Genomic DNA, 142,956 nt, shown 5'->3' on the forward strand with positions numbered 1-142,956 from the left:
AAAACAGGAGAATTCTTATCTGGTTAAAAATCAACAAAGAGGCTATCTTAACAGATCAAAACATCTTCCTCTGTGCGTCATACATTTCCCCCTCAGTCACCTTACTTCAATGAAGAGAGTTTCTCCATTTTGGAGGGGGAGACTAGTCACTTTCAGGCCCAAGGCAACGTACTGGTCTGTGGAGACCTGAATGCTAGAACAGCAGAAGAACAAGACACTATTAACAGTCATGGGGACAAACACCTACCAGGAAGCAACAACCTTTCCCTCCCCACATACAGACAGGAAGCAACAACCTTTCCCTACCCACAGACCCCCCAGAAACAACTATGACAAAGTGAAAAACAAAAACGGAGTACAGCCCCTGAAGCTCTGTCGAACACTGGGTCTGTACATAGTCAATGGTAGGCTGAGAGGGGACTCTTGGTAGGTACACCTACAGCTCATCCCTTGGCAGCAGCACTGTAGACTACTTCCTCACCGACCTAAACCCAGAGTCTCTCAGAGCCTTCACAGTCAGCCCACTAACACCTCTCTCAGACCAACCCAGAGTCTCTCAGAGCCTTCACAGTCAGCCCACTCTCTCAGCACCTCTCTCAGACCTTCACAGTCAGCCCAGACCAACCCAGAGTCTCTCAGAGCCTTCACAGTCAGCCCACTAACACCTCTCTCAGACCAACCCAGTCTCTCAGAGCCTTCAGTCAGGCCACTAACACCTCTCTCAGACCAACCCAGTCTCTCAGAGCCTTCACAGTCAGCCCACTAACACCTCTCTCGGACCACAGTAAAATCACAGTGTATCTGAGAAGAGCGGAACCCAACCATGAAGCAATAAATGACATGATACTAAACAGGCCTATATATGAAGTGCAAACAGTACAGACATCTACCAAAAAGCAATTATTAGCCAAAAAATAAAATCTCTCCTGGACAATCTTTTAGCCTTAACATTCTCCTACAGCAATGAAGGTGTAAATTTGGCTGTTTGGAACATAAACTTTAGATTTGACAAATTAGCCTCCTTGGCTAATCTAAAGAAACATAAGAGCAAACCAGAAATAACAGATTATGAAAATTGGTTGATAATGATTGGAGAAATCTCAGAAAGTTATTTTTTTTAAACACAGAACCAGACAACAAAAATGTTTGCCGTCAATATGGGGAAACAGTGAAGCAATACAAACACACCCTACGAACAAAAAAGGAACAGCACATTAGAAATCAGCTGGATGGAATTGAGGAATCCATAGAATCAAACCACTTGTGGGAGAATTTGAATAAATTAAACAAACCTCATCATGAGGAATTGCCAAAATGGGGATATGTGGCCAGAACAAAAATATATACAAGAAAAATTACAAATCCTCGAATCAGCAGTCAGACTATCAGAATCCTGTGGATACCCCAATGACAGAAGACATTTTTGGGAAAAACGATGCACTCTCCAACCCAAAAGGCCTGTGGAGCTGACGGTAATTTAAATGAAATGATCAAATAATACAGACCACAAATTCAAATTGCTATACTCATTATTTGGGTCAAATTTGTCTCCATTTTTATAGATTGGTGTGATCTTGGCTTCAAATATCAGGGAAAATACCTATAGTGAGTTAACAGCAACTTGGGGAAAACTTTCTGCAGTATCATAAATAGCAGAATTTCGTAAAATTGTACAACAGACCACATTTACACCCTCCACACTAATAGACAAACAAGTAAACCTAAACAAAGGCTAAATGTACTTGTTTTGTAGACTTCAAGAAAGCATTTGATTCAGTTTGGCAGGAAGGTCTTTTTTTATAAACTAATAGAAAGTGGTATTGGAGGGAAAACATGATGTTATTAAATAAATTTACACTAAAAACAAATGTGCGGTTAAAATTGGCAATAAGAAAACAGACTTCTTATCTCGGACGTGGAGTGAAACAGGGCTGCCCAATAAGTCCAACATTATTTAACATCTACATTAATGAATTGGCAAAAACATTAGAAGAATCGGCAGCACCTGGTCTCAACCTCTACAACACTGAAATCAAGTGTCTACTGTACGCAGATGACCTGGTGCTACTGTCTCCCACTAAGGAGGGTCTGCTATACGCAGATGACCTGGTGCTACTGTCTCCCACTAAGGAGGGTCTGCTGTACGCAGATGACCTGGTGCTACTGTCTCCCACTAAGGAGGGTCTGCTGTACGCAGATGACCTGGTGCTACTGTCTCCCACTAAGGAGGGTCTGCTGTACGCAGATGACCTGGTGCTACTGTCTTCCACTAAGGAGGGTCTGCTATACGCAGATGACCTGGTGCTACTGTATCCCACTAAGGAGGGTCTGCTATACGCAGATTACCTGGTGCTACTGTCTCCCACTAAGGAGGGTCTGCTGTACACAGATGACCTGGTGCTACTGTCTCCCACTAAGGAGGGTCTGCTGTAGACAGATGACCTGGTGCTACTGTCTCCCACTAAGGTCTGCTGTACTGACCTGGTGCTCTGTCTCCCCACTAAGGAGGGTATGCTGTAGACAGATGACCTGGTGCTGCTGTCTCCCACTAAGGAGGGTCTGCTGTAGACAGATGACCTGGTGCTGCTGTCTCCCACTAAAGGAGGGTTGCTGTAGACAGATGACCTGGATCATCCTGTCTCCCACTAAGGTTCTGTCAGATGACCTGGGCTCTGACCAGCAGCATCTAACCACAGGTTCTGTCAGACCTGGGCTCTGACCGTTAACCACAGGTTCTGTCAGACCTGGGCTCTGACCGTTCATCTAAAAAATAACTAATATAATGATATTCCAAAAAAGTTCTGGAAATAAGGATGACAAATATAAATCAAATTTGGACACACTTCTATTAGAACACACCAAAAACTACACGTATCTAGAACTAAATATCAGCAACACAGGTAGCTTTCACATGGCTGTGAATGAGCTGAGAGACAAAGCAAGAAGAGCATCCTATGCCATTGAAAGAAACATTAAAATCGAAATTCCAATTAGAATCTGGCTCAAAATGTTCCAATCAGTTATAGAACCAATTGCTCTATATGGCAGTGAAGTATTGGGTCTGCTGTCTAATAATGAATTTACTAAACGGGACAAACATCCAATCGAAATACTGCATGCAGAGTTTTGCAAGACTGTATTGCAAGTGCAAAGAAAACCTCCAAATAACACATGTAGAGCAGAATTGGGAAAAAAAAAAACTCCTTGCTCAAATAGATAAAGAGCCATCAAATTTTACAACTATTCCATCACACAGCTCTACAATGTCAAGAGATGAAAAAAGAGAAGAGTCCCCTCAGCCAGCTGGTTCTGAGGCTCAGTTCACTAACCCAAACCAACCCCATAGAGCCTCAGGACAGCACTCAGAAAATCTGGCCCAACCAAATCATCACAAAGCAAAAAGAAAAATCTATAACCTATTGGAAAGACACCACAAAAAAATCTAAGTGAACTTCAATGCTATTTGGCTCTAAACAGACAGTATATGGTGGCAGACTATCTGACCACTATGACTGATAGAAAACTGAGGAAAACATTGACTAGGTACAGACTCAGTGAGCACAGTCTGGCTATAGAGACCGGTCGTCACAGGCCAACCTGGCTGCCCAGAGAGGACATGCTGTGCTCACTCTGCTCCAGGGGAGAGGTAGAGACAGAGCTGCATTTTCTATTACACTGTTACAAATACTCAGACCTATGAGAATTATTCTTTCCCAAAATTAGCATTCAGTACAAAGAATTTGAAACTGTAAAAGATGAAGAAAAAATCTAATATTTATTGGGTGAAAAGCCAAAATGTGCAGTTTTGGCAGCCAAATATGTGTCCTCCTGCCACAACCTAATATAATAATAATAATATAATAATAATAATATATATAATAATAATAATAATATATATAATATACACAAGTACACAACCTGAGGGACAGCCAGTGAAAAGTGCAATGTAATGTCAATAATATTTCCCATTTAGTTTTGTTTTGGTTTTCATACCATGTCATGTGGCTTCTCAGTCATGTTGAGACTGATCTACTACCAGGTCATGTGGCTTCTCAGTCATGTTGAGACTGATCTACTACCAGGTCATGTGTCTTCTCAGTCATGTTGAGACTGATCTACTACCAGGTCATGTGTCTTCTCAGTCATGTTGAGACTGATCTACTACCAGGTCATGTGTCTTCTCAGTCATGTTGAGACTGATCTACTACCAGGTCATGTGTCTTCTCAGTCATGTTGAGACTGGTCTACTACCAGGTCATCATGTGGACTGATCTACAGTCATGTTGATGTTCTTCTCAGTCATGTTGACACTGGTCTACTACCAGGTCATGTGTCTTCTCAGTCATGTTGACACTGGTCTACTACCAGGTCATGTGGCTTCTCAGTCATGTTGAGACTGATCTACTACCAGGTCATGTGTCTTCTCAGTCATGTTGAGACTGGTCTACTACCAGGTCATGTGGCTTCTCAGTCATGTTGAGACTGATCTACTACCAGGTCATGTGTCTTCTCAGTCATGTTGACACTGGTCTACTACCAGGTCATGTGTCTTCTCAGTCATGTTGACACTGGTCTACTACCAGGTCATGTGGCTTCTCAGTCATGTTGAGACTGATCTACTACCAGGTCATGTGTCTTCTCAGTCATGTTGAGACTGATCTACTACCAGGTCATGTGTCTTCTCAGTCATGTTGAGACTGATCTACTACCAGGTCATGTGTCTTCTCAGTCATGTTGACACTGGTCTACTACCAGGTCATGTGTCTTCTCAGTCATGTTGACACTGGTCTACTACCAGGTCATGTGTCTTCTCAGTCATGTTGAGACTGATCTACTACCAGGTCATGTGTCTTCTCAGTCATGTTGAGACTGATCTACTACCAGGTCATGTGTCTTCTCAGTCATGTTGACACTGATCTACTACCATTGCTTTTATGTATTGTTATTCTCATTAATATTGTTGTTGTAGTTGCTGTTAATGGTAATCCCATTTCCACTACTACTACTATTATTGCTGTTGGTCCCACAATTTTTGCTATATGTATACTTTGACAATGTAAGTCATTAATCTTGCAAAGTCAATAAAGTCTATTGAATTGAATAGAGAGAAGTGAGAGACAACCAGTAAAGATAGTAAGGTACAAAGTAATTTATTTATTTCTAGATCCCTTTGTCTCCCATTGACATAGAGGTTAATAAATAAGATATTAATAGATTGTGGTCTTCAATCATTAAAACCCCACTAGAGAGAATATCTGGACGAGTGTAGTCATATTTGTCCTGTTCCTCATAATCAGCCATTTTATATGGATGGTTTAATATGAGATTATCAGACCTGGGTTCACATACTATTTAGGCTATTTCAATTACTTTCAAAGACATTTGGAAGTAAGTATTTATTTTTTATTTGGAAAAACAAGTAGTTGAATATTAGAATATTTGGAAATACACTTGGAAAGTATTTCAAAATATTCAAATAGACCGTCTCAAATATACTCCCATGCATCTATCTATCCCAGGTATTTGAAAATAGTATTTTGAAAAAAAGTTGATTCACCACATTTGAAAATACTCAAATATACAGAAAAGTAGTATTTAAATAACAAATACTCAAATAAACATGTATTTGAAACCAGGTCTGGATTTCATACAGTAGGCCTACACACAGCAAACCAGAGCTATTTCCCTGGCATAGAGAACCAGAACTGATATGAGGGGTGGTGCATTGCACACACAACATCCAATTTGTAAGTCGCTCTGGATAAGAGCGTCTGCTAAATGACTTAAATGTAAATGTAAATGTAACCATACCAACCAATACCTGCTTTGGAAAAGTTGGGTGTATGTTTGGTGGGGACACATTGACATAGGAAACAAAGTGAACATACAGTGCCTTGCGAAAGTATTCGGCCCCCTTGAACTTTGCAACCTTTTGCCACATTTCAGGCTTCAAACATAAAGATATAAAACTGTATTTTTTTGTGAAGAATCAACAACAAGTGGGACACAATCATGAAGTGGAACGACATTTATTAGATATTTCAAACTTTTTGAACAAATCAAAAACTGAAAAATTAGGCGTGCAAAATTATTCAGCCCCCTTAAGTTAATACTTTTTAGCGCCACCTTTTGCTGCGATTACAGCTCTAACACCTGGATATGTTTATTTTTGAACCATTCCATTGTAAATTTTGCTTTATGTTTTGGATCATTGTCTTGTTGGAAGACAAATCTCCGTCCCAGTCTCAGGTCTTTTGCAGACTCCATCAGGTTTTCTTCCAGAATGGTCCTGTATTTGGCTCCATCCATCTTCCCATCAATTTTAACCATCTTCCCTGTCCCTGCTGAAGAAAAGCAGGCCCAAACCATGATGCTGCCACCACCATGTTTGACAGTGGGGATGGTGTGTTCAGGGTGATGAGCTGTGTTGCTTTTACGCCAAACATAATGTTTTGCGTTGTTGCCAAAAAGTTCAATTTTGGTTTCATCTGACCAGAGCACCTTCTTCCACATGTTTGGTGTGTCTCCCAGGTGGCTTGTGGCAAACTTTAAACAACACTTTTTTATGGATATCTTTAAGAAATGGCTTTCTTCTTGCCACTCTTCCATAAAGGCCAGATTTGTGCAATATACAACTGATTGTTGTCCTATGGACAGAGTCTCCCACCTCAGCTGTAGATCTCTGCAGTTCATCCAGAGTGATCATGGGCCTCTTGGCTGCATCTCTGATCAGTCTTCTCCTTGTATGGGCTGAAAGTTTAGAGGGACGGCCAGGTCTTGGTAGATTTGCAGTGGTCTGATACTCCTTCCATTTCAATATTATCGCTTGAACAGTGCTCCTTGGGATGTTTAAAGCTTGGGAAATCTTTTTGTATCCAAATCCGGCTTTAAACTTCTTCACAACAGTATCTCGGACCTGCCTCGTGTGTTCCTTGTTCTTCATGATGCTCTCTGCGCTTTTAACAGACCTCTGAGACTATCACAGTGCAGGTGCATTTATACGGAGACTTGATTACACACAGGTGGATTGTATTTATCATCATTAGTCATTTAGGTCAACATTGGATCATTCAGAGATCCTCACTGAACTTCTGGAGAGAGTTTGCTGCACTGAAAGTAAAGGGGCTGAATAATTTTGCACGCCCAATTTTTCAGTTTTTGATTTGTTAAAAAAGTTTGAAATATCCAATAAATGTCGTTCCACTTCATGATTGTGTCCCACTTGTTGTTGATTCTTCACAAAAAAATACAGTTTTATATCTTTATGTTTGAAGCCTGAAATGTGGCAAAAGGTCGCAAAGTTCAAGGGGGCCGAATACTTTTGCAAGGCACTGTATCTATCTAAACAACATTCTCTTCATATCGGACCACCTGTATTATCGGTTTACTTATTTTGATCGTGGCTTTTCCTCGAGGCGTTAAATGTGTCTGTATCACAAGACTGTTAGAAACACTACATAATTGTAATTTGCACACAGAGAATTCCTTCAGCCTTTTCCTCCTGGTCGTCAGCTGAGTACAAGCACATGTCTAGGAACTGTGACAACAATATGGTAATACACAGCTGCTGATATTATGCAGGCCTATTCATTATTTTGGTGTTCATCTCATTGGACACAGTGGGGATTATATGCTTACAGCTGGCCCCAAGATAACATTAACCGCTAGCATCCACACCAACCAGATATAATTTTATATCAGTGCTGTACACAGGTTTCAACGTTCACACTTCAGAGATCATAAATGTCCTGAATTCTTCCAGCTTTAAGAAGAAAATACAACTATACAAATGTTTACAATGTGACCAGTAAGAAAACCACTAGGTTCATTATTCTAAAAAGATAAAACATGTTTCTCCAGATGATGTAACACAGCAAAGGTCGAAGGTGACAACAGTCGAGTTCTGAAGGGAAATTGAGTCTTGAAGGTCCTCATGTCTGCAAGATGACTACATGGTCCTTTGAGAATTGACAGTGGTGAAAGTTGTTCCCCTTTCCTTGTCCTCTGTTGTCCCTCACTCCCAGAGAGAGGGAGAGAGTGACGATCTATTTGTCTAGCAGCAGGCTCGCCCTTAGTTTGTCCGGAGTTGATAATCTGCCAAGAAGTGAAGACGTAACAGCAATACATTAACACTCTTCTAGCCATCATCACATTACCCCTGTACTGTGGTGTCACATTAACATAAAAATTAGCATTGGGGCTCTGGGTGACTGAGATACACATTAGGGTCAGGGTAGTAGTTATTATGGCCCTACAATAACTACTTACAACTCCCTTATCAATAAGTCAACACTGCTCTCTCTCTCTCTCTCTATTTCTCTACCTCTTTCTCTTCTGTTCACTCTCTCGTTCTCTCCCTCCATCCCCCTCTCACCCTACCTCTGCTGATCACAATGAAAAGGTGATAGCCACCTTGGAGAGCAGTGTCACAGAGAACCTAATGGAAGTAAGGCATCATTCAAATCCCTCTTGCCCCAGCTTCAGGAGAGAGGTAATATCTGGGTTCACTGCCGAGCCGAATGGTGTGTGTGTCTCACCTCCACTCTGTGTTATATAGCGTACCCATGGTAAGGCCTCATAGCCACTTTTCTCAATGATCTTCAGATAGCGTACCTGAGGAGGAGCAAAGAACAGTTTCAGCACATACACACACCAGGGACAACGTTATGGGCAGGCCTTAGGGGCCCTGGCCCGCCCTACCGTACCGCCTTGCCTGTCCAAATAAAATATTGATCATTTATTTGAACGAGACCCACACCAACAGAAAGTTCTCTCTCTGAATTTTTCTTTAGTTAATTTAATCTGATCATAAGGTTCCATGACTTTGTCCACACAGGGCATCTGGACACACAAAATACATTTAGATGATTTTCATTACATTTTGGGTGTTTTATTTAACTTTTGTACACTTGTGGTGTTCCCGGTCAAAAAGTGAACGGTCATTAGAAATTAATTGGTGAGACTACAATTAGTGAATAAAATTTACTTCAGGCACATGCCCATTCATCAGATGGACACACTTCCTCTCCCAGACCCCCACATGCATGTGTGTTTGAGCACACACACACACACACATCCCTTCTTGGCTTCCATGGCAACCCCCACAGGAACCTTTCCCCAATAGAATATTTAGACCACGGGAACCACACCTGTTGGCATTCTCACAAACAATCGCAACATTGTTTCAATAATATATAGAACTTTTCTTGCAGCTCTGGTATATAAAGCTTTTTTGAGGCCTTGCTCACCATTCATTCTGTGGCAGCAGAATCTTTTACTCAAAAACGAGTTGTATGAGCTCAGGTCAATGAGGCCTGCAGGCCATAAATAGCAAATAGAAGTTCACAACTTGTAATGTTCACAAGATCTTAAGTTGATAAAAAGATTGAACACAACATTATTGATAATATATGTATTATTATGGATTTATAATCATCTATAATGGGGCAGTCATTTTGGACCGGGAACACAGAATTAATTAACATGAAACGAACACAACAGGAGGGTTAAAGCATCCGAGAGAGCGAAACAGCGCCCCTCTGTCTCAGTATGTGTAGACCATGTATCTGATTCTGTGTGGACCAAAAGAGTAAGGCATGTCAGACACATTTATTTAGATTTATTTTTATTTATTTATTTAACCAGCTAGGCTAGTTGAGATCAAATTCTCATTTACATCTACGACCTCGCCAAGATAAAGCAAAGCGGCACAAACAACAACACAGAGTTACACATGGAATAAATAATAATAAACAAACACAGTCAATAACACAGTAGGGGGACAAAACATGGTCTAAACATAATGAGAGGGGGAAACCATGTGTTTGATGCATTTGATATTCCAGCCATTACCACGAGCCCGTTCTCCCTAATTAAGGTGCCAACCAACCTCCTGTGATGCAGACCTAAGCTTTTAGGACAAAGACTCCCATTGTTAGGGTGGAGACATCAGCATCTCTTCAATATGTACAGATGTCAGGTTTCAGCCTCTTGTGAATTGGAAAGGAAAGTTGGGTGGGTGCATAGTGCCCTGTTAGGATGCTGGATCGTCCTATAAAGTAAATTGATGTTTCGCCAAAATTATAGATTTACTCCTGTAAATAAAAGCATCCAAAATACTTCACCGGGGAGCATGACTTAGTCACAGAGGGTCATTAGCTTATTTTAGAAAAATAGCTGTGGATCGTTTTAAAATCACCAGTGTGTTTGGGAAGCCCCAATATGGGTAGTGAACGTAACAATAGATTGAGCTGATTGAGTTGCGGCTGTCAGTGAAAAGGGTCTAAAATATATATGTGAAAATAATGTGTCTTGAGTATAATAAAAAATGTTGCATCAATTGGTGCAGCGGTCAAAGGCACTGCATCTCAGTGCTAGAGGCGTCACTACAGACCCTGGTTAGATTCCAGGCTGATTCCAGGCAGTGCACAATTTGCCCAGCGTCATCCGGGTTAGGCCTTCATTGTAAATAAGAATGTGTTCTTAACTGACGTGCCTAGTTAAATTAAGGTTAAATAAAACAAATGTAAAAGAAGTGGATGGGTGTGAGGCAAAGATATGGAGCTTCTCTCTCCATAATACATGCATATGTAGGAAAATGCACATTTGGCAATGTTGATTTTCTGATTGTCTTAAGTGACAATACACCACTAACAAGCTGAGTTTCAAAGTGATTTTTTCTTTGCCTCAGTCAACGAAGTGAGTTGTATTTTTTACATCCATTGCAATGATAGTTCCACAGTATTTGAAAAATCTTTCCAACACCGATAATTGCCAAGACTCGGTGTGAAAGAACAAATTATCATGATCTGATGATGCCATATATCCAGTCGAAATTTAATAAAAATAAAAACAACAGCTGTCTGTCCCGAGCTCACTGGGGCAGGAAACACTGAGGACCTGGAATTGGCTAGTTGATACAATGTTGCAAGTTACCGGACCCAGTGATAATTTGATAACATGTTTCTTCAGTTCACTAGCAATAGCTCAAGTCGAGACAGATAGAAAGGGAGGTAGAGATCAACGTGATTGAAAATTCAGGTTCTTTCATCAGGATATTTTCTACTGTTTTTATTTGTCAGCTTTAGGCCTATGCATTTTACTAAGTTGCCGATGGACGTTAAAGGGCTACTGCTGCATTTGCCAATAAGCTATCTCTGAGTTCTATGCTTTCATTTCTTTATCCACCAATTGATCACAGTATATTAAATGTGCCCATATGGCAGAGGCTAGTGCTCTCGCCATAGTTGAATTTGAAATCATTTTACTTCAGATTTTTATGAATTACCACGTGAGTATGATATTAAGAAACAAAAACTTTATTATTGAAATGAAACTGTTCCACGAAAATGTGCATATATAAAAATAATCATAACTGGCACCCATAAAAATGTTAGGATAAATTGTAAGCTTCCCCAAACTTTAAACTCACAAGCTGCCTATTGCATTTGCTATTACACCCCTTGAGAAAATTGTGAAATGCAAGTGCGCACACACAGGGGTTCCTGTGAAAAAAACATGCCTGTCTATGGAAATCAAAGGCCCGTCCAAATGATTCGTTCTGGGGCACGCTCTGACACACGCACATGTGAGTCAGCTCCTTCCAGCCTGTATGCACTATGATGGAACTCATACTGGCTCTACAAGGCTCCACTGATAAACATAGATTTAAGGGATCTGTTAGCTTACCTGGATACCAGATACAGTGAAATAGGGGATCTCAAAGTTGACAGTGATGGGCCTTCTCCCCTCCAACTCAGTACTCTCCACACTAGGCAGACCAAAGTGAGCCCTCATCATGTACTCTTTCCCCCCCTGTTCAAACATAGAAACACACAGGTATGAGGTTTATTGGAAAACTGGAGCATTTCTCTTCGTTAAAACTTCTTAGGGCTGCGATCCCGTTAACGGGATGATATGACAACAGCCAGAGAAAGTGCAGGGCGCCAAATTCCTCAAACATACATGTATCTTATACTGTTTTAAAGGTAATCTTGTTGATAATCCCACCACAGTGTCCAATTTCAAATAGGCTTTACAGCGAAAGCACCACAAACGATTATGTTAGGTCACCACCAAGCCACAGAAAAAAACAGCAATTTTTCCAGCCAAAGAGAGGAGTCACAAAAAGCACAAATAGAGATCAAATGAATCATTAACCTTTGATGATCTTCATCAGATGACACTCATAGGACTTCATGTTACACAATACATGTATGTTTTGTTTGATAAAGTTCATATTTATATAAAAAAATCTTAGTTTACATTGGCGCGTTACTTTCACTAGTTCCAAAAACATCCAGTGATTTTGCATAGCCACATCAAATCAACAGAAATACTCATCATCAAGTTATACACATGGAATTATAGATATACCTCTCCTTAATGCAACCGCTGTGTCAGATTTCAAAAAAACTTTACGGAAAAAGCAAACCATGCAATAATCTGAGATGGTGCTCAGAAAATAAATACAATTTTCCGCCATGTTGGAGTCAACAGAAACCAGAAATCACATGATAAATATTCCCTTACCTTTGATGATCTTCATCAGAATGCACTCCCGGGAATCCTAGTTTAACAATAAATGCTTGATTTGTTCGATAATGTCCATTATTTATGTCCAAGTAGCTACTTTTGTTAGGGTGTTAGGTACACATATCCAAACGCTCGTGCAGGTCCAGCATAACGTCGGGCAAAAAGTTATATTACAGGTCGAAGAAACATTTCAAACTAATTCTAGAATCAATCTTTAGGGTGTTATCATAAATCTTCAATAAAGTTCCAACAGGAGAATTCCTTTGTGTCTAGAAAAGCCATGGAACGCAGGTCGATATCATGCGAAATGCACGTGACCAGGAGATGGCTCTCTGCCAGTAAACCGACTCAGCTCTTATTCAGCCCCACAACACAATAGAAGCCTCATTCAAGTTTCTAAAGACGGTTGACATCTAGTGGAAGCCCTAGGAAGTGCAACTTCAGCCATATCCCACTGTGAATTCAATTGGGCCTGGGTTGAAAATCAACCAGCCTCAGATTTCTCACTTCCTGTTTGGATTTCTTCTCAGGTTTTTGCCTGCCATACGAGTTCTGTTATATTCACAGACATCATTCAAACAGTTTTAGAAACTTCAGAGTGTTTTCTATCCAATACTACTAATAATATGCATATATTAGCAACTGGGACTGAGGAGCAGGCCGTTTACTCTGGGCACCTCTGGGCACCTTTCATCCAAGCTACTCAATACTGCCTCTGCAGCCATAAGAAGTTAAGATTCTTTGTTATGTTGTGATCTACACTACATGACCAAAAGTATGTGGACACCTGCTCATCTAACACCTCATTCCGAAATCATGGGCATTAATATGGAGTTGGTCCCTCACTTTCCTGCTATAACAGCCTCCACTCTTCTGGGAAGGCTTTCCACTAGATGTTGGAACATTGCTGCGGGGACTTGTTTCCATTCAGCCACAAGAGCATTAGTGAGGTCAGGCAATTAGGCCTGGCTCGCAGTCGGCGTTCCAATTCATCCCAAAGGTATTTGATGGGGTTGAGGTCAGGGCTCTGTGCAGGCCAGTCAAGTTCTTCCACACCGATCTCAACAAAATATTTCTGTATGGACCTCGCTTTGTGCATGGGGGCATTGTCATGCTGAAACAGGAACGGGCCTTCTCCAAACTGTTGCCACAAAGTTGGAAGCACAGAATCGTGTAGAATGTTACTGTATGCTGTAGCGTTAAGATTTCCCTTCACTAAGGGGCCTAGCCCGAACCATGATAAACAACCCAGACCATTATTCTTCCTCCACCAAACATTACAGTTGGCACTATGCATTCAGCCAGGTATTGTCCTCCTGGCATCCGCCAAACCCAGATTCGACTGTCAGACTGCCAGATGAGGAAGCGTGAATCAACAATCCAGAAAACGCATTTCCACTACTCCAGAGTCCAATGGCGGCGAGCTTTGCACCACTCCAGCCGACGCATGGTGATCTTAGGTTTGTGTGCGGCTGCTCGGCCATGGAAACCCATTACATGAAGCTCCCGACGAACAGTTCTTGTGCTGACGTTACTTCCAGTGGCAGTTTGGAACTCGGTAGCGAGTGTTGCTTCAGCACTCAGCGGTCCCGTTCTGTGAGCTTGTGAGGCCTACCACTTCGCGTCTGAGCTGTTGTGGCTCCTAGACATTTCCACTTCACAATAACAGCACAGCTCTAGCAGGGCAGAAATTTGACCAACTGACTTGTTGGAAGGTTTCATCCTATGACTGTGCCACATTGAAAGTCACTGAGCTCTTCAGTAAGGCCATTCTACTGCCAAATGTTTGTCTGTGGAAATTGCATGACTGTGTGTTCGATTTGATACACCTGTTAGCAACAAGTGTGTCTGAAGTAGCTGAGTCCACTAATTTGAAGGAGTGTCCACCTACTTTGTATATATAGTGTACTTTATAGCACTGTAAACCAAACAAATGGCCTGTTGAAGCCAAACCCCTCCCTACCTGATCTTATCACAATGAAGCTAGCTAGGCCATGCAGTCATATTAAAACACTCCTCACGTCTGTACTGGTGCAGGATACATCAACAGTGCACAGGACTTCCTTGTTAGGTAAACAACTACAAGAGGACCTGGATGGTCGGTACAAATCACATTATTGTGGAAGCACCTCCTCTAAGAGTATGAATTAGGCTGTTTGAGAAGGTTTGAATCCCAAGCAACCTGCCAACACATAGTTTGAAGTACAATACCAACATAACTACTGTACTAGGTCAAAGCTGTGTGCTGGAAAACCTTGGTAGAGCATGGGTGGAATAGTCATTGTGGTGCTCATGTGAATTTCCTTTCTTTTTCAGCTTCAGACCAATGCTTACTTCTCACTTAAAACATTTTTTTTTGTTTTTAATAAACACAGTCTCCTGCGACACACCACCAATACCACCTCCACACACAGTTATTTGTTTAAACTGTCCATGCGGCTTGTTTCTCAGAGGCAGGAAGGATGTGGGTTTACAGCAGCAGAGAGAGTTGACAGAGTCATGCTGAATGTAATAGTTAGGCCATGAGGTTGAGTAAAGTATCCTTGTCAGTCTTTATCAATGTGAAGTGTTTCCTCTAGCTGTTATCAGACATAACTTGTCTAACCTCCCCGTGATTCTTCTGGTGGCTGTGGAAAAACATGTTATTAGAAAATGTGCTGCTTCCTGTGAGAATACTGTAGCCTTCAGAATCTGTTAATGGATAAGACCGCATGTTTACCATTTAGTTACTATTTAGCCAATAACAGAGAAGGCTGGTGTGAGGAGCTATAGGAGGAAGACGGGCTCATTGTAATGCCTGGAATGGAATCAATGGAACGGCATATAGAAACCGCTTTTGACTCCGTTCCATTCACTCCATTCCAGCCATTCAAATGAGCCTGTCCTCCAATAGCTCCTCCCACCAGCTGTCCCTGGTCAATAATTACCCATAGTATGGTTTTGAAGAGTACAACTGTGTGAGGGTGGATTGAACAAAGTAGTATCTTAAACACATGGCTACTGTTACAATAATATAGCAGATGCATACATTCTATGTATGGGTGGTCCCAGCAGGAATTGAACCCACAACCCTTTGTATTTCAAGCACCATGCTCCACCGACTAAGCCACACAGGACCTATGCTATGTTAATATTACCATACTGTAGCAGATGACCCACGAACAGAACATTGACTGCCATCTACAATATGTTATTATTATACTGAACAAAAATATAAAAACGCAACATGCAGCAATTGATTTTGACTGAGTTACAGTTCATATGAGGAAATCAGTTAATTGAAATATATTCATTAGAGCATAATATATGGATTTCACATGACTGGGAATACAGATATGCATCGGTTGGACACAGATACCTTTAAAAAAAAAATGGGCCTCACAATGGGCCTCAGAAGTTGGTGGCAGCTTATGGTAGAGAAATTAACATTAAATTATCTGGCAACAGCTCTGGTGGACATTCCTGCAGTCACCATGCAAATTGCACGCTCCCTCACAACTTGAGACGTCTATGTCATTGTGTTGTGTGACAAAACTGCACATTTTAGAGTTTTATTTTTATTGTCCCCAGCACAAGGTGCACCTCTGTAATGATCATGCTGTTTAATCAGCTTCTTGATATACCACAAATGTCAGGTGGATGTATTATCTTGGCAAAGGAGAAATTCTCACTAACAGGGATGTAAACAAATTTGTGCACAAAATATGAGAGAAATTAGCTTTTTGTGGGAATGACACATTTCTGGGATGTTTTATTTCAGCTCATGAAACCAACACTTTACATTTTTGTTCAGTGTAGTAATGTTCAGTTCATCTCAGTGACGTTAGCTACTTACAGGGAAGGACTTGATGTTCCACTGCACCTCGCTTTTCTCGGGAAGATACTTGCAGCTGCCTGTGCTCGTCTTGAATTTGGGCGAGTCTGCATCGCTGGGCACAGGTACCATGATGGCCACATTGTTGGCAGTGGAGCGACTCTTAAACTGACTCCTGGCCTGTAGGGTGGAGGTGAAAGTTCAAACGGTCACAGGGTTACCAGCAGAGACGTGCAATGCTAGTGATGGAAAGAAAGGATACAGTCATCAAGAAGAAACACAGAGGTTATTGTATGAAGACTTCCTTGCTTAATGATTAACTCATAGCATCTAAAGTTAAAGGTTGAGGAAACAGTCCCAACCCAAACATTGTCCCACATTGCAGCCAGGGTTCATAGGAAAGCCAATGTTGGAGCCATGCTAAAACACAGCGGATGATGGTGGACATCCTTTACCTTAACCTTGATCTCCACTCGGCTGTGGGAGAACTTCTCAATCACACTCTCAATCCATATCAGAGGCTTCACCTGGCAGACAGAGGAGAGGAGAGGAGAGGAGAGAAGGTTAACATGGAGCAAAGGAGATGTGTGTGTGTGTGTGTGTGTGTGTTCTGCTGACCGTGGTGTTGAGGCGGTAGGACATGAGTTCGGACTCTCCGTCGGGGGGGATGAAGGAGATGGTGCGGTCATTCTCGAAACGGGACAGACGGACACATTGATGGAACTTGACATCCTCCAGCTCTACCGTCTTACTTTTCTCTCCTGACAGGACAGGTAAGGGGGAGGGGTTATTGTACAGCTATGTCCTAATACACAGCGCCTGACAGGACAGGTAAGGGAGAGGGGTTATTGTACAGCTATGTCCTAATACACAGCGCCTGACAGGACAGGTAAGGGAGAGGGGTTATTGTACGGCTATGTCCTAATACACAGCGCCTGACAGGACAGGTAAGGGAGAGGGGTTATTGTACAGCTATGTCCTAATACACAGCGCCTGACAGGACAGGTAAGGGAGAGGGGTTATTGTACAGCTATGTCCTAATACACAGCGCCTGACAGGACAGGTAAGGGAGAGGGGTTATTGTACAGCTATGTCCTAATACACAGCGCCTGACAGGACAGGTAAGGGAGAGGGGTTATTGTACAGCTATGTCCTAATACACAGCGCCTGACAGGACAGGTAAGGGGGAGGGGTTATTGTACAGCTATGTCCTAATACACAGCGCCTGACAGGACAGGTAAGGGGGAGGGGTTATTGTACAGCTATGTCCTAATACACAGCGCCTGACAGGACAGGTAAGGGAGAGGGGTTATTGTACAGCTATGTCCTAATACACAGCGCCTGACAGGACAGGTAAGGGAGAGGGGTTATTGTACAGCTATGTCCTAATACACAGCGCCTGACAGGACAGGTAAGGGGAGGGGTTATTGTACAGCTATGTCCTAATACACAGCGCCTGACAGGACAGGTAAGGGAGAGGGGTTATTGTACAGCTATGTCCTAATACACAGCGCCTGACAGGACAGGTAAGGGAGAGGGGTTATTGTACAGCTATGTCCTAATACACAGCGCCTGACAGGACAGGTAAGGGGAGGGGTTATTGTACAGCTATGTCCTAATACACAGCGCCTGACAGGACAGGTAAGGGGGAGGGGTTATTGTACAGCTATGTCCTAATACACAGCGCCTGACAGGACAGGTAAGGGGGAGGGGTTATTGTACAGCTATGTCCTAATACACAGCGCCTGACAGGACAGGTAAGGGAGAGGGGTTATTGTACAGCTATGTCCTAATACACAGCGCCTGACAGGACAGGTAAGGGAGAGGGGTTATTGTACAGCTATGTCCTAATACACACGCGCCTGACAGGTGCACATTGGATCAGTGCGAAATATCCATAGGAGTCCATAGAAGTTTTCCAGTCTCAGTTCAAATACTGTACAGTCTTATATGCCTCAGATACTAAATAAAAAGTATCCTGTAGGTTCCATTGTCATCCTTCCTGATCAGAAAACACACCACGGGTTCTTCTTCGTAGGTACTTTATAAAGAGTTCAATCAATCATAGCTGTTGTAAGAGAAAGTTTTGGAAGAACATCCACTTCAGGAGTGGGTTAGAAAACAATGACCAGGCAATGTGGCTGTGTACTGTGGTGAGCAAGCCTAATGTTCCCGTTGCTTTCCTGAACACATAGAAAAAGGCCCAGCAGAGCTGCTGTTAAAAGTTCTTAATGACTCTGGGCCCCACATGAACCCAGGTAGAATGAACCCTGTCCACACCAAGGTGACTGAGTTTGACCGCGTGTGTGTGTGTGTGTGTGTGTGTGTGTGTGTGTGTGTGTGTGTGTGTGTGTGTGTGTGTGTGTGCGTGCGTGCGTGCGTGCATGTGCGTCCGTGCGTATGTGTGTGTGACATTTCAATGTAAAGCCCCATCCTCCAGGGAGAGCTAGCGTCTAGTCTTTGATCATGACATCCCAATAGGTTAGCCCTTTTTGAAGCGCTACTCTCCCCAATATACTGTAAGTATGGTCCCCCTAGTAGCATCATTACTGAGAGATTGTGGAACGGTCAAAAAGGAGGCACAGTCATGTTCAGGCTCTAAGGGGGTGGAGGGAGAGAGAGATGCCAGACGTAGAAGGGTTTAGGTTATCACACTGTCCCCTGTGGTTCACTATCTCCCTAACAAGGCAACAGAACAGTCATGTGTCCATATCACAGAAATGAATCCCGTGTTTTATTTCTTTTTCACAATTTGATCTGTTTCAGCTCTCATATCTCTCAAAGCCTACTTCAAAACTCTCCCTGTAAGCTCATGTGATTTTCTTTCCTGTATGTATCATTAGCATGATTTCCCTATACCCAGATTTGACAGCCCTGACTCTCCAACAGTATCTTCTTCATGTGGAGTGACATTAACATACATTGACCAGAAGAGGGTGCTGTTTCACCCACACAAGGCTGTTTACAATGTAGCAAGCAAGGACAGACATTAATAAAGATGACTTCGTAATCAAAACACACCTTTATGGTTCAAAATTACTTGTCCCAAATTCAGGATTTTAGTAGGATCCCTCAAGGGCATACATACATATGCATGTTATGCAAAAACAAAGTGCAATATACATTTTGGGAGAATAATCAATGTCACTTCTTTCTCTGATTATGGGAAAGAGAAAGGGGGATACTTAGTCAGTTGTCCAACTGAATGTATTCAACTGAAATGTGTCTTCTGCATTAACCCAAACCCTGTGGATCAGAGATGTGCAGGGGGGCTTAAAACACACCTATGATGCCTGGGGAACAGTGGGTTAACTGCCTTCCTCAGGGGGAGAATGACAGATGTTTTACCTTGTCAGCTCGAGGATTCAATCCAGCAACCTTCGGGTTACTGGCCCAACATAAGCTACCTGCTGCAATTTGATACGTTTTTCTTTATTTAACTAGGCAAGTCAGTTAAGAACAAATTATTATTTTCAATGACGGCCTAGGAAGAGTGGGTTAACTGCCTTGTCCAGAGGCAGAATGACAGATTTTTACCTTGTCAGCTCGGGGATTCGATCTTGCAACTTTCCAACGCTGTAACCACTACGCTACCTGGCGCCCCAATAGGGAGAGTGCAGAAGCCCATTTTGCATTCTCTTGTTTATCTATCCATTATTTGTAGGAGTACTTTTCTTTTTCTATTCCAGACATGCCACTTCACTTCCAGGCCGTAGGCTGCATGTGAGGAGCCGTCCATCTTTCATCTGCCGACAGCAGCAGTAGCCTGGGGGAGGGATTAGCACCGGGGCTAGACCAGGGAAGAGTCATCCACCAGACGCCCCACAACCAGGGCACATTCATCTCCAGAGATGAAGAGTCCAATTATTTTGGTTGGGGATCTTGTCCCGGCTATGATTGTCCTTACCTTTTGGTGTGTGTCTGTGTACTTGTGAGTCAGTCTGTGTGTATACTGTGTACAGCATAGCCACGGAAAGATATTGAGTTGGGTGTATAAAAATCCCTTTATAATAACGTATTCTATTATCGTATTTTCCTAGTTAAGAAGAAGCATTTTTAGGAGGGTCTGGAAAATATGGTAGTTTATAAACGCATTTCATGTCATTCTGGGATTCTATGGTTCTAAAATGAATTTAGTTTTAAGATGCTTTTGATAAACCGGGCCTTGGTCTTGACCTGGCTCAGGGCCAATAAAAATAAGGGAAACAATATAACAATATTATAGGCTACAGTAAGCTACTGAATCAACTGTCCAGTGACACAGACTCACCCAATGATGAAGATAGCATGAATGTGCATAACCTAGGCTTCTCACCGTACCGGTGATGGTCTCAAGAGAGGCCAGAGCTACTTTGAAAAACAGTGCTGTTCGTCTGAGTTGAGAAGAAAAAGAACAGGTAGCTTCTACTGACAAACTAATCTTCTCTTTTCAGCAGTAGCCATTCGCTTTCTAAACATACTTCCTGCAATTGTATTTAGACATTTGTGAAAGTCCTTTAACTATTCGCTGACGGAGTAGAGAAATAGAATGCATGAAGTGCCCATTCAAGTTAGAACTGACAGACATTTTGAGCATACCCATGAGTTTACCAGTCAAATTACCAGAGTGAGCCTCCTTAAGGGCGCTGTACTGCAGCGCCAGCTGTGCCGTAACTGGCCGCGACCGGGAGGTCCGTAGGGCAACGCACAATTGGCCTAGCGTCGTCCAGGTTAGGGAGGGTTTGGCCGGTAGGGATATCCTTGTCTCATCGCGCACCAGCGACTCCTGTGGCGGGCCGGGTGCAGTGCACGCTAACCAAGGTTGCCAGGTGCACGGTGTTTCCTCCGACACATTGGTGCGGTTGGCTTCCGTGTTGGATGCGCACTGTGTTAAGAAGCAGTGCAGCTTGGTTGGGTTGTGTATCGGAGGACGCATGACTTTCAACCTTTGTCTCTCCCGAGCCCGAACGGGAGTTGTAGCGATGAGACAAGATAGTAGCTACTAACAATTGGATACCACGAAATTGGGGAGAAAAGGGTGGTAAAATTAAATAAATAAATAAAAATGACCAGAGTGAGATTCCAAAACCCTTCCAAGCTAGCACATTTGGTTCCTTGGAAGTGAGAATGTACATTTTTGGTTTCCCATTGGTTCTGGGAATAAAGCCATACGTTTTCTGTAAATTAAAACTGAACTTTTTTTTAAACGTTGAATAGAAGTGAAAATGTAGCCTGTTTTGGGAATGTACATTTTTAGGTTGCAGGGAGGTTCTGAGAAAACAATTCTATGGTGCCCTTAAAATGTTCCTTGGTGGTTTTATTAACGTCCCAAGAACAAAAATGCTAGGTTATTTGAAGGTAATTAAATAACATTCTGAGTATGTTTCAATGAGACTTTTGATAACACTGCTAGCTTAGTTTAACGTTGTTTAACTCCAAGCACAGTTAGGACACATTAATTATGCAAATACATCTCTTTTTTTATCTTCTGCTCTCTATACATGGAATTAGTCCACTGTGCCACTAGCATGGAGCTAGCCTGCCATGTTTTCTGAACTCATTACATAGCTGTTCATTTTTGTCTATTCAAAACAGACCCCATTTCAAAGGAAACAAGCACTCATTAAGGTCAGGTGTGGCCAACACACCTGAACACACGTAACAAGATTGAGGATAGAGAGAGTTTTGTTGATGCTGAGAACGAAATGGACTGTAATATGTTTTTAAATAGCATTCTTAGAACGTTCTTTGAATTTGACTAACGTTTTCTTAATGTTCTGAGAACACGACTTTAAATTGAATCGTGAAGAAACCGGGCAGAAAATGTTATGCTGAAATACTGAAATTCCAACAGAAGAACGTTGTTTCTTAACGTTCTCTGAACAATTTGAGAACATTACTTTAAAACAAACCATGACGAAACCTGTAGGAAACATTATGTGAAGGTTGTATGCAAAATAACCATTGGACAACCACGCTCTCACCAAGCTGTAAGAAACAGAACGTTTTCAGAACGTTATTTGCTAGCTGGATTCCATGGATTCTATTTCTATGGCCAAAATGCAACAAACTGTTTATTTGGAATCAGACTCAATCATGGACACTCTTACTGACAGTTGTGGCTGCTTTGTGTGATGTATTGTTGTCTCTACCTTCTTGCCCTTTGTGCTGTTGACTGTGCCAATAATGTTTGTGCCATGTTTTGTGCTGCTACCATGCTGTGTTGCTACCATGTTGTTGTTATGTTGTGTTGCTACCATACTGTGTTGTCATGTGTTGCTGCCTTGTTATGTTGTTGTCTTATGTCTCTCTTTATGTAGTGTTGTGTTGTCTATCTTGTTGTGATGTGTGTTTTGTCCTATATTTATATTGTATTTATTTACATGTTTAATCCCAGGCCCCGTCCCCGCAGGAGGCCTTTTGTCTTTTGGTAACTGACTTGCCTAGTTAAATAAATGTTAAATAAAATACAAAATAAATAAACATTTGGTTCATGTGCTGCCCAGATTCAGTCAGTGTTCAGACAGGAGTAATTATTCAATTTTGGAAACATTATTTAAATGTATTGTGGGGGGGCACCTCAGCACCTCAGCACCCCTACTTCCCACGGCTATGGTGTATAGACATTATACTGTAGGTGTTTATACTCACGTCCTGTGATTTCAAAGAGCACTTTGTCGTTGAGGCCCAGTCTGAGTTCAGGCATCCCAGATAGGACCACCTTGAGCTTGATGCTGCCCACAATCTCACTACGCAGGACACTGCCGGTAGCACTCACCTACAGGGAGGGTTACAGACAGCAAAAAATATTAATCACAAAATCTGATTTTGACAAGGAGGAACCAAGGATGGCAGGTTTATATGAGGTTAAGGAAGGTGTTTGAGACTGAACATGATAAAGTGGCTTGTCACAAAAAGGGAGCTCAGAGATCTAGCTGTCCAGTTTAATGATAATGTGGCAATAGAGGCCCATCAGACCTGCTCTTCCTTACAATCAGTTATCAGCCATGTCTCTGTCTGTGACCCCTGGGATACATCAGGGGCTCAGGGGGCTGGTTACGTGCCAAACCAAAAGGTTGTGGCCACATGGGTGTCCCGGTGTAACAACGTTAGCACAAAAAATGGAGGATTGTTGTAAGACAGGAAATTGGAAATCATTTCCTCACATTTTCGATTCAAGGAAGTGGAGAAACGGTGTCTGGAAGAACCTTCTCATACAGCTTACTGTAAACCTGACCTTGTTTCTTTGCCTGTCCATTCGAAATAATGATCACTCTAAATATATATCCAACTCTTAGAAATCAAATTTGAACAAAAATTTATTTATCCTGAGTACGCAGACCCACTGCGGCCCCTCATGATGAGATACGTTTCTTTGTGGCCACCACCTCCAAAGTTTCCTATCATTGGTGTCCAGTAAACGGTGTGTACAGTAAAGTGTATGACTATGTACTCTTTACCTGGGAATGTTTACCTTTACTCAAACAATTTCCTGGTTTAGGTTAAAGGCCCAATGCAGCCATTTTGATCTAAATATAATTTCTGGGTAACAATTAAGTACCTTACTGGGATTGTTTTAATTTAAAATGGTCAAAACGAGGGAAAAAAAGTGCTTCTTAACAAAGAGCAATTTCTCAAGCAACATTTTATGCTAGGGCTGTCTGCGAGTGGTGTGAGTGGGGAGGGGGGAAGCGCAACAGGTGGCCTTGCGTTAGAGCATTGGGGCAGTAACCAAAAGGTTGCTGATTCAAATACCCGAGTCCGACAAGGTGAATAACCTGTTGATGTGCCCTTGAGCAAGGCACTTAATCCTAATTTGCTCCAGGGGTGCCGTACTATGGCTGACCCTCAAAAACAACACATTTCAATTCACCTATCAGGTGTACGTGACAATAATATATTTTTAAACTCTAAACTAGCTGTTATTGGCAGAGAGTTTTGGAACTATTTGTTAATAGTCTATTTACTAATTTACCGCCTGGTGATGTCACCAGGCAGGCCAAAGCTTCATCCCTCCAAAACAGGCTGAAAATTAAGGCGGTCTTTTCAAAGAGCTCTTCCACTAAAGGGCATTCTCATCATTTTCATTCCAACCTCATAGTGTGGAAATATACACTACCTTTCAAAAGTTTGGGGTCACTTAGAAATGTCCTTGTTTTTAAAAGAAGGACTTGTGAGGCATCTGTTTCTCAAACTAGACACTCTAATGTACTTGTCCTCTTGCTCAGTTGTGCACCGGGGCCTCCCACTCCGCTTTCTATTCTGGTTAGAGCCAGTTTGCGCTGTTCTGTGAAGGGAGTAGTACAGAGCATTGTACGAGATCTTCAGTTTCTTGCCAATTTCTCACATGGAATAGCTTTCATTTCTCAGAACAAGAATAGACTGACGAGTTTCAGAAGAAAGTTATTTGTTTCTGGCCATTTTGAGCCTGTAATCGAACCCACAAATGCTGATGCTCCAGATACTCATCTAGTCTAAAAAAGGCCAGTTTTATTGCTTCTTTAATACAGGACAACAGTTTTGAGCTGTGCTAACATAATTGCAAAAGGGTTTTCTAATGATCAATTAGACTTAAAATGATAAACTTGGATTAGCTAACACAACGTGCCATTGGAACACAGGAGTGATGGTTGCTGATAATGGGCCCTGTACACCTATGTAGATATTCCATAAAATAAATCTGCCGTTTACAGCTGCAATAGTCATCTACAACATTAAATGTCTACACTGTATTTCTGATTAATTCAATGTTATTTTAATGGACAAAAAAAAAAAGTGCTTTTCTTTCAAAAACAAGGACATTTCTAAGTGACCCCAAACTTTTGAACGGTAGTGTATATAAAACACAGGTAATTCTAGTTTTTGACTGCACTGGGCCTTTAATCTATTGTCTGTTCGTCTTACCCTACACACAAATCAGTTACGCCACACAAAGCCAGACCAGCTGTTTTATAATCATACTACTGTCCCAACTAGTCACTGTCACCCGTCATCAGCAGGTTATTACTGAGTACAAGCCATATACAGTATAGTGTACAGTCTGTACTCTATACAGATACATCACACATTCAGAGGGTTAAAAGATGTGTGGAAACTTATGGCTTGGCTAGTGTTCTTTAATAATTATTGTTTACTAGAGGTGTCCCCTGTTTTTCTATTGAGCAGTTTCTTACTTTAGAGTTGCCATGACTTTATCTTCACAGTCAACAGGTAGAATAGTAACCAAACGAGATCCCATTAAAGAGGCTTCTCACCAGTAGGTTGACGGACTCGATGACGTCCATGAACACCTCGTTCTTCCTGTACTTGATGCCCTCCGACCTCCAGGACACAGCGTTGGTGACGGTGGCGGGGGGGCGAGGGGCGCCCACATCCAGTTTGTGACCATGTTGGGTGATGTACCTGCAGAGAGGGGACAGGAGAGGAGAGAGGAGAGGAGAGAGGAGAGGAGAGAGGGGAGAGGAGAGAGGGGACAGGAGAGAGGGGGAGAGGAGAGAGGGGAGAGGAGAGGAGAGGAGATAGGAGAGAGGGGAGAGAAGAGGAGAGAGGGGGAGAGGAAAGGAGAGGAGGGAGGGGGACAGAAGAGAGGGGGAGAGGAGAGAGGAGAGAGGAGAGAGGGGACAGAAGAGAGGGGGAGAGGAGAGAGAACAGATACCATGTAGGCCTGTTCAGAGGGGGACAAATACAGGCATCGCTACCTCACTTTCCACTGAGGTGCAAGAACAGAGGAGCAAGCACAAGATGAAAAGAAACTCTTGGAAGGACAGTGGAAGTTATTTTATGAAGATATTTGTTTTCTAGGTGATTTCATACCTTGTATTTATTCATTATTGATGAAAGAGCTTATGATACCCCTGAATAGAAAGTTACTTTTAATAAACCTCTTGACTGGAGTAGATAGATTATTGAAAGGATTTGTCTTGGGTTGTGAGCTCGGTAACCATGGTTGTAATTGGAACAAGGGGGTTTACATTGTAATTGTAACGAAAAGACTCAGACTGACAGGCCTTGCACCCATAGCTCCGCGAGAGTGGTTACATGTCACTAGCCCGATCCCATTGTGCCTTTAAACACAGCAGACCTTGTATGACTATCGTCTCCTACTGGCTGTACTGTCAGTAACGTATGCTGCAGTGCTGAGTTGTACAACAGGCAGAGATATACTGTTCTGAGAAAGGCTTGTTGTCCTCCAGGGAGGACTGGGTGTCTGAAGGGATGATGTGATGAGATGGGGTGTGGGTAGGAGGGAGATGATGTACCTCCAGTATGCAAACGTTACCATCTGTGGGACACCTGCCTTCGCCTCTCTTTATATCTCACTGACAAACAACCAGGTGACAGACAGCAACACCATCTACTTCCTCAAATACACACACACACACACACACACACACACACACACACACACACACACACACACACACACACACACACACACACACACACACACACACACACACACCTGTAATCCCCCCTGATAGATCTCTTCTGCCTGCATCTCTCCAAGCTCCCCCTGAGGTAATGAGACAGATTGATCCATTCTCCATCATGGAACCTTCTGATGCTTGCCGAATTTCTCTCCTCCACTAAACCTTCTCTGGGCTCGTCTGAGAAACCCCCTCTCCTCCACTAAACCTTCTCTGGGCTCGTCTGAGAAACCCCCTCTCCTCCACTAAACCTTCTCTGGGCTCGTCTGAGAAACCCCCTCTCCTCCACTAAACCTTCTCTGGGCTCATCTGAGAAACCCCCTCTCCTCCACTATAAACCTTCTCTGGGCTCGTCTGAGAAACCCCCTCTCCTCCACTAAACCTTCTCTGGGCTCATCTGAGAAACCCCCTCTCCTCCACTAAACCTTCTCTGGGCTCCTCTGAGAAACCCCCTCTCCTCCACTAAACCTTCTCTGGGCTCGTCTGAGAAACCCCCTCTCCTCCACTAAACCTTCTCTGGGCTCGTCTGAGAAACCCCCTCTCCTCCACTAAACCTTCTCTGGGCTCATCTGAGAAACCCCCTCTCCTCCACTAAACCTTCTCTGGGCTCGTCTGAGAAACCCCTCTCCTCCACTAAACCTTCTCTGGGCTCGTCTGAGAAACCCCTCTCCTCCACTAAACCTTCTCTGGGCTCGTCTGAGAAACCCCCTCTCCTCCACTAAACCTTCTCTGGGCTCATCTGAGAAACCCCCTCTCCTCCACTAAACCTTCTCTGGGCTCGTCTGAGAAAGCCCCTCTCCTCCACTAAACCTTCTCTGGGCTCGTCTGAGAAAACCCCTCTCCTCCACTAAACCTTCTCTGGGCTCATCTGAGAAACCCCTCTCCTCCACTAAACCTTCTCTGGGCTCATCTGAGAAACCCCTCTCCTCCACTAAACCTTCTCTGGGCTCGTCTGAGAAACCCCTCTCCTCCACTAAACCTTCTCTGGGCTCGTCTGAGAAACCCCCTCTCCTCCACTAAACCTTCTCTGGGCTCGTCTGAGAAAACCCCTCTCCTCCACTAAACCTTCTCTGGGCTCGTCTGAGAAAACCCCTCTCCTCCACTAAACCTTCTCTGGGCTCATCTGAGAAACCCCCTCTCCTCCACTAAACCTTCTCTGGGCTCGTCTGAGAAACCCCCTCTCCTCCACTAAACCTTCTCTGGGCTCGTCTGAGAAACCCCCTCTCCTCCACTAAACCTTCTCTGGGCTCGTCTGAGAAACCCCCTCTCCTCCACTAAACCTTCTCTGGGCTCGTCTGAGAAACCCCCTCCTCCACTAAACCTTCTCTGGGCTCGTCTGAGAAACCCCCTCTCCTCCACTAAACCTTCTCTGGGCTCGTCTGAGAAACCCCCTCTCCTCCACTAAACCTTCTCTGGGCTCGTCTGAGAAACCCCCTCTCCTCCACTAAACCTTCTGGGCTCGTCTGAGAAACCCCCTCTCCTCCACTAAACCTTCTCTGGGCTCGTCTGAGAAACCCCCTCTCCTCCACTAAACCTTCTCTGGGCTCGTCTGAGAAACCCCCCCTCCTCCACTAAACCTTCTCTGGGCTCGTCTGAGAAACACTGTCCTCTACTAAACCTTCCCCGGGCTCGTCTGAGAAACCCCCTATCACTCAGATTAGAAGACACTAGCATGGCTCAAAATGTGTGTCTGCACCAAGAAATTACAAAACACTGGTTTGATTTCACCACTGCACTGTGTTTTACGATAACCCACCTCAAGCAGGCAGATCATTTCATCTCAACACCTCATCACGACTCACAGAGAGTGGAAAGAGATGAAAGACAAGCGGGCTTGTTTGGTTTGGTCCTGATTCTTCTCAGAAATGCTAATGAGTCTATCCGAGAGCAGAGTTGGCGGTAAATCGACAGATTAGCATAAGAATGTCATGTCAGTCATACTACGAAACAACACACATAAACACACTCATTTTCTCACATACACACACAGGGGAAGACAGGGGAATGGTTGGCAGTTCAGGTGGGTAGTGTTTTAAGGGGGGGGTGTGTGGAAGAGCCTAATTGGGGGAGAAGAGGGCGAGGATGGAAGTATGCCGGGATGAGGTGGGGTGGGGTGTCTCCTTGGCAAAACGATGATCGGAACAGAGCTCGTCTGTCTGGAGTGTCGAGTGCAGCAAGCTGACGGCCGTATTGTGTGTGTGTGTGTGTGTGTGTGTGTGTGTGTGTGTGTGTGTGTGTGTGTGTGTGTGTGTGTGTGTGTGTGTGTGTGTGTGTGTGTGTGTGTGTGTGTGTGTGTGTGTGTCTCAATGGAAGACAGTCTAGCGATGATCAGCCCTATTCAGGCCCATGGACACAGACAACATAGACATCACACTGATAAAGGCCTCATCAAACCTCAGGGCAAAATCTTCACATGTCTACACCAGACAGTCACCATATTATCACAGTAAACAGTCTGCTTGAGCAATTATAAAATACTAAAGTATAGTATGATGTTACAAGCAGGCTTTCAATTGTAAGTGTAAGAAGATGTAATTAAGGAGACATATTTAGCCCGTTGCCGTGGTAGCCTGGCCCTAATTAAGTGAATGCTGAACCTTCTGTCAGAACATGGCACCTTTCCCAGGAGCAAAACAGGAAAACAAATTTGTGTTAAAGAGCTAAACCCTCTGAATCCTGTAGGCTATTGTATACTGTCACTAGCCTGGATGCAAGTATGCTGGCAAGCCATCGAGTTGAAAGGTGTGCAGACAGAGGGGTGGACTAACTGACTCCACTCACTCTTTAGCAGAGAAGAAAACCCAAAAATAAAGTATTTTTAACAAGCTAAAGCAGGTGGACCCTAAATACTGTAGTTTACATAGCACTGTGGTAGTCTGTTGGATATCAGTCTGTTGCATATCATTCTGTTGGATATCATTCTGTTGGATATCAGTCTGTTGCATATCAGTCTGTTGCATATCAGTCTGTTGCATATCAGTCTGTTGCATATCAGTCTGTTGCATATCAGTCTGTTGCATATCAGTCTGTTGGATATCAGTCTGTTGGATATCATTCTGTTGGATATCAGTCTGTTGGATATCAGTCTGTTGCATATCAGTCTGTTGCATATCAGTCTGTTGCATATCATTCTGTTGGATATCAGTCTGTTGCATATCATTCTGTTGGATATCAGTCTGTTGGATATCAGTCTGTTGGATATCAGTCTGTTGCATATCATTCTGTTGGATATCATCAGTCTGTTGGATATCATCAGTCTGTTGCATATCATTCTGTTGGATATCAGTCTGTTGGATATCAGTCTGTTGGATATCAGTCTGTTGCATATCATTCTGTTGCATATCATTATGTTGGATATCAGTCTGTTGGATATCAGTCTGTTGCATATCATTCTGTTGGATATCAGTCTGTTGCATATCATTCTGTTGGATATCATTATGTTGCATATCAGTCTGTTGCATATCATTCTGTTGGATATCAGTAAGTTTGGTACTATGTTGGATATCAGTATGTTGGATATCAGTCAGCTGGATATCAGTATGTTGGATATCAGTCTGTTAGGTACTATGTTGGATATCAGTCAGCTGGATATCAGTCTGTTAGGTAGTATGTTGGATATCAGTCAGCTGGATATCAGTCTGTTAGGTACTATGTTGGATATCAGTATGTTGGATATCAGTCAGCTGGATATCAGTCTGTTAGGTACTATGTTGGATATCAGTCAGCTGGACATCAGTCTGTTTGGTACTATGTTGGATATCAGTCAGCTGGATATCAGTATGTTGGATATCAGTCAGCTGGACATCAGTCTGTTTGGTACTATGTTGGATATCAGTCTGTTGGATATCAGTAAGTTTGGTACTATGTTGGATATCAGTCTGTTGGACATCATTCTGTTGGATATCAGTAAGTTTGGTACTATGTTGGATATCAGTCTGTTGGATATCATTCTGTTGGACATCAGTCTGTTTGGTACTATGTTGGATATCAGTCTGTTGGATATCAGTCTGTTGGACATCAGTCTGTTGGACATCAGTCTGTTGGATATCAGTCAGCTGGACATCAATCAGTTTGGTACTATGTTGGATATCAGTCTGTTGGATATCAGTCTGTTGGACATCAGTCTGTTGGATATCAGTCTGTTGGACATCAGTCTGTTGGACATCAGTCTGTTTGGTACTATGTTGATATCAGTCTGTTGGATATCAGTCTGTTGGATATCAGTCTGTTTGGTACTATGTTGGATATCAGTCTGTTGGACATCAGTCTGTTTGGTACTATGTTGGATATCAGTCTGTTGGATATCAGTCTGTTGGATATCAGTCTGTTTGGTACTATGTTGGATATCAGTCTGTTGGACATCAGTCTGTTTGGTACTGTGTTGGATATCAGTCTGTTGGATATCAGTCAGCTGGATATCAGTCAGTTTGGTACTATGTTGGATATCAGTCAGCTGGATATCAGTCTGTTTGGTACTATGTTGGATATCAGTCAGCTGGATATCAGTCAGTTTGGTACTATGTTGGATATCAGTCAGCTGGATATCAGTCAGTTTGGTACTATGTTGGATATCAGTCAGCTGGATATCAGTCAGTTTGGTACTATGTTGGATATCAGTCAGCTGGATATCAGTCTGTTTGGTACTATGTTGGATATCAGTCAGCTGGATATCAGTCAGTTTGGTACTATGTTGGATATCAGTCAGCTGGACATCAGTCTGTTTGGTACTATGTTGGATATCAGTAAGTTTGGTACTATGTTGGATATCAGTCAGTAGGATATCAGTCTGTTTGGTACTATGTTGGATATCTGTCTGTTGGATATCAGTCAGCTGGACATCAGTCAGTTTGGTACTATGTTGGATATCAGTCTGTTCGACATCAGTCTGTTTGGTACTATGTTGGATATCTGTCTGTTGGATATCAGTCAGCTGGACATCAGTCAGTTTGGTACTATGTTGGATATCAGTCTGTTGGACATCAGTCTGTTTGGTACTATGTTGGATATCAGTCTGTTGGACATCAGTCTGTTAGATATCAGTCTGTTTGGTACTATGTTGGATATCAGTCTGTTGGATATCAGTCTGTTAGATATCAGTCTGTTTGGTACTATGTTGGATATCAGTCTGTTGGATATCAGTCAGCTGGACATCAGTCAGTTTGGTACTATGTTGGATATCAGTCTGTTGGACATCAGTCAGTTTGGTACTATGTTGGATATCAGTCTGTTGGATATCAGTCTGCTGGACATCAGTCAGCTGGACATCAGTCAGTTTGGTACTATGTTGGATATCAGTCTGTTGGACATCAGTCAGTTTGGTACTATGTTGGATATCAGTCTGTTTGGTACTATGTTGGATATCAGTCTGTTTGGTACTATGTTGGATATCAGTCTGTTTGGTACTATGTTGGATATCAGTCTGTTTGGTACTCATGTTGGATATCAGTCTGTTTGGTACTATGTTGGATATCAGTCTGTTTGGTACTATGTTGGATATCAGTCTGTTTGGTACTATGTTGGACATCAGTCTGTTTGGTACTATGTTGGACATCAGTCTGTTTGGTACTATGTTGGACATCAGTCTGTTTGGTACTATGTTGGACATCAGTCTGTTGGATATCAGTCTGTTGGATATCAGTCAGCTGGACATCAGTCAGTTTGGTACTATGTTGGATATCAGTATGTTGGATATCAGTCTGTTGGACATCAGTCAGTTTGGTACTATGTTGGATATCAGTCTGTTGGACATCAGTCTGTTTGGTACTATGTTGGATATCAGTCTGTTGGACATCAGTCTGTTTGGTACTATGTTGGATATCAGTCTGTTGGACATCAGTCTGTTTGGTACTATGTTGGATATCAGTCAGCTGGATATCAGTCTGTTTGGTACTATGTTGGATATCAGTAAGTTTGGTACTATGTTGGATATCAGTCAGTTGGATATCAGTCTGTTTGGTACTATGTTGGATATCTGTCTGTTGGATATCAGTCAGCTGGACATCAGTCAGTTTGGTACTATGTTGGATATCAGTCTGTTGGACATCAGTCTGTTTGGTACTATGTTGGATATCAGTCTGTTGGACATCAGTCTGTTAGATATCAGTCTGTTTGGTACTATGTTGGATATCAGTCTGTTGGATATCAGTCTGTTAGATATCAGTCTGTTTGGTACTATGTTGGATATCAGTCTGTTGGATATCAGTCTGTTAGATATCAGTCTGTTTGGTACTATGTTGGATATCAGTCTGTTTGGTACTATGTTGGACATCAGTCTGTTGGATATCAGTCTGTTGGATATCAGTCAGCTGGACATCAGTCAGTTTGGTACTATGTTGGATATCAGTCTGTTGGATATCAGTCTGTTGGATATCAGTCTGTTGGACATCAGTCTGTTTGGTACTATGTTGGATATCAGTCTGTTGGATATCAGTCTGTTGGATATCAGTCTGTTTGGTACTGTGTTGGATATCAGTCTGTTGGACATCAGTCTGTTTGGTACTGTGTTGGATATCAGTCTGTTGGATATCAGTCAGCTGGACATCAGTCAGTTTGGTACTATGTTGGATATCAGTCAGCTGGATATCAATCTGTTTGGTACTATGTTGGATATCAGTCAGCTGGATATCAGTCTGTTTGGTACTATGTTGGATATCAGTCAGCTGGATATCAGTCAGTTTGGTACTATGTTGGATATCAGTCAGCTGGATATCAGTCAGTTTGGTACTATGTTGGATATCAGTCAGCTGGATATCAGTCTGTTAGGTAGTATGTTGGATATCAGTCAGCTGGATATCAGTCTGTTTGGTACTATGTTGGATATCAGTCAGCTGGATATCAGTCTGTTAGGTAGTATGTTGGATATCAGTCAGCTGGATATCAGTCTGTTTGGTAGTATGTTGGATATCAGTCAGCTGGATATCAGTCTGTTAGGTAGTATGTTGGATATCAGTCAGCTGGATATCAGTCTGTTAGGTACTATGTTGGATATCAGTCAGCTGGATATCAGTCTGTTTGGTAGTATGTTGGATATCAGTCAGCTGGATATCAGTCTGTTAGGTAGTATGTTGGATATCAGTCAGCTGGATATCAGTCTGTTTGGTACTATGTTGGATATCAGTCAGCTGGATATCAGTCTGTTAGGTAGTATGTTGGATATCAGTCAGCTGGACATCAGTCTGTTAGGTACTATGTTGGATATCAGTCAGCTGGACATCAGTCTGTTTGGTACTATGTTGGATATCAGTCAGCTGGATATCAGTATGTTGGATATCAGTCAGCTGGACATCAGTCTGTTTGGTACTATGTTGGATATCTGTCTGTTGGATATCAGTCAGCTGGACATCAGTCAGTTTGGTACTATGTTGGATATCAGTCTGTTGGACATCAGTCTGTTTGGTACTATGTTGGATATCAGTCTGTTGGACATCATTCTGTTGGATATCAGTAAGTTTGGTACTATGTTGGATATCAGTCTGTTGGATATCAGTCTGTTGGATATCAGTCTGTTTGGTACTATGTTGGATATCAGTCTGTTGGATATCAGTCTGTTGGATATCAGTCTGTTTGGTACTATGTTGGATATCAGTCTGTTGGATATCAGTCAGCTGGACATCAGTCAGTTTGGTACTATGTTGGATATCAGTCTGTTGGACATCAGTCTGTTTGGTACTATGTTGGATATCAGTCAGCTGGATATCAGTCTGTTTGGTACTATGTTGGATATCAGTCAGCTGGATATCAGTCTGTTTGGCACTATGTTGGATATCAGTCTGTTGGATATCAGTCAGCTGGACATCAGTCAGTTTGGTACTATGTTGGATATCAGTCTGTTGGACATCAGTCTGTTTGGCACTATGTTGGATATCAGTCAGCTGGATATCAGTCTGTTTGGTACTATGTTGGATATCAGTCAGCTGGACATCAGTCTGTTTGGTACTATGTTGGATATCAGTCAGCTGGACATCAGTCTGTTTGGTACTATGTTGGATATCAGTCAGCTGGACATCAGTCTGTTTGGTACTATGTTGGATATCAGTCAGCTGGACATCAGTCTGTTTGGTACTATGTTGGATATCAGTATGTTGGATATCAGTCTGTTAGGTACTATGTTGGATATCAGTCAGCTGGATATCAGTCTGTTAGGTACTATGTTGGATATCAGTCAGCTGGATATCAGTCTGTTAGGTACTATGTTGGATATCAGTCAGCTGGACATCAATCAGTTTGGTACTATGTTGGATATCAGTCTGTTGGATATCAGTCTGTTGGATATCAGTCTGTTGGACATCAGTCTGTTGGACATCAGTCTGTTGGACATCAGTCTGTTGGATATCAGTCTGTTGGACATCAGTCTGTTGGACATCAGTCTGTTGGATATCAGTCAGCTGGACATCAGTCAGTTTGGTACTATGTTGGATATCAGTATGTTGGATATCAGTCTGTTGGATATCAGTCTGTTGGACATCAGTCTGTTGGACATTATGTTGGATATCAGTCAGCTGGACATCAGTCAGTTTGGCACTATGTTGGATATCAGTCTGTTGGACATCAGTCAGTTTGGTACTATGTTGGATATCAGTCTGTTGGATATCAGTCAGCTGGATATCAGTATGTTGGATATCAGTCTGTTGGACATCAGTCTGTTTGGTACTATGTTGGATATCAGTCTGTTGGATACCAGTAAGTATGGTAATCTGTTGGATATCAGTCTGTTGGATATCAGTCTGTTTGGTACCATGTTGGATATCAGTCAGCTGGATATCAGTCAGTTTGGCACTATGTTGGATATCAGTCTGTTGGACATATGTTGGATATCAGTCTGTTGGATATCAGTCTGTTTGGTACTATGTTGGACATCAGTCTGTTGGATATCAGTCTGTTGGATATCAGTATGTTGGATATCAGTCAGCTGGACATCAGTCTGTTAGGTACTATGTTGGATATCAGTCAGCTGGATATCAGTATGTTGGATATCAGTCTGTTAGGTACTATGTTGGATATCAGTCTGTTGGATATCAGTCTGTTAGGTACTATGTTGGATATCAGTCAGCTGGATATCAGTCTGTTAGGTACTATGTTGGATATCAGTCAGCTGGATATCAGTCAGTTTGGTACTATGTTGGATATCAGTCAGCTGGATATCAGTCAGTTTGGTACTATGTTGGATATCAGTCAGCTGGATATCAGTCTGTTTGGTACTATGTTGGATATCAGTCTGTTGGATATCAGTCTGTTGGACATCAGTCTGTTTGGTACCATGTTGGATATCAGTCAGCTGGATATCAGTCAGTTTGGCACTATGTTGGATATCAGTCTGTTGGACATATGTTGGATATCAGTCTGTTGGATATCAGTCTGTTGGATATCAGTCAGCTGGATATCAGTATGTTGGATATCAGTCTGTTGGACATCAGTCTGTTTGGTACCATGTTGGATATCAGTCTGTTGGATATCAGTCTGTTGGACATCAGTCAGTTTGGTACTATGTTGGATATCAGTCTGTTGGACATCAGTCTGTTTGGTACTATGTTGGATATCAGTCAGCTGGATATCAGTCTGTTTGGTACTATGTTGGATATCAGTCAGCTGGATATCAGTCTGTTTGGTACTATGTTGGATATCAGTCAGCTGGATATCAGTCTGTTTGGTACTATGTTGGATATCAGTCTGTTGGACATCAGTCTGTTTGGTACCATGTTGGATATCAGTCAGCTGGATATCAGTCAGTTTGGCACTATGTTGGATATCAGTCTGTTGGACATATGTTGGATATCAGTCTGTTGGATATCAGTCTGTTGGATATCAGTCAGCTGGATATCAGTATGTTGGATATCAGTCTGTTGGACATCAGTCAGTTTGGTACTATGTTGGATATCAGTATGTTGGATATCAGTCTGTTGGACATCAGTCTGTTTGGTACAATGTTGGATATCAGTCTGTTGGATATCAGTCTGTTAGATATCAGTCTGTTTGGTACTATGTTGGATATCAGTCTGTTGGATATCAGTCAGCTGGACATCAGTCAGTTTGGTACTATGTTGGATATCAGTCTGTTGGATATCAGTCAGTTTGGTACTATGTTGGATATCAGTCTGTTGGACATCAGTCAGTTTGGTACTATGTTGGATATCAGTATGTTGGATATCAGTCTGTTGGACATCAGTCTGTTGGACATCAGTCTGTTTGGTACAATGTTGGATATCAGTCTGTTGGATATCAGTCTGTTAGATATCAGTCTGTTTGGTACTATGTTGGATATCAGTCTGTTGGATATCAGTCAGCTGGACATCAGTCTGTTTGGTACTATGTTGGATATCAGTCTGTTGGATATCAGTAAGTTTGGTAATATGTTGGATATCAGTCTGTTGGATACCAGTAAGTATGGTAATCTGTTGGATTTCAGTCTGTTGGATACCAGTAAGTATGGTAATCTGTTGGATATCAGTCTGTTGGATATTAGTCTGTTGGATATTAGTAATCTGGAATCAGTCTGCTGGATATCAGTCTGTTAGGTAGTATGTTGGATATCACTCAGCTGGATATCAGTCAGCTGGAAATCAGTCTGTTAGGTAGTATGTTGGGTATCAGTCAGCTGGATATCAGTCTGCAGGATATCAGTCTGTTGAATATCAGTCAATTTGGTCGTATGTTTTAGTACTGCCCCTGTATTACAGTCTGAAATGTCAAGCCAAGCCTTCCAAGACAGACTGCAGTATTGATTGACTGGTACTCAGTCCAATACTCACTCTTGCAGGATCTTGCTGTCTGTGGTCTGAGGGAAGCCAAAGTCCATGACCTCGTCCATCAGCTCATACACCGTCACAAAGTTGTCACGGATACTCTCCTCCTCCAGCTCCTTAAAGTACTCCTTAAACACCTACAGATGGGCACACAGACAGACAACTTAATACAGGATCAATACAATAGGATTGCATTCAATTGGTTGGATACAAGCAGTGTACTCCAGTAGGTACAGTTGAAATCGGAAGTTTACATACACCTTAGCCAAATACATTTAAACTCAGTTTAAAGGATCACCACTTTATTTTAAGAATGTGAAATGTCAGAATAATAGTAGAGAGAACGATTTATTTCAGCTTTTGTGTCTTTCATCCTATTCCCAGTGGGTCAGAAGTTTACATACACTCAACTGCCTTCAAATTGTTTAACTTGGGTCAAACGTTTCAGGTAGCCTTCCACAAGCTTCCCACAATAAGTTGGGTGAATTTTGGCCCATTCCTCCTGACAGAGCTGGTGTAACTGAGTCAGGTTTGTAAGCCTCCTTGCTCGCACACGCTTTTTCAGATCTGCCCACCAATATTCTGTAGGATGAGGTCAGGGCTTTGTGATGGCCACTCCAATACCTTGACTTTGTTGGAAGTATGCTTGGGGTCATTGTCCATTTGGAAGACCCATTTGGACCAAGCTTTAACTTCCTTACTGATGTCTTAAGATGTTGCTTCAATATATCCAAACAATTTTCCTCTCTCGTGATGCCATCTATTTTGTGAAGTGCACCAGTCCCTCCTGCAGCAAAGCACCCCCACAACATGATGTTGCCACCCTCGTGCGTCACGGTTGGGATGGTGTTCTTCGGCTTGCAAGCCTCCCCCTCTTTCATCCAAACATAATGGTCATTATGGCCAAACAGTTCAATTTTTGTTTCATGAGACCAGAGGACATTTCTCCAAAAATAACGATCTTTGTGCAGTTGCAAACCATAGTCTGGCTTTTTTATGGCGGTTTTGGAGCTGTGGCTTCTTCCTTGCTGAGCGACCTTTTGGGTTATGTCGATATAGGACTCGTTTTACTGTGGGTATAGATACGTTTGTACCTTTTTCCTCCAGCATCTTCACAAGGTCCTTTGCTGTTTTTCTGGGATTGATTTGCACTTTTCACACCAACGTACGTTCATCTCTAGGAGACAGAACGCGTCTCTTTCCTGAGCGGTATGACGGCTGTGTGGTCCCATGGTGTTCATACTTGCGTACTATTGTTTGTACAGATGAACGTGGTACCTTCAGGCGTTTGGAAATTGCTCCCAAGGATGAACCAGACTTGTGGAGGTCTACAATATTTTTTCTGAGGTCTTGGCTGATTTCTTTAGATTGATGTCAAGCAAAGAGGCACTGAGTTTGAAGGTAGGCCTTGAAATACATCAACAGGTACACCTCCAATTGACTCAAATTATGTCAATTAGCCTATCAGAAGTTTCTAAAGCCATGACATAATTTTCTGGAATTTTCCAAGCTGTTTAAAGGCACAGTCAACTTAGTGTATGTACACTTCTGACACACTGGAATTGTGATACAGTGAATTCTAATTAAAATAATCTGTCTGTAAACAATTGTTGGAAAAATTATTTGGTGTCATGCACAAAGTAGGTGTCCTAACCGATTTGCCAAAACTATAGTTTGTTAACAAGACATTTGTGGAGTGGTTGAAAAACTACTTTAATGACTCCAACCTAAGTGTATGTACATTTCCGACTTCAACTGTACTGTACAGTCGTGGCCAAAAGTTTTAAGAATTACACAAATATTAATTTCCACAAAGTTTGCTGCTTCATTGTCTTTAGATATTTTTGTCAGATGTTACTATGGAATACTGAAGTATAATTACAAGCTTTTCATAAGTGTCAAAGGCTTTTATTGACAATTACATGAAGTTGATGCAAAGAGTCAATATTTACAGTGCTGACCCTTCTTTTTCAAGACCTCTGCAATCCGCCCTGGCATGCTGTCAATTAACTTCTGGGCCACATCTTGACTGATGGCAGCCCATTCTTGCATAATCAATGCTTGGAGTTTGTCAAAATTTGTGGGTTTTTGTTGGTCCACCCGCCTCTTGAGGATTGACCACAGGTTCTCAATGGGATTAAGGCCTGGGAAGTTTCCTGGCCATGGACCCAAAATATCGATGTTTTGTTCCCCGAGTCACTTAGTTATCCCTTTTGCCTTACGGAAAGGTGCTCCATCATGCTGTAAAAGGCCATTTTTATCACCAAACTGTTCCTGGATGTTTGGGAGAAGTTGCTCTCGGAGGATGTGTTGGTACCATTCTTTATTCATGGCTGTGTTCTTAGGCAAAATTGTGAGTGAGCCCTTGGCTGAGAAGCAACCCCACACATGAATGGTCTCAGGATGCTTTACTGTTGGCATGACACAGGACTGATGGTAGCGCTCACCTTGTCTTCTCCGGACAAGATTTTTTCTGGATGCCCCAAACAATCCGAAAGGGGATTCATCAGAGAAAATGACTTTACCCCAGTCCTCAGCAGTCCAATCCCTGTACCTTTTGCAGAATATCAGTCTGTCCCTGATGTTTTTCCTGTAGAGAAGTGGCTTCTTTGCTGCCCTTCTTGACACCAGGCCATCCTCCAAAAGTCTTCGCCTAACTGTGCGTGCAGATGCACTCACACCTGCCTGCTGCCATTCCTGAGCAAGCTCTGTACTAGTGGTGCCCCGACCCCGCAGCTGAATCAACTTTAGGAGATGGTCCAGGCGCTTGCTGGACTTTCTTGGGCGTCATGAACTATTTGAATACAGATCCCAAGAAACGACTTATCTTCAACACCTTCTTCGCAACAATTGAACCGCTCTCCTTGAAGTTCTTGATGATCCGATAAATGGTTGAGTTCGGTGCAATCTTACTGGCAGCAATATCCTTGCCTGTGAAGCCATTTTTGTGCAAGGCAATGATGACGGCACGTGTTTCCTTGCAGGTAACCATGATTGACAGAGGAAGAACAATGATTCCAAGCACCACCTTCCTTTTGAAGCTTCCAGTCTTTTATTCGAACTCAATCAGCATGACAGAGTGATCTCCAGCATTGTCCTCCTCAACACTCACACCTGTGTTAACGAGAGATTCACTGACATGATGTCAGCTTTTGTGGCAGGGCTGAAATGCAGTGGAAGTGTTTTTGGGGGATTCAGTTCATTGCATGGCAAAGAGGAACTTTGCAATTATTTTCAATTCATCTGATCACTCTTCATAACATCCTGGAGTATATGCAAATTGCCATCATACAAACTGAGGCAGCACTTTGTGAAAATTCATATTTGTGTCATTCTCAAAACTTTTGGCCACGACTGTATATCAGTAAAGCACACACTCACCTCCACCATTTTGTAGAGGAAGGAGTAGACCAGGGCTGCATTGGCATTCTTCTTGGTCATTGCCACCACTGAAGAATAACTTAAGAATGTACTAAAACTGTTGAACAGAAAAGTAACGAGGCCACTGCTGTTTTAAAATATTTTTCACATGGAACTTTTACAACCACTGAGATGGTTGACTCATAAGATTATTTGTTCACAGCATTTCCCTCCAGTTCAGAATAACATGAGATGTACAGATAAATGACATGCAGTGAGGGTGTGAACTGTAAATTGTGTGATGTGTCAGACGCAGAGACAGTCATCCTGAGGATGGTAAGAGAGACAGAAGCTTGGTAACCAAACAGTCGTCCTGAGCATGGTAAGAGAGACAGAAGCTTGGTAACCAAGCAGTCGTCCTGAGCATGGTAAGAGAGACAGAAGCTTGGTAACCAAGCAGTCATCCTGAGCATGGTAAGAGAGACAGAAGCTTGGTAACCAAGCAGTCGTCCTGAGCATGGTAAGAGAGACAGAAGCTTGGTAACCAAGCAGTCATCCTGAGCATGGTAAGAGAGACAGAAGCTTGGTAACCAAGCAGTCGTCCTGAGCCTGGTAAGAGAGACAGAAGCTTGGTAACCAAGCAGTCGTCCTGAGCATGGTAAGAGAGACAGAAGCTTGGTAACCAAGCAGTCATCCTGAGCATGGTAAGAGAGACAGAAGCTTGGTAACCAAGCAGTCGTCCTGAGCATGGTAAGAGAGACAGAAGCTTGGTAACCAAGCAGTCATCCTGAGCATGGTAAGAGAGACAGAAGCTTGGTAACCAAGCAGTCGTCCTGAGCATGGTAAGAGAGACAGAAGCTTGGTAACCAAGAAGGCCTGACTGAGCAGTAACAGGAATTCCTGTGGACAGGATACAGTAGAGGTTTCTGTGTTTGATCCACAGGAAGTGGGCGGAGCCGTGTGTCACCAGGGGCGATGAGTCTGCGTCCTCCTCCATCCTCATCATAATGGGCATGAAGTGGTCGACCTCATTCATGTCCATGTTTCCCATGTAGTTACGACTGATCAACACCTACAGGGAAAACACATAACAGGGTGAAGATTTGTAAATAGGGTAAAGTGTTGCACACACATATAGTTATGGCATATCAACACCTGAAACCACACGACACAGAGGGCATTGTAACACATTAATGAAATTCATTTTCAATTCAATTTGGTTCATCTTTATTTAGATAGGATAGTTCACTCGGCACTGTCGGCAGCAATTCTCACTGTTATCCAGGGAGTCCATAGAGGCAGTTATGCAACAGAAGAAATTCAAAAACATCAAACATGGAGCATATGCCCTTCCCCTTGTTGTGAAGGCTCAGTAGTAAGCTGTGGAAGATGTACAGTAAATGAAAGGAGCAACAGCCTCTACTGGGAGGCCTCTGTTTAGAAACATAAAATAACTGACAACTAATCTGGGATCACAATGCCCAATGACAGCATTGTGTAAAAAAAAATATCTCTCTCACACACCACAAGATACACTGGAGTGACCGGAGGGAACTCTCACTCACACACTCGCACACACCCTTTCATTTCAACACCAATAACAAGATGAGTCAGCATTGAGAGTCGCTGGGCTGGAGCCCTCACACTCTGATAGATCAAAGCATATGCTTGAAGGATCTCACACACTGAAGCAGACCTGGGATAAACTCGTTTTAGCTATGCTTTTCTGGAGAAACAAAAGATGTGACCAGAACTATTTGAATACAGATCCCAAGAAACAACTTATTTTAAAAACTATTTCAATACAGACCTGAGAAAGCAACTACATGTTTAAACTATTTCAATACAGACCTAAGAAAGTAACGAAACTCAGCAAAAAAATAAAACGTCCCCTTTTCAGGACCCTGTCTTTCAAAGATAATTAGTAAAAAATCCAAATAACTTCCCAGATCTTCATTGTAAAGGGTTTAACACTATGTACCATGCTTGTTCAATGAACCCTAAACAATTAATGAACATGCACCTGTGGAACGGTCGTTAAGACACTAACAGCTTACAGACGGTAGGCAATTAAGGTCACAGTAATGAAAACTTAGGACACTAAAGAGGCCTTTCTACTGACTCTGAAAAACAGCTGATCGTCCTCGCAGTGGCAGATCACGTGTAACAACCCTTGCACAGGATCGGTACATCCGAACATCACACCTGCGGGACAGGTACAGGATGGCAACAACTGCCCAAATTACACCAGGAACGCACAATCCCTCCATCAGTGCTCAGATTATCCGCAATAGGCTGAGAGAGGCTGGACTGAGGGCTTGTAGGCCTGTTGTAAGGCAGATCCTCACCAGACATCACCGGCAACAACGTCCCCTTTGGGCACAAACCCACCACCGCTGGACCAGATAGGACTGGCAAAAAGTGCTCTTCACTGACGAGTCACGGATTTGTCTCACCAGGGGTGATGGTCGGATTCACGTTTATCGTCGAAGGAATAAGCGCTACACCGAGGCCTGTACTCTGGAACGGGATCGATTTGGAGGTGGAGGGTACGTCATGGTCTGGGGCAGTGTGTCACAGCATCAACGGACTGAGATAGTTGTCATTGCAGGCAATCTCAACACTGTGTGTTACAGGGAAGACATCCTCCTCCCTCATGTGGTAGCTTTCCTGCAGGCTCATCCTGACATGACCCTCCATCATTTGGGGTGGCATGGTAGCCTAGTGGTTAGAGCGTTGGACTAACCAGAAGGTTAAACCCCCGAGCTGACAAGGTACAAAACTGTTGTTCTGCCCCTGAACAGGCAGTTAACCCACTGTTCCTAGGCCGTCATTGAAAATAAGAATTTGTTCTTAACTGACTTGCCTAGTTAAATAAAGGTAAAATAAATAAAAAATATTTAAAAATCATGACAATGCCACCAGCCATACTGCTCATTCTGTGCGTGATTTCCTGCAAGACAGGAATGTCAGTGTTCTGCCATGGCCAGCGAAGAGCCCGGATCTCAATCCCATTGAGCACGTCTGGGACCTGTTGGATCGGAGGGTGAGGGCTAGGGCCATTCCCCCCAGAAATATCTGGAAACTTGCAGGTGCCTTGGTGGAAGAGTGGGGTAACATCTCACAGCAAGAACTGGCAAATATGATGCAGTCCATGAGGAGGAGATGCACTGCAGTACTTAATGCAGCTGGTGGCCACACCAGATACTGACTGTTACTCTTGATTTTGACAAACCCTTTGTTCAGGGACACATTATTCCATTTCTGTTAGTCACATGTCTGTGGAACTTGTTCAGTTTATGTCTCAGTTGTTGAATCTTGTTATGTTCATACAAATATTTACACGTGTTAAGTTTGCTGAAAATAAACGCAGTTGACAGTGAGAGGATGTTTTTTTTATAGAGTTTATACGTTTAAACTATTTGAATACAGATCTGAGAAAGCAACAACTTGAAACAAATATGTGAATACAGATGTTAGGAAGTGACTACTTTTCAGAAACTATTGGATTGGTTGCCTTCCATTTTTAGCAGGGCTGTTTCTGGAACTGCATGTTGAAGATAGAATGAATAGAGCACACACAATCTACTATACTATTCCAATCTATCTGAAAGTCATATTTGATCTACACAATACATTTCTATGTGAACATTTTGCTCCAGGTGTACATAATCAATTCAAACCAATTACGTTTTTTACAAACAAGTTGTGATGCTCAACTACTGTATGAATCTTTCAACATGCCACTGGAAAGGTAGAAAAAGCTGCAATTCATTTTATGATACTTGAAAATACTGCAGATATTTTATATTTGAACAAATCCATTTGCAAATAGCAAGTTGGATGCTTAGCAAAAATAACTTCAAACCTCCTTGTCGATCTGAGGGTAAGTGTTCTTGTTTCAAACAAACACTATACAATCTATAAAGGGATAGTTTATATTCTGAATAAACCATTATTTTCCATCTACCTTGGCTGTAGTTGATTTCAAGAAGGCAGTTTGGGGATATTTAGTTTCCTTTTGACACTTATTAGCTTTATTCTGTTACTGTTTTGAAGTTTAAAAAGTGTTCTACTTTAATGTTGAGGTGATTACATAACCCTCATTAAATTCTGGGCTATATTAAGATTCATATCTAAGAGCCCTCCAAACCATGTGCTTATGATCATATATTTGAACTAACTCAACAGGTGTAGTTTTTGATTCTTCAAATATTTGGCAGCAATCAATACATATTTTGGGGTTTTTCAAATAACTTGCATATATTCAAATACCTTTTCAAATATTATATTTTTCTGTATTTGAATATCAAAGAAAATAGTTGCCTTTTTAGTTGACTTCCTTGAGTATTTGAAAAGTTTGGTATTTTCATATTAAATACAATGTTCTTCCCAGGTCTGCACTGAAGAGGGCCCTCTGTCACACAGGATACTCCTCACACAGTGAAAGGATGTGGACAGGCTCTTCCTCTTTCTTTAGCTATAAAAGGATGGTGGAATCCCAGACAGACAGTTCAAAGCTTGTTGCATTTAAAGAGGAGTCTTGACGCACATGCAAGGAAACACCAAAGCTACCTGACTGTTAAGAATGTAGAGGTAAATGTCAGTGTTCAACTAATACCATTTTGAGAATTAAAAATAACATGTTTGGCTTCTGATTAAAATGTACAGTAAACTGCCATGAAGGTTCAAGGAAATGAAAAAGTACAAATATTGTTCAAACCCATTGTCACTGTCCCTTCATCAACACCTCCCCTGTGTTAATCAAACGCATGTACCAGAACATGCCGAACAGTTCCTCATTCCATGTTTAAATCCCCAGACACTTTCTGCAGTCATCATGAACTAGCAAACCTCACTCCAGACACTTTCTGCAGTCATCATGAACTAGCAAACCTCACTCCAGACACTTTCTGCAGTCATCATGAACTAGAAAACCTCACTCCAGACACTTTCAGCAGTCATCATGAACTAGCAAACCTCACTCCAGACACTTTCTGCAGTCATCATGAACTAGCAAACCTCACTCCAGACACTTTCTGCAGTCATCATGAACTAGCAAACCTCACTCCAGACACTTTCAGCAGTCATCATGAACTAGCAAACCTCACTCCAGACACTTTCTGCAGTCATCATGAACTAGCAAACCTCACTCCAGACACTTTCTGCAGTCATCATGAACTAGCAAACCTCACTCCAGACACCATGAACTAGCAAACCTCACTCCAGACACTTTCTGCAGTCATCATGAACTAGCAAACCTCACTCCAGACACTTTCTGCAGTCATCATGAACTAGCAAACCTCACTCCAGACACTTTCTGCAGTCATCATGAACTAGCAAACCTCACTCCAGACACTTTCTGCAGTCATCATGAACTAGCAAACCTCACTCCAGACACTTTCTGCAGTCATCATGAACTAGAAAACCTCACTCCAGACACTTTCAGCAGTCATCATGAACTAGCAAACCTCACTCCAGACACTTTCTGCAGTCATCATGAACTAGAAAACCTCACTCCAGACACTTTCTGCAGTCATCATGAACTAGCAAACCTCACTCCAGACACCATGAACTAGCAAACCTCACACCAGACACTTTCTGCAGTCATCATGAACTAGCAAACCTCACTCCAGACACTTTCTGCAGTCATCATGAACTAGCAAACCTCACTCCAGACACTTTCTGCAGTCATCATGAACTAGCAAACCTCACTCCAGACACTTTCTGCAGTCATCATGAACTAGAAAACCTCACTCCAGACACTTTCAGCAGTCATCATGAACTAGCAAACCTCACTCCAGACACTTTCTGCAGTCATCATGAACTAGAAAACCTCACTCCAGACACTTTCTGCAGTCATCATGAACTAGCAAACCTCACTCCAGACACCATGAACTAGCAAACCTCACTCCAGACACCTTTTTGTTTTTCATTAAACCACTTTAATGGGGATTTGTTTGATCATTTCCTTTCAGATTTGATTTACTGTAACTAAGTACTGATGTTCTACTGCCAGTATCTGTTTAACTGCCAGTATCAAATGTCTGCCAGTGTTGACTTACGTGGTTAAAGTTTGACGCCACACTAATGTAGCTATGATTCTGTATTCTTCCTATCTTCTCGGGCTGGTGTTTACAGATCATTCTCCCTGTTGCAACTTGTATTTAAACCAGATTGACTATATCTGTGACCTCTTTTATTCCCCTGAAAATCCCCTTTCCACAGTTTCTCTGAAACATTACATTTGTGTTATGCTAGCCTAGACTCCAGCCATTATAGGATGTTGGTCTGGTGGCGTGAGACTATTCTGCAAACTTTAAATGTGAACCTACAGACACACAGCAACTCTTAAGAGTTAGGCAGTGCCTCCTGCTACAGCAAAACAGATCTGCGAGACTGCTGCAGTGATGCTGTTACCGTTTGAGATTGAACGAGAGACATATCTGGGAAGCTGAAATCAAGCTTGGTTCACCTACAGTCCCACTGTTGGCTGACAAACGGTAAAACACACTGACTGGCCGTAATGAGGGCCCTTAGGCCTGCTTCACACACACATCCCCTTAACTATAGGACAATTCTGCCAGGGGAAGATTGTTTGGTAACAGGATACTGGTCATTGTTAATGAGGCATTGTTTACAATCGATATGAACTACTGTCTGTATGCTCTTCAGAGGCTGACGGCACATCTCAATTAAGATAAACAGACTAGCGATCGCTTCGGGTCAGTCTCAAAGGGCACTTTTCCTATGTGACTCACTACTTCTGACCAGAGTCTACATAAGGAATAGGGTGCCGTTTGGGAAAACTAGCTCAGTCATTTGGAGGTAATAATCATGGAGTATCTATCAAGCTCCCAGAGGGTCTCCAAAAAACGTGCCTTTTACCTCTGAGAAGGACAGGGTTTGACAATCGAGCACACATGGCAACTCAATATTTAATCCTGAAAGATCTACAGTATCTATACATTGTGTAGTTTCACACATATTGAGACAGAAAATGTGCACTTTAAAAGTAGTGTACACTCATCCAGAATTGCAGGTGCAGGGTACACAAAGTAAAGAATAGACACTGCACCCTGATGAATGCTACCGCTGTTTAAATGTGCTCAATTAAAGAGCTGGGGAGAATTCATCAGTGTGCTGGTGGCCATTTAACTTTCAAGTGAAGTCAGAGTACAAAACAAAGCAGGCATTTATCAGCATAACAATATATTTCAAAGACAGAGATTTTGAAATATTCACTTGAACAGTACAGCATAAAGCTACATTCATAACATCTCACTACTACAAACCAGTGTGTTGATACACTGCCTGTATACAGCCACTCTAGTCTCCAAGAGACAGACAACCAGTGTGTTGATACACTGCCTGTATACAGCCACTCTAGTCTACCAAGACACAGACAACCAGTGTGTTGATACACTGCCTGTATACAGCCACTCTAGTCTACCAAGACACAGACAACCAGTGTGTTGATACACTGCCTGTACACAGCCACTCTAGTCTACCAAGACACAGACAACCAGTGTGTTGATACACTGCCTGTATACAGCCACTCTAGTCTCCAAGAGACAGACAACCAGTGTGTTGATACACTGCCTGTATACAGCCACTCTAGTCTCCAAGAGACAGACAACCAGTGTGTTGATACACTGCCTGCCAGCCACTCTAGTCTACCAAGACACAGACAACCAGTGTGTTGATACACTGCCTGTACACAGCCACTCTAGTCTACCAAGACACAGACAACCAGTGTGTTGATACACTGCCTGTATACAGCCACTCTAGTCTCCAAGAGACAGACAACCAGTGTGTTGATACACTGCCTGTATACAGCCACTCTAGTCTCCAAGAGACAGACAACCAGTGTGTTGATACACTGCCTGTATACAGCCACTCTAGTCTCCAAGAGACAGACAACCAGTGTGTTGATACACTGCCTGTATACAGCCACTCTAGTCTACCAAGACACAGACAACCAGTGTGTTGATACACTGCCTGTACACAGCCACTCTAGTCTACCAAGACACAGACAACCAGTGTGTTGATACACTGCCTGTATACAGCCACTCTAGTCTCCAAGAGACAGACAACCAGTGTGTTGATACACTGCCTGTATACAGCCACTCTAGTCTACCAAGACACAGACAACCAGTGTGTTGATACACTGCCTGTATACAGCCACTCTAGTCTACCAAGACACAGACAACCAGTGTGTTGATACACTGCCTGTACACAGCCACTCTAGTCTTCAAGAGACAGACAACCAATGAAACAGCTACATTGGAAGCATGTCTGTTTGCCCTCCAACCAGGGAGCAGCTGGGGCTTTCACTACAGCCCAGCCTGGGTCAGAGGTATTGGATTGCTCCCAGGGCAAGGAGAGAAAGGCTTTAATCAGCACTATCAGGGATGCAGGCAAGGGCCTATGAGATGGTAATCTTTCCCCCTGACACCTTCAGGCACTGGTGGGGCCTTTTGTCCTTTCTCTACAATATTATTAACATGACCATCCAAATAAGGAAAGTCAGGTTTGGTGTGATTAGACTATACTCTGAGGTGCGTTCAGTTCGCCTGAACGTTTGCTACGCAATGGAATGGTTTGTACTGAATGAGATGTTTCTCCAAAACATTCTTGTAAGTTTGAACAGACTTTGAGGTATGTTTTCTCCTATTTGGTGGGTGTGGCGCAGTGTGGCTTGAAGCAATGAGTGACTTATTTAAAGGACAGTGTCCATGCTGACTGTGTCCAACAACCCAACCGTTTACATTCAGTTGAACGTTCCAGAACATAAAAACGTACTGAACGCAGCCCTGCTGTCTGAGCTGGCTTGATTTGACCAGGTACTCCAGACTTTATTAATGGTTTGTTTGTATGCAAACAAATGAATGTAGGCTATTATTGCATGTTAATGATATATATGTTAGTAAATTACACAGTTAGCAACTTTGTAAACATTCTGTAAGTCTAATAAGAAATATGAGAGAAAATGTTGCCTGACCAGTCTGTCAGGTAAAGCCTAATATTGAATAGGCATGGTGCACTTTGGTGTTGCAGAACAAGTTTGACCAGGAATGTTTCTATTCACAACACAGGAGCCATATTCATTAGGTCTTCCAAACGAAACGAGGAGGTTACCTACCGGAATTTGTCCAACTGAAACGTTTTGCAACAGATTTGGCGTAATGAATACACCTCAGCAATGTCTTCACTACGAACCAAACAGATCCAAACGGAACGAAACGGGGAGGGACCTGCCTACATTTGTCCAATAGAAACTCACATTTTCGGACTACTGACTGCACTGCTGCTACACTGTAACCTGCCCGACAACAGTCCATCGTCTTCTGTGAATGGTTGTATGTGAATGCGCTATAATTTGACAAGAAATTATTTCCAATTTTAGAAGACGCACATATAAACCATCTGGGGCTCAGAGATCATTGGAGTAGATTGCTATTTCTCTGGCAACAAACGTGAAATATATAATTGATCCGATCACAAATCGGAATGCCTATGTGGTCAATGCCTACTGTGGTATGAGGGCAGGTTTCCCAGGTGTATTCGACAAAAGAAAGGTCGCGAAAAAATGTTTCTAAAGATCAACTGGGTTTGAAATGGGGTGGATTTTGGTCATTGAACAAAAATATAAAATTGTCAAGTGTTGGTTGCATGTTTCATGAGCTGAAATAAAATATCCCAGAAATTGTCCACACACACAAAAAGCTTATTTCTCTGAAAGTTTGTGCACACATTTGTTTACATCCCTGTTAGTGAGCGTTTCTCCTTCTCCATGATAATCCATCCATCTGACAGTTGTGGCATATCAAGAGGCTTACGAAGCATGGTCATTATGTAAGTGCACCTTGTGCTGGGGACAATAAAGGGCAACTCTAAAATCTGCAGTTTTGTCACACAGCACAATTCCACAGATGTCTCAAGTTTTGAGGGTGCGTACAATTGGCATGCTGACTGCAGGAATATGCCAGAGAATTGAATGTTAATTTCCCTACCATAAAGTTGTTTCAGATAATTTGGCAGTATGTCTAACTGGCCTCACACTGCAGACCATCCCAGGACCTCCACATCTGTCTTCTTCACCTGCGGGATCGTTTGAGACCAGCCACCCAGACAGCTAATGAAACTGGGTCTCCACAACCAAAGAATTTCTGCACAAATGGTCAGAAACCTTCTCTGGGAAGCTCGTCTGCATGCTCATCGTCCTCACTAAGGACTTGACCTGACTGCATTTCGGCGTCGTAACCAACTGCTGTGGGTAAACAGTCACCGTCGATGGCCACTGACACGCTGTAGAAGTGTACTTTTCACGGATTAATCACAGTTTCAACTGTACCAGGCAGACGGCAGCTAGTGTTTATGGCGTCGTGTGGGTGAGCGGTTTGCTGATGTCAATGTTGTGAACAGAGTCCCATGGTGGTGGTGGGGTTATGGTATGGGTAGGCATAAGCTACGGACAACGGACACAATTGCATTTTATCGACGGCAATTTGAATGCACAGAGAATCCGTGATGAAATCCTGAGGCCCATTGTCGTGCCATTCATTCGCCGCCATCACTTCATGTTTCAGCACAGCCCCATGTCGCAAGGTTCTGTACACAATTCCTGGAAGCTGAAAATGAAATGTCCCGGTTCTTCCATGGCCTACATTCTCACCAGACATGTCACCTATTGAGCATGTTTGGGATGCTCTGGATTGACGTGTACAACGACATGTACGACAGCGTGTTCCAGTTCCCACCAATATCCAGCAACTTCGCACAGCCATTGAAGAGAAGTGGGACAACATTCCACAGGCCACAATCAACAGCCTGATCAACTCTATGCAAAGGAGACGAGTCACGCTGCATGAGGCAAATGGTGGTCACACCAGACACTGACTGGTTTTCTGATCCACACCCCTACTTTTTTAAAAAAGGCATCTGTGACCAACAGATGCATATCTGTATTCCCAGTCATGTGAAATCCATAGATTAGGGTCTAATTCATTTATTTCAATTGACTGATTTCATTATATGAATTGTAACTCAGTAAAATATTTGAAATGGTTGCATGTTGTGTTTATATTTTTGTTTAGTATATAAGCTCCACTCCACATTTAATTCTACATTTCTACTGCTTGCTAAATATTTTGTTTAAACAAAAAACATGTATTTGCAGGATAAGGATTGGCCTGACTTTCAAGAATGCCTGAATTGCTATGCCTCAATTTCCTGGTTGGTTGGCAAGTTTCACCATCCAATTATTTCAGATCTAAAAGAGTGCAACTTTCACCATGGTCCATTATTGTATTCTATCCATTCTGGCTTTCGCGAATGGATAGACATTACACGGATAGGGAGGGCATGCAGGCTGTCGCCCATGTATTAATGCGCAATTTGCCTAAATGTGTTAATCAAAACACATCAACCACTGTATTTTTTGTCGATGTCTTTTTTTAGGTGTGACGTCATTACGTCCAGCTGTTTTCATCGACACAAGATAGTTCAATGGAAACACCTTCGCAGACAATTTGTAGAATCTATTTTCTATGCGAACTTTCATAAATGTCGACAACAACAAAAATCACTGCACAAGCTATTGGAAACATAGCTAGTGATGAATTCTGAGAAACAAATACATTTGTTGTAAATATGAAAAGATAAACAAATATGTAATTTTACAATAGCCTGCACTACCGCTCTTTCATTTTCTTATGTGCGCTTTTACGCATGGATTTCTGCGCTACACTGGCAGATGCAGGCGCTGTTGATCGATGCGAACTAGTCTTCCTTAAAACCGCAACAGCAACGCAAGACTAATCGATGTCAAACTATAAACTTATCCGCTAGTGCCACGTAGACAGTCAAGTCTCAACTTACCTTTCCTTTAAGGTCCAGGATGAATATAGCAGACGCCGACATCCTAATAAACAAATAGCACAAAAAATATAAATATTTGACGTTGAATATCCCTTACAACATTTCATTCAGTGCATCTCCCATCTCACGCGCTGTTGTCTAATGCACGCCACTGCTCTTTCCGGGTAGTATTTCGTCGTCAGACCTGTCAAGCAGCTTTCAACGCAACAGAGCATGCAAAACCAATCCTACATCAATTATTAGGTCTACATATGGTATCGATTCTCTTCTATTCTGCTGAAGTTATGCATAGGCTACTATCAGGCGTGTTTGTCTATTGTATTATATAAAGCATTACATTATCATAGATCGACGCATATGCCTAACTGTTTCAAGATAATTGTATGTATTTTTCTACAGAAAGAAAAACAGATGCGCTATTGAATTTGAAAACGTTTTATTTTATCTACAAATGTAACAAAATGGAGTGCAGGCACACCCAAATAACATCAAATGCATTGGTAAAACTTTTAAAAAATCTAACTCAAAAACAAATTCATTGATTGATTATTTGACACACTTTAAATAATAATTTTCGAACAAATTTCTATCAAAGTCTGTACCAACAGTCAGTCCAATTTTGAAATCCATTGAAAGACACCGGCAAAGGTGCCCTATTGCGGAGCTAAATTGATAATATTGCTATTATCAGTTTTGTATTCATCTGTCTCTGGACTGTTTTTTCCCTCTAAATATGATGGAAATAGACATGCTTATGTTTAATATCTGCATTGGCCCCAATCAGTGTCCAAATAGACTAGTGAGCTCTCTCTCTCTTCCCTCTCTCATTCTCTCCCCTCTCTTTCCACCTTATCCCTTTCTTCCTAGCCAATGGTAAAGTCCATCCCATCCTCTTCCTCCTCTTCCTCCACTTCAAGTGCCCTCTTAGCCCTCTCCCTCTCGCTGGCTTGTATGTAGTTATCCTCTATGAAGCCATCATCATCTTCCTCATCCTCTATCTCAATCTCTCCCTGGGGGACAGCAGCAGGGTGGGGGCTCTGTGCCTGTCCCCCATGGTTGAACATAGAGAAGCCCACCTCCAGACTGTTGGGGTCACACTGGCTAGCTGTGTCCTGCTCGGTCAGACGGGTGTGGCGATAGCTGGCTAGGTAGCGGCGGACCAGCTGGCATTTGGCCAGGCTGGCGATGAGGAGGGAGAGGGAGATTGCCGTCACAGGGACTGCCACCAAATATTGCCAACTGTGGGAGGGGTGGATCTGACCAGGCGACTCTGTGCCTGTTAGGCAAGAGGGGAATAGGTTTTACTGTTCAAATCATTATTATGAATTACATCACAGCTATAACAACCAAGACCGCTTGAGTAAGCATCAAAGAATTCTCTGACAGCTGATAATTATATGATATGACTTAACTACATATAAATGAGATGATATGAGGCAGAAGTAAGTTGTTATGAGATCCTTACCATTAGCTGTAGTCATTGTGTTCGTTGGAGTTGTGGTGGGATGTTCACGGTCATTTGCCAACAGTTTTCTATGAGATGGTCTTCTGATTCCTGTCGACAAATCATCAGAGCCACGCTCAAGCTCTTGGTTCCCATGGAAATCCAGGAAGGATATAGTTACTATATCTTGAGTGGAGACAGACAGGGGGACTTGCAGTCTGTTGTGCCCCAAAAACAGCTTCCCTAACCTGGGTAAACCCTGCAGAGCTCCAGCCTCTATGGAAGTCAATTGGCAGCCACTGAGGTCTAGTGTATGCAGGGAGGGGAGGCTGCAGAGGTTGTCTTTCCCCAGCAGAGGGAGGTAGTTGCCTGAGAGATTGAGGGTAACCAGCTGATCCAACCTCTGTAGTTGTCTGAGATGTTGAGGGTTAGTTAAGTTGAGGTGGTTCTGGGAGAGGTCCAGTGTGGTTGCATTGTCCCATATCTCTGTTGGAATATGAGCCAGTTTCATCCAACTGCAGTTAAATGATGCCTTGGGGAAGAGATGGACAAGATTGGTCAAGCCAACCCTTCCCATGTTGTGGTTGCAATTTAGCAAGAATCAAGAAGTGTAAAATTAACTTTATGATTTTTGGAAGTTTCTCCCTAAAGCCATTATATGGGTGAATAAAAAAATGTGGTGCTAATGAATGAATTAGGAGTCTTTGCAACCGTCTGGTGCTGATAAATAAATATTCCATGTAACTTTAAAACGAAAGATAAAGAAAAACATCTAATATATAACAAATAAAGTTGTGAACAACAAATCAATTCGCTCAAAGAGAGCCCCCATCTTGACATAATTCTTATGTTGATATCCTGTAACGAATCAGACTTCACTCCCAGATGTAACATTATCTTATGATCAACAACAGGGAAACTGTCTCAAACAGGAAATCCCCCATAGTGTTTTCCTCACGTGACTGCTTGGAACTGAACAATGGCAAGAAAAAGAGGAGAAGAAAAAGAGGAGAAGAAGAAAGCTGTGTGTCTTTCTTACCGTGCCAGTATTGACAGTACACGGGCCAACAGTGCGACTCTGAAGCATGCTCCCGCTAACTGTTCCCCAGAAACACAAAACCACACACAGGCCGTGGCCCCAGGACCCCATGGTTAACCCGCTTCCTGTAGGAATCACAGATGGACAGACAAAGACAAAGTATTAATCAGACTGACAAATGAGTCACAACTAAGTATTAATCAGACTGACATATGAGTCACAACTAAGTATTAATCAGACTGACAAATGAGTCACAACTAAATATTAATCAGACTGACAAATGAGTCACAACTAAATATTAATCAGACTGACAAATGAGTCACAACTAAGTATTAATCAGACTGACAAATGAGTCACAACTAAGTATTAATCAAACTGACAAATGAGTCACAACTAAGTATTAATCAGACTGACAAATGAGTCACAACTAAGTATTAATCAGACTGACAAATGAGTCACAACTAAGTATTAATCAGACTGACAAATGAGTCACAACTAAGTATTAATCAGACTGACAAATGAGTCACAACTAAGTATTAATCAGACTGACAAATGAGTCACAACTAAGTATTAATCAGACTGACAAATGAGTCACAACTAAGTATTAATCAGACTGACACAACTAAAACTGCATTGAAAAATAATAACGAGATAACTAGAACTGAATCGAGAAATAATAACCGGAACTGAATTGAAAATTAATAACCAGAACTGCATTGAGAAATAATAACTAGATAACCAGAACTGAATTGAGAAATAATAACCATAACTGAATTGAGAAATAATAACCATAACTGAATTGAGAAATAATAACTAGATAACCAGAACTGAATTGAGAAATAATAACCAGAACTGAATTGAGAAATAATAACCAGAACTGAATTGAGAAATAACAACCAGAACTGAATTGAGAAATAATAACTAGATAACCAGAACTGAAATGAGAAATAATAACCAAAACTGAATTGAGAAATAACTAGATAACCAGAACTGAATTGAGAAATAATAACCAGAACTGAATTGATAAATAATAACAAGAACTGCATTGAGAAATAATAACTGAATTGATAGATAACCAGAACTGAATTGAGAAATAATAACCAGAACTGAATTGAGAAATAATAACTAGAACTGAATTGAGAAATAATAACCAGAACTGCATTGAGAAATAATAACTAGATAACCAGAACTGAATTGAGAAATAATAACCAGAACTGAATTGAGAAATAATAACTAGAACTGAATTGAGAAATAATAACCAGAACTGAATTGAGAAATAATAACTAGAACTGAATTGAGAAATAATAACTAGATAACCAGAACTTAATTGATAAATAATAACCAGAACTGCATTGAGAAATAATAACTAGATAACCAGAACTGAATTGAGAAATAATAACCAGAATTGAATTGAGAAATAATAACTAGATAACCAGAACTGAATTGAGAAATAATAACCAGAACTGCATTGAGAAATAATAACTAGATAACCAGAACTGAATTGAGAAATAATAACCAGAACTGAATTGAGAAATAATAACTAGAACTGAATTGATAAATAATAACCAGAACTGCATTGAGAAATAATAACTAGATAACCAGAACTGAATTGAGAAATAATAACCAGAACTGAATTGAGAAATAATAACCAGAACTGAATTGAGAAATAATAACCAGAACTGAATTGAGAAATAATAACCAGAACTGAATTGAGAAATAATAACTAGATAACCAGAACTGAATTGAGAAATAATAACCAGAACTGCATTGAGAAATAATAACTAGATAACTAGAACTGCATTGAGACAAGTGTTTTAATTCATACTTTATCCTCTGGGAATTCATTCTACATCTTGTTTTATATGTTTATAACCCCAAATAAATTCCATTTTATTCACTGTGCCCAGACTCATAGGACTCAAAATGGCTGGCCCTAAAATACACCAGAATCGTGTTGAAATATAAACAGTTTTTTGACATAACTAAAACCAGTGACCTCTTATACTCTTCTGTAAGCAAATGTGCTACATTTACATTTGTTTGCAGGCAGTGTTGACTCATTATGTTATATACAGATCCGCAGAATCATTGCACATTCTGAAGATTGTCTATTGGCATGTTCTCAAAAAGACAAGAGTACCAGTTTAGTGTTCCCACATTTTCTATGCAGGGGTGTGTACACATTTTCTATGCAGGGGTGTATACACATTTTCTATACAATAAAAAGTAGATTTAAAGCATTTAGTTAAAGACTGAAGAGCTCTTTCACACACTTTAACAATAGATTTTGTTCTGCAGATTGCTTTTATGTTGTTCTTCTCACATCTGTTACTGTGTATCTTTCTTTCTCTTTGTTTTTTAATCTGATCCCGGCCTGTTTGTAGAGTCCTCTTGGCACCAAAGAGATTTTTCACAGAGGGGGCCTACTGGCTGGTCGCTCTGCCATTAGGCTTCTTCTCCTCTCCTCCTTTTGCTATTAAGCTCAGCACGGTTGGCTGTAAAGACCCGAGTGGAGATCTCTTAATCTCTTCCTGTCCTCGCACAGTAAAGGCACAACAACACCACGCCTGGGAGCTATGGGAAGCCCAGGAGCCCACAAGAGACTATGTGTGTAGTAGCCCACTGGACACAGACTTCAGTACAAAGTCTTGTTTTAATTTACATTTGGTTGAGTTGTCAACAAACGTGAATTCAACATAAAATCAACAAAACATTTCACAATGCCATTGGATTTAGGTTAAAAACACTAAATTCTCTTATGTTGATGACTTTTTCAAATCCAATCAGTTTTCCATGTTGATTCAACGTCATCACATTGAATGTTATGGTTGAAATTACATAGAAACAATGTAGATTCAACCAGTTTTTTGCCCTGTGTGTGTGCGTGTGTGTGTGTGTGTGTGTGTGTGTGTGTGTGTGTGTGTGTGTGTGTGTGTGTGTGTGTGTGTGTGTGTGTGTGTGTGTGTGTGTGTGTGTGTGTGTGTGTGTGTGTGTGTGTGTGTGTGTGCATCTGCATGAGTGTGTGTACTTTATGTTTAAGGGTACACTTTGAAAGGGGCTCCTTGACCAGCCCTCCACACATTCCCATCCTTGCAGCCCAATGCCACATAATGGGTTGCCGGGTCCTGTCCCGCTTTTCCCTCTCCTTCCCCACTCCTCGTTCTCCTCTCTGGATACGGAAGTGACACACAAAGCAGTCCTTCATCTGACCTCCTGGTGACACCCTGTGGTGCCGGTGAGGTGAGGTGAGGTGAGGTGAGGTGAGGTGAGCAAGCCTTCTTCCCCCTCCTCCGTCCTCATCCATGGTTCAAGATAGATATCTTTGCCATTGGTTTCGTCAGATATTTTGCACGGGAGCTAAGTGATGCCATTGATTGTCAAGAATAAAGGATATGGTTTGATCATACAGGGATTTGAAAACAGCTGGCAGAGATGGAGGTTGTTTGAGGGAGATGTTTTAGACACATGCAGTGGGTACCTGCTACTTGAGATAGGGTGGAAGACACAAAAATATTTATTCTAAGTTGCTCTTTACTTTTAAACCCTCTAGAGTCGATGTCCGTGCCTCCCGTGAAAATCTAATTATCATCATTTTAAAAACCATAAACATCAGTCAGTTTGAGCTAGAGATATCTGTTTTGTTGCATTTGATGCGTCTCAATCCAGCACATCTGTTGATGTGACAGAGTTAGAACGGCGTTTGTCAGGCCTTCAGACATCCCGAAAATGGGTCTTCTCATAAAATCGTCTGTAGCGTCCGAACGGTGTGGCCTACAAACTAGTATGACCACTCTATGGGAAGATGAGAGTCTCACCACCATGATGGGGAAGTCTTTACTGAAGTCGGTAGAGCCCATCTGACGACTTCTGTCTGTAGCTTCTGAACGGCTTGGGCTACACACCCTCTGTGGAAAGGCGAGACTCTCGCAAAAATGTACAGTTAAGGTCGGAAGCTTAAATACACCTTAGCCAAATACATTTAAACTCAGTTCTTCACAATTCCTGACATTTAATCATAGTAAAAATTCCAGGTCTTGGGTCAGTTAGGATCACCACTTTATTTTAAGAATGTGATATGTCAGAACAATAGTAGAGAGATGATTTATTTCAGATTTGATTTCCTTCATCACATTCCCAGTGGGTCAGAAGTTTACATACACTCAATTAGTATTTGGTAGCATTGCCTTTAAATTGTTTAACTTGTGTCAAACGTTTCGGTAGCCTTCCACAAGCTTCCTACAATAAGTTGGGTGAATTTTGGCCCATTCCACATGACAGAGCTGGTGTAACTGAGTCAGGTTTGTAGGCCTCTTTGCCCGCACATGCTTTTTCAGTTCTGCCTACACATTTTCTATAGGATTGAGGTCAGGGCTTAGCGATGGAAACTCCAATTCCTTGACTCTGTTGTCCTTAAGCCATTTTGCCACAACTTTGGAAGTATGCTTGGGGTCATTGTCCATTTGGAAGACCTATTTGTGACCAAGCTTTAACTTCCTGACTGATGTCAGTCCCTCCTGCAGCAAAGCACCCCCACAACATGATGCTGCCACTCATGGTTGGGATGGTGTTCTTTGGCTTGCAAGCCTCCCCCTTTTTCCTCCAAACATAACGATGGTCATTATGGCCAAACAGTTATATTTTTGTTTCATCAGACCGGAGTACGAAAAAAAAGTACGATCTTGCCTGTTCTGCACAAGCCATATTAGCTTCACGGTTCGTTTTGTTGTTTTGATAGTTTTGTTCAGTGTTCGTTCTTTCATTAAATAAGTATGTACGCTTACCACGCTGCGCCTTGGTCTCCTCCATAAGACGACCGTGACACAATTAGCCTATCAGAAGCTTTAAAAGCCATGACATAATTTCTGGAATTTTCCAGGCTGTTTAAAAAATATATATATATATATATATAATATATATATATATATATATATATATATATATATTTTTTTTTTACCCCCTTTTCTCCCCAATTTCATGGTATCCAATTGTTAGTAGTTACTATCTTGTCTCATCGCTACAACTCCCGTACGGGCTCGGGAGAGACGAAGGTTGAAGGTCATGCGTCCTCCGATACACAACCCAACCAAGCCGCACTGCTTCTTAACACAGCGCCATCCAACCCGGAAGCCAGCCGCACCAACGTGTCGGAGGAAACACTGTGCACCTGGAGACCTGGTTAGCGTGCACTGCGCCAGGCCCGCCACAGGAGTCACTAGTGCGCGATGAGACAATGATATCCCTACCGGCCAAGCCTTCCCTAACCCGGACGACGCTAGGCCAATTGTGTGTCGCCCCACGGACCTCCCGGTCTCGGCCGGCTGCGACAGAGCCTGGGCGCGAACCCAGATGCGTGGCCCTAGACCACTGCGCCACCCGGGAGGCTTCCAAGCTTTTTAAAGGCACAGTCAACTTAGTGTATGTAAACTTCTGACCCACTGGAATTGTGAGTGAATTATAAGTGAATTATAAGTGAAATAATCTGTCTGTAAACAATTGTTGGAAAAATTACTTGTCATGCACGAAGTAGATGTCCTAACCGACTTGCCAAAACTATAGTTTGTTAACAAGAAATTAAAAACGAGTTTTAATGACTCCAACCTAAGTGTATGTAAACTTCCGACTTCAACTGTAGATGTTAGTTATTTTGCTCTAGGACGCCTCACAAGACTCTGCTGAAGGTACCCCGGTACCAGTTGAAAAAACGAATGGAAGTACACCTATGTACACAAAGTATGTGGACACTCTTTCAAATTAGTGGATTCTGCCATTTCAGCCCCACCCGTTGCTGACAGGTGTATAAAATTGAGCACACAGCCATGCAATCTCCATAGACAAACACTGGCAGTATATTGTCCCGTACTAAAGAGCTCAGGGACTTTCAACGTGGCACTGTCATAGGATGCCACCTTACCAATGAGTCAGTTCATCAAATTTCTGCCCTGCTTGAGCCTCCCATGTCAACTGTAAGTGCTGTTACTGTGGAGTGGAAATGTCTAGGAGCAACAACGGCTCAGCCGCGAAGTGGTAGGCCACACAGCTCACAGAACGGGAGCTCTGAGTGCTGATGCGCGTAGCACGTAAAAACTGTCTGTCCTCGGTTGCAACACTCACTACTGAGTTTCAAACTGTCTCTGAAAGCAATGTCAGCACAAGAGCTGTTCTTCGGGAGCTTCATGAAATGTGTTAATCATGGCCGAGTAGCCGGACACATGCCTAAGATCACCATGCGCAATGCCAAGGGTCGGCTGGAGTGGTGTAAATCTTGACGCCATTGGACTCTGGAGCAGTGGAAACGGGTTCTCTGGAGTGATGAATCACGCTTCACCATGCCCCAATGTGTAGTGCCTACTGTAAAGTTGGGTGGAAGAAGAATAATGGTCTGGGGCTGTTTTCATGGTTGGTGCTAGGCTCCTTAGTTCAAGTGAAGGTAAATTTTAACGCTAATGCATACAATGACATTCTATATGATTCTGTGCTTCCAACTTTGTGGCAATAGTTTGGGGAAGGTCCTTTCCTGTTTCAACATGACAATGCCCCTGTGCACAAAGCGAGGTCCATACATAAATGGTTTATCGAGATTGGTGTGGAAGAACTTGACTGGCCAGCACAGAGCCCTGACCTCAACCCCATCAAACACATTTGGGATGAATTGGAACACTGACTGCGAGCCAAGCCTAATCGTCCAACATCAGTGCACAACCTTACTAATGCTCTTGTGGCTGAATGGAAGCAAGTCCCAGCAGCAATGTCCCAACATCTAGTGAAAAGCTGTTATAGCAGCAACTCCATGTTTATACCCATGATTTTGGAATTAAATGTTCGACGAGCAGGTGTCCACATACTTTGGGCCATGTAGTGTATATGTGAAGACTGTTTCATGACAAAAAATAAGGGGTTAAAATGCATGTACAAATGTAATAAAATGTTTCTGAGAGATATAGGACCGATACTTCAGAACAAACTTCCTTTAGATTCTTTGGGGGACTATCTGTTTTTCCACGTGGTGAATGTGTTATTCAATTTGTTTGTATGGGCTAATACCAGTAAGGCCAAATTAACATTTTCATCACATAATGTTTTAATTTGATTTGTTTATACTTAAAGGGGTCTTAAAATTCAAAATCAAATAGCTAATGATCCCTGGTGTGACCTTCTTAAAACAATTCCATATAGCTTAGTAGAACCCTCCACCGGCTTAGACTGTTGTCGGTTAATGAGTTTCACATCTGCAACTCTGTTAATCCCACAGCAAGTCATAAACAAAGCAACTGGCAATAGGCACAATCCTTTCTAACATTTGTTTAAAAGCCTACACAGTGTCAGCAATAGAGCCAAGCAACTTCTAGAAACAAATACACCAGAAACTAATATCTTCAGCTTTAGAGGTCAGTGGGATCAAAGAGTAATGCATTGGACAGCTTACTGCGTCTCCTTGTTAATGTAACTAGACCTCACCACATCATCCTCCCCAAATGAACAATGTTTTACATTATTATCAAGACGTTGGCTGTCAAAGGTTTAGCCTTATTTGATCAAAACAGCGAATGTTGGGTAACAACACGTGGGCACGACTGCCTGGCTGAGCAACATGCATCCTTATATCCATTTCTCTCTCATTCATCCACTTTCATGGTATTATATCTCGTAAATAGCCGTCAAAACATAATTATTGATATACTGTAGTTGAGATTGATCAAAAGGTTGTTTGCATTTGGTTATTATACTAGTATGTCATAGAAATATACCAATATACTGTATTACCATAACCACAGTACTAAATGATCAATAAGAGAATCGGGAGGTCATATGATCTCAGTGTTGACAAATGGAAACAGCCCAAAAGGTTAACATTTAGAGAAAGTCCGCTCATCAGAAGTGTCCTACCTGGTCAGCCTGGTCTGTATGTACCTGAAACCCAGGTAACAATATGTCCTCTTCCTTAAAGCTCACATTAATGCAGCATTGTCACTGTAAGTTTGTATTACGCCTTTGCTATAAAATGGAGGCATGTTGTGCAAAGGTTGAAAGGGGTGTGTTCACCTCAATCGTGTTCTGAAGGACTTGAGTTAATGAGTAACTTTGTAACTACATAGGTGTGCTCGCCTCTCCCTCCTACTTTCCCTTTATCCAATGGTACTACACCAGACCTGATCAGAGTCGATAGTCAATTCAATAACAACGTGGTTGCTATAAAATGACATGCTTTGTCCTCCCATATGTCAGAATGTTTATACACAATAGTAGTCAGTATCACACAGAACACTGTTCCTGTTATCTGGGTTCACAGCTGAGAACCCATGTTATTTACACGTCAATACACATTCACATTTACACATTACATAAGCTTACTTTTACACAAACATAGTCTATCCACAGTCAGGATATGATATAGCACAGACGCTACTGCACATTTAATAAAGCGCACCCCACAGACACATTTTGCTTTGTTCTTGTAAAACCACCCTATCTCTCAAAACGTCTGGATCTGAGAGAGGGAAACAGACAAGATACATGTGAAGCGTTTTTTGTTTACTTAAGATGTTCGGGCCTTGAGGGAGAGAGAGCGGCCTTCTGCAACCCTGGAAGGAAAAGAGGGGGATCCAGAAAACAATAGGGCCACATCCTGTCCTGCTCTCTGCGCCGAACCTGCACTATGCACTCCAGGCCTCCAATCCTCTTGTGCTTCTAGCACGTTCCTCAGAGGTCTCGGCTCCTTAGGGGAGGCAGATGGCAGGACAGCAGGGTCATATTCATTAGGCGCCAAACGGAGGGACTACCTGAACTGGTCTAATAAGAAATGCTTGCTTTTGTCTTCTATTGCAATACAATTTGCTACTGTGTGCCCTATGGAACATGACCCTGCAAACTGGCCACTCAGCAGTGAAGGAGTCGTGGGGTTTCCCACCCGTACCTCCAGGGACTCATGCTGTTTGTCCCAGTGGTATGGCAGTTGAGGTCAGTGGTCAAGCTCCCTCTGTTAGACAGCTGTGATGGCCTCACTGTCTCTGTAAAGCAGGGAAAATAACAACACGTGTGTACAGTACAGTACAATGGAGAGGGGGACAGGGAGAGGCTAGAACACAAACAATCCAGCAGACAGTCTGGGCTGGGTTTTTTTTGGCACTTAGAATGTCATTAAGGGACTTCTGTTTTTCACTGTTTAGCCTGGTCTCATAGACTAGATGTAACATAGTAAAAGTAAATCTGGGACACTGAAATGAGTTTGATATGTTACTGTTGGTATGGTTACAAGCCAAAGACAAAAGGAGGATGGTATGCCACAGTGGATTGGTGGGTGTGTAACGCAAACGTCCAGCAACCCAAAGGTTGCGTGTTTGAATCTCATCACAGACAACTTCAGCATTTTAACAAATTAGCAACATTGCTAATACTTTTTAGCTACTTTGCACCTACTAGCATGTTAGCTAACCCTTCCTCTAACCTTATCCCCTAGCCTAGCTAACGTTAGATGCCTAGCTAATGTTAGCGTTAGCTGCCTAGCTAACGTTAGCGTTAGCCACAGCAATTTTGAATTTGTAACATATCATACAAAACGGAGTGAGACTGATTTAAATTTACCACGCTACGTCCAGGTTGTGCTGTCTGGATATTAGATTGGCTCCCACATATTACACAATAGGTGAAGACACATAATGTTCTTTATTTTCTCTATTTTAGGTGCCTAAGGTCACATCTGCTAGTTTTGTTACATTTCAATTCCTTGACTTCATTATCCAACAAATTTAGATATTTTACATTTGTATTCAATTGCAAGAACATTCACTTTCTTTTTGAGGTGGAAACCGCCAGAAACTGTGGGCTCTGTGAGGAAAGTGATTTGTCCAAGTGATGTGTTAATAAATTATTTATATCACTTCAGTGTTTGGCTTGGGTTCTTCACCCAGTGTGTGAACTAGCAGGCTATGACAATAGTCTGATGCAGAGTAGAAACCCACTGGGAAGCACCCACACATAGGATTGAGTGGACTCACACTTCATAGGACTGGGTGGCCCTCAGATATAAAAGAGCTTTATAATCACCCTTCTGCATAGTTACACAATAGGAAAAGAGATCTGTATCTGCATCTCTGTAGTAAACCCCACAGCAGGTGTTCATGTACTGTAAATATACAAGGTGAAGGGTATACTTTAGGGGTGTGCCCTTGAACCGGTGGGAATCGAACCTGGGCTACCTCATACATCCTGATGATATACATCTAGGTAGCTTGTCAAACAGTAAAACACAAGGCATATCAGGACATCAAACAGGCTTCTGCAGAAAACTGCACATTAGATTAGATACCAGAGCAAGGACTGTCTGTGCATCAGTATGCATCACTATTAATACAGCACACTCTCCTTAGATCACTGGCTTGTGTAACAGAATAACTTTACGTCCGTCCCCTCGCCCATACCCTGCACACAACGACAACAGTCACCCTCGAAGCATCGTTACCCATCGCTCCACAAAAGCCGCGGCCCTTGCAGAGCAAGCGGAACTACTACTTCAAGGTCTCAGAGCAAGTGACGTAACCGTTTGAAACGCTATTTAGCGCACACCGCTAACTAAGCTAGCCGTTTCACATCCGTTACACTCACCACCCTTCCAGCTTTGACCTTCCTCCTTTTTCCGCAGCAACCAGTAATCCGGGTCAACAGCATCAATGTAACAGTATAACTTTAGACCGTCCCCCACTCCCCATGCCCGGGCCCTGCGAATCAGGGACTGTTTTCTCTGCACACATTAACAATAGTCACCCACGAAGCATCGTTACCCAGCTGCTTTCCACAAAGCCGCGGCCCTTGGAGAGCAAGGGGAACTACTACTTCAAGGTCTCAGAACAAGTGACATAACCGATTGAAACGCTATTTAGCGCACTCCGCTAACTAAGCTAGCCGTTTCACATCCGTTACACTTGGTTGGAAGCACTCTATGCTGGGTCGGTGGCGACCGTCCACAGCTCCAGCTGCTTTCCCCACTGGCTGATGGGAAGTATAGTCCCTGCTCCCTGGGCCGTGGGCAGAGGGCTGAGCAAACACCCCGAAAGCAGACAGGAGACACATAGGCTTTCCTGTCTATGCCTTTGCTCCAGGCTGCCTCTGCCTGACTGGGCTGCACGCTGGGTGATTCCTGCCCCACGCTCCAGCCACTTCCTGAACACATATCAGCTCCAGCAGCACTACTTCCTGTGCTCAAGCTGACGAACAGGGCTCATGGTTTTGTCTCTCTCACTCTCACTTGCTTGCTGCTCATTTCACCTCCCCTGTGGGAACATCAGACATGCTTTTCTCTCCCATTTTAATACATCTGTGTTTTCTTCCAAAGAATCAAGCTCTGTCTTTGTCTTATTCTCTGGGCTGTTGTATATACCCTACCACCTCCTATATTGTATATACTGTACCTCCTCCTAAATCTACAGTATATACCGTAGCTTCTCCTACATATCTATACAGTACCCCCTGTATTTATATACTGTACCTTCTCCTATATTTATATACTGTACCTCCTCCTACATTTATATTCTGTACCTACCTACCTATGTGGATATATTTAAGCAACATCGGAAGACATCAGTCAGGCAGGAAGTTCAAATTTGGTAAAAAATGGGTCTTCCAAATGAACAATGACCCCAAGCATACTTCCAAAGTTGTGGCAAAATGGCTTAAGGACAACAAAGTCAAGGTATTGTAGTGGCCATCACAAAGCCCTGACCTCAACCCTATAGAACATTTGTGGGCAGAACGGAAAAAGCGTGTGCGAGCAAGGAGGCCTACAAACCTGACTCAGTTACACCATCTCTGTCAGGATGAATGGGCCAAAAATTCACCCAACTTATTGTGGGAAGCTTGTGGAAGGCTACCTGAAACGTTTGACCCAAGTTAAACAATTTAAAGGCAATGCTACCAAATACTAATTGAATGTATGTAAACTTCTGACCCACTGGGAATGTGAAAATCTGAAATAAATCATTCTCTCTACTATTATTCTGACATTTCTAATTCTTAAAATAAAGTGGTGATCCTGTATGACCAACTGGCCTCACAACTGCAGACCACATGTAACCATGCCAACCCAGGACCTCCACATCTGGCTTCTTCACCTGCGGGACCGTCATAAGCAAAGGGGCGGCAGGGTAGCCTAGTGGTTAGAGCATTGGACTAGTAACCGAAAGGTTGCAAGTTCAAATCCCCTAGCTGACAAGGTACAAAGCTGTTGTTCTGCCCCTGAACAAGCAGTTAACCCACTGTTCCTAGGCCGTCATTGAAAATAAGAATTTGTTCTTAACTGACTTGCCTAGTAAAAAAAAAAAATAAGGGGAGGGCTGAGGACAATTTCCATCTTTAATAAAGCCCTTTTGTAGGTTAAAACTCATTCTAAATGGCTGGGCCTGGCTTCCACGTGAGTGGACCTTTACCCTCCCAGGCCCACCAATGGCTGCACCCCTGCCCAGTCATGTGAAATCCATAGATTAGGGCCTAATTCATTTATTTAAATTGACTGATTTCCTTATATGAACTGTAACTCAGTAAAATCATTGAAACTGTTGAATGTTGTGTTTCTATTTGCACCTCCACTTTCATAGTTTGATCTGTTGATTTCCCATAATGTCAACAGGGGAGTTTTGGGTGGTGTGTGTTTGCCTGCATGTTTTTGAAAGTTTGTGCGTGTTCCTGAAAGTACATGCTTTTGAACGTGTATCAGCCTCCTGAGGTTGAAGAGGCGCTGTTGTGCCTTCTTCACCACGTTGTCTGTGTGGGTGGACCATTTCAGTTTGTCAGTGACGTGTATGCCAAGGAACTTGAAGCTTTCCACCTTCTCCACTACTGTCCCGTCGATGTGGATAGGGGGGTGCTCCCTCTGCTGTTTCCTAAAGTCCACGATAATCTCCTTTGTTTTGTTGACGTTTGAGTGAGAGGTTATTATCCTGGTATTTTCCTGATTTTTTTGTTGTCAATGCAGACATGAGTGTATGGTCTGTGTAGATTCAGGTATGTACAGCAGGAACAACCAAACTCTGTGCCCTGCTCCAAAGGGAAGCCCCTGTTTGGTGCTCTTTTTCCCTGGAACTATGGGTCAACCCTGTTCGAGAGCTGGTGCAGGACCAATGGCTACCCATCTTCCCCTTCCTCATCCTCATCCTCACTCTCATCCAATCATCTCCCCTGCCCTACCCTCAAACCATTCTCCCCCTCTGCCTCACACTCAACTGGGGCAGCAGCTGGGGGCTGCCCCAGGCTTTATGAGGACCATGTTGTGTTTCCAGATCAGGACAGACAAAGGGAATGAGGGTACGGCTGGAGACATGGCACTCAGTTCCAAACACATAGACCAATATTGTCGTGCCAATTTCCACTCAACTGACACACATGGAGAGGGTGTAGAATGGTTTACTATGGAGTGAATCCACTGCACTGTGTCAGTCCTTTTAGAGATCACTGAACTGAAGATATACACTTTCATATTGATTGATTGTATCAATTATTACTAATGTGTGGGTGGCAATGGGTTGTGGAGTAAATGTACTGCCAATTACTTAATTGGAAGCATTTGAAACAAGTTTAACAAGCTGTCTAGTAAATCAAGCGGATGAAAAACACGAATACATCTTGTGTTTCTACAGCAGGGAAATACTGGGTTTGGGTATCCGATGGCCATAGAAGGGATACAGCTTTTGTCAAATGAATGTCCATTTTGTTTTGCATTTTAGCTAACCCGAACCCCTTTCCTAACCTAATTCTCCTAACCTGCTACGTTAATTCTCCTAGCCTGCTCCGAAAAGTAAAATCTGACGTTAATTTGACCGAAAGCTGGAGGAGCCCTTCTAGCCATGACCGTACCAGATAGGATAGCGTGCCAAGCTGTATCTGCAGGACTCAATACATTTGTGTGGTGAGAAGAAGACTGCTGAGGAACAGAGGAAATGGGAAGGATGGAACACAGCAGAGCATTCTTTCCATGGGGAATTCACTTGATTCTGGTATTTATTGGTATTTATTAGCATCTCCAACCGCCACTGCAAAAGCATCAGCTACTCTGATGACATATTACATAGTACAGAGCATTACTAGTCAAGGACTGAAATACATCAATTTAAAACATCACACATAGCTTACATTTCATCATACACACCATATCTAGGTCCTATACATAGTACAGTGCCAATTACAATACAATATATATAAAATGGCTGTGTGATTCATGAGGAGTGTTTCAATTGAATGTTAACTGTTTTATCATTGCACTTTATTTTAAAGTATTAGTCACACTGACAGGATCATTGTGTGTGTGTGTGTGTGTGTGTGTGTGTGTGTGTGTGTGTGTGTGTGTGTGTGTGTGTGTGTGTGTGTGTGTGTGTGTGTGTGTGTGTGTGTGTGTGTGTGTGTGTGTGTGTGTGTGTGTGTGTGTGTTTACATCCATGCAAGTGGGGTTTTCTGGGCTCATAGTAGCCAACATAAATGAATTAATATGATTTTAGGGCTTGAGGCTGACGTGCTACATACTAGCAAGCAACTATGCACTTCCTCTTATGATGACCCTGTATCCTCCTCCCAGAATCCAGCGGCACTTGCTGACCTGACCTCATATCCCTCTGCTGACTGTCACACATCACTTCACTCAGTGTCGTCCCATCTGACTAACTCTAAACACAGCACCATTTTCATCTCTGATGATGGCGACGGCCGGGTGGATGCTGTTTATTATTACACAGAGCTGTGGCATGCGTGGGATTTGCTGAGCGGTTTATTCCACTGACCGCCTGGAGTAGGGAATGGTGACAAGGCGGGCAAGATGACAAGTGTCTGGACCTGGCTGTCACCAAGCACCAGGACACACACAGATATGCACGTATGCACGCATGCACGCACACACACATACACACACACACACCCCACTAGAAGTCTTCTTGGCTTGTTGTTCAGCCATACAGATGACAGACAGCGTCCATACAGATGACAGACAGCGTCCATACAGATGACAGACAGCGTCCATACAGATGACAGACAGCGTCCATACAGATGACAGACAGCGTCCATACAGATGACAGACAGCGTCCATACAGATGACAGACAGCGTCCATACAGATGACAGACAGCGTCCATACAGATGACAGACAGCGTCCATACAGATGACAGACAGTGTCCATACAGATGACAGACAGCGTTCTGACTCTGAGAGCAGACACATGTTTCCATAGTTTTTACCTCATTATCTCTGGGGAAGTTAACACATTATATTACACATCGAAGGGGGTTTAACATAAGATAATCACACTGATTGCCCTCTGACCCACTCCACTCACCTCTGTAATGTAATCATTGGTTTCCCTGGAACCCCCAGGGGTCTGGATTGGGGTCCCATGGGTGTGGTTCCTCCACAGACAGGGGAGGAGGGAAGGGGGGTAGGGGGTCTCAAGGGGCCAGAGAGGTGTACACTGCATCCCTAAACCTGCTCGCATGAGTTTGCAGGAGTGGGTCAGTGTTTATGGAATTCTGCCAGCTCCTCACACAATGGGTGGAAATGGGAATTTAATACAAACTTTCTCACAAAGTCTCACTTCCAGGCCCACCCCCAACACCCACCACTATCACCCCACTCCACACCAGGCACGGACTGGGACCAGAAATCAGTCCTGGCATTTCTAACACACCATACCGGCCCATGTTTTTCCTTGAGGCTCCAAGTATAAGCCAGATAACAATCGTTTTGCAAAAATGATATATAATAATAATTAGGTGCCCACTAGAGTAAAAATGGACCAGACCATCTGACATTTGCCCGAAAGGCTAGATGACCAGTCCGCCCATACCCGACATCCATCATGTCTAAAACCACAACAAAATGTCCAAAAAGTACTAAAACATGGAGGGGAGTGTGCAGCTGTAAATTCACCTCTACTGTTTGACATTTTCCCACAGACCAGATTTGTCCGCTTGATTTTGAGGTTTGGTGTTTCAATTCAGATTATCTTCAAGCAATAACACTGTAATACAGTTACAGTGCAACATGCAACACAATGAAAGCCAGTGGTCAGCATATCCTACTGCTCTTTACATTAACAATAACAGAAAACAATCATCATGTGATGTGATCCAATGTAAACACCATAAATACATAAACCTCTTCTGATTGTTTGCTCTCCCACTGATGACCTTGTGTGAGGTACACATATTGTGTTTTGACCCTAGCGAGGGGAGGTGGGGTGGTTTGTCTGGCGGTGTCCTCTAAACCAAGTCAACAAACACAGCTCATAATTACCTCAGGACAACAAACACCGCTCATAATTACCTCAGGACAACAAACACCACCACTCATAATTACCTCAGGACAACAAACATCACTCATAATTACCTCAGGACAACAAACACCACTCATAATTACCTCAGGACAACAAACACCACTCATAATTACCTCAGGACAACAAACACCACCACTCATAATTACCTCAGGACAACAAACACCACTCATAATTACCTCAGGACAACAAACACCACCACTCATAATTACCTCAGGACAACAAACACCACTCATAATTACCTCAGGACAACAAACACCACTCATAATTACCTCAGGACAACAAACACCACTCATAATTACCTCAGGACAACAAACACCACCACTCAGGACCAAACACCACTGTAATTACCTCAGGACAACAAACACCACCACTCATAATTACCTCAGGACAACAAACACTACCACTCATAATTACCTCAGGACAACAAACACCACCACTCATAATTACCTCAGGACAACAAACACCACTCATAATTACCTCAGGACAACAAACACCACCACTCATAATTACCTCAGGACAACAAACACCACTCATAATTACCTCAGGACAACAAACACCACCACTCTCCACAACAAACACCACCACTCATAATTACCTCAGGACAACAAACACCACTCATAATTACCTCAGGACAACAAACACCACTCATAATTACCTCAGGACAACAAACACCACTCATAATTACCTCAGGACAACAAATAGCTCTCTGGACAATGAGCCATGTCTGAGGAGTATCGAGCCACGTCCTGAGCTCCACCCTGCAATATACACACACACACACACACACACACACACACACACACACACACACACACACACACACACACACACACACACACACACACACACACACACACACACACACACACACACACACACACACACACACACACACACACACACACACACACACACAAACAAATGCATCGGTGGACAGGCAGGCACACACACACCCTGTCTCAGGCTTCTTGACGCCTCGCTGCACCCAGCAGCCACAGTGACTATGTCGACACAGTATCCAGTCTTTTTCCCTGTGGGTCCACTCACTCTGCAACCACCAAGATGTCTGTTTGTTTCTGCATCTGTCTGTCCATGTGCTCTACCTTCCATCCATCTCTGAGAACAGCGAGAGTATTTGAACACAATAAAACGTTTGCACCACGGCCAAGTTGGATCTCCTCCTAAAAACTGGTATGAAACTGATTTGATTTATTTCCTTCTGAGAAAAAGTTGTGCAATTATTTGTAATTCATTCTGGGAAGAAATTGTATTACAAAAAAAGTGTGGAATTCTTGTGTCCCTGACAGAAAGTGTAGTCAGAGTGACTGATAAGATGAGTCTCTGTCCTCATTGTCATGTGTGATGAGTCAGTCGAGTGAGTGTAGTGTTTGTGACCCTGTGTAGAGGAAATAGGAAGGCCCTCTCAAGGTGATGGTCTATTTACAGTATCAGGGACAGGGAGGTCACCGTCATAGAACCACAGACTAAAACAAACCTGAGCCAACACTGGGAAGTGCCCTCCGTTCGGCCTGTATCAAAATGGAAACTTTCTGACCTGGAGACATAACAATAGTCACCTGCTCTGGACACCTCATCCAAGTATTTTTGTAATTTTTGTATTATGATTATGCTATTCAATGGTCCAGTGAAATATTGTGTCCTCACCTATTTTGAGCAGTTTCATGCAATCACATAAGACAAATGTAACAAGTGAGTTGTAGATTATATCAGAATTGTATTTATCTGAACCAAGCCCTCAAATCCCTCAGAAATACACTCCATTTTAAGCAAATCTTGAACTCTCTTATCGAAAACAGGAAGTTTCGAACAATAAGACGTTGAGTCAACTTCAGTTATCTGAGGGCATCAGGAAACGTAAAGACAACCATTTCAAAGCCCGCCCGTCCAGAAATAAGAGAAGTGAGTGATATTTAAACTTTTCTAAATGAGTATTAAAAAGTGAGACACGGGACCTGATCCATCTGATTACAGCTGTAATGATAGAATAGCAGAGACTCAACAAGCAGACTGTTCATAATCATTTCCTCAGGCTGGTTGGAACAGTGAAGGAGAGGCCAAATGACCACCAGCTGCAGGGATCACAACCAACTTACTGGCGGGAAAGAACACAGGTATTACATTACCCATCTACTATTATTACACAGATCTGACTGTGGCCTTTCAGAACAGATTTGCAGCTAAAGAAAACTCAGTGTGCATAGGCCTACTATTACTACCATGCAAAAGGCAGTGTCAGCATTTAGGGGAAGATACAATTCAAAGTTTTCTGTGTTCCGATTCAAACACACATCCTTTGAGTCGCTAGAGGTTTGCGTTATACATCCACCCTGACCAACCACCTTACTTTCATTTTTTTGCGTTAAGAAACCTTTTGTCTTATGTAACCATACCAAACGTATACATAGGGCGGCAGGGTAGCCTAGTGGTTCGAGCGTGGGACTAGTAACTGAAAGGTTGCAAGTTCAAATCCCCGAACTGACAAGGTACAAATCTGTCGTTCTGCCCCTGAACAGGCAGTTAACCCACTGTTCCTAGGCCGTCATTGAAAGTAAGAATTTGTTCTTAACTGACTTGCCTAGTTAAATAAAGGTAAAAAAATATATACTAATGTCACTGTCCCTGACATACATTTACTATGTTACGTCTAGTCTATGAGACCAGGCTGGATTCAAACAGGCAACATTTTAGTTATATGCCCAACCATCTACCCCAACCAACAAGCCTACTATTGTTTTTCCCTTAAGTAACCTTATGTCTTATGTAACCATACCAAACCTAACATATTCTAATTTGAGTGTCCCGGATTTTCGTTTACTATGTTATGTCTAGTCTATGAGACCAGCCTGGAGCAGAGAGATGTAGAATATGTCTGAAGGGAAATAAAAAACACATGCACATCTAAATGCATTAAAACCAACCATTCTTGGGCATCGTCAAAACTGTGCAAATACATAAAACAATGATGACATTTGTTGCAGGATCCTTTTTCAAAATGCTATTTTTTAGGCCTAGGTGAATTATTGACTTGGCTAACAACACATTTGGTGGAAATATAGAAATTGATTGGAAAACTAATTTACATTCTATGACAAGTAGAAAGTAGGCTAATCCACAAACTAATGCAAAACTCTGCAACTCCTGAAATCAGAATCAAGGCTTTTGGAGAGTAACGACCTCTTTCCCCTCGTGACGCTCTTCCTTCCTCTCCTCTCCCACCCAGAGTCAGAACGCTCAGATTGGATCTGGAGAATGTGACATGATCTGGAACACTCATAGGGAAAGAGATATAACTGCGAGGATTACTTTACTGTTAAAAACAGTTACCGGAATTGATGGAAATGCGCAAAAACACGCGCGGTTCTTTGGCACGCTGGGGACCGCCGCTAGGAATGTAGAAGTGTCCGCTTTTAACCGAAGAATTGGATTGGAGAAGCCACTGCTCATTTGTGATTTGCGGTTTTGAGGATTACAATTATGATTGATATCTTGTACTTGTTGTGCCTCATACCTGTGTCAGGTAAGTGGAGGGGACAAGCTTATTCCGATCCATTCAATTTTGAACCCTAAATAAATTGTATCCTAAAAACACAGTAATACCCACACAGTCAAAGATCACACAAATGTACAATGCCTGCTTGTTTTTTGACCAAGGTAAAATTGGTTTCATACGGGATATTCAGTGGATATTCTCTTATCAATAGCTATTGAACCAAGCATGCCATGACTATGAAGATGGTATATTCTGAAACAGGGGTGGATGAATAATCCATAAAACATATATATACAGTTGTCAGAAGTTTACATACACCTTAGCCAAATACATTTAAACTCAGTTTTTCACAATTCCTGACATTTAATCCTAGTAAATATTCCCTGTTTTAGGTCAGTCAGGATCATCACTTTATTTTAAGAATGTGAAATGTTGGAATAATAGTAGAGAGAATGATTTATTTCAGCTTTTATTTATTTTATTTCTTTCATCACATTCCCTGTGGGTCAGAAGTTTACATACACTCAATTAGAATTTGGTAGCATTGCTTTTAAATGGTTTAACTTGGGTCAAACGTTTCAGGTAGCCTTCCATAAGCTTCCCACAATAAGTTGGGTGAATTTTTGCCCATTCCTCCTGACAGCTGGCGTGACTGAGTCAGGTTTGTAGGCCTCCTTGCTTTCACATGCTTTTTCAGTGCTGCCCACAAATGTTCTATAGGATGAGGTCAGGGCTTTGTGATGGCCACTCCAATACCTTGACTTTGTTGGAAGTATGCTTGGGGTCATTGTCCATTTGGAAGACCCATTTGGACCAAGCTTTAACTTCCTGACTGATGTCTTAAGATGTTGCTTCAATATATCCACATAGTTTTCCTTCCTCATGAAGCCATCTATTTTGTGAAGTGCACCAGCCCCTCCTGCAGCAAAGCACCCACACAACATGATGCTGCCAACCCCGTGCTTCACGGTTGGGATGGTGTTCTTCGGCTTGCAAGCCTCCCCTTTTTTCCTCCAAACGCAATGATGGTCATTATGGCCAAACAGTTATATTTTTGTTTCATCAGACCAGAGGACATTTCTCCAAAAAGTACGATCTTTGTCCCCATGTGCAGTTGCAAACCGTAGTCTGTCTTTTTTTTATGGAGGTTTTGGAGCAGTGGCTTCTTCCTTGCTGAGTGGCCTTTTAGGTTATGTCGATATAGGACTTGTTTTACTATGGATATATAGATACTTTTGTACCAGTTCAGCGTCTTCACAGGGGTCCCTTCAAAGGGTCCCTGGGATTGATTTGCACTTTTCGTACACCAAAGTGCGTTCATCTCTAGGAGACAGAATGCGACTCCTTCCTGAGGAGTATGACGGCTGCGTGGTCCCATGGTGTTTATACTTGCCTACTATTGTTTGTACAGATGAACGTGGTACCTTCAGGAATTTGGAAATTGCTCCCAAGGATGAACCAGACTTGTAGAGGTCTGCACTTTTTTTCTGAGGTCTTGGCTGATTTCTTTAGATTTTCCCATGATGTCAAGCTGAGGCACTGAGTTTGAAGGTTGGCCTTGAAATACATCCACAGGTACACCTCCAATTGCTCAAATGATGTCAATTAGCCTATCAGAAGCTTCTAAAGCCAAGACATGATATTTTCCAAGCTGTTTAAAGACACAGCCAATTTAGTGTATGTACACGTCTGACCCACTGGAATTGTGATACAGTGAATTATAAGTGAAATAATATGTCTGTAAACAATTGTTGGAAAAATTACTTGTCTCATGTACAAAGTAGATGTCCTTACCAACTTGCCAAAACTATAGTTTGTTAACAAGAAATTTGTGGAGTGGGTGAAAAACAAGTTCCAACCTCAGTGTATGTAAACTTCTGACTTCAACTGTATACTGTATATATTACGATTTCGGATGTCAGTCTTCAATAGCTCTTACACAACGCCTGGCATGACCGTGACACAGGTGGAGGATGGAAAACATACACGGCTTTGGGATATTTTTTCATTATTTTTTTCTGGCTTTCATTTTTACATTTGATTAATTTAGCCAATTACAGTTAAGTGCCCTGATCAAGGGCACAGTGTCAGTTTTTTCACCTAGTCGGGTCAGGGATTTGAACCAGCAACCTCTCAGTTACTGGCCCAACACTCTTAACCACTAGGTTAAGACCTCCCTGTTTGAAATACAAACAGCCCCCAAGGTTTAACAACATCCCACCCATCCCTCTTCTCTTCCTAATTTACCAGTTACCCACTGATATGTATAAAAGCGGTATGTATACATGCAAGAAAGTGGTAAATAAGTGGCTTTTTGAAAGGGGCCCATATAAACATTGCCTGGTATTTTTTTACAGGTAAAATACTACACCTTCTATCTGAAATAGGTATAAGCTACGTTACTCAAGGTGCTTATTAGATGTTGTAATCATTACCACTGAATGTTTGAGCCCCATAAAGAAGGCTATAACGTAGGCTATGCAAGGCAACTAACTGTAATTTAGATTTCTGAACATCAGAATTGATTTGACACAACAAGTTATGGGCTACTATAAAAGTTCAAGGGGAGTGCAGAATGCATCCTCCTGAGAGAGCAGGAGCTCATCCCTGTTTCCTTCTATTGTTCCGTGGATCAGGGCTCAGATGCCACAGAACAGGAATGTGGTCGGATTTATGTTGCACCATTTCTGTGCCACCACATATGATGTGTTTTCTTATTTGGCTCCTAATGATTTATGTTGGGGGCCCTGATTCTAGGTCAGTTCGTAAATGAAAAATGTCCCCAGGGTGTAGCGTTATGCCCTCAGGCCCTCAAATTCTAATCTGGACCTCGAAGCCAGTTCCATTGCTTTTTTCCACAATTCTTAATAATCTGGTAGAACAGAACACCAGCAATAGCCCGGACCTCGTAGGGTAAGATTGAAATAGCCCTGGCCTAATGTCTGTTGGTTTGGGTTAGAATGAATGAACTGATTTTTATAACATCAGTAGATTACTACAGTAGCTTCCCTTTGTTGTTTTATCTCAAAATAGTGTAGATTACTGTAACATGTGAGCGATGCCATCTCGTCCTTACAGGTGCGGTTACAGACCTGACGATGATCTCCAATGCCGTGGCCTCCACCCCTCAGCGCTTCTCCATATCTTGCCTCATAGGGGAGCGGGACGCAGCAGAGTTAGACCTGGACATCAAGAAGGACAACAGCATTCTCATCCTCCCCTCACCGTCCCAATACAGCGTCAAGAGGCCCAAGACCAAGGAGGTGGTGGCCAACGAGTTTGTTAGTATAGTGGACCAGACGGGCATCTTCTATTGTCATGCATCAAAGGGAACTAGTCCTACTAGAAACCTGGTCACAGTCACTCTCATCAACAACTACAGCAAAGGTAAGGAAGAGGCTCTTAGTGAAAGAATGAGAGTGTGTGTGTGTGTGTGTGTGAGAGAGAGAGAGAGAGAGAGAGAGAGAGAGAGAGAGAGAGAGAGAGAGAGAGAGAGAGAGAGAGAGAGAGAGAGAGAGAGAGAGAGAGAGAGAGAGAGAGAGAGAGAGAGAAAACATATCTTCTTCTGTATTGCTCCTTCCAGGTCTTTTTGTCCCGGTCCACCTCACAGTGACGACTAACAAAGGGGACACAGTCCACCTGGCCATGCAGGTCCTCAGCTCCCAGAGGAGAGATGTCACCTGGAAGTACAATGGTGAGTTACGGAGGGAGGGAGGGATGGCATGGAGGGGGGGAGGGAATAGATTCATCTAAATGAGAAAATGACATGGCAATATAGCCAATTGCTTGATTCATTGATTAATGATGTTAATGAGATCTTGTCCTATGTACTGACTCATACTGTGTTCTATACCAGGAAACTATTTCTACATGACCCACTGGGGTGATGTGTCCAACAGTACGACTGTAGTAACCCTTGAGAACGTGGCTCGTGCCAACGAGGGCATCTACAGTGCATGCTTCGTGGGAGACAGTCCCATCAATGGAGCCTGGATGAGGCTGATTGTCAGAGGTAGAGAAAGGGTGTTCATATTAAACACACACACACATGCACAAAGACACACACACACACACACACACACACACACACACACACACACACACACACACACACACACACACACACACACACACACACACACACACACACACACACACACACACACACACACACACACACACACACACACACAAAGACACACATACACACATACACACACATACACACATACACACACATACACAAATTGACTCGTTCATTGTAGTAGTTTGTTTGACCGGCTAGTGCTGGCAGCAGTATTAATACAGTCTCTTCCTGCTCAGTGTAAGATGGTGTAAGAATGACTGCAGTTCATTGATTATTGAATGTTATGATGGACACAGCTTTGTAGAACCAAAACATACACAGCCTCTACTCAACAAACTCCAACTCGAGAGCAAATCGTATGTGGGCTGCAGTTTACGAACGACATTGGGCTTATCACCCTCACAACAGTCAAGCAATGCATTCTGCCATAAGTCGTTCACAATCTAGTCTGGTTGCGGCCACAACTTCGCATCGGATGTAGCAAAACATGATCTTATCTGTATGCCTAGCAATCAACAAATGTAACACGTTTCAGTCGCAAATGACAGCTCCAATAAGCCCCATATGGTGAACTACATATGAGAGGCTTGTAGAATCATGACTCTTGAGTTTTCAGTTCATCGTTCACCAGGTGTTCTGGGCATTACTGACTCAAATAGAAAGAGTTGAAAGATTTGTTATTTTGACTGAACGAGTGAAAAAGATTAGAGTCAGTAAAATAAGCTGAACTTCCCATCGCTACTGGGATTGATCTCTTTTCATCTGGATATAAAAGCCTGACAATACAGTTAGTTATTTCTTCTCTGAAACATTTTTGGTTGGATATTGGTAGTACTAAGTTAATAGTCTGATTATAGTTAATGAGTAGTACTAAGTTAATAGTCTGATTGACACCTGTATTACCTTTATATTTAACCCTTACTTTACCAGGTACGTTGACTGAGAACACATTGTCATTTACAGCAACGACCTGGGGAATAGTTAGTAGGGGAGAGGAGGGGGGATGAATGAGCCAATTGGAAGCTGGGGATGATTAGGCATGGTATGAGGGCCAGAATGGGAATTTAGCCAAGATACCGGGGTTAAGACCCCTACTCTTATGATAAGTGCCATGGGCTCTTTAGTGACCACAGAGAGTCAGGACACCCATTTAACATCCCATCCGAAAGACTGAACCCAACACAAGGGCAATGTCTCCAATTACTGCCCTGGGGAAAGAGTGCCTCCTACTGGCCCTCCAACACCTCTCCCAGCAGCATCTCTCTTACTGCTAACTATTACAAGGATCTGTATGATGATTGACATATGCATGAGGTTTTTATATTTGGGTGGGTTGGCCACTGATGCTTCTCTGCTGTCGCTCCCAGACTGTGGCAGTAAGAAGTGGGGTGCCGACTGTGACAAGGACTGTCCAGAGTGTCTCAATGGAGGGGTGTGCCACGACAGTGATGGGGATTGTATCTGTCCACCAGGGTTCATGGGGATGCGCTGCGAGACAGGTGAGTGTGGCTGTGTCTGGGTGTGAGTGTGGTTGTGTGTGGGGGGGAGGAGGGGGTGGGGGGAGGGGTGGGGGGTTACAGGCATTATGTTAAAGAATAAAATTGTGGCCTTGAAGCTGACACATACACACAATTGCTAATTTGTAGTGTGTATGTGTGTGTGTCCATAAGTGTGTATAAGTGCGTGCGTGGTGTGTGTAAAATACAAGTATATTCTATTGACAAACTGTCTGAAGTAACTGTACCTGTCCTGTACTAAATCTATGACTTGTAATGTATTCTCTTCCAGCCTGCAGAGAGGGGATGTTTGGCCGTAACTGTCAGGAGTGGTGCAGATCAGAGCTGGACTGTGTAGGGCTAAGGTTCTGCCTGGCTGACCCTTACGGATGCTCCTGTGCCAGCGGATGGTTTGGGAACCACTGCAACAGATGTGAGTTCATTTGTTATAATTAGGGTTATGGCGTATATTCAGCCTTGGATTAACCAATAAATATTGATTGTACTGTACAACCAACCTATCAACATTACCGCATGTGTTAAAATAGATACGTACATAACATGCACAGCCAGATCAGGTAGCAATTCATGACACACTTATTAGAACTCCAACACCTTGGTATTCCCATCCTAATGTCTTCCCTCCCCCAGCCTGCCACAGGGACATGTACGGGGCAGACTGCAGGCTGAGCTGTGGGTGTAAGAACGGGGGAGTGTGTAACCGTTTCAGTGGATGCCAGTGTCCCACTGGCTGGAGAGGACAGCACTGTGAGAAATCAGGTCGGTAAACATGACTTCCTCCTCCTCCTCATCATCACCACTGGTGCCTCTACCAAGCATCTTCTTCCTCATCTTCATCTGTTTCTCCCCCATCAGACCGCGCCCCTCAGATCTTGGACATGGCCAGTAGTCTGGAGTGGAACCTTGACTCCAGCCCTGAGATCCTGTGTTCTGCCACAGGCAACCCCCTGCCTAGCCACACCAGCATCGAGCTGCGCAAACTGGACAGTTCTGTGCTCAAGGTAGAGGCAATGGGGGGATGGCCAGGGTGTTTATTTTATATTGGATTATTCCATTACTGGGAATCAAACTGTGATGGTGTTATCAGTGAGATTTGGGAAATTCTGTGTTTTTGTAACAGTGAAAATAGGTCAATATTTTTTATGCTAATGTCAGTTGGCTCAACATACAGACTTACCAATATCTATTTGGACATCTCTCAGGCGTCTCGCACCACCATGGACTCCAATAAGAGCACAGCCCAGTTTGAGATCCCTCGTCTGTCCTTCGAGCATGCTGGGTTATGGGAGTGCAGGGTCTCCACCAATGGGGGACAAGACTCCCGCAAGTTCAACCTCACTGTCAAAGGTCAGAAGAGAGAAGTATTTTACTGGTCCAGATCAGTCTGTGTGAGGTGCTTAACATCGAGGGCAGCTTTCCTAGACACAGAGGAACCCTAGTCCTGGACTTGAACATACATTTTAGTGCAGGACTTGATTTGAGTGGGAAACCTGTCCTAAGTACACACGGAGAAAAAGGGTAGATAAAAAGGTTTTAATGTTCTGGTTGAAACTCGTCATATCACCCGTCTCACCCACATCCTCACCCCCACCCGCTCTCTCCCCAGAGCCGCCGTGCCCCAACACCCCTCCCAAGCTGCTGGAGAAGAGGAGTAAGCAACTGGTGGTGATGCCTGTGGATTCCTACAGAGGAGACGGACCCATAGACTCCACCAAGCTCCTCTACAAGCCCATGGAGACCGGAGACTCCTGGTCCTCCATCATAGGTATGTCAGGTGGAGTTTGATCTCATGTAAAGTCATGGTGGTTCTGAACAACTACATATCTTGGCAAGTGGCAACATGCGTTATTATCCATTTCACAGGAAAAATCACTGTGGTATATCAGACAGTATGCCATGGGTATGACAAAACATGTCTTTTTACTGCTCTAATTACATTGGTAACCAGTTTCTAATAGCAATAAGGCACCTTGGGGTTTGTGGTATATTGGCCAATATACCACGGCTAAGGGCTGTGTCCAGGCACTCCGTGTTGCCCGGCTCGGGCCTTGTTGCTAAATTATACATTATACACTTTAGATCCCTATGCTACATTGATAATGGTCTCTGATGCTCTCTCTCTCTGTGTTCATGTTCTTCAGTGTACAGTAGAGAGCCTATAACTCTGATGAATCTGAAGCCGTCTACACGCTACCACGTCCGTGTCCAGCTGACCCGTCCTGGGGAGGGAGGGGAGGGATCTCTGGGGCCCGAGGCCATCATGGAGACTGACTGTCCAGGTGAGAAACAACATAGCGGCCATTTTAGTTTTTGGAATGTAATGGAAGAAAGTCAGAACGGAGGTTTGGTGAAGCTGCAGAGGGGGAGTGTGTGTGTGTGTGTGTGTGTGTGTGTGTGTGTGTGTGTGTGTGTGTGTGTGTGTGTGTGTGTGTGTGTGTGTGTGTGTGTGTGTGTGTGTGTGTGTGTGTGTGTGTGTGTGTGTGAGTTGAAGTTAGTAGAAGTTTGTCCTAGTGGACAGCTACAGTAAGTGCTGGTTCTGAATCTGTGTGAGAATGGTTCTTTAATTCTGAGGTCTATAAGTGACCAGATCAGAATGTTCTTTGTCCGTCTGTAAGCCAGAGGCTAAGTAAACAGTAGAATGAGTAATTATCCCAGGCTGGTGGACCTCTCCCTGACTGCGTGTTCTGTGTTGCTGCTGTAGAGCCAACGGTTCGACCGGAGATTGACTTCAGTTCGCTGGAGGGCCGCAACGCCACCGTACGCTGGCTGTTGCCTGGTAACGATGGCGGGGCCGTGGGCACGGCCAGCGGGTTCTTAGTGCAGCTCTTCGGGCCCTCCCCCTCAGGAGAGAAGCTGAGAGAGGAGACCACCCTGCTCAATGTGCTCTCCACCAAGTTCTACAACCTGCAGTACCACCAAGACTACACAGTGGTCGTCAGGCTACTCAACTGTGGCAGTCTTGGGCCTGCCTCTAAGCCTTACCACTTCCGCATCAACAGCCAGGGTAACTAACAAAAGCTCTTTCTATTGGCTTAGCGGTGAATGTGGCTCCCCCTGCCCTCGTAGTGTGTCATGATTAAAGAAAGGAAATCAGGATGAAAACATTGTGCAGCGTTGGGCAATAGCCATGTAGCCATGTAGCCATGTAGCCATGTAGCCATGTAGCATAAGATACAACTTTTCTCCTCTCTTTTCCCCTCTCCCCTCCCTCAGGTCCCTCCTCCCCTCGTAATGTCCAGGCCCTGCCCCTGTCTGTGTCTGCGGTGCAGGTGAAGTGGCAGCCCCCTGAAGACCCTAACGGGGGCATAGTGAAGTACATCATAGAGTACCAGCCAGTGGGTCAGGGCAGCCTGCACCCCTGGGTAGATACTGACGATGGCAACAAGACGGCTAAAGACGTGACAGCACTTAACGGGAGTACTCTCTACCAGTTCAGAGTGAGAGCCTTCTCTAAAGTACCGGGGGAGTGGAGCAAGTTGGTCCATGCCAGGACCCAGGGAGATGGTGAGTTAGATTACGCCGCTCTGTAATCCCAAATGAATAACAGTGAGTGAGTGAGTGAGTGAGTGAGTGAGTGAGTGAGTGAGTGAGTGAGTGAGTGAGTGAGTGAATGAGTGAGTGATTGAGTGAGTGAATGAGAGAGAGGAGATACTTAGCCTAATACTAAGGATACTTAGCCTATTGTACATAAGAAATAGGAGATGCCCAGGTGATTCTCACTGCACACCTCCCCATCCCCTCCTCATCTCCTCCCCTCCTCCTCATCTCCTCCTCACCTCCTCATCACCTTCTCATCTCCTCTTTCTCTCCTCCTCATCTCCTCATCTCCTCCTCCTCCCCTCCTCCTCCTCCTCTCCTCATCTCCTCCTCATCTCCTCATCTCCTCTTCTCCTCATCTCCTCCTCATCTCCTCCTCATCTCCTCCTCCTCCCCTCCTCCTTCTCCTCCCCTCCTCATCTCCTCATCTCCTCCTCATCTCCTCCTCCCCTCCTCATCTCCTCCTCCTCCTCTCCTCATCTCCTCCTCCTCTCCTCCTCCTCCCCTCCTCATCTCCTCCTCCTCCTCTCCCCTCCTCCCCTCCTCATCTCCTCCTCCTCCTCCCCTCCTCATCTTCTCCTCTCTCCTCATCTCCTCCTCCCCTCCCCTCCTCATCTCCTCCTCCCCTCCCTCTCCTCCTCATCTCCTCCTCCTCCCCTCCTCATCTCCTCCTCCCCTCCTCATCTCCTCCTCCTCCCCTCCTCATCTCCTCCTCCTCCCCTCCTCTTCTCCTCCTCTCCTCCTCATCTCCTCATCTCCTCCTCCTCCTCCTCTACCACTCCTCCCCTTTCAGGCTTCCAGGACTTCACTCCAACCACCCAGGGTGTGGGGGGGCGTCCAGGCAGCGAGGGCTACCAGCTGGTGGTGGCGGTAGTGGGGTCTGTGACTGTCACCTGTGTCACCATCCTGCTGGCCCTGCTGGCCCTCTTCTGCATCCGCAAGACCCTGCTCAACCGCAGACGCAACTTCACCTACCAGTCTGGATCGGTGAGAGACAGAGTGAGAGAGAGAGACACGGCATACCACAGTCATTAACTAGTTCACTAAATATACACTGAGTGTACCAAACATTAAGAACACCTTCCTAATATTGAGTTGCACCCTCTCTTGCCCTCAGAACAGACTCAATTCATCAGGGTATGGATTCTTCAAAGTGTCAAAAGCATACCACAGGGATGCTGGACAATGTTTACTCCATTGCTTTCCAAAGTTGTGTCAGGTTGGCTGGAAGTCTTTTGGGTGGTGGACCATTCTTGGTACACACGGGAAACTGTTGAGTGTGAAAAACCCAGCAGTGTTGCGGTTCTTGACACTCAAACCAGTGTGCCTGGCACTTACTACCAATACGCCGTTCAAAAGCACTTCAAAGCTTTTCTCTTGCCCATTCACCCTCGAATGGCACACATACACAATCCACAATCCTTATTTAACCTGCCTGACATCTATAAGGGATCATATAGTTCACCTGGACTCACCCGGCCATTATACTGTGGAAAGCAGGTGTTCTTAATATTTTGTACAGTGTATATATCCACTTTTACGCTATATTATACATAGCGACATATTGTTAGAAACCTCTCTATATATACCATTTTTATACTTTGACTGATTCAAAATGAATCATTGCAACCCGTAGGGAGAGGAGACCATCCTGCAGTTTAACTCTGGGACCCTGACCCTGACGAGGAGACCCAAGCCTGCCTCTGAGCCCCTCACCTACCCCATCCTGGAGTGGGATGACATCAAGTTTGAGGACGTCATCGGAGAGGGCAACTTCGGCCAGGTCATCAAGGCCATGATCAAGAAGGATGGGGCCAAGATGAGCGCTGCTATCAAGATGCTGAAAGGTAGTATGTACCACACAAACACATGCAGACACACACACCAAAACAGACACACACAGACACACAATGACACACACACTAAAATCTCTGACAACAAGCCAGGGGTCAAATTGAACAAGCTTCTTTCTCTGTACCTGTTTGTAACTTGCTATGTTTGCTGTGTTTCGTTTTGAGCAGAGTTTGCCTCTGAGAATGACCACCGGGACTTTGCAGGAGAGCTGGAGGTATTGTGTAAACTGGGCCAGCATCCCAACATCATCAATCTCATAGGAGCCTGTGAAAACAGGGGTGAGTCTCCCACCTACTGGTCAGGGTGGGAATTACATGCTTTTAATTGACGCTATAATAATACTGCTGGCTGTAATATAATACTACTTCCCTCTTCAAGGGAATACTTTTAAATATGAGTTTTGAAGCAGGTTGATAGAAATAAGTCTTCCATATTCCATATTGCTTAGTTGCCTGAGCCCAACATGCAGGGCATGAAGTGGTTAATATCCTGAGTTATCCGGATGCGTACAGATGTGCACCTGGACACGACTGTGTGTCGTCCAACCCAAACAAACCCTGTCTATCTGCAAGAAGCATTTGCACAATCACATTTGTTTTGGTTGTCCATATGCCACATCAGCAAACTGTCCCGCTGCTGCATATCTATCTGTGTGATACAGAGTCTTGGGACCAAGCTCTGAGCATGACATTTCAATTTCCATACCACATCTGATGCTTTCGGGACATAATTGAATTGCCTGTTTCTCTTTGTACTTTAGAGGGAGATTACAAAAACAATTCAACCATGAGAAAAATACATCCTGCCAAACCACTGTGTTTCACAACCCTACTGGTTCTCAAGTAGCCCTGAGAGAGAAACCAGAATGGCTGGTTAATGATGGTTCTCTTTGTCTCTCTCTCTCTCTCTCTCTCTCTCTCTCTCTCTCTCTCTCTCTCTCTCTCTCTCTCTCTCTCTCTCTCTCTCTCTCTCTCTCTCTCTCCCCTCTTTCTCTCTCCCTCTTTCTCTCTCTCTCTCCCTCTTTCTCTCCCTCCCTCTCTCTCTCTCTCTCTCTCTCCCCTCTCTCTCTCTCTCGATACAATTATGATGATTACAACACAGAACTAGAATTATATTTCTATGGTTACATTATGACACTCAGTTAATGCCTTCCTACCTTTCCATGGCTAACTTTTATGCGTATGGTATCTCCCTTAGCAATCTTCTCCATAAAGTGTACAAGTAGATCATAAATTTCCTTCACTTTCCCCTAACTGCCTCTCTCTACCTGTGTAGGGTACCTGTATATTGCCATTGAGTACGCCCCCTATGGTAACCTGCTTGACTTTCTGCGTAAGAGCAGAGTCCTGGAGACAGACCCCGCCTTTGCCAAGGAGCATGGCACCGCATCCACCCTCACCTCACAACAACTGCTGCAGTTTGCCGTCGACGTGGCAACTGGCATGCACTACCTTAGTGACAAACAGGTATGGTATACACACAGATGTCTCTGTGAACTCTAAAGATGTGTCCCTGTGTTGGGAGGGGAGTTGCCAGTTCTATGTGGTTCATAACCAAGTTTGGCAGCATACTTTTATTTCATTGTTTTACAGCTGTGCAAGCTTCAATACAGAAATGATGATTGATAAATGTGACAGAGAATCTTCGTTTATGTGGTTTTCCTCTCAACATACATTTTCAATCATATAATTCCCAGATGTTATCTTCATCCTCCCTCCTATCTCTCTCTCTCTCTCTCTCTCTCTCTCTCTCTCTCTCTCACTCTCTAGTTCATCCACAGAGATCTGGCAGCGAGGAACGTTCTAGTGGGAGACAACCTGGTCGCTAAGATAGCAGACTTCGGTCTGTCCAGAGGAGAGGAGGTCTATGTGAAGAAGACCATGGTGGGTGCTCAGTCACAAACAGCACTGTGCATTATCAAACCATAGCCAGTGTACTAGTCTATAATGATTCCCCAAAACGAGTACAGATGATACATAAGACTGTGAAATGAGTGGAAGGAACTGAAGAGAGCAGTATTGTTGATGTAAGAGGGCAGTATTGTTGATGTAAGAATCATACACCTTTACATGTATTAGACAGACTGAAAACTGCATAGGAGGACTGAACTGTACGATGTTTTGACCTTTTCTCTTTGCATTACAGGGGAGGTTGCCTGTGCGTTGGATGGCGATAGAGTCCCTAAATTACAGTGTGTACACCACCAAGAGTGACGTGTGAGTATCTGTCTGGGAAACTCATAGTTCAACGAGAACAAATCGTGGCTTTATTTAGACAATTATACCGTGTCTTCCAGTAACGGTTGGAAGACAATATGATGCCAGCAGTCACATGATCCCGGTCTCTCTCTCTGCCCTGCTGTCCAAAACAACAAATCATGTTCGCCCCCCACCCCCACCACCCAGTCAATGGTGAACTGATAACTTAGGGCAGAGGAAACTGATAACAGAACCCAGGAAGCCCTAAGGAACATAGAGCCAGTGGATGGTCTCACTACCACACAGAGCCTGTCAAACACTCACTATTTATACCCACCTCAGAACTGACTGGAAGGCCCGAGGACAGCTACAGGAAGTGAAACGAAAAAGAGTTGGTTAGGTTAGCAGAGAAGAGAGACGTTTCTGTAGTAAACAAGTTGTAAATGAGCTGTGTATGTATGTCTGTGTGTGTGTGTGTGTGTGTGTGTGTGTGTGTGTGTGTGTGTGTGTGTGTGTGTGTGTGTGTGTGTGTGTGTGTGTGTGTGTGTGTGTGTGTGTGTGTGTGTGTGTGTGTGTGTGTGTGTGTGTGTGTGTGTGTGTGTGTGTGTGTGCGCGTGTGAGCTTAGGCACACAGAACATAAGAAAAGATAACCAGACCATTACTCTGTGTTTACGAGAGAGAGAAAATATATAGACATAATATGACATTTGAAATGTCTTTATTCTTTAGGAACTTTTGTGAGTGTAATATTTACTGTTAATTTTTTATTTATTGTTTATTTCACTTTTGTTTATCCATTTCACTTGCTTTGGCAATGTAAACACATGTTTCCCATGCCAATAAAGCCCCTTGGATTGAATTGAATTGAATAGAGAGAGAAAGAGAGAGAGAGATAACCTGAGGCAGAGTCATATTGTATTTGTACAGAATGACTGACAGTTAACTGTTCAACTTGCAGTGGGTAGTGGGTAGGCTACATTATCTTGTTAGTTCACATTGGCAAGTCAACATAACACCTCTAATTACCCTGTTTAATGGATGGAATTACAATTTCACTCTAACTGTTCAATGGCCTTTACTTCTCCACCGTTCCTCATCGTCCTTCTCTCTCTCTTTCTCAGATGGTCTTTCGGTGTACTTCTATGGGAGATAGTGAGTTTAGGTAAGTTGACGTCAAGTTAACGTTAAGTGTGAACTCTATTCCTATTTTCAGATGAGAAATACTATTGGCGTATATTCCCAGCCATGTGGGCACCCAAAATGAAATAATCAAAACACCTCCGGTTACCCTGAGAGAGTATTTCCACCACAGCTTTCACATCATACTGTAAATGTACCAAAGGTCACAGAGAGAATGGGGGAGGGGCAGAGGATAAACAACTTCAGAATACACAGAAATAACATCCTCACTCTAGGAAATATTATGTCATAAAAGTCTGAGCAAAATAACCCCTCCTATGAGGACTGATGAGGGTGATGATGATGGTGATGATGATGGTTTATGATGGTTTATGATGGTGATGATGATGGTGGTGGTGATGATGGTGATGATGATGATGGTGATGATGATGGTGGTGGTGATGGTTTATGATGGTGATGATGATGATGGTGATGATGATGATGATGGTGTGATGATAATGCCCAATACATGACTGACAGACATGTCCATGGCCAGTGTCAGTGCCCTGTGTCCGTGCCCCATGTCAGTGTCCCGTGTCAGTGCCCCGTGTCAGTGCCCCCTGTGTCAGTGCCCCATGTCAGTGTCCCGTGTCAGTGTCCCCATGTCAGTGCCCCATGTCAGTGTCCCGTGTCAGTGTCAGTGTCCCGTGTCAGTGCCCCATGTCAGTGTCCAGTGCCCGTGTCAGTGCCCCATGTCAGTGTCCCGTGTCAGTGCCCCATGTCAGTGTCCCGTGTCAGTGCCCCATGTCAGTGTCCCTTGTCAGTGCCCCATGTCAGTGTCCCATGTCAGTGTCCAGTGTCCTTGTCAGTGTCCCGTGTCAGTGCCCCGTGTCAGTGTCCCGTGTCAGTGCCCCATGTCAGTGTCCCGTGTCAGTGCCCCATGTCAGTGTCCCGTGTCAGTGCCCCATGTCAGTGTCCCGTGTCAGTGCCCCATGTCAGTGTCCCGTGTCAGTGCCCCATGTCAACGTCCCGTGTCAGTGCCCCATGTCAGTGTCCCGTGTCAGTGTCCCGTGTCAGTGTCCCGTGTCAGTGCCCCGTGTCAGTGTCCCGTGTCAGTGCCCCGTGTCAGTGCCCCGTGTCAGTGTCCCGTGTCAGTGTCCCGTGTCAGTGCCCCGTGTCAGTGCCCCGTGTCAGTGTTCCGTGTCGGTGCCCCGTGTCAGTGCCCCATGTCAGTGTCCCGTGTCGGTGCCCCGTGTCAGTGTCCCGTGTCAGTGTCCCGTGTCAGTGTCCCGTGTCAGTGCCCCATGTCAGTGTCCCGTGTCAGTGCCCCATGTCAATGTCCCGTGTCAGTGCCCCATGTCAGTGTCCCGTGTCAGTGTCCCGTGTCAGTGCCCCATGTCAGTGTCCCGTGTCAGTGTCCCGTGTCAGTGCCCCGTGTCAGTGCCCCGTGTCAGTGTCCCGTGTCAGTGCCCCGTGTCAGTGTCCCGTGTCAGTGCCCCATGTCAACGTCCCGTGTCAGTGCCCCATGTCAGTGTCCCGTGTCAGTGCCCCATGTCAGTGTCCCGTGTCAGTGCCCCATGTCAGTGTCCCGTGTCAGTGCCCCATGTCAGTGTCCCGTGTCAGTGTCCCGTGTCAGTGCCCGTGTCAGTGCCCCATCCCCCGTGTCAGTGCCCCATGTCAGTGCCCCGTGTCAGTGTCCCGTGTCAGTGTCCCGTGTCAGTGCCCCATGTCAGTGTCCCCGTGTCAGTGCCCCGTGTCAGTGCCCCATGTCAGTGCCCCGTGTCAGTGCCCCATGTCAGTGCCCCGTGTCAGTGCCCCGTGTCAGTGTCCCGTGTCAGTGCCCCGTGTCAGTGTCCCGTGTCAGTGCCCCATGTCAGTGTCCCGTGTCAGTGTATGGTTGTAAAAGTTAAACCGTCTCTCTGTCTGTCTACCAGGTGGTACTCCTTACTGTGGGATGACCTGTGCCGAGCTTTATGAGAAGCTCCCTCAGAGCTACAGGATGGAACAGCCCAGGAATTGTGACGACGAAGTGTAAGCAATGACCTGGGCTTGGAACTGTGTGTGCGTGCATACGTGTGTGTGAGTGACAGAGTGAGTGAGTGAGTGAGTGAGTGAGTGAGTGAGTGAGTGAGTGAGTGAGTGAGTGAGTGAGTGAGTGAGTCCCCGAGTCCCGAGTGTCAGTGTCCCGTGAGTGTCCGTGTCGTGAGTGAGTGAGTGCCCCATGTCAGTGCCCGGCCAGTGTGAGTGAGTGAGTGTCCCGTGTCAGTGAGTGTGAGTGGTGAGTGAGTGTCAGTGTCCCGTGGTCAGTGTCCGTGTCCGGTGAGTGAGTGAGTGAGTGAGTGAGTGAGTGTGCCCCATGTCAGTGAGTGTCCCAGTGAGTGAGTCAGTGTCCCGTGTCAGTGAGTGAGTGAGTGAGTGCCCGTGTCAGTGTCCCGTGTCAGTGTCCCGTGTCAGTGCCCCATCAGTGTCCCGTGTCAGTGCCCACAGAGGCACAGAGGCACAGAGAGACAGACACAGAGACAGACAGACAGACAGACAGACACAGACAAAGACAGAGATAGACAGAGATAGACAAAGACACAGAGAGAGACACAGGCAGAGAGAGACACAGACGAGAGAGACACAGACAGAGAAACACAGACACAGAGAGAGACACAGACAAGGACAGAGAGAGACACAGATAGAGAGAGAGAGAGAGACACAGACACAGACAGAGAGAGACACAGACACAGACAGAGAGGGACACAGACAGAGAGAGACACAGACAGAGAGGGACACAACACAGACAGAAAGATACACAGACAGAAAGATACACAGACAGAGAGAGACACAGACAGAGACACAGACAGCCTCAGACATAGAGAAAGAGAGAGACACAGACAGAGACAGAGAGAAACACAGACAGATAGAGATACAGACAGACAAAGACAGAGAGAGACACAGACACAGACAGAGAGACACAGACAGAGAGACACAGAAACAGACAAAGACAGACACAGACAGAAAGAGAGACAGACAGAGACACAGACAAAGAGAGACACATACACAGACACAGACAGTGACACATACAGACAGAGAGAGACACAGACAGCTAGAAACACAGACACAGACAGAGAAAGACACAGACATAGAGAGACACTGACAAAGAGAGACACAGACAGAGAGAGACAGACAGAGACAGACACAGACAGAAAGAGAGACAGACAGAGAGAGACACAGACAAAGAGAGACACATACACAGACAAAGAGAGACAGACACAGACAGAGAGAGACACAGACAGAAACACAGACAGTGACACAGACAGACAGATAGAGACACAGACAGAGAGATGCACAGACACAGAGAGAGGCACAGACAGAGAGAGACACAGACAGCTAGAGACACAGACACAGACCGAGAGAGACACAGACACAGGCAGAGAGAGACACAGACACAGGCAGAGAGAGACACATATATAGAGAGACACAGACACAGGCAGAGAAAGACACAGACAGAGAGAGACACCGACAAAGACAGAGAGAGACACTGACACAGACAGAGAGAGACACCGACATAGACAGAGAGACACAGACAGAGAGAGACACCGACAGAGAGACACAGACACAGACAGAGAGGGACACAGTCATAGACAGAGAGAGACACAGACAGAGACTGTGTGCACCATTATAGCTAGTTATTATAGTTTGTTGTGGGTTTTATAATTGGTTAATAGTTTTTTTTTTATCCAGGTATGAGTTGATGAGGCAGTGCTGGAGAGACCGGCCCTATGAGAGACCTCCGTTCTCCCAGATCTCTGTACAGCTCAACAGAATGCAGGAGGCCAGGAAGGTAAGGAGTCTGTAACTTACAGTTTCAGTTAGGACTCACATTTTCAATCCGCTAGCAACCTCCTGACCTATCCCAATGGGTACAGAGTTAGCCTGGTCCCAGACTTGTTTGTGTTGTCTTGCAGGAGTTGACACAGAAGGTCCTGGTTAGGGTTGCAACATTCCAGGAACTTTCAATAAATTCCCTGGTTTTTCCAAATCCTGGTTGGAGGATTCTGTATTTCCTGTTTCCTACCTCCTGATTTGGAGATCCCTAGTCCTGGTTACATACAATTCCTCCTCCTTACTGAATGAATTCCTCACCCATCATTTTCTAAATCACTCCACTATCTAACTACTCCTCTCCTTACGTCCCACCCCAGGCCTACGTGAACATGGCGCTCTTTGAGAACTTCACCTATGCTGGGATAGACGCCACGGCCGAGGAGGCCTGACTTCCAGCCCCCCCAGACCCCGACAGGTCTCGTAGCCCACAGGAGAGGCCCCGAGGCTGGGCACCGCGTTACTGCCACCCCCCTGCTGCGGCCCAACGTGGGGACCGGTGGAACAACAGACGATCCACCCGGACCACTAGGCTATAGAGGGAGGACTGTGAAAGGACACTATCAAGGTCTGATGGGGGGACTGGTTGGGACTGGTTGGGACTGGTTTGGGAGTTGTAACACTGGACTTGGTGCTTGTTTGAAGGAAAGTGTGGAAGAGGAAGGTGCTACATCACATGTGCTACACTGACAGACTCACATGATACTACACTGACAGACTCACATGATACTACACTGACAGACTCACATGTGCTACACTGACAGACTCACATGTGCTACACTGACAGACTCACATGATACTACACTGACAGACTCACATGATACTACACTGACAGACTCACATGATACTACACTGACAGACTCACATGATACTACACTGACAGACTCACATGATACTACACTGACAGTGTATGTGGGGTGCCCTATGACCTTTCCTCCGTCCAAATGGAGAGAATACTTTTTTATGGACACATGGACACACGTGGAGTTTGCTGTTCATTCTGAGATGGATTGAGATGGATCCGGTTGGGGAGAAACATACAATGTAGCAGTTGAACCAGAAATCTGTGTATTCAACGTGTATATTCACTTATTTCCCGTCTTTCGGATGGGACGTTAAACGACTGTCCTGACTCTCTGTGGTCACTAAAGATACCATGGCACTTATCATAAGAGTAGGGGTGTTAACCCCGGTGTCCTGGCTAAATTCCCAATCTGTCTGTCATACCATCATGGTCACCTTATCATCTCCAGCTTCCAATTGGCTCATTCATCTGCTCTCCCCTGTAGCGATTCCCCAGGCCGTTGCTGTAAATGACAATGTGACGCTGTGCTTTTTACTGTCTTTCCTTCCTCTGAAAGTGTACTTACAGAATATATCATCCCTTTGTAAAAGTTGAGTATAAATCATATACACAGACCACCTGTTTACCTTTGTGACATACTGTATGCTACCTGCATCTCTTTGAATGGTGTATCTATCTACTCTGTGAGAAAATAGGTTTTGTTTTCTTGATCTCACAGAGGCACGTAATAAGTAACATGAGCTGTGAATCTAAAGTAGCAAATGTGACTTTTCCCCCCTATTATATCTAACCCAGCGATGCTGTACTGCTCTGCTGCCACTGTTTTGCCACTGAGTCCTGGGAGGTGTGAGGTTAAATGAAGTGATGTTCAACAGAACATGGTGACCTACTTTTATCCCTCTGGGTGTCAGCGTGTTGGGGTGTTAGGGATAAACCGCAGCCCAGGCTCATTGGGCCCTGAGGGTGACAGGTAACTGGCCTCTTCCCTGCAGCACAGAGCTGATCTGTCAACACACAAACACACACCCTGTGATCTGGCCTCTTCCCTGCTTCAGAGAGCTGATCTGTCAACACACAAACACACACCCTGTGGCCTGGCCTCTTCCCTGCTGCAGAGAGCTGATCTGTCAACACACACACATACACACACCCTGTGGCCTGGCCTCTTCCCTGCTTCAGAGAGCTGATCTGTCAACACACACACACATACACACACCCTGTGGCCTGGCCTCTTCCCTGCTTCAGAGAGCTGATCTGTCAACACACACACACATACACACACCCTGTGGCCTGGCCTCTTCCCTGCTTCAGAGAGCTGATCTGTCAACACACACACACATACACACACCCTGTGGCCTGGCCTCTTCCCTGCTTCAGAGAGCTGATCTGTCAACACACACACACATACACACACCCTGTGGCCTGGCCTCTTCCCTGCTGCAGAGAGCTGATCTGTCAGAGGATTTCCTCCTGCTGCTGACACCAGGACACCAGCCACAGGCTAGGACTGAGGACTGGCACGCAGAGCCCTGCTGAGCTCAGTTTCCTGACACCCGAACACACACACACACACACACACACACACACACTACTTGTACACATATATGTATGAACAAAAAGGCATGAACCAAAATCATAACAAACTGGTCCTGTATGAACCTACATTATAACAAACTGGTCCTGTATGAACCTACATTATAACAAACTGGTCCTGTCTGAACCTACATTATAACAAACTGGTCCTGTATGAACCTACAATATAACAAACTGGTCCTGTCTGAACCTACATTATAACAAACTGGTCCTGTCTGAACCTACATTATAACAAACTGGTCCTGTATGAACCTACATTATAACAAACTGGTCCTGTCTGAACCTACATTATAACAAACTGGTCCTGTCTGAACCTACATTATAACAAACTGGTCCTGTCTGAACCTACAATATAACAAACTGGTCCTGTATGAACCTACATTATAACAAACTGGTCCTGTATGAACCTACATTATAACAAACTGGTCCTGTATGAACCTACATTATAACAAACTGGTCCTGTATGAACCTACAATATAACAAACTGGTCCTGTATGAACCTACATTATAACAAACTGGTCCTGTCTGAACCTACATTATAACAAACTGGTCCTGTCTGAACCTACAATATAACAAACTGGTCCTGTCTGAACCTACATTATAACAAACTGGTCCTGTATGAACCTACATTATAACAAACTGGTCCTGTATGAACCTACATTATAACAAACTGGTCCTGTATGAACCTACATTATAACAAACTGGTCCTGTGTGAACCTACAATATAACAAACTGGTCCTGTATGAACCTACATTATAACAAACTGGTCCTGTCTGAACCTACATTATAACAAACTGGTCCTGTCTGAACCTACAATATAACAAACTGGTCCTGTCTGAACCTACATTATAACAAACTGGTCCTGTCTGAACCTACAATATAACAAACTGGTCCTGTCTGAACCTACATTATAACAAACTGGTCCTGTATGAACCTACATTATAACAAACTGGTCCTGTCTGAACCTACATTATAACAAACTGGTCCTGTCTGAACCTACATTATAACAAACTGGTCCTGTCTGAACCTACATTATAACAAACTGGTCCTGTATGAACCTACATTATAACATGGTCCTGTATGAACCTACATTATAACAAACTGGTCCTGTCTGAACCTACAATATAACAAACTGGTCCTGTCTGAACCTACATTATAACAAACTGGTCCTGTATGAACCTACATTATAACAAACTGGTCCTGTATGAACCTACATTATAACAAACTGGTCCTGTCTGAACCTACATTATAACAAACTGGTCCTGTCTGAACCTACATTATAACAAACTGGTCCTGTATGAACCTACATTATAACAAACTGGTCCTGTATGAACCTACATTATAACAAACTGGTCCTGTCTGAACCTACATTATAACAACAAACTGGTCCTGTCTGAACCTACATTATAACAAACTGGTCCTGTATGAACCTACATTATAACAAACTGGTCCTGTATGAACCTACAATATAACAAACTGGTCCTGTATGAACCTACAATATAACAAACTGGTCCTGTATGAACCTACAATATAACAAACTGGTCCTGTCTGAACCTACATTATAACAAACGGTCCTGTATGAACCTACAATATAACAAACTGGTCCTGTCTGAACCTACATTATAACAAACTGGTCCTGTCTGAACCTACATTATAACAAACTGGTCCTGTCTGAACCTACATTATAACAAACTGGTCCTGTCTGAACCTACAATATAACAAACTGGTCCTGTCTGAACCTACATTATAACAAACTGGTCCTGTCCTAGAATATAACAAACTGGTCCTGTCTGAACCTACATTATAACAAACTGGTCCTGTCTGAACCTACATTATAACAAACTGGTCCTGTCTGAACCTACATTATAACAAACTGGTCCTGTCTGAACCTACATTATAACAAACTGGTCCTGTCTGAACCTACAATATAACAAACTGGTCCTGTCTGAACCTACATTATAACAAACTGGTCCTGTCTGAACCTACATTATAACAAACTGGTCCTGTATGAACACATTATAACAAAAACTGGTCCTGTCTGAACCTACATTATAACAAACTGGTCCTGTCTGAACCTACATTATAACAAACTGGTCCTGTCTGAACCTACATTATAACAAACTGGTCCTGTATGAACCTACATTATAACAAACTGGTCCTGTATGAACCTACATTATAACAAACTGGTCCTGTATGAACCTACATTATAACAAACTGGTCCTGTATGAACCTACATTATAACAAACTGGTCCTGTCTGCCTACAATATAACAAACTGGTCCTGTCTGAACCTACAATATAACAAACTGGTCCTGTCTGAACCTACATTATAACAAACTGGTCCTGTATGAACCTACAATATAACAAACTGGTCCTGTCTGAACCTACATTATAACAAACTGGTCCTGTCTGAACCTACATTATAACAAACTGGTCCTGTCTGAACCTACATTATAACAAACTGGTCCTGTATGAACCTACAATATAACAAACTGGTCCTGTATGAACCTACATTATAACAAACTGGTCCTGTATGAACCACATTATAACAAACTGGTCCTGTCTGAACCTACAATATAACAAACTGGTCCTGTCTGAACCTACAATATAACAAACTGGTCCTGTCTGAACCTACATTATAACAAACTGGTCCTGTATGAACCTACAATATAACAAACTGGTCCTGTCTGAACCTACATTATAACAAACTGGTCCTGTCTGAACCTACATTATAACAAACTGGTCCTGTCTGAACCTACATTATAACAAACTGGTCCTGTCTGAACCTACATTATAACAAACTGGTCCTGTCTGAACCTACAATATAACAAACTGGTCCTGTCTGAACCTACATTATAACAAACTGGTCCTGTCTGAACCTACATTATAACAAACTGGTCCTGTATGAACCTACATTATAACAAACTGGTCCTGTCTGAACCTACATTATAACAAACTGGTCCTGTCTGAACCTACATTATAACAAACTGGTCCTGTCTGAACCTACATTATAACAAACTGGTCCTGTACATTAAACCTGGTCCTGTATGAACATTATAACAAACTGGTCCTGTATGAACCTACATTATAACAAACTGGTCCTGTATGAACCTACATTATAACAAACTGGTCCTGTCTGAACCTACATTATAACAAACTGGTCCTGTATGAACCTACAATATAACAAACTGGTCCTGTCTGAACCTACAATATAACAAACTGGTCCTGTCTGAACCTACATTATAACAAACTGGTCCTGTATGAACCTACATTATAACAAACTGGTCCTGTCTGAACCTACATTATAACAAACTGGTCCTGTCTGAACCTACATTATAACAAACTGGTCCTGTCTGAACCTACATTATAACAAACTGGTCCTGTCTGAACCTACATTATAACAAACTGGTCCTGTCTGAACCTACAATATAACAAGCTGGTTCTGTCTGAACCTACATTATAACAAACTGGTCCTGTCTGAACCTACATTATAACAAACTGGTCCTGTCTGAACCTACATTATAACAAACTGGTCCTGTATGAACCTACATTATAACAAACTGGTCCTGTCTGGTCCTGTCTGAACCTACAATATAACAAGCTGGTTCTGTATGGCTCAGTTGACAGAGCATGTCGATTGCAACAGTAGGATTATGGGTTCGATTCCCAGGTCCACCCATACGTAGAAATGTATGTTGCTTTGGAAAAGTGTCTGCTAAATGTCATACACATAATATATTAAAACATACAGTACACCAAGCTGTATTCTACTATCTACCCAGATGTCCCTTTGAAGAACTACACGTTAGATCCCTGATAAGGGACCTAGTCAGTTGCACAACTGAATGCATTCACCCGAAATGTGTCTTCTGCATTTAACCCAACCCCTCTGAATCAGAGAGGTGCGGGGTACTGCCTTAATTGACGTCCGTGAGGGCTCGGGGAGCAGTTGTTGGGGCCTTGTTAACTGCCTTGCTCAAGGGAAAAACTGAAGATTTTTCCACCTTGACAGCTCGGGAATTCGAACCAACAACCTTTTGGTTACTAGGCCCAATGCTCTTAACCGTTAGGCTACCTGCCGCCCAAGTAAAAGAGGAACTGATGAAGGATGCAACTTCCATAGAAGCACCTCTATCTACAGTATCTCTGTGAGGCAATGCTCTGTCTGGCCACATGGGCCTGGCTGTCTCCGGTCTACTGATTAGTAGATTAGTTGGAAGATAGTTGCTGAATTGTGGTCATAATGTGTTACTATACGCTTCATATAACTGACTGTTACTGCCGGTCCTGAATACAGTATGACATGTTCAAAGATTTCACTTTGAACATACATTTGTTTATGTTTTTGAGAGACCAGAGAGTATCTGTGATGGTTTATAGTGTGAAAGAGGTTTGTATTGAATGTATGACAACATCAACGTGGGATAAATGTGTGTTAGAGGCAACACTCTTCCTTGTACCACCATGTGGGTTGGCTCCCACACAACACCCACTTCCTGTAGAACGAGGACCTGTCAGATAGAGCCTCCCCTCATCAGTACAATCCCCCTCCACCCCAGACCACAATGCTATGCTGACAGACACTCACAAACACCTTACCACTCTCAGACATAGAGCTTGGGGCAGCGATGGGGTAGATCAGACACACCTGTCTGTGGATGGGACACACCTGCCACCTGTCTGTGGATGGGACACACCTGTCACCTGTCTGTGGATGTCATGGATCTCCATCTCACCCCGAGGGTAGTCTGTGTCTGGCTCTGGATCATAGCAGGCTGGGTGAACGTACTGGGGCATGGGATAATAGATGAGGCTGTCCCTCACCTGTCAAAGAAAGGTAGGGTTCTGCCTTTCTAGGGAGTTTTTCCTAGCCACCGTGCTTCTACACCTGCATTGCTTGCTGTTTGGGGTTTTAGGCTGCGTTTCTGTACAGCACTTTGATATATCAGATGATGTACGAAGGGCTATATAAATACATTTGATTTGATATTGATTTGAGGACATTGGACCACCAATTAACCAATTAACATAATGATTTGACCGAAATAGTCCTCTGGAATAGTGGTATGGCTAGACAAAACGAGGCAACATTGTTATTCGTCTCTCAGCTGAACTTCTCTCTCGTGGTGCAGTATTGGTGATTTATACCTGTTTTTACAAAACAAAGTAAGAAAATGTATGCACCCATTACTGTAACTCACTCTGGGTTAAAGCATCTACTAAATGGCAAAATAATATTTGTTACAGCGTTATAAAACAATAATAAATGATAGAAATCAACATTTTTATTTCAAAACTGTTGTAAATGATATTATTGCCCATACAGATGTGTTGTTGTTGGCTGGTGATGCAGATCCAAAGTGTTTTACCAGGACACAGTATGACTTCACCTGTTTCTGGGAGACACCAGGCAACACAGCTTATGACTTCTTCTACAGGAATGATAAGTATGTTCAATGTATTCTGGTAAATTGTAAAATGTCAATATTTTCAGAAAATACACCAACATGTATTACAGTTGAAGTGAACAGTTGACATACACTCTGTACTGCCAGGCACTGACACCAGTCATCTTTCCTTTGTCCCTGATCAGTGAGGAAAAGGAGAAGCGGTGTAAACTGACTCTCCAGAGGACAGAGAAGGGGGAGGAAGAGGAGGAGAAGGTTCTCCACATCTGCTTCTTCCCTTGCTCTGACGTCTTCCTGTTCACGCTCACACACATCAGAGTGGTGGAGAGCAGCTCCAACTACACACTTTTCACACGCACCATCAGCGTTGAGGACCAGGGTGAGAGAGAGAGAGAGAGAGAGAGAGAGAGAGAGAGAGAGAGAGAGAGAGAGAGAGAGAGAGAGAGAGAGAGAGAGAGAGAGAGAGAGAGAGAGAGAGAGAGAGAGAGAGAGAGAGAGAGAGAGAGAGAGAGAGAGAGAGAGAGAGAGAGAGAGAGAGAGAGGATTTTAGTAGATATAAATCTAAAGCTCATTCTCTCTCTCTCTCTCTCTCTCTCTCTCTCTCTCTCTCTCTCTCTCTCTCTCTCTCTCAGGTCTCCTGGAACCCCCTGTGAATGTATCCCTTCACCAAACAGGGCAAGCTGGGCAGTTGCAGGTGTCTTGGCATGCACCAAGAGATTGGGAGAACAATGTGCATTATGGGATGCATTACTCCTCCCAGGGACTAGGGGAGAGGACAGAACTGGTACTGAAACTCAGAAACACAACACCAATTCATCCAGTCAGATTCCCTGCAAGGGGAAAAAGACAGATTAAGTGTTTGGTAAAAAATCTACCATGACTGGTGCATTCACTATTTAGTACCCACCTTGATGGTGGGCTACAGGGCGTCCATTTTGTGCAAGAACGTTGTCACTCAAATTCCATTCACTGTGCTGCTGCTGTAGACTTCCTGTGATATTTCTTCCCTCTCTGTCTCCAGATAAAGTACACGAGGTCCCCCATTCACAGCCTGGTTTCTCTGCTGCCAGGGGAGGTGGTCAGCATCCAGCTGAGGGTAAAACCCAATGGCTACAGTGAGACAGAGACCAGCGGTCACTGGAGCGACTGGTCGGTCCCCATCACTGCCATGGTACCTCAGAGCGCAGGTGGGTGAACTACTGAGTATAGGCTAAAGACGGATAAAGACAACAGTGCACATGTGGGGCGGCAGGTAGCCCGGCAGGTAGCCCGGCAGGTACCCCGGCAGGTAGCCTGGCGGGTAGGAGTGTTGGGCCAGTATCCGAAAGGTTGCTGGATTGAATCAACCGAGCTGACAAGGTAAAAATCTGACGTTCTGCCCCTGAGGAAGGCAGTTAACCACTATTCGACCGTTCTCCAAAGACGTGGATGTCGATTAAGATGGCCCCCTGCACCTCTCTGATTCAGAGGGGTTGGCTTAAATGGGGAAGACACATTTCATTTGAATACATTAAGATGATGTTGTTTACTGACAGCACTGTAAGAGTGATGGGGTTTACTACCACTGTTTTCCAGCTGATATCTCATTGTTGTGTCATACCTCTGACCTGCAAAACATCACCTGCCAATGGAATGGGCAGTCCTATAGAGATGCTACCTACACCTTAAACTACAAGCTGGGACCCAGGTAGATGTTAACATACAAATAACCTCAACAATCATGCAACTCTACATGATTACAGCAAAACACTCCACAGTGAGACATAAATGAAGGCAACGCTCATATTGCATTGTAAAACATACTTGGTGATTATGTATCATTAAACCTCTGGTTGTGTAATCTCTGCAGTAAAAGGGAGGGTTGGAGAAAGTGTCTGCAGAATGAGAACACCTCCTACCACTGCCATTTCCATGGAGCGGAGTCCAGCGAGATACTGGTTAAACTCAGTACTGGTCCTGGTTCTCTCAAACGGACCTTCTACACTGAACCCTTCAGACTCAACAACAGCAGTGAGTCACACTGATAATAGATAACTTGGCAGCTGTGAACACTTCCTTTCAGTCAGGCTAACAAGTTTAACCAGCAATACCAAATTGGGTTTAATTATTTATTTACTAAATACCTAACTAATCACACAGAATTACACATACACATAACTAAATCATAACTTGATTACAAATGACATCATAAAGGAAAACGTCCCTAGCGGGCGGAAAAGATATGACAGCTTGTTACACAAAAGAAAAGGGTCTGGGTTTGAGTGAAAGAGCGGGAAGACTGAGGAACAAAGGGAAGAAGTGGTGCTATCGTAAATACAGTATCTCATGCATTCTAAATTACCGCCCATTTGGAAAAGGACAATACAATAAATATTTACTCTGAGCTACACTTCGATAGGTTGGTGGTAGATGGAAGGCCGTGTTGCCCAACAGTCCTTTGAAGAATGTCTCTGGTTGTCAATTGGATACGTTGTAGTAACGTTGTTGGGTGATAGACGGAATACTCTGTCTATTCCTTCCTAACCCTCGGTTGCATCTGCTGTTGCTAACTCAACGACTAGGAGGTATCACTTCTATAGTGAATAAGAGTTCAAAGTTCATACCATTCACAACCAAAGCTCACGCTGATATTGGCTTCGTTCTGTAGTTATTATCTGAACCATTCTGACATCGGACCGTCGTCCTCACGTCCTCAGAACAGGAGGTTATATTGTCGTCAAGGGCTTATATAGGAAGGGAGAGGAGGGCGTGTTTGAAAAGTTTTATAGCCCATGTCCCTTCACAGGGGCGGGCCACTGATTGAGCAGAGCCCTATCTTATGAAAACCCAAATCTCACATTTTAGAAGCTAAAATCACATTTCATCCCATCACGAATAATTTCATTTTCAAACATTTAAATTGAACAACAATTCCATGTGAATCCGATAACTTTGATGTGTAGACTTTCCACTGTAGAGTTTGTCATCTTATCATTGATGAGAATGTCTCAGATGAAAACCGAACTGACATCATATTCATTAAGTACCACCGCATATGTTTCATTGGTAGGATTACCAGAATATAGTTAATTTCCCCCACTTTCTGATGTTCCCAGAATCTCTATGTTAAAATGTTGAAAATGTAACCTCAGTAGGGTAGAGAGAGGAAAAAGGGGGGAAGAGGTATTTATGACTGTCATAAACCTATCCCCCAGGCCAACGTCATGACACCGGTATACTACATTGCCATTAAGAGTTAAACAAATGGAAAGAGGAGTCTAGCATGCATATTTCTTAATTTTTGAAGAATCCTTGTTGACATACACTACCGTTCAAAAGTTCACTTAGAAATGTCCTTGTTTTTGAAAGAAAATCACATTTTTTTGTCCATTAAAATAACATCAAATTGATCAGAAATATAGTGTAGACATGGTTAATGTTGTAAGTGACTATTGTAGCTGGAAATGGCTGAATTTGAATGGAATATCTACATAGGCATACAGAGGCCCATTATCAGCAACCACCACTCCTGTGTTCCAATGGCACATTGTGTTATCTAATTCAAGTTTATAATTTTAAAAGGCTAATTGATCATTAGAAAACCCTTTTGCAATTATGCTAGCACAGCTGAAAACTGTTGTCCTAATTAAAGAAGCAATACAACTGGCCTTCTTTAGACTAGTTAAGTATCTGGAGCATCAGCATTTGTGGATTCGATTACAGGCTCAAAATTTCCAGAAAAAAAGGACTTTCTTCTGAAACTCGTCAGTCTATTCTTGTTCTGAGAAATGAATGCTATTCCATGCGAGAAATTGCCAAGAAACTGAAGATTTTATACAATGCTGTGTACTACTCCCTTCAAAGAACAGCGCAAACTGGCTCTAACCAGAATAGAAAGCGGAGTGGGAGGCCCCGGTGCACAACTGAGCAAGATGACAAGTACATTAGAGTGTCTAGTTTGAGAAACAGACGCCTCACAAGTCCTCAACTGGCAGCTCCATTAAATAGTACCCGCAAAACACCAGTCTCAACATCAACAGTGAATAGGCGACTCTGGGATGCTGGCCTTCTAGGCAGACTACCTCTGTCCAGCGTCTGTGTTCTTTTGCCCATCTTAATTTTGTCTTTTCATTGGCCAGTCTGAGATATGGCTTTTTCTTTGCAAGCCTGCAACTCATTTCCAGCTACATTAGTCATATACAACATTAACGATGTCTACACTGTATTTCTGACCAATTTGATGTTATTTTTACAGACAAAATAAATAGCTTTTCTTTCAAAAACAATGACATTTCTAAGTGACCCCAAACTTTTGAACGGTAGTGTAAATCTGTAACAATACAATCTGTATTATGGACATCAAATAAATACAACCTTACTGTGAAATACTTACTTACAAGCAGATATAGGTAACAGTGCAGTTCAAGAAGAGTTTAAATAATATTGACCAAATAAACTAAAGTAATAAAAAAATAAAAAAGTAACACAATAAAATAACAAGGCTATGTACAGGGGTTACCGGTACCGAGTCAATGTTCGGGGGTACAGGTTAGTTTAGGTCATTTGTACACACACCTAGTATATAGGTCCTGGATGTCAGGAAGCTTGGCCCCAGTGACGTACTGGCCTGTACGCACTACCCTCTGTAGTGCCTTATGGTCAGATGCTGAGCAGTTACCATACCAGGCGGTGACGCAACCGGTCAGGATGCTCTCGATGGTACACTAATCATCTCTGTAAAACTCATGTTATGTCTCTCTCTCCCCTCTCTATGTTGCGGTCAGTTCAAACAGGCCCTCCAGGGAGGCTGAGGGGGAAGTGGGAGGGGGGCAGGCTGCGTCTAAGATGGGGCACACCCCAACTGGCTCTGTCTCTCCACCTGATGTACCAGCTCCGCTACCAGCCTCAAGGGGAGGCCGTCTGGAAGGTACAGAGCCTACCTACAGAGCCCACCTGTTCTGTGGTAAAACCATAAGCCTGGCTCTGTCCTTATTGCATATGTAAACAGGGAACTACATGTTTTGTCATGAGTTTGTATTTTGCAGTACAAACCAATAACTGGGTGCAATTCAGTGGAGGCTGAACTGAGCCGTCCTCCCCAAAGCAGCCTCCGTTGATGTTCTTGTGTGTTGTCCTCTCTCTTCAGCTGGTGACCCTGCAGGTTTCTGAGAACAGTATTTGTCTGGACGTTCAGACTGGCAGTCAGTACTTTATCCAGGTCAGAGCCAGGCCCAACGGGTCAGTCTACGCTGGCTACTGGAGCGACTGGTCACCCCCACTTACTGTGGACACACCTTCAGATATAGGTAAAGTAACACTAGTATGGAGATCACTTTCCATATCTGATTACATAAAATGTCTGCGGTACATGGGAAGGTGGATACTGGTTGATAGTATTCTGTTACGCTCAGGTAGGCCTAGAGAGGTGCAACCCATGAATAGTAGATATTACAGTCACTGTGCTTCTAATCAGGCAGGCTATTGTCATTCTCAAACTCTGGTTCTTTATTTGAACTCAGCAGGGGCCCTCTTCATCATCTGCATTCCTCTCATGATGCTCATCCTATCAGTTGTGTTCCTCTCATTGATCTCCAGGTATCTCAGGTAAGATGTTCTTTCAGTCTGCTTCACACTGCACACGCACGCACGCACGCACGCACGCACGCACGCACACACACACACACACACTATTCATGGACATGTTGTGTACTGAATCATTTTTCCACCAGTAAGCTCAAACGGTATCTGTGGCCACCAATCCCAAAACTTGACAAAGTACTGCACGGCTTCCTGACAGACATCAACGGCCAGACTTGGGTAAAAACTTAATTGATTGCAGTACAGTAGATTAACATTATGGAATTATAATGAACAAAAATATAAACACAGCATTTAATGCATTGGTCCCTTGTTTCATGAGCTGAAATAAAAAATCTCAGAAATGTTCCTTATGCACAAAAAGCTTATTTCTCTCAAATGTTGTGGACAAATTTGTTTACATCCCTGTTAGTGAGCATGTCTATGCCCTCCCAAGCCCACCCATGGCTGTGCCCCTGCCCATTCATGTCAAATCCATAGATTAGGCCCTGATGTATTTATTACTATTGACTGAAATTGTTGCATTTATATTTTTGTGTAGGGTAGATCAATTGAAGGGGTCACATTTTAACTGTGTGTTCAATGTGGTTTATCTTTATGTGGATGTGTTGGAAACATTGGATCTGAGTCTCTGTATGTACCTGTGTTACCTCCATAGGACCCTCCCTTCATCATCAAGCAATATTCTGAGGAGACCCCAGCCTCTGTGGTGGAGATTATGTCTGAGAGGGAGGCTCCAGATGGAGGGAAGCTTCCCAGGGAGTCCTCCTTACTACTCTCCCCAGACCGAGGCTCCGCTGGCGGGGAGGAGGAAAGGCTCTCCACCCTGGCCCTGGAGCTCAGCCAAGACTACGTGACCCTGGCCACAGATGACGTCATCCTCTGTCTCCGAGGGAACAAGTATGTGTATGACGGGGAGGTGGGGGCAGAGTCTCGAGGCCTGGGGGAAGATGAGGTTCTCCAGATGAGGTGTCACTGCTCCTCCAACTTCCCATCATCCTCCAGTACCACGGACATCCTCAACCGCTCCTACATGCTGCTGGCCGAACAGCCTATAGAGAGACTGGACTGTCAGGACAGCAGCAGGGCCTGCAAGCTCTATGCCAACCTGAAGGGAACAAACTCAGCTAATGCAAACACCTGATTGGCACAGCTCAACAAAGGCACACAAACTGGACAGTTACAAAACATCAAAACAATATCCATTACATCACTACCAAAACATGTCCTTGCATACAGCTTATTAAAGATGTATTTTATGACTAATGGGTTAATATATCAAGTGCTCCCAAATGTGGATGAACGGATATGGATTGTTATGTTGCACGGTCATACTATATACTGTAAATATATATATTTAACTTGTCACATATCTGTCTGTATATAAGGTATATACTGTACAGTGCATTCAGAATGTATTTAGACCCCTTGATTATTCCAATTTTTTTTACGTTTCAGACTTATTCTAAAATGGATTACAACTTCTTCAGGATCGGTGTTGAGCTAACGTAGGCTAAAGGTCGTAAGAAACAAACAAAAAATCCCAGGACATAGACATGTCTGATATGGGCGAAGTTTAAATTCTTGTTAATCTAACAGCACTGTCCAATTTACAGTAGCTATTCGGGTGAAAAAATACCATGCTATTGTTTGAGGATACAATTATGAAAATGTATGAATAAACCAATTAGGCACATTTGGGCAGTCTTGATACAACATTTTGAATAGATATGCAATATTTCACTGGATCACTCTAAAACTTTGCATTTACCGTGCTGCCATCTAGTGGCCAAAGTCTAAATAACACCTCGTCTGGAATAATACATTATTATGCCCTTCCTCTTGCATTTAAAAATATCTATTACCAGATCTCATGTATTATATTCTCCTACATTCATTTCACATTTCCACAAACTTCAAAGTGTTTCCTTTCAAATGGTATCACGAATGTGCATATCCTTGCTTCAGGGCCTGAGCTACAGGCAGTTAGATTTTGGTATGTAATTTTAGGCAAAAATGTAGGTTTTTAAATAATAAAAATATCCTCAATTTACAATCCGTACCCAATAATGACAAAGCAAAAACAGGTTTTTAGAAATGTTTGCAAATGTATTAAAATTAAAAAACTGAAATATCACATTTACATAAGTATTCAGATCCTTTACTCAGTACTTCTCAGGTCTCTCCAGAGATGTTCGATCAGGTTCAAGTCCGGGCTCTGGCTGGGCCACTCAAAGATATTGAGACATGTCCCGAAGCCACTCCTTCATTGTCTTGGCTGTGTGCGTTGTCCTGTTAGGTGAACCTTCGACCCAGTCTGAGGTCCTGAGCTCTCTGGAGCAGGTTTTCATCAAGGATCTCTCTGTACTTTGTCCGTTCATCTTTCCCTTGATCCGGACTAGTCTCCCAGTCCCTGCCGCTGAAAAACATCTCCACAGCATGATGCTGACACCACCATGCTTCACCGTAAGGTTGGTATTGGCCAGGTGATGAGGGGTTCCTGGTTTCCTCCAGACGTGATGCTTGACACAGGCCGAAGGGTTTCATCAGACCAGAGAATATTTTTTCTCATGTCAGAGTCCTTTAGGTGCCTTTTGGCAAACTCCAAGAAGGCTGTCATGTGCCTTTTACTGAAGTGTGGCTTCATCTGGCCACTCTACCATAAAGGCCTGTAGGGTTAGGGTTAGGGTTAGCCTTCTGTAAGGTTCTCGCATCTCCACAGAGAAACTCTGGAGCTCTGTCAGACCATCGGGTTCTTGGTCAACTCCCTGACTGAGGCAATTTTCCCAGATTGCTGTTTGGTCAGGCAGCCAGCTCTAGGGAGAACCTTGGTGGTTCCAAACTTCTATTTAAGAATGATGGGAGGCCACTGTGTCCTTGGAGACCTTCAAAGCTGCAGACCAGTTTTGGTACCCTTCCCTAGATCATTGCCTTGAAACACAATCCGGTCTCGGAGCTCTACGGACAATTCCTTCGACCTCATGGCTTGGTTTTTGCTGACATGCACTGTCAACTGTGGGACCTTATATAGACAGGTGTGTGCCTTTCCAAATCACATCTAGTCAATTGAATTGACCACAGGTGGCCTCTAATCCAGTTGTAGCAACATCAAGGATCAATGAAAATAGAATGCAGCGGAGCTCAATTCCAAGTCTCATAGCAAATGGTCTAAGTAAGGAATTTCAGTTTTAATAAATTAGCAAACATTTCTAAAAACCTGATTTTCTGTGTCATTATGGGGTGTGAATATTTTCCGAATGTCCATCATTAGCTTATCCCTGCAAAATAGGCTTTCTTCATTCTAACCTCTGGAAAGCAATACCGGTGCAGGTCATTTGTTCAAGTAATGTTATCATGAGTACATGAATGGAAAACTAGGCCTTCATACACAAGGATTGTTATTAAATATCTTTATTACATTTGTAGATACAATATTCACACAACAATAATGAAGAACATCCTAAAACCAACAAGAGCAACATTAAAAATTATTGAATACAAATAAAGAGGAAAGTCAAATTGCTAACTGTGATGGGAAGTTGGCTCTCCTCCCATCAACACAACGAGTTAAAACCAGATCTAAATATCCTTTTGTAACAAGGGCAATTTTCAGTAAACAAATGTAAAACCAATATAATAGAAATCATGATTTGTGTTCTTGAATTACGACAGACCTCCATAAAATGTTCAAATCACTGCAGTTTCCCCATCAAGAGCTTCCCAAAATGTGCCAACAATGACATTGAAAAGCATTTGTAAAAGAACAGTAAAACAGAAGATTTCCTAAAACCTCTCAGAAGACTGCATCAAACCAAACTGAGCCTCTAAAAAGACCCACCGTGGACAGACAAGGTGTCAGTGGGATTCCCAGTCCTGAGAGGTACAGTAGTATTGGCTGTGGTTGAGGCGTGGGACTGTGTGGTCCAACGGTGGTCCTGATGAGTTGTAGTTAGCAAACTGACCAAGTTCACTGGTAGTGATGGAGCAGGTTCCCTTCTAGGTCCCAAAAAGACCCTTCTCCTCCCCCCTGTACCTTAGGACCTCCGGTGGTCCTCAGTCTCTGACAGCTTTGAGTGCGTAGAGCACGTCATCCTGGCTGACGTTGAGTCTGACCCGCTGTAGCATGTCTAGACGGCTGGCCTCCAGCAGCAGCAGACGACACGCACCCAGACGCTGACACACGGCCAGACCATCGGACACACTGATGGGCTGCAGGCCCTCCACACGACTCAGAGCCCGGTGCTGCACAAACACCTGGGAGGAGGGGACAGTGGACTTTAGATAAGGGAACTCAACAACACAGGTAAAAGAGGGATAGATGTGTTGAGCGAGAGTTGTAGTAAGTCAATGTTGTCCTCATTAGGGACTATACCTGTTGGAAGGTGGCCTCCTCCAGTCCCAGTCGCCTGAACTCAGCAATGACCGCCCTCAGGAAGAGCTGTTCCTGTAACGATGCACACCTAACACAGAGATTTCACATAGATTGACAGCTCGCTGGGCCAATGGGGACAGACTGATAGGTCTGTGGAGCAATGGGGTGTCTCTTACCTAATGGCCGTGATGTAGGAGGAGGAGAACATCTCATCCAGCGCCTCCATCACATGACTCATTCTCACCAATCCCGCGGAGGACGGGTGCGAGGCGGAGTGTTCGCAAATCTCAGTGGCGCGGCGACAGATGTCCAGACAGCGCCGGGCGTCTCCTGACAACGCTGCCACCTAGAGGACAAAATGGGGACAGTGCTCAGACACCACTGTCAAAAAGGTCGTCACAGAATACTTCACAGTATCATTCCAATAGTTGACATTAACCGGCAGGAAAACAGCAGGACTGTGGAAGAGCCCTGGGCTGAATAATACAGGGACAATATGGGATACCTTTCTGGAGACCAGCTGCAAAGCGTCCTCTTCGAAGGCCTTGACCTTGTTCAGTCTGGACGTGATGATCTGCTGCAGCTGCTTGAAGCTGTACGGCTGGAACGACATCCTGGTCAGACCCTGGACATAGAGAGAGACGCACAGGAAGTTACAGTTAAAACACTGGTTTGATCTGCACTTCCAAGAGGCAAACACGCTGAAAGAATTTCACAGCAGCCTGGCCCAACAATCTAACAGCGCCCTTGGGTGGAGTGGACTTAAATAGAACACTAATGCAGTGGTTCTCAAACCGCTCGTCTGGGAACCCCAGCAGGCCGTTCCATACACGGGTTGGTTGTTTAGCAACACGAACGCAACTACGGGGCAAAACAGACTGGGTTGGCTTAGATTGTTGACAACATGTAAACTAAATTTGTCTCAATCTTTATTGAAAAACACATTTACATAACAAGACATGGTATGAAGAACAAGTTGAAACTCACCACCTATGATTCCCACATGACAGCTTCTTGTCATTGCTGCTAGCTATCCGACTGTTCAGAATCATAACATCGATGTACGTACATCATTTTCCTAATGTTGTCAGCTAACCCGTCTATGCTTTTGATCCATTCCAGAGCTAACAAACCAGATTCAACCGGTCATCAAGCCCTTGACTAGGAGAATCAGGTGAGCTAGTTCAAGGCAACAACTAAATTGTGAAACGTCTGGGTCCAAGGAGATGTTTGACAGCCAGTGCACTGAAGTATCTCCACGGTCCTTACCAGTCTGCTGGCCACCCTGTTGATCATGATCCGCTCAGGAAGGTCCATGGTGTTGGCGATGGTCAGCACCACCAGGCGGGCGTGGCGCCTTGTCGGCCAATCAAACAGGTTGTACATGACATTCTGCTTCCTGGTCCACAGAAGGTCCAGCTGGGGGGGGTGAAACACAGGGTCAGTCATAGAAACAGAATGACTAGACCGGGCATCTCCATTCAAGTCAATAAATATGTAGAATAGAGCGATTGAGTATATTACATACACAATTCTGTCTTCACATCCATTACCAGCATTTCCCAGTTGGCATCAATGGTTATGTATTCTCCTATCCTTGGAATCAAGAGAGTGGATAAACAGGCCGTACCTCGTCCACCAGTAGCACGGTGGTCTCCTTCTTGGGGGCAGGGTTACTGAACCTCTTCTCCAATAGGGCTGCGGCGTGGTCAGCGGTCACCTTCTGGTCCGTCAGTTTCTGGAGGAGAACACAGTCAGGAGTTACACGGATACTGGGAGAGTGTACGCGTGTGTGCGCGCGTGTTTGTGTATATACACACACACCTGTAGAATCTGGACGTAGGCTTGGTGAGGGTCGGTCATTTTCATGCCGTTGATCTCGATGAATCGGAACGTGGGGATTTCATCCATATCAGAGGCGTGCTGTAGACACCGGATAACCTCGTGGATGGTGGCGGTTTTCCCAGTTCCCGGAACACCAGAGATGTACATACACCTAGACAGACAGCTGCAGTAAGCCTTTTTCCATAATGCTATACCAGCAAGGTAAGGAGTGTCCACACTACTTGCATCAACATAAGAACATCATAACCATCATTCCTGCGAGCTGCCGTGACAGTGTTGATATTGTGGTTTATGTAAACTCTACTGTTACTGACTATCATATAGAACAGCTAATCCAGGGTCATGTTCAGAAGGGATGAAACTAGAGAAAAACTGAGGAAGCACTACTGAACTTGTCCAATGAGAAGCCAACACTCATTGTAGTGTCATTTCACAGTACTTTCTCCCCTTGGTTCCAACTGAACATAACCCAGAGTTTCCCTGCCATTATCTGACAACATTTCATGACTAAGACCAATTATTTTCTTTCAAAATAGCTTCAGAAGTTTTTTTGGGGGGTAAAATATGGCAGTTCTCAAGTTCCTGAAAATTCTGGTTTTAGTGAGACAGGGTTCACACAGAAACAACATTTCCTGAAACGTAGTGAGGTGTCTATCAATCTTACCCTCCGGTCCCATCCATAACCTTGCTCTCCACAAAATTATAGATATCCTGGAACTCCTGCTCCCTACAGGGAAGAGACTCTGGTACTGACGACACGTGCAGCCTGAAGACAGGAACATATGTCAATAAAACAACAAAGATCACATCTAAATAAATAAAATAACTCCTGCTCCCTACAGGGAAGAGACAGCTGCAGTCCATCATGATGAGTTCAGTTTTTTTTGTGGCCCCCACCCCCATCAAAGTTGCCCATCCCTGACTTCAACATAGAAGTAAATCATTGGCTGAAATCTACCGTCTGGATACGATGCCAGTTTGTTCTCACCTAGCCCTGGCCTCCTCCAGGATGTTCCCAGGCTGCCTGGCTGGAACAGTCCGGCTGGGAATATTGGGTGTGGCATGACGGGGGGTACTTGGAGTGACCTGGATGAGAAAACATGGAAAACACACAGAATTCCTCAATTCCTTCCTCAGCTCAGGACAGCATGGGGGAGAGAATATTAGACAGGCACCACAGGAGCCTACCACAGCCATACATACCTTCTTGCTGGGCGTTTTGTGTGGGGTCCTGACGGAGGTCTTGCAATTTCTTCCTCTGGTCTTCTTCACCATGGTCTCTTCCTCACTATCGGTCTTCTCTTCATCGCTGCTGCTCTGTAGGTCCTTATTGGAGGGAACGAAACAGTCATCATCGCCATCTGAGATCAGCTCTTGGGTATTGTCCAACAGATTCCTATAAAAACAAATTACACAGGCACCACAGGAGCCTACCACAGCCATACATACCTTCTTGCTGGGCGTTTTGTGTGGGGTCCTGACGGAGGTCTTGCAATTTCTTCCTCTGGTCTTCTTTATTATGGTCTCTTCCTCACTATCGGTCTTCTCTTCATCGCTGCTGCTCTGTAGGTCCTTATTGGAGGGAACGAAACAGTCATCATCGCCATCTGAGATCAGCTCTTGGGTATTGTCCAACAGATTCCTATAAAAACAAATTACACAGGCACCACAGGAGCCTACCACAGCCATACATACCTTCTTGCTGGGCGTTTTGCGGGGTCCTGACGGAGGTCTTGCAATTTCTTCCTCTGGTCTTCTTTATTATGGTTTCTTCCTCACTATCGGTCTTCTCTTCATCGCTGCTGCTCTGTAGGTCCTTATTGGAGGGAACGAAACAGTCATCATCGCCATCGGAGATCAGCTCTTGGGTATTGTCCAACAGATTCCTATAAAAACAAATTACACAGGCACCACAGGAGCCTACCACAGCCATACACACCTTCTTGCTGGGCGTTTTGCGTGGGGTCCTGACGGAGGTCTTGCAATTTCTTCCTCTGGTCTTCTTTATTATGGTCTCTTCCTCACTATCGGTCTTCTCTTCATCGCTGCTGCTCTGTAGGTCCTTATTGGAGGGAACGAAACAGTCATCATCGCCATCTGAGATCAGCTCTTGGGTATTGTCCAACAGATTCCTATAAAAACAAATTACACAGGCACCACAGGAGCCTACCACAGCCATACATACCTTCTTGCTGGGCGTTTTGTGTGGGGTCCTGACGGAGGTCTTGCAATTTCTTCCTCTGGTCTTCTTCACCATGGTCTCTTCCTCACTATCGGTCTTCTCTTCATCGCTGCTGCTCTGTAGGTCCTTATTGGAGGGAACGAAACAGTCATCATCGCCATCGGAGATCAGCTCTTGGGTATTGTCCAACAGATTCCTATAAAAACAAATTACACAGGCACCACAGGAGCCTACCACAGCCATACACACCTTCTTGCTGGGCGTTTTGTGTGGGGTCCTGACGGAGGTCTTGCAATTTCTTCCTCTGGTCTTCTTTATTATGGTCTCTTCCTCACTATCGGTCTTCTCTTCATCGCTGCTGCTCTGTAGGTCCTTATTGGAGGGAACGAAACAGTCATCATCGCCATCTGAGATCAGCTCTTGGGTATTGTCCAACAGATTCCTATAAAAACAAATTACACAGGCACCACAGGAGCCTACCACAGCCATACACACCTTCTTGCTGGGCGTTTTGTGTGGGGTCCTGAAGGAGGTCTTGCAATTTCTTCCTCTGGTCTTCTTCACCATGCTCTCTTCCTCACTATCGGTCTTCTCTTCATCGCTGCTGCTCTGTAGGTCCTTATTGGAGGGAACGAAACAGTCATCATCGCCATCGGAGATCAGCTCTTGGGTATTGTCCAACAGATTCCTATAAAAACAAATGACACATTTTAGTAAATAATACTTCAAACCGGCATTGCAAAAATACTTTGTAAAAGAGGAAGATTTATACATTTTTTTTATTTTATTATTGAGATACAAATTGATAACATCGACTGGAGGTATCATTAAACCATTAAACCCCTACAACTCATCCAGAACGCCGCAGCCCGTCTGGTGTTCAACCTTCCCAAGTTCTCTCACGTCACCCCGCTCCTCCGCTCTCTCCACTGGCTTCCAATTGAAGCTCGCATCCGCTACAAGACCATGGTGCTTGACTATGGAGCTGTGAGGGGAACGGCACCTCAGTACCTCCAGGCTCTGATCAGGCCCTACACCCAAACAAGAGCACTGCGTTCATCCACCTCTGGCCTGCTCGCCTCCCTACCACTGAGGAAGTACAGTTCCCGCTCAGCCCAGTCAAAACTGTTCGCTGCTCTGGCCCCCCAATGGTGGAACAAACTCCCTCACGACGCCAGGACAGCGGAGTCAATCACCACCTTCCGGAGACACCTGAAACCCCACCTCTTTAAGGAATACCTAGGATAGGATAAGTAATCCTTCTCACCCCCCGCCCCCTTTTAAGATTTAGATGCACTATTGTAAAGTGACTGTTCCACTGGATGTCATAAGGTGAATGCACCAATTTGTAAGTCGCTCTGGATAAGAGCGTCTGCTAAATGACTTAAATGTAAATGATTAACCTGTTACTCCTACCCCCTACTTTTTCGAACATTCTGTTAAAAATCGCGCAACATTTCAGCACCCTGCTACTCATGCCAGGAATATAGTATATGCATATGATTAGTATGTGTGGATAGAAAACACTCAGACGTTTATAAAACTGGTTAAATGACTATAACAGAACGTGCGTTTCATCGAAAAGTGCAGGAAAATCTGATCACTGAAAATGGGAAAATATATCCATGCGCCACTTCAACCGATTGATAAAGGTGAACCACATTAAATGGGGCCGAGGTTGCAATTACCTACAGCTTCCACACGATGTCAACAGTCTTGTCATTTGCCTAGGCTTTGTTTCTTGGTCAAACGAAGAAGAGACAGCCCATTTCTTCAGGTCCCCGACAGGATATTTTGGATGAGATTTACCCGGACATTATTTCCAGACGTACAGCTATAGAATATACATCGCCTCGTGATCAATTTGATCGCTTATTAACGTTTACTAATACCTAAAGTTGCATTACAAAAGTATTTCGAAGTGTTTTGTGAAAGTTTATCGTCAACTTTAATAATAAAAAAAATGTTACGTTATAAAACGCTATTTTTTTTTGTTGATCACACAGTCTTCATAGATCGATATCTAGGCTATATATGGACCCATTTAATCGAAAAAAAGACCCAATAGTGTTTATGGGACATCTAGGAGTGCCAACAAAGAAGATGGTCAAAGGTAATGAATGTTTTATATTTTATATGTGCGTTTTGTGTAGCTCCGACTATGCTAATTATTTTGTTTACGTCCCCTGCGGGTCTTTTGGGGTGTTACATGCTATCAGATAAAAGCTTCTCATGCTTTCGCCGAAAAGCATTTTAAAAATCTGACTTGTTGCCTGCATTCACAATGAGTGTAGCTTTAATTCAATACTCTGCATGTGTATTTTAATGAACGTTTGAGTTTTAACGAGTGCTATTAGCATTTAGCGTAGAGCATTTGCATTTCCAGATGTCTAGATGGGACGCCTGCATGTCAGGTAGGAGCAAGAGGTTAAACAACCTGTCAATCTTGTTACATTTTTTTCAACTAATTTAAAATCACTCGGAAGTGAAAGCTTTAAATTACTCCCTATATGGTCACAGTTCCTTTCAGCCAGTAGGGGCATACCAGAGATAGAATTAGAGGACTTTTCTGTGCGTCTGTGTTTGAGCGCATGGGCAGAGCCAGAGACAAAGAGGTGAAGCATGAGTGTTTACTCCACCCAAAATATGTCCATGAAAATAAGACCACAAAGTGGGGAATTTTTGTATGGAGGTCAGAGCATGTCTAATTTAGTCAACAAAAAAAGGAATTGCTAATTTGCTACGTGAGGCTTATTTGATCTAATAGAAGTTTCATACTGGTTAGGTTCCGAATGCACTGATATGTAGGATTTCAAATTCAAAAATAACTACATTATACCGGATTTGTCTGTTGTTCATTGGCTAGAATGGTCCCACCTGGTCTCGCCTCATCCCTCCAGCCTTCCATCAAAGACAGTACAGCGCTTCCATCTTTGAGGACATGCATTTCCATTGTTAGAGTGGTCACTCGACTATCTTGTCAATATAACAGATCATCTTGAGCAGCACCATTGAGGACATCTCCATTTTGAAGTAGTCCATTTTCTTCTAGTACTTCTATGAGTTGGTGTGCATAATGCCACTTGGAGTGTGTTGTTTGAACAGGTATAAAGCCAAGGTTGGTGATTTACCGCAACCTGCAGTTATGGAATGCTTGCTCTCAAGTACAATTCATTGGCTGATCCCTCCCGAGGACCTGGACGGAATCCCGAGGACCTGGACGGAATCCCGAGGACCTGGACGGAATCCCGAGGACCTGGACGGAATCCCGAGGACCTGGACGGAATCCCGAGGACCTGGATGTCCCTTCCTTAACCCATAGTTGACAACTTTAAAACGGTGGAAGCCCTCAATAAATATGTCCAAAAACAGGTTATCCATCTGGAGACCTCCATCATTCTCTATGGGGCATACATATAAGCCACATGACAGCAAGCACTTACAACTGCTTCCTGATGCGTAACGACACCAGCTGGGCTGACTTCCTCTTGGAGCGAGGAGTCAAGGCAATCGACTGCATGGGAGAATCCTCAGAGTCCTCCTCCGCCCTGAGACACACAGACAATAATAAGAAATATAAATAACTGAATAGGATCATAAGAACAGAGTAATCAATAATGTGACTGATCAATCAGACTGTTAGATACTCACAGCACCCCCAGAGCAGGCTCTCTAATGGCCATGGCAGACTCTTTCCTCCTGGAGGGGGTGGTAGCTCTTTGGGAAGACAGAAAAGCGTACGAGTCAAGACACTCAATTTGCAATGTACTATTACTGCGAATGTGACTTGTCTATTGGTTAAGGTGACTTAGCTGCCCGTAGTAAACACACTGCTTATCAACATCGGCTAAGTGACGTCTCTCATTAGCTGTGGATTTTTAACCCATCTCAAATGAAGCCAGTGGAACTATGTACCATCTGCTGCGAAGCCATGTCTGAAGAAAGACAGGCAAGCTCCCACCAAGTGCTCCAATCTGACCGCTATACCCCGCCTACACCACCACACCCGTGCTCCTGTCACCGGACCTGGGGTGGCGCACTCACTTCTGTCCCTTAACATAGTTCCTCCTGGGGGTGGCCTGTCTCTTCTTGGGGGTGTTGGCAGAGCCAGCGTCTGTAGGTAACCCTGCCTCAAATACCTCATCCTCTAGGGCCAGGGGAATCACTGCCAGCAACAGGTCACTGTAGAGGAAGGGAACACACTGGCTTACTGATACTAGTCACAGTATATTAGAGCACCCTGGGATGATGGTGGTAAAGCTTCCACAACCAGGACATTGAGCTTAGAGGACCCTGGGATGATGTTACAGCTTCCACAACCAGGACATTGAGCTTAGAGGACCCTGGGATGATGTTACAGCTTCCACAACCAGGACATTGAGCTTAGAGGACCCTGGGATGATGTTACAGCTTCCACAACCAGGACATTGAGCTTAGAGGACCCTGGGATGATGTTACAGCTTCCACAACCAGGACATTGAGCTTAGAGGACCCTGGGATGATGTTAAAGCTTCCACAACCGGTCTGCCAAGTGGCGCAGCAGTCAAAAGCACAAATCGCAGTGCCAGAGGCGTCAGTCCAGACCCGAGTTAGATCCTGGGCTGTATCACAACCAGCAGTGATCGGGAGTCCCACATGGGACAGCGCACAATTGGCCCAGCGTCGTCCGGGTTAGGGGAGGTTTTGGCTGGGGGTGGGGGGCTTTACTTGGCTTCTCGTGCTCTAGCGACTTCTTGTGGGGGACTGGGCGCCTGCAGGCTGACCTTGTTCGTCAGTTGAACAGTGTTTCCTCCCGACACATTGGTGCAGCTGGCTTCCGGGTTAGGAAGCGCGGTTTGGCGGGTCATGTTTCGGGGGACGCATGACTCGACCTTCACCTCCAGAGCGCATTGGGGAGTTTCAGCATCGAAATTGTGGAGAAAAAGGGGGTTAAAATATATATTTATAATTCCACAACCAGGACATTGAGCTTGGAGGACCCTGGGATGATGTTAAAGCTTCCACAACCAGGACATGGTTGAATATAGTGTTAAGAATTATGTTTAGAGGCTGACAAGTAGTTATTTTGCAAAGCACACGCGTTGAAAATGTGAAAAATAGCTAAGATCTAACCCAAATGGCACCAGCTGATCTGTGTAACGTTTTACAGCTGATCTCTGTAGCATTGTACAACTCCTGTAAGCCCTGTAGAAACAGCATCACACAACTCTTGTCTATTCCTGTGGTATCTGAGTCAAGGATACTCAGAGTCTAACCCTAACCCTACCTGGATAAGTCCTGTTCTCCCAGGGCAGTAGGAGACAGTCTGTCCAGGCTGATGGAGGAGAGCTTCCAGGGGAACCTCCTCTGGCCGTTAGGGGTCTTGCAGCCACTTCTCATGGGAGAGAGGCTGCAGCCATGCTGGAGAGAGTGTGAAACCGAGGAGCTCAGTTTGAGGGATATAACTTTCTCTGACTCCATCTCTTCATCCAAGAGCTCACAGAGGACATCTGCTCTGGTCATTCTCTTCCCTGGACCTTGTAGAAGTAGACACACACAAACGTTACACCACCAGGACCGGCTCTCCCAGGCGCTCCACCATCTCCTCTTGACCAACACACTGTTAAAAATGAACTCATTTTAGACGATCACATCCTGAGATAAAGACACTCACTGGCCCCGATGCTGAGCTGTAGTTTCTTGCGTACACCCGGTGTGTCTGCAGCGCTGCCCCTCCTCTTGGCGCTCAGGATTTTAGAGGCAGAGAGCTTGGAGGCAGAGTGGATCGACTCTGCCTCAAGGGTACTCCTCTTCCCGGCACTCATGGTGGCTCTAGTGTCAGACACAGACCCTGCTCTCCTCATCACTGTGGGGTCTGGGGTGGGCAGGGCACGACGCACCAGGCCCCGAGACACAGGGGTTGCCACGAGGGAAGCACAGGGGGGAAACAGAGGGAGAGGTTTGGGGGGGGTTGAGGCAGGGATATCCTGCATCAGGACAGGGTCTAAGACATTGAAGGCCTTGGTGTCCCAGGACAGCTTTACATAGAGGGTGTCCTTGGTTCCAGGCTCTGGAAAAGGAGTATCTTCAGGGACGTGCTGGACCTGGGGAGCAGAGGAAAGATGTTCAAATGGCATCAAAATCCATATAAAAATCAAACACTTATTAAGTGCTTTAATAATGTCTACAGTCACAAAAGACTGAGCAAATGACCACAGAACCGAACAACTACGAAAGCAATAAGTGAATAGGGACAAGGAAAAACACATCTAAGAAGAGGGTCAACGCTCAAGTCAACAAGAGAGAGCACAGGCGCTATAACGCTACGGTTCTACTGGTGAATTATCCTGCCTCACATGTACAGTGCCAAGGATGGATTCTGCGTCGATCACATCGTCACAGGCACGTCCCAGGTAGTAGAAGATCTCCTGGGGATGGGGGCTCCTGCCCAGCAACAACTTCTTATTTTGGGGCACCTCAGACAAGCGCAAGAACCACTGCACCAGCGCCTTCTTCTGCTTGTGGGACTCTTGAGGACCAAAGACACGTACACAAGGTCATTGCAGGACATGATCCACTTTGCTACTTACGCCTAGGTGCTTGAAATAAGGATGACAATGTTTCTCCACCTAATAGAGCATTTTCAAAATATTTCTGCCAAATTCATCTGAGCAAAAATACCGACAGGCTAGCCAGCCTAGTATAACTTACCTAGTTAAATAAAGGTTCATCTTTAAAAAAAAAAGTTTAAAAAAAAATAAGTTGCAAGCCATTATGCACATTGCATAACATTAAACCATCACTCACCATCGCCAAAGAACTTGAGAAGCTTGGCAACGAAGGGGTATTCATCATCATTTCCCTCAATGAGGATGTACTGGCCAGGTGTTACAGTGGTGACTGCCTCCTGACCCTCCACGCTCATGTTCAAGTACCTAGAGAGTAAAAGACCAACAAACATAGTTTCCTTTGGAAATCAAGTGGAACAAAAATATGAACGAACAGCGTTGTTGACGAGGCCCCAAGCAAATTTATGTTATGACACTATGCTAGAACCAAGTTGAAACTTACTCAAAGCCATAACTCTTTAATTTTCTGTCGAAGACATAAGGTCTTCCGCCCCATTTGTAGATACGTCTCACTCTCAATCTTGTAAAGTAGCGGACCATAATTGCAGACCTTTACAAAATACACATTTTGGCACAGTGGGTAAATCAATACTCGGTTAGACAACTTGGGACAAAGACAACTCACGTTAGATAGTTGCAATACTTGCACTCGATATCCCAAGGAGCAAGGTGGCCTTAGAGGTTAACGTTCGCTAGTAAACTATGAATAGGCTAGCTGCAATACTCACAGAAAAGAGACAGCCGCTCGTCTGATAAAAGTCGAACGGGCAAGTTGATCAAATTTCAAGCAGTTTAATATAAACGAAGATACGCTGTAGTGTAGTAATATAGCTAGTTATCTTTTACACGTAGCTAGCTAACTAAAAAAAAAAGGTTGTCTAGTACAAAGGATTATGTGGCTGCACGTTCTACCTTTCGCGCGAAAAGAAATTGCGTGCTTGGCATGTGACTGTAGTATCGACCAATGAACGCCTTCACATTCTGCCCCGGAAGGGTACGTTGTTACACGAGAAGATATACAGCAACTTCTAATGCGAATTCGTTTCCCACAGCAACTCATTTTTAATTCCGGTTTGAGCAGTAAACATGGCAAATAGGACTGTTAAAGATGCAAACAGTATACATGGAACAAATCCACAATACTTGGTAGAGAAAATTATTCGTACTCGAATTTATGAATCAAAATATTGGAAAGAAGAATGCTTTGGACTGACTGGTGAGTTGGAGCTGGTTAGCTAACGCTAGGTAGTTTGAAGTACAAATACCACACATGTAAACAAATTAACTATTAGGAAGTGTGCTTACGTCTAGTACATTTTACCCCGTTAGTTACTTACACTCACTTAGACTTGTTCACACACTAATAGGAGGTTTATGCACACCAAAGGTATTGGCTTGGCTAGCATCACTTGATGCCATGCATGTAACGTTACATGTGTTTTGGATGGCTTTGGGAGAGTATGTGTATTAGTTGTCCAAACCTCAGCATGTTTGATCATCTTTCTAATCAATATTTTCTCCTTGACCTACAGCCGAACTTGTCGTTGACAAAGCCATGGCGTTGAAGTTTGTCGGAGGAGTCTATGGAGGAAATATCAAACCTACACCGTTCCTGTGTCTCACTCTGAAGATGCTACAGATTCAGCCAGAAAAAGACATCATTGTAGAATTCATCAAGAACGAGGATTTCAAGTAAGTCTGGGCTTTTGGGCTGGTTATTAGTCTTTATGTATTTAATCATACATTTTACAAGTTAGATAAACTGTCTTCTAACTCCTAGCTTGACAAATGTGACATAAACAAATCGGTATGTTCATGCATTACATACCTACCTCACTGTGATGTTTTTCTTCTCCTTAGGTATGTCCGCTTGCTAGGGGCAATGTACATGAGGTTGACTGGGACATCAGTGGATTGCTACAAATACCTGGAACCACTGTACAACGACTACCGAAAAATCAAGAGTCAGAACCGAAATGGAGGTGAGTCCTTTCGTTTATGTGTATTATGGAATGATTGTACAATGCAAAATATCTCCTGGTTTTAAATGGCACCATATCCTTTCACTGTTTGTTTCAGAGTTTGAGCTGCAACATGTAGATGAGTTCATTGATGAACTGCTACACTCTGAGAGAATGTGTGACATCATCCTTCCCAGGCTTCAGGTAAGTCTACCCCCCCTTGTATGTGCTCACACCCCTTTTCACTGACCTAGACCGCTGACATTCTTTTGTGTGTGTTGACTACAGAAAAGGCAGGTCCTTGAGGAGGCGGAGTTATTAGACACACGCATCAGCGCCCTAGAAGAGGACCTGGATGAAGTGGAGACCAGTGACGAGGAAGACGAGGAAGAGGAAAAGGTTGTTGTCTTGTCTTTATCCACCTACAGCCTGCATAGACTAACTGTAAAGTTGAGTAAACTTCGGCTAGTAGGCAGAAGAATGTTAATGTTGTTTCACTCTGTCCATGTCTGTCTTTTATCTCCTATCTGTCTGTTCAAATGTCTACAGCCAGAGAGAGTTCAGACCCCAGAGCCCCACAGACGGAGTTACCGGGACAACGACCGCCCTCGCCGTTCGCCCTCTCCACGCTACAGGCGCAGCCGTTCACCCAGACGGTAACTAGTAATTGATCTAATCTAAAGTCCAGAATCACCTTTATTCACCATTCACACATACTCAGAATTAATTTATTTTCACATCCTGAAGACACTAAATGTCTTTTATCCTTTTTATTCTGTCCAGGAGGAGCAGATCACCCAAGAGACGAAGGCATGTAGTCTCTACCTTTTCTGCTGGATTATCCTTGTGTTTTCCATTGTACCATCAGATGGTAAACTCAGATATTGAAATATAATGTTAAAAAATGTAGTGTTTGATCTATAAATGGACTGAAGCTTAGATTGAATTGAGTATGGTCTTGGTTACTTATAAGCAGTGCTGTATTAATATTGTCTGTATTGTTTCTGTTTTAACTCACAGCCCATCCCCCAGACGAGAGCGCCACCGCAGCAAAAGTCCCCGTCGCCACCGCAGCCGCTCCCGAGAGAGACGTCACCGCTCAAAGTCCCCAGGTATCATAGCAACGCCAACCTGCATCGCACTACATCAAAAGTCACATATGCTTGTGACTGATAGTCATCTGTAATCATTTGACTTTAACATGTTTAACAATAGTCCCAGTCTGACCTAGAGCTGCTCTGTTTTGTCCCAGGCCATCACAGAAGCCACAGGCATCGCAGTCACTCCAAATCCCCAGAGAGGTAAGTAATGGAGCAAGAGAAAGACCCTCTCCACTATCCTCTCCACTACCACAGATTTTCATGTGAATATTCTCAAATCTGCATGAAACAATAAGTGCATTTTCCGAGCAGCGATGTTTCCATCAAATGGATTTATTGCAGATAAAAGGCTGTGTGTGATGATGTAGTGCACATAAAAAAAATATTTTCCTATTAAATTCCCATGTACCGTCGCATTTTCAACTCTACTAATGGTTTTGACAAACAAACTGGCATTATATAGCAAATGTACCCTCTCGCATGCTCTCTAGCTGACAGACACATTGTGGGTAGGCTACCTACACAATGAGATTGTTGTGGATAAGAGCAAGATTATTTTCACCAGAGGCATTTCCTGTTTCCATCAGCCTGGTCATTACTTTTTTAATGCGTCATGTAATTAATGCGCATTAAATGGTTGGATGGAAACCTGGTTTATGTCACCTACTGTTGTTGATTTCTTCATCTCTGTTTCAGGAGTTCAAAAAAGAGCCACAAGAAGAGTCGAAGAGGGAACGAGTGACCCATTTTTGTATTTTGTTCTCTTGGACATTTCTTCTTTTTGACTTGGAAGCTGTGGCAAAATGTTTACGTCTGTGTATGGAATCACTGGTATTTTGTATTTAATTTTGGAAACTGATTGCATTTAAAAAATGTTTTCAGACTATGTTGCAGTAAAAATCTATCTCCAATGTATTTCTAAAATCTGCAGCTCGTATGGAGCTGTCCACAACCCTATACATCAGTGGATAAAGTTTCTCAAGGTTTTAAACATAAGGACCTTTTGTTGTGTGATCCGGTGTGATTATGGCAACACTGGCTAGTAAGAGTAGAAAATAGAACTCAACTCGTAGACCGACCAAAATTGACCCGTCATCAGAAGCATAATTAGCTGATGTCAATAAGGGTTTCCGGGCCTCCCGGGTGGCGCAGTGGTCTAGGGCACAGTTCGCGCCCAGGCTCTGCGCCACCCGGGAGGCCCGGATGGCCGGTAGGAATATCCTTGTCTCATCGCGCACCAGCGACTCTTGTGGCGGACCGGGCGCAGTACGTGCTAACCAAGGTAGCCAGGTGCACGGTGTTTCCTCCGACACACTGGTGCGGCTGGCTTCCGGGTTGGAGGCGCACTGTGTTAAGAAACAGTGCGGCTTGGTTGGGTTGTGTTTCGGAGGCTTTCGACCTTTGTCTCCTGAGCCCGGATGGGAGTTGTAGCGATGAGACAAGATAGTAGCTACTAACAATTGGATACCATGAAAAGGGGGTCAAATTGATATTTAAATAAAATAAGGGTCTCCACTTCTCTAGGCCAACTGCTTTTCAGGAAGTTCCCCGAAGGCATCCAACATATTTATCCACTCTGGTAGTATGTCATCTGTTTAGACCATGTGTCAAACTCATTCCCCTGAGGGCAGAGTGTCCCTACGTTTTCGCTCCTCCCTTGTACTTGATTGATGAATTAAGGTTACTGATTAGTAAGGAAGTCCCGTCACCTGGTTATCTAGGTCTTATTTTGAAAGGAAAAATCTGCGGACTCTAGGCTGTCCTTGGAATGAGTTTGAAACCCCTGGTTTAAACTCCGCTTCCTGATGTAAACCCTACTCTTTGTCAATGGTAGAATTCAATTCAACTACAATCTATTGAATATGGGATATTTTTTTAATTGGATGTTAAATGTGTTCACATTTTTTACGCCTGTATGGAACCCCTGGTGTTTGTATTTCATTTTAGAAACTGATTGGATCTTTTTGATATTTTCAGACGATGTAACAGAAATAATCAATCTGTATTTCTTAAATCTGCAGCTCATACGCAGCTGTCAACAACCCTATGCACCACACTTAAATAACTTATTTTGCCCTCATTGGAAATATTACAAAAATAAGTGTTATGGGCATGAGGAATTATTGTAGTCTAAAAACACAATTAAATCAATAGTTTAATTTTTATGGCTCTTTCAACAACAACAAAAACACATCTGGCACAATTTGTTTAGCAGCAACCTGGTCTAGAGAGCCCAAAGAGCATAAAAAGAAAATACATTGTATGTACAATATGGAAACCTCAATTTGGTTAACCTCTTTGATTGGTTAATTCTCATCCTTGCTCTTATTCATTGTGAGAAGAAAGGTTTTTGAGAAATTCCCGGATTTCTGCACATCTTTGATTTCTTCCCCGTTGTTCAATTTTCCTCAAGATGTTGAAACTCTTTTTACCGTATTTGTTAGGATTAGGTATCTCTGCTGCCTTCTTGTGATAATCAATTGATGCATTGCGATCCTGGATGTGGAAGTTGCTGTATTTGGCATAATGGAAGTAGAGTATCTGCAACTCGTCTGGATCCTGCTCGTTGGAGAATAAATTCTCATAGATCTGATTGGCTGTTTCTGTCCTGTCTGATTCTGCGTAGATGCTTGCAAGTTCCAGTTTGTCCTTTAGTGACGTCTCTGGATAGAGTGAGATCAGATCTGTATAGAGACTGATGGCTCTGTCGCACATGCTCTGCCTCCTCGGACTGTCCTCCTTTGAAAATATTTTCCATTTGTAGGAATTCGCTAGCTGTTTTTTCAGGTAGCGCACATTTGGGTGTCTTTCCAGAGCCTCGTTTGCTAGGTCAATAGCTTCATTGTATGATAAATATGTTCTGTAAAACTGAAGTAAGGGTCTAAGACCACTGTAGCAACTGACAGGCTTCTTTAAAATTTGCTGTGCTATCTGTTGTGCTTCCTTCCTTCTCACCTGGCCATTCCGGCCAAGTCTTAACAGATAGATACTTGCTACATACAAGTTGTCTGCATCGTGTTCCTTGGCAAGTCTCAGCTCCTCTAGAACCTCAGACTCCTTCTGTTGATGGATTGGGTGGAAACAGTAGACTGAGTCTAAGGCCAAGGCATGGCTTGATTGCCACTCCTTTCTCTCAGGTTCCATCCTAATAGCCATTTGAAAGTAATCTATTGCTTTCCGTCTTTTGTCCTGGCCAAACTTCATGAGGGTCCAGGCTTTTTCAACACACACCTCAGGGTGCAGTTCTCCCTGGGAAGGCGAGGGGTAATCTCGTAGCAGTCCCTCAACCTTTGTCAAGCACCGCTGGCTCTCCGCCTGGTTATCCAGGTGATAGTGCACCCAGGCTAGGTTCCCATAGTGGACCAGCTGCCAAGGACCCATCGTGTCTGAAGGACTGTTTAGGTGAAAGGCCTCCTCTGCCTTACTGAGGCACTGCAGGGCTGCGTCAGTGGAGTCCAGGGTGTGGTGTATGTAAGCCCACAAGTTGTACATCTGACCCAGCCATGGAAAGCCCTCGTCACTGCCAATGTCCTCCAGGTGATCTCTGTGAATGAGCAGCATGTACCTGCTGAGTTCCAGTCCCCAGGTGAAGTGACACTCCAGCTCTTCCAGTTTAGTCTTCAGGGCGGTCTGAGCAGGGCTGGTTAAGACAAGGGTTGGAACAGGAAACTGTTTTAAAACTATTAAGCATAAAGATCAAGAGATAATGTGAAACAAGTCCATCCCTAATCTAATTGGAGTTAGTTAACATTGAGTTCTATAGAATCTGTAGTTTTTTGTTGATTTTCTTTATTTAAGGAGTACTTACTTCATAGTTGAGCAGGAGTATGATTTATTGTGTCTGTCTTGAGTTTCCTGAACAAGTGAGTAAACACCCTGGCTTTATATCCATGTCCTTACCGTTATCTTGCAGCACAGTGGGTTGGGTGCCATAAAATCAATGTTCACCTCCACGTAATGCTTGGACTCTGCTTTCCATTTCAGTGAACAGAAACACACACATTGAAGGCTTACACCACATGTATAGGTGACTACCCTAGGCATCGCTCTCATGTCATTTCCTACAAAGAGAATAAACTGTAGTATATACAGTACCAGTCAAAAGTTTGGACACATCTACTCATTCAACTGTTTTTCTTATATTTTTTCTATTTTCTGCATTGCAGAATAAGAGTGAAAAAACATTAAAACTATAAAATAACACATGGAATCATGTAGTAACCAAAAACGTCTTAAACAAATCAAAATATATTTTATATTCTTCAAAGTAGCCACCCTTTGCCTTGATGAAAGCTTTGCACATACTTGGCATTCTCTCAACCAGCTTCATCTGGAATGCATTTCCATTAACAGGTGTGCCTTGTTAAAAGTTCATTTGTGGAAATTATTTTTTTCTTAATGCGTTTGAGTCGATCAGTTGTGTTGTGACAAGGAAGAGGTAAAACACTGAGTCCATATTATGGTAAGAACAGCTCAAATAACCAGAGAGAAAGGACAGTCCATCATTACTTTAAGACATTAAGGTCAGTCAATGTGGAAAATTTCAAGAACTTTTTAAAGTTTCTTCAAGTGCAGTTGCAAAAACCATCAAGCGCTATGAGGAAACAGGCTTTCATGAGGACCGCCACAGGAAAGGAAGACCCAGAGTTACCTCTGCTGCAGAAGAAAAGTTCATTAGAGTTAACTGCACCTCAGATTGCAGGCCAAATAAATGCTTCAGAGTTCAAGTAACAGACACATCTCAACATCAACTGTTCAGAGGAGACTGTGTGAATCAGGCCTTCATGGTCGAATTGCTGCAAAGAAACCACTACTAAAGGACACCAATAATAAGAAGAGACTTGCTTGGTCCGAGAAACACGAGCAATGGACAATAGACTGGTGGAAATCTGTACTTTGATCTGATGAGTCCAAATTTGTGATTTTTGGTTCCAACCACTGTGTCTTTGTGAAATGCAGAGTAGGTGAACAGAGGATCTACGCCTGTGTGGTTCCCACCGTGAACCATGGAGGAGGTGGTGTGGGGGTGGTTTGCTGGTGACACTGTCAGTGATTTATTTAGAATTGAAGGCATACTTAACCAGCGTGGCTACCACAGCATTCTGCAGCGGTATGCCATCCAATCTGGTTTGCGCTTAGTGGGACTATCATTTGTTTTTCAACAGGACAATAACCCAACACACCTCCAGGCTGTGTAAGGGCTATTTGACCAATAAGGGGAGTGATGGAGTGCTACATCAGATGACCTGGCCTTCACAATCACCTGACCTCAACCCAATTGAGAAGGTTTGGCATGAGTTGAACCACAGAGTGAAGGAAACACAGCCAACAACTGCTCAGCAGATGTGGGAACTCCTTCAAGCATTCCAGGTGACTACCTCCTGAAGCTGGTTGAGAGAATGCCAAGCGTGTGCAAAGCTGTCATCAAGGAAAAAGGATGGCTACTTTGAAGAATCTAAAATATATTTAGATTTGTTTAACACTTTTTTGGTTACTGCATGATTCCATATGTTTTATTTAATAGTTTTGATGTCTAATCCAAGAAAAACCCTTGAATGAGTAGGTGTGTCCAAACGTTTGACTGGTACTGTATATTGTTTCAGATGGTAAACTATGCACTTAGTTCAGTATACAATTGTACTTACTGGCCAATATCACATACAGTAATTGCCCTGTTTTAACATTAAGCTTTGATCTTTGATATTAAGTATGTAGCTGGACAAAATATACAGTATATTAATAGATTTTTTGTGTATTTGTATTGTATTTGCAAGACATTCTACTGGCCTGTTGGAGCTAGTAACACAATGCATTCTACTGGCCTGTTGGAGCTAGTAACACAATACATTCTACTGTACTGCTGGAGCTAGTAACACAATACATTCTACTGTACTGTTGGAGCTAGTAACACAATACATTATACTGTACTGTTGGAGCTAGTAACACACTACATTCTACTGTACTGTTGGAGCTAGTAACACAATACATTCTACTGTACTGTTGGAGCTAGTAACGCAAGACATTCTACTGTACTGTTGGAGCTAGTAACACAATACATTCTACTGTACTGTTGGAGCTAGTAACACAATACATTCTACTGTACTGTTGGAGCTAGTAACACAATACATTCTACTGTACTGTTGGAGCTAGTAACGCAAGACATTCTACTGGCCTGTTGGAGTTAGTAACACAATACATTCTACTGTACTGTTGGAGCTAGTAACGCAAGACATTCTACTGGCCTGTTGGAGCTAGTAACACAATACATTCTACTGTACTGTTGGAGCTAGTAACACAAGACATTCTACTGTACTGTTGGAGTTAGTAACACAAGACATTCTAGTGTACTGTTGGAGCTAGTAACACAAGACATTCTACTGTACTGTTGGAGTTAGTAACACAATACATTCTACTGTACTGTTGGAGCTAGTAACGCAAGACATTCTATTGGCCTGTTGGAGTTAGTAACACAATACATTCTACTGTTCTGTTGGAGCTAGTAACGCAAGACATTCTACTGGCCTGTTGGAGCTAGTAACACAATACATTCTACTGTACTGTTGGAGCTAGTAACACAAGACATTCTACTGTACTGTTGGAGTTAGTAACACAATACATTCTACTGTACTGTTGGAGTTAGTAACACAAGACATTCTACTGTACTGTTGGAGCTATTAACACAATACATTCTACTGTACTGTTGGAGCTAATAACATAAGACATTATACTGTACTGTTGGAGCTAGTAACCCAAGACATTCTACTGGCCAAGATAAAGCAAAGCACTGTGACACAAACAACACAGAGTTACACATGGAATAAACAAACATACAGTCAATAATACAATAGAAAAAGTCTATATATAGTGAGTGCAAATGAGGTAGGATAAGGGAAGTAATGCAATAAATAGGCCATAGTGGCGAAATAATTACAATATAGCAATTAAATATTGGAGTGATGATGGGGTGCAAAGGAGCAAAATAAATAAATAACAGTATGGGGATGAGGTAGTTGGATGGGCTGTTTACAGATAGGCTATGTTCAGGTGCAGTGATCTGTGAGCTGCTCTGACAGCTGGTGCTTAAAGTTAGTGACGGAGATATGAATCTCAATCTTCAGTGATATTTGCAGTTCGTTCCAGTCATTGGCAGCAGAGAACTGTAAGGAAAGGCGGCCGAAGGAGGAATTGGCTTTGGGGATGACCAGTGAAATATACCTGCTGGAACGCGTGCTACGGGTGGGTGCTGCTATGGTGACCAGTGAGCTGAGATAAGGCAGGGCTTTACCTAGCAAAGACTTATAGATGACCTTTAGCCAGTGGGTTTGGCGACGAATATGAAGCAAAGGTCAGTCAACGAGGACATACAGGTCGCAGTGGTGGGTAGTATATGGGGCTTTGGTGACAAAACGGATGGCACTGTGATAGACTGCATCCAATTTGCTGAGTAGAGTGCTGGAGGCCATTTTGTAAATGACATTGCCGAAGTCAAGGATCGGTTGGATAGTCAGTTTTACGAGGGTATGTTTGGCAGCATAAGCGAAGGATGCCTTGTTGCGAAATAGGAAGCCGACTCTCGATCCAATTTTGGATTGGAGATGTTTAATGTGAGTCTGGAAGGAGAGTTTACAGTCTAACCAGACACCTGGGTATTTGTAGTTGTCCACATATTCTAAGTCAGAACCGTCCAGAGTGATGCTGGGCATTCTACTGCACTGTTGGAGCTAGTAAAACAAGCATTTCCCTGCATGTGCTATAACACCTGCAAATATGTGTACACAACCAATAAAGTTAGATTGATTTGAACCCTGTTAGCCATAGATGTAAAGGCTAGAAATTACTTTATGATTTACATTTTTTGTGAAGCTTGCATTCAATTGGCCCTCCCTGTTGCACACAACAAGCTTCCATTCCCCTCAACCTGGACTCAGGGGTAGACGTAACGTAGCAAATGTAAATCCGGAACACTCCAATTAATATGATATGTTACGTTCTATATAGTATGTATTCATGTGTGGATGTCCATCATCCATTTCGTACAATATGTTATGAATCACAATTTGTATAATATGTTACTGTGACACACACAAATATGTATGGTCACAGTTTGGTGTTATTTTCACTTTCTTTTATTTATGAGATGTGCACCATATTTCTCTAACTAAATATACTGTTTTAAGAATACATGTCTTCCAGACGTTACATTGGAAGTCATTTATACCCAGTGTCACCACAAGGGGGAGACTGCGATATTTGGCAGCTCTGGTTGATGATGTACTTTGACCTTGGCACTAATTCCTTATTTTGAGTGAAGCTGTCCATGAACCAGACACCTTATTTCCAGTCTCATCATTTCCCCTGTTTTAGAGGTTTATAATCTGCTGACCATGTCTCAGTCCAAGGCGTGTAACATTCCGAATTTGCTAAAAGCAATGATATGTCATGAATTCCAATTTGTTTTGGCTAATGTTAGCTATGTCAGTTCAAAGCCCACGGCGAAGTCGGCTCAAAACAAAAGTGACATAGTTAAGCATGTGTCGTAATTAGTAGGATTCTGTGTTTTCCCATGCCAAGATGATTGGTTTTGATAAAAACCCTTTATCTGCCAATAAAATGTATTGTTATATATTGTTAGATAATGCACTGTGGGAGCTAGGAACACAAGCATTTCACTACACCCGCAATAACATCTGCTAAATATGTGTATGTGACCGATAACATTTGATTTTGACTTGATGATAAGTGCCCACTTTGCCAAAGACAGGGGCACAAAATACACTGCTCAAAAAAATAAAAGGAACACTTAAACAACACAATGTGTTCAATCAAACTGTCCACTTAGGAATCAACACTGATTGACAATCAATTTCACATGCTGTTGTGCAAATGGAATAGACAACAGGTGGAAATTATAGGCAATTAGCAAGACACCCCCAATAAAGGAGTGGTTCTGCAGGTGGTAACCACAGACCACTTCTCAGTTCCTATGCTTCCTGGCTGATGTTTTGGTCACTTTTGAATGCTAGCAGTGCTTTCACTCTAGTGGTAGCATGAGACGGAGTCTACAACCCACACAAGTGGCTCAGGTAGTGCAGCTCATCCAGGATGGAACATCAATGCGAGCTGTGGAAGGTTTGCTGTGTCTGTCAGCGTAGTGTCCAGAGCATGGAGGCGCTACCAGGAGACAGGCCAGTACATCAGGAGACGTGGAGGAGGGCAACAACCCAGCAGCAGGACCGCTACCTCTGCCTTTGTGCAAGGAGGAGCAGGAGGAGCACTACCAGAGCCCTGCAAAATGACCTCCAGCAGGCCACAAATTTGCATGTGTCTGCTCAAACGGTCAGAAACAGACTCCATGAGGGTGGTATGAGGGCCCGACGTCCACAGTTGGGGGTTGTGCTTACAGCCCAACACCGTGCAGGATGTTTGGAATTTGCCAGAGAACACCAAGATTGGCAAATTCGCCACTGGCGCCCTGTGCTCTTCACAGATGAAAGCAGGTTCACACTGAGCACGTGACAGACGTGACAGAGTCTGGAGACGCCGTGGAGAATGTTCTGCTGCCTGCAACATCCTCCAGCATGACCGGTTTGGCGGTGGGTCAGTCATGGTGTGGGGTGGCATTTCTTTGGGGGGCCGCACAGCCCTCAATGTGCTCACCAGAGGTAGCCTGACTGCCATTAGGTATCGAGATGAGATCCTCAGACCCCTTGTGAGACCATATGCTGGTGCAGTTGGCCGTGGGTTCCTCCTAATGCAAGACAATGCTAGACCTCATGTGGCTGGAGTGTGTCAGCAGTTCCTGCAAGAGGAAGGCATTGATGCTATCTATGGACTGGCCCGCCCGTTCCCCAGACCTGAATCCAATTGAGCACATCTGGGAGGAGATCCCTCAGGAGACCATCCGCCACCTCATCAGGAGCATGACCAGGCGTTGTAGGGAGGTCATACAGGCAAGTGGAGGCCACACACACTACTGAGCCTCATTTTGACTTGTTTTAAGGACATTACATCAAAGTTGGATCAGCCTGTAGTGTGTTTTTCCACTTTAATTTTGAGTGTGACTCCAAATCCAGACCTCCATGGGTTGATAAATTTGATTTCCATTGATAATTTTTGTGTTATTTTGTTGTCAGCACATTCAACTATGTAAAGAAAAAATGATTTAATAAGAATATTTCATTCATTCATTTCTAGGATGTGTTATTTTAGTGTTCCCTTTATTTTTGTTGAGCAGTGTATATATTGCCATAAACAAACGTGTCTTCGTTGGTGTAAAAGTTTAACTCACCTTGAGAGTTGCAAGAAAGGCATTTTTGTCAATCAGGTCCCTCAAATATTGCAGAGGAATGGATGGTACTCATTAGCAACCGGAGAAATTCTCTTGAGGGACCACACTCATCAGCGGACCCTTTTCCATCAGCATCCCTAAAAACCATGTCTATTTATGCTTCCGGATTAAAGCGGGCTCTATCTTAAAGCCTCTCATTGCACATTCATAAACGTTGTCCCTCATCACATTAATTTGGTTGGCATGTCATTAACTTCAGCAGTGTTTGGAGGTCAACACTAAAAAGAGACATTCAGAATAACAAAGCTCAGATACGTCCCACAATTCATCTGTAATAACAAGGCATTTAAGTATTTACAGGGATGACTTACTCATTGTCATCACCAAAATCAACAGAAGAGTGTGGTGAAGGTGGACGATAAGCCTCAAGGAATGGTGGAGGGGAGGCCATTAGAAGTGGTATAGGTGGAGGGGGGCCACAAGAAGTGGTGCAGAAGATGGGGGGGGGCACAGGAATAGGTGCTGCCACAAGTGTAACCTCATTTGTTGAAGCAGTCCGTAAAAGGTCCTTCAAAGGCTACCAGGATTTTGAGTATCTCGTTTGTCTAATCTATGTATGCCTGGCCCTGCATGCAAGCAACAATCTTGCTAGTAAGTAAGTTAATTTACCTTGATAGTATTAACACAGTCCAATGTGTTTCTGTGGCTGTTATAGTTAACGTGTTTTTTCAGCAGGGCTTTTAATAAAACACAAGACGGTGCTGTTCACTGCAGCTAGCAGTATGACCAGGCAAAGTTTGAGGCTAACTATATGATATAATATGGCCAGGGTTCGAGGCTACCGACGTTAGCTAAATTAGCTAGCAAAATATCTGACTTATCTTATGCTAAGCACTGCTGATCCTGGTGCTAGATTAATGTTAGCTAAATTTTATAGCCAGTGATGAGAAACAGATCCTTCCACTGTAAACTAGCTGATAACCTTTACGATTCAGTAACAACAAATTTCAAAGACAAAACCGTTACCTTGTAAAGGTTCAAACCCTGCTTGCAGTGGAAAAGGAAGTTCCTTCAAACTGTGAAATCTGGTTGAAAGGAGGAGCTAAGGAGATTTGCTAGTAAAATTAGCATGTTAAGTTAGCATGTGTAGGTGTATATTTAGCAGCTATAGAAGTTAACTTGACTTGTGCAGGACTGCTTGCAGTCGTTTATTTAGCACATGTTGAACCACCTGCAAGCACATTTGCATGGGCTTATTTGACACGTGTAGGCGTTAATTTAGCACGTGGAGACGTTAATTTAGCGCCCGCACCTGTTAACTTTACACACGTAGCATTAAACAGATTGCGTTTTGACCACGTGCTTTAAGATCCAAATGGCGTTCCATTCTTCTAGGCAGAGTTTCTCTGTCCAGTGTATGTGTTCTTTTGTCCATCTTAATATTTTCATTTTATTGGCCAGTCTGAGATATGGCTTTTTCTTTACAACTCTGCCTAGAAGGTCAGCATCCCGGAGTCGTCACTTCACTGGGTACTATTTAATGAAGCTGCTAGGTGATGATTTGTGAAGTGTCTGTTTCTCAAACTAGACACTCTAATGTACTTGTCCTCTTGCTCAGTTGTGCACCGGGGCCTCCCACTCTTCTATCTATTCTGGTTAGAGACAGTTTGTGCTGTTCTGTGAAGGGAGTAGTACACAGCGTTATACAAGATCTTCAGTTTCTTGGCAATTTCTCGCATGGAATAGCATTCATTTCTCAGAACAAGAATCGACAGATGAGTTTCAGAAGAAAGTTATTTGTTTCTGGACATTTTGATCCTGTAATCGAACCCATAAATGCTGATGCTCCACATACTCAACTAGTCTAAAGAAGGCCAGTTTTATTGCTTCTTTAATCAGGACAACAGTTTTCAGCTGTGCTAACATATTTGCAAAATGGTTTTCTAATGATCAATTAGCCTTTTAAAATGATAAACTTGGATTAGATAACACAACGTGCCATTGGAACACAGGAGTGATGGTTGCTGATAATGGGCCTCTGTACGCCTATGTAGACATTCCATTAAAAATCAGCTGTTTCCAGCTACATTAGTCATTTACAACATTAACAATGTCTACACTGTATTTCTGATCAATTTGATGTTATTTTAATGGACAAAAAAATGGAAATATCTTAGTGACCCCAAACTTTTGAACGGTAGTTCCAGGTGGCAATGAGTGAAGCTAGCTAACATAAGTAGCGTGTTAGGTAGCTGACGGTAAATGTCTATGGGTGTGATGAACCTGCAGTGCTGCTTCTGTTTGAGCATCGGTTCACTTTATTGCTGTGTTAACTATTACTACTAGCCAATAATAACGTTTGTTATTGACAGCAAAAATGTGCAAAATAAGTGCCTCACACAGAATCATGAACTTGTTATGTTTCGCTAGGGTCCATATTATCCGGGCTCCTTGTGATGTCCCTGCATGGTTAGTGAAGGGGTATGGTAGGGTAGACACATCCCAAGGATTCTGGATCGTGCTAACCGTTTAGCTAGCAGTATACAAACTAGGTAGTTAGCTACGGCATTCTTCAACTTCTGTCCTATCTACTTTCTGGTTATCAGCATGCACTGGAGGCTGTGTAGGTACATGCGTTGTCGTAACACGCTCTGTGTAAGGAGGAGGTGAAGGGTTGCAGTTTCATGCCACAGCCAGAGATGGACACCCAATCCTCGAGCGAAACCGTTCTTTCCAGCAAACAACGGAGCCTCTACCTAATCTGGAAATACAACCTAACTAACAAGAGAGTCATCTGCCGAGGCCTCCAAGTGAGTATTCACTGTCACCTTTGGTTAGGCTACATTTGAGATAATTTTGATAACAACTTATTGTCTTTTACTTCTGTGCAGGCTGGAGCGGTTCTATTTTATTCTGGTCACAGTCCTTGTGAATATCAAACTCATATTAGACACAAGAAGCTAACAAGGAAGAGCCAGTACAGGAGTATGTTGAGTCTTGAACATTCTTCCACCATTTGTTTCACACATATGTCCATTATTACGTATATAAAAAGTTGTTCCTCACTAGCATTAGCCTTAAGAAGTTGATGACATATGAAAATCATACCGCTGAACAATATTATGCACAGTCTTAGTCAATTTATAAAACAATAATTCAAAATGGCTGACCTCCCCTCTGCTCCCTTTCAGACGAGACCCCGTGCAAGCTGGCAAGTGGTAGGAAGCTCCTGGACATCAAGGTGTACTTCAGCTGCTCCAAGGTCTGTGTGGCAGTGGACGGCACCACTAAGTATGGACTTCTGTATTAGGCTACCCTTTAGTTGTTTGTGTGTGTACAGCCCATGGATGTGTTGGAGCTGTTTGGACTGAAGGGGGTTCAACACACTCCCATCAGCATCAAGAATACCAGAGTATCACAGGTGAGATGTCGGTCAGCCAACACACTCTTCACCCTCCGAGCAGCCGCCATCAGAGACACAGACCAGCTGAAACAGTTAACAGTCAACTAGAAATCACTTATTTTATCTATGAGATGGACCGTTTCAGCAAAGCAGCAATATCATAAAGACTGGTTCATATAACATGAACTCCTGTCAGACACCAAACAATGACACAATCAATGGCAATGTTGTGTTGTAATGCACACAGTGTTTTGGCATCGCTAAACCCACTCACTACCACCTCTTTCTCCTCTCTCTCCTCTCTCAGAACTACGAAGCCAGTCTGACTGCAACCTTCAACCTACACCCAGTGACTATTTTCATCTTCCCGTCCACCTCCACCTGGTTATGTGGTTGATTTGCAGGATGCCAACTTTGCCCTAGTCCTGGAAGAAGACCGGGATATCTCCATAGATTATTTAAGGTAAGATGTTGATAGTTTTAGCTTGATGGAAGCTTTAACTATACAACATGTAGAGGGATACTACTATATGTAGAATACGCCCATTCAAAATGACTGTGTTTCTTCAATCTCAGAGCAAATATCATTGGAAGATTGTCAATGAGTTGAATGTAGTTGAGCTTGTGCTTTAGGATGAATGTTACCATTAACGACCAGCAGGGGGAAGCAGATCCACATGCTTCCTCCTGTTGTAACTCACTGGGACACTCATTCCCCATTGTGTGCCCCAAGCCTTCAATGTATTTACTGTTGAACAGGTGTGCACTCTGTCCTCTATAAACTAATGGCTGCAAATGCTTTAGAAACATTTGGAGGATTGGGCTGATTGAATTCAATGCTTGTTTACCCTCACAAATATGCCCTTTTGAAATTACATTTAATTAATCCAATCAAATGTTATTGGTCACATACACATGGTTAGCAGATGTTATTGCAAGTGTAGCGAAATGCTTGTAGCAAAATTTCCTAAGGACTAGAAGTGAGGGAGCCCTCTCTGTCGGCGCCATCTTGATCATGCAGCCAATCCACTAGGAATCAGACAAATCAAAGCTGTATACACACAGGGAAAGACCAGCAAGAACTTGTAGAGGTAGAAAGCAAAGTTCAACTATCACCATACAGGAATGGAATGTATTATAGTAGAGTAGTCTTGAATTGACTTTAAAGATTTCCAACATGAAATAAAGCTATCCAAGTATTGTTGGTGAACTGATGCTGTTCTGCTTGTGACATCATGTTTAATGTTGTTGATGCTGTGCAGTTTCCTGAGCCAGACCTGATCTACTGAACGAGGATGACAGCCTGAGCTGCATCTCAGTCTGGAATGACCAGGTCAGGCCGTGTCCTGTCTCCACCTCTCACTTTAACACCTCTACACCCTTAAACGCTTTCCCTTCGTTGCTGTAATGTGTGGAAATTATGTTCTTATGTAATGTCTAATATTTGTTGTAATTCTGCTATGCAGGGTTATGAACACACAGTAGAGGACCTCGCCCTGCTCTACAGAGTGGAGAGCGTGCTTATGTAGTGTGTGTTATAACAGGGTTATGAACACACAGTGGAGGACCTCGGCCTGCTCTACAGAGTGGAGAGCATGCTTATGTAGTGTGTGTGTGTTATAACAGGTTATGAACACACAGTAGAGGACCTCGCCCTGCTCTATAGAGTGGAGAGTGTGCTTATGTAGTGTGTGTGTGTTATGAACACACAGTAGAGGACCTCGCCCTGCTCTACAGAGTGGAGAGTGTGCTTATGTAGTGTGTGTGTGTTATAACAGGTTATGAACACACAGTAGAAGACCTCGCCCTGCTCTACAGAGTGGAGAGTGTGCTTATGTAGTGTGTGTGTGTTATAACAGGTTATGAACACACAGTAGAAGACCTCGCCCTGCTCTACAGAGTGGAGAGTGTGCTTATGTAGTGTGTGTGTGTTATAACAGGGTTATGAACACACAGTGGAGGACCCCTCCCTGCTCTACAGAGTGGAGAGTGTGCTTATGTAGTGTGTGTGTGTTATAACAGGTTATGAACACACAGTAGAGGACCTCGCCCTGCTCTACAGAGTGGAGAGTGTGCTTATGTAGTGTGTGTGTGTTATAACAGGTTATGAACACACAGTAGAGGACCTCGCCCTGCTCTACAGAGTGGAGAGTGTGCTTATGTAGTGTGTGTGTGTTATAACAGGTTATGAACACACAGTAGAGGACCTCGCCCTGCTCTACAGAGTGGAGAGTGTGCTTATGTAGTGTGTGTGTGTTATAACAGGTTATGAACACACAGTAGAGGACCTCGCCCTGCTCTACAGAGTGGAGAGTGTGCTTATGTAGAGTGTGTGTGTTATAACAGGGTTATCAATACACAGTAGAGGACCTCGCCCTGCTCTACAGAGTGGAGAGCGTGCTTATGTAGTGTGTGTTATAACAGGGTTATGAACACACAGTGGAGGACCTCGGCCTGCTCTACAGAGTGGAGAGTGTGCTTATGTAGTGTGTGTGTGTTATAACAGGGTTATCAACACACAGTAGAAGACCTCTCCCTGGTCTACAGAGTGGAGAGCATGCTTATGTAGTGTGTGTGTGTTATAACAGGTTATGAACACACAGTAGAGGACCTCGCCCTGCTCTACAGAGTGGAGAGCGTGCTTATGTAGTGTGTGTGTGTTATAACAGGTTATGAACACACAGTAGAGGACCTCGCCCTGCTCTACAGAGTGGAGAACGTGCTTATGTAGTGTGTGTGTGTTATAACAGGTTATGAACACACAGTAGAGGACCTCGCCCTGCTCTACAGAGTGGAGAGTGTGCTTATGTAGTGTGTGTGTGTTATAACAGGTTATGAACACACAGTAGAGGACCTCGCCCTGCTCTACAGAGTGGAGAGTGTGCTTATGTAGTGTGTGTGTGTTATAACAGGGTTATGAACACACAGTGGAGGACCTCGCCCTGCTCTACAGAGTGGAGAGTGTGCTTATGTAGTGTGTGTGTGTTATAACAGGGTTATCAACACACAGTAGAGGACCTCGCCCTGCTCTACAGAGTGGAGAGTGTGCTTATGTAGTGTGTGTGTGTTATAACAGGGTTATGAACACACAGTGGAGGACCCCTCCCTGCTCTACAGAGTGGAGAGTGTGCTTATGTAGTGTGTGTGTGTTATAACAGGTTATGAACACACAGTAGAGGACCTCGCCCTGCTCTACAGAGTGGAGAGTGTGCTTATGTAGTGTGTGTGTGTATAACAGGTTATCAACACACAGTGGAGGACCTCGCCCTGCTCTACAGAGTGGAGAGTGTGCTTATGTAGTGTGTGTGTTGTAACAGGGTTATGAACACACAGTGGAGGACCCGCCCTGCTCTACAGAGTGGAGAGTGTGTTTATGTAGTGTGTGTGTGTTATAACAGGGTTATGAACACACAGTGGAGGACCTCGCCCTGCTCTACAGAGTGGAGAGTGTGCTTATGTAGTGTGTGTGTTGTAACAGGGTTATGAACACACAGTGGAGGACCTCGCCCTGCTCTACAGAGTGGAGAGTGTGTCAGGCCTTGGATGGATGCTGAAGAAGAGCCTCTACAACACATATGTCAGAGTCAAGGCTCTACAGGGCCAGATCCGTGCCCGCGAGAAGGTTTTTTAACGGCCCCTGGGATGATCTTGATTTATTATTAGAACCGCCCGCAGACCGCAGCAAGCCGGCAGCCCGCAGATCTTTTTATAACACACGCACCAATACTACATTTCCCACAATGCAACGGTGACGCACCGAGCAGTAGGCTGCTTCATTTCAATATTTATTGGCACAGCAGTTGTCAGCATCACAGTAAAATTAACTTTCAGATACCCATCAAAAATGGCAAAAGGCGGAAGGTGGACACTGAGAACCGGGGTTTCAAACAAGGTGGGAGTCGGAGTATTTGTTCACGGAGGTAGCTGGAAAACCTGTGTGTCTTCTGTGTGGAGAAAGTGTGGCGGTACTGAAAGAAGTATAATCTGAGACGACATTATGAAACGAAACACGCGGACAAAAACAAGAATATGGACATGGAACAAAGGCTACAAAAGGCAGAGGAATTAAAACGAGGCCTCAAATCTTCACTGGCTCTGTTCAAAAAGCCAAATCACAAGGCCAGGCTGCTGTCAAGGCCAGTTTTATTTTGGCAGAAGAGATCGCTAAATCAGCCCGGCCATTTACGGAGGGGATTTCATCAAAAACTGCATGATTAAAGTTTGTGACGAAGTTTGCCCAGAAAAAGGCAACTCTTTTTAAATGTGAGTCTGAGCAGAAACACCATTGCCGAGAGAGTAGACCAGTTGTCCATCAATCTAAAAGAGCAGCTTGTGAAAAAGGGAAAAGATTTCATTGCATATTCCTTGGCTGTGGATGAGAGCACCGACATTTCTGACATTGCCCAGTTGTCAATTTTCATCCGCGGAGTGGACTCCAGCCTAAGCGTGACAGAGGAGTTTTTGGCTTTACGTCCTATGCATGGCACAACTACGGGGCATGATTTGTATGAAGAGGTGTCAAGATGTGTAAATGAGATGGAGCTGCCTTGGGAAAAACTCGTGGGTTTGACAACCGACGGAGCACCTGCGATGATGTGGACACA

The 142,956-nt window shown here is 43.6% G+C and overlaps 7 protein-coding genes, 4 long non-coding RNA genes and 1 pseudogene across 80 annotated transcripts; 7 read left to right on the forward strand and 5 right to left on the reverse strand.

Moving 5' to 3' along the window:
• The first annotated feature begins 2,733 nt into the window (after positions 1-2,733).
• LOC127907511 (uncharacterized) lies at positions 2,734-5,025 on the forward strand. 8 transcript variants are annotated; one of them, XR_008064686.1, is made up of 4 exons: positions 2,734-4,211; positions 4,326-4,368; positions 4,455-4,712; positions 4,799-5,025. It is a non-coding gene; the product is annotated as an uncharacterized LOC127907511 (long non-coding RNA). The 8 variants fall into 8 exon arrangements; XR_008064715.1 differs by having other exon boundaries at positions 4,455-4,497; positions 4,541-5,025; XR_008064682.1 differs by having other exon boundaries at positions 4,326-4,411; positions 4,541-5,025.
• A 109-nt stretch (positions 5,026-5,134) lies between these two features.
• Positions 5,135-52,903, reverse strand: ap1m3 (adaptor related protein complex 1 subunit mu 3). The gene is made up of 12 exons (XM_052462891.1): positions 52,737-52,903; positions 41,769-41,925; positions 40,875-40,942; positions 37,500-37,630; positions 25,582-25,729; positions 22,979-23,105; positions 16,967-17,109; positions 16,804-16,875; positions 16,370-16,528; positions 11,689-11,814; positions 8,538-8,613; positions 5,135-8,094 (listed from the first exon to the last, which is right to left on the reverse strand). The coding sequence occupies exons 1-12, from the start codon at positions 52,776-52,778 to the stop codon at positions 8,072-8,074; spliced, it is 1,272 nt and encodes a 423-aa protein (XP_052318851.1). The 5' UTR covers positions 52,779-52,903; the 3' UTR covers positions 5,135-8,071.
• Positions 17,116-18,653, forward strand: LOC127907520 (uncharacterized). Of its 6 annotated transcripts, XR_008064725.1 has the most exons (4): positions 17,120-17,237; positions 17,296-17,759; positions 17,817-17,932; positions 17,990-18,653. It is a non-coding gene; the product is annotated as an uncharacterized LOC127907520 (long non-coding RNA). The 6 variants fall into 6 exon arrangements; XR_008064718.1 differs by having other exon boundaries at positions 17,116-17,759; XR_008064724.1 differs by having other exon boundaries at positions 17,133-17,759; positions 18,106-18,653.
• Positions 52,904-53,155: 252 nt separating the features above from the next.
• Positions 53,156-63,253, reverse strand: c1h1orf210 (chromosome 1 C1orf210 homolog). 2 transcript variants are annotated; one of them, XM_035787033.1, is made up of 4 exons: positions 63,104-63,253; positions 55,220-55,344; positions 54,202-54,712; positions 53,156-54,012 (listed from the first exon to the last, which is right to left on the reverse strand). In XM_035787033.1, exons 2-4 carry the CDS (start codon positions 55,328-55,330, stop codon positions 53,600-53,602), a joined length of 1,035 nt encoding a protein of 344 aa, XP_035642926.1. In that variant the 5' UTR covers positions 55,331-55,344; positions 63,104-63,253; the 3' UTR covers positions 53,156-53,599. The 2 variants fall into 2 exon arrangements, with proteins under 2 accessions (XP_035642926.1, XP_035642932.1); XM_035787039.2 differs by lacking the exon at positions 63,104-63,253 and adding an exon at positions 59,035-59,986.
• A 9,214-nt stretch (positions 63,254-72,467) lies between these two features.
• On the forward strand, positions 72,468-73,651 carry LOC118396002 (uncharacterized). The gene is made up of 3 exons (XR_004828109.2): positions 72,468-72,708; positions 73,335-73,437; positions 73,568-73,651. It is a non-coding gene; the product is annotated as an uncharacterized LOC118396002 (long non-coding RNA).
• A 1,105-nt stretch (positions 73,652-74,756) lies between these two features.
• On the forward strand, positions 74,757-94,631 carry tie1 (tyrosine kinase with immunoglobulin-like and EGF-like domains 1). Of its 2 annotated transcripts, none has more exons than XM_052462971.1 (23): positions 74,757-75,055; positions 78,107-78,415; positions 78,612-78,722; positions 78,885-79,040; positions 80,483-80,614; positions 80,904-81,044; positions 81,263-81,391; positions 81,488-81,633; positions 81,835-81,979; positions 82,239-82,397; positions 82,774-82,911; positions 83,334-83,636; positions 83,846-84,136; positions 84,963-85,168; positions 85,806-86,016; positions 86,191-86,301; positions 87,299-87,489; positions 87,793-87,906; positions 88,169-88,239; positions 89,344-89,384; positions 91,276-91,372; positions 93,071-93,170; positions 93,532-94,631. In XM_052462971.1, exons 1-23 carry the CDS (start codon positions 75,013-75,015, stop codon positions 93,601-93,603), a joined length of 3,417 nt encoding a protein of 1,138 aa, XP_052318931.1. In that variant the 5' UTR covers positions 74,757-75,012; the 3' UTR covers positions 93,604-94,631. The 2 variants fall into 2 exon arrangements, with proteins under 2 accessions (XP_052318931.1, XP_052318942.1); XM_052462982.1 differs by having other exon boundaries at positions 84,963-85,156.
• A 1,190-nt stretch (positions 94,632-95,821) lies between these two features.
• On the reverse strand, positions 95,822-98,858 carry LOC127907580 (uncharacterized). Its single transcript, XR_008064985.1, has 3 exons — positions 98,689-98,858; positions 98,364-98,456; positions 95,822-96,016 (listed from the first exon to the last, which is right to left on the reverse strand). It is a non-coding gene; the product is annotated as an uncharacterized LOC127907580 (long non-coding RNA).
• Positions 98,859-100,167: 1,309 nt separating this feature from the next.
• LOC118393885 (thrombopoietin receptor) lies at positions 100,168-108,730 on the forward strand. 6 transcript variants are annotated; one of them, XM_035787053.2, is made up of 12 exons: positions 100,168-100,445; positions 100,935-101,055; positions 101,202-101,395; positions 101,649-101,800; positions 102,038-102,203; positions 102,592-102,703; positions 102,866-103,026; positions 105,780-105,958; positions 106,142-106,301; positions 106,515-106,599; positions 106,725-106,812; positions 107,252-108,730. In XM_035787053.2, exons 1-12 carry the CDS (start codon positions 100,295-100,297, stop codon positions 107,735-107,737), a joined length of 2,055 nt encoding a protein of 684 aa, XP_035642946.1. In that variant the 5' UTR covers positions 100,168-100,294; the 3' UTR covers positions 107,738-108,730. The 6 variants fall into 6 exon arrangements, with proteins under 6 accessions (XP_035642946.1, XP_035642954.1, XP_035642962.1 ...); XM_035787061.2 differs by having other exon boundaries at positions 106,518-106,599; XM_035787069.2 differs by having other exon boundaries at positions 105,780-105,922.
• Positions 108,731-109,988: 1,258 nt separating this feature from the next.
• orc1 (origin recognition complex, subunit 1) lies at positions 109,989-122,506 on the reverse strand. Of its 50 annotated transcripts, none has more exons than XM_052463107.1 (25): positions 122,329-122,505; positions 122,043-122,150; positions 121,779-121,906; positions 121,328-121,500; positions 120,646-121,075; positions 120,259-120,508; positions 119,037-119,174; positions 118,644-118,709; positions 118,436-118,540; positions 115,488-115,680; positions 115,242-115,364; positions 115,075-115,118; positions 114,750-114,825; positions 114,583-114,626; positions 114,260-114,335; positions 114,014-114,136; positions 113,799-113,896; positions 113,475-113,576; positions 112,790-112,961; positions 112,596-112,703; positions 112,235-112,384; positions 111,471-111,590; positions 111,142-111,311; positions 110,966-111,053; positions 109,989-110,847 (listed from the first exon to the last, which is right to left on the reverse strand). In XM_052463107.1, exons 2-25 carry the CDS (start codon positions 122,138-122,140, stop codon positions 110,647-110,649), a joined length of 3,276 nt encoding a protein of 1,091 aa, XP_052319067.1. In that variant the 5' UTR covers positions 122,141-122,150; positions 122,329-122,505; the 3' UTR covers positions 109,989-110,646. The 50 variants fall into 50 exon arrangements, with proteins under 50 accessions (XP_052319067.1, XP_052318969.1, XP_052319183.1 ...); XM_052463009.1 differs by having other exon boundaries at positions 114,750-114,872; positions 114,996-115,118; positions 122,329-122,500; XM_052463223.1 differs by lacking the exon at positions 114,583-114,626 and having other exon boundaries at positions 114,260-114,382; positions 115,242-115,317; positions 115,567-115,680.
• Positions 122,507-122,594: 88 nt separating this feature from the next.
• prpf38a (pre-mRNA processing factor 38A) lies at positions 122,595-127,254 on the forward strand. 2 transcript variants are annotated; one of them, XM_035787090.2, is made up of 10 exons: positions 122,595-122,816; positions 123,133-123,292; positions 123,461-123,582; positions 123,680-123,765; positions 123,850-123,960; positions 124,111-124,217; positions 124,345-124,432; positions 124,582-124,673; positions 124,814-124,862; positions 125,358-127,254. In XM_035787090.2, exons 1-10 carry the CDS (start codon positions 122,687-122,689, stop codon positions 125,505-125,507), a joined length of 1,095 nt encoding a protein of 364 aa, XP_035642983.1. In that variant the 5' UTR covers positions 122,595-122,686; the 3' UTR covers positions 125,508-127,254. The 2 variants fall into 2 exon arrangements, with proteins under 2 accessions (XP_035642983.1, XP_035642993.1); XM_035787100.2 differs by having other exon boundaries at positions 122,598-122,816; positions 124,345-124,371.
• On the reverse strand, positions 126,804-128,786 carry LOC118393909 (interferon-induced protein with tetratricopeptide repeats 5-like). Its single transcript, XM_035787113.2, has 2 exons — positions 128,470-128,786; positions 126,804-128,301 (listed from the first exon to the last, which is right to left on the reverse strand). Exons 1-2 carry the CDS (start codon positions 128,472-128,474, stop codon positions 126,987-126,989), a joined length of 1,320 nt encoding a protein of 439 aa, XP_035643006.1. The 5' UTR covers positions 128,475-128,786; the 3' UTR covers positions 126,804-126,986.
• Positions 128,787-137,211: 8,425 nt separating this feature from the next.
• LOC118386163 (protein O-linked-mannose beta-1,2-N-acetylglucosaminyltransferase 1-like) overlaps positions 137,212-142,956 on the forward strand; it is an 11,191-nt pseudogene continuing 5,446 nt past the window's right edge.

Source organism: Oncorhynchus keta, chromosome 1 (assembly GCF_023373465.1).
Source record: "Oncorhynchus keta strain PuntledgeMale-10-30-2019 chromosome 1, Oket_V2, whole genome shotgun sequence".
Taxonomy (NCBI): Eukaryota; Metazoa; Chordata; class Actinopteri; order Salmoniformes; family Salmonidae; genus Oncorhynchus; species Oncorhynchus keta.

Coding starts and splice junctions, on each gene's coding strand:
- ap1m3 (XM_052462891.1), bottom strand. CDS start 52,778: ATGTCGGCGTCTGCTATATTCATCCTGGACCTTAAAGGAAAG. Junction 37,631..40,874: donor TCCTCTACAAAATGGTGGAG/GTGAGTGTGTGC, acceptor GCCCATCTGTAG/GTGTTTAAGGAGTACTTTAA. Junction 11,815..16,369: donor GGAACATCAAGTCCTTCCCT/GTAAGTAGCTAA, acceptor ATGTTTGAACAG/GGGGGGAAAGAGTACATGAT.
- c1h1orf210 (XM_035787033.1), bottom strand. CDS start 55,330: ATGGGGTCCTGGGGCCACGGCCTGTGTGTGGTTTTGTGTTTCTGGGGA. Junction 54,713..55,219: donor GTACTGTCAATACTGGCACG/GTAAGAAAGACA, acceptor CTCTTCCCCAAG/GCATCATTTAACTGCAGTTG. Junction 54,013..54,201: donor CACAATGACTACAGCTAATG/GTAAGGATCTCA, acceptor CTTGCCTAACAG/GCACAGAGTCGCCTGGTCAG.
- tie1 (XM_052462971.1), top strand. CDS start 75,013: ATGATTGATATCTTGTACTTGTTGTGCCTCATACCTGTGTCAG. Junction 75,056..78,106: donor GTGCCTCATACCTGTGTCAG/GTAAGTGGAGGG, acceptor TCGTCCTTACAG/GTGCGGTTACAGACCTGACG. Junction 81,980..82,238: donor GTTCAACCTCACTGTCAAAG/GTCAGAAGAGAG, acceptor CTCTCTCCCCAG/AGCCGCCGTGCCCCAACACC.
- LOC118393885 (XM_035787053.2), top strand. CDS start 100,295: ATGGGACACACCTGTCACCTGTCTGTGGATGTCATGGATCTCCATCTC. Junction 103,027..105,779: donor CTTCAGACTCAACAACAGCA/GTGAGTCACACT, acceptor TGTTGCGGTCAG/TTCAAACAGGCCCTCCAGGG. Junction 106,813..107,251: donor ACATCAACGGCCAGACTTGG/GTAAAAACTTAA, acceptor TTACCTCCATAG/GACCCTCCCTTCATCATCAA.
- orc1 (XM_052462998.1), bottom strand. CDS start 122,140: ATGGTCCGCTACTTTACAAGATTGAGAGTGAGACGTATCTACAAATGG. Junction 115,681..118,435: donor TTACGCATCAGGAAGCAGTT/GTAAGTGCTTGC, acceptor TTGTTTTTATAG/GAATCTGTTGGACAATACCC. Junction 112,704..112,789: donor CCTACGTCCAGATTCTACAG/GTGTGTGTGTAT, acceptor GTTCTCCTCCAG/AAACTGACGGACCAGAAGGT.
- prpf38a (XM_035787090.2), top strand. CDS start 122,687: ATGGCAAATAGGACTGTTAAAGATGCAAACAGTATACATGGAACAAAT. Junction 123,293..123,460: donor ATCAAGAACGAGGATTTCAA/GTAAGTCTGGGC, acceptor TCTTCTCCTTAG/GTATGTCCGCTTGCTAGGGG. Junction 123,583..123,679: donor GAGTCAGAACCGAAATGGAG/GTGAGTCCTTTC, acceptor TGTTTGTTTCAG/AGTTTGAGCTGCAACATGTA.